Source organism: Puccinia triticina, chromosome 1A (assembly GCF_026914185.1).
Source record: "Puccinia triticina chromosome 1A, complete sequence".
In the NCBI taxonomy this organism is placed as follows: Eukaryota; Fungi; Basidiomycota; class Pucciniomycetes; order Pucciniales; family Pucciniaceae; genus Puccinia; species Puccinia triticina.
Window position 1 is genome coordinate 6836858 of NC_070558.1, and position 124968 is coordinate 6961825.

The 124968-nt window shown below is 45.0% G+C and overlaps 10 protein-coding genes across 10 annotated transcripts; 3 read left to right on the forward strand and 7 right to left on the reverse strand.

Moving 5' to 3' along the window:
• Positions 1-17623: 17623 nt before the first annotated feature.
• PtA15_1A747 (uncharacterized protein) lies at positions 17624-19108 on the reverse strand (the record flags this gene model as incomplete). Its single annotated transcript, XM_053165806.1, has 4 exons — positions 17624-17809; positions 17914-18015; positions 18090-18375; positions 18450-19108. 4 exons carry the CDS (start codon positions 19106-19108, stop codon positions 17624-17626), a joined length of 1233 nt encoding a protein of 410 aa, XP_053016961.1.
• A 4631-nt stretch (positions 19109-23739) lies between these two features.
• Positions 23740-43555, reverse strand: PtA15_1A748 (uncharacterized protein; the record flags this gene model as incomplete). The annotated part of the gene is made up of 5 exons (XM_053165807.1): positions 23740-23747; positions 23829-24047; positions 24127-24258; positions 24344-24639; positions 42714-43555. The coding sequence occupies 5 exons, from the start codon at positions 43553-43555 to the stop codon at positions 23740-23742; spliced, it is 1497 nt and encodes a 498-aa protein (XP_053016962.1).
• A 2682-nt stretch (positions 43556-46237) lies between these two features.
• On the reverse strand, positions 46238-73889 carry PtA15_1A749 (uncharacterized protein; the record flags this gene model as incomplete). Its single annotated transcript, XM_053165808.1, has 3 exons — positions 46238-47886; positions 47948-47995; positions 73373-73889. The coding sequence occupies 3 exons, from the start codon at positions 73887-73889 to the stop codon at positions 46238-46240; spliced, it is 2214 nt and encodes a 737-aa protein (XP_053016963.1).
• A 1559-nt stretch (positions 73890-75448) lies between these two features.
• Positions 75449-77245, reverse strand: PtA15_1A750 (uncharacterized protein; the record flags this gene model as incomplete). Its single annotated transcript, XM_053165810.1, has 3 exons — positions 75449-75483; positions 75588-77072; positions 77140-77245. The coding sequence occupies 3 exons, from the start codon at positions 77243-77245 to the stop codon at positions 75449-75451; spliced, it is 1626 nt and encodes a 541-aa protein (XP_053016964.1).
• Positions 77246-80202: 2957 nt separating this feature from the next.
• On the forward strand, positions 80203-81798 carry PtA15_1A751 (uncharacterized protein; the record flags this gene model as incomplete). The annotated part of the gene is made up of 3 exons (XM_053165811.1): positions 80203-80508; positions 80974-81126; positions 81211-81798. 3 exons carry the CDS (start codon positions 80203-80205, stop codon positions 81796-81798), a joined length of 1047 nt encoding a protein of 348 aa, XP_053016965.1.
• A 2127-nt stretch (positions 81799-83925) lies between these two features.
• Positions 83926-85408, forward strand: PtA15_1A752 (uncharacterized protein; the record flags this gene model as incomplete). Its single annotated transcript, XM_053165812.1, has 2 exons — positions 83926-84124; positions 84201-85408. 2 exons carry the CDS (start codon positions 83926-83928, stop codon positions 85406-85408), a joined length of 1407 nt encoding a protein of 468 aa, XP_053016966.1.
• A 7942-nt stretch (positions 85409-93350) lies between these two features.
• PtA15_1A753 (uncharacterized protein) lies at positions 93351-93617 on the forward strand (the record flags this gene model as incomplete). Its single annotated transcript, XM_053165813.1, has 1 exon — positions 93351-93617. One exon carries the CDS (start codon positions 93351-93353, stop codon positions 93615-93617), a length of 267 nt encoding a protein of 88 aa, XP_053016967.1.
• Positions 93618-93658: 41 nt separating this feature from the next.
• On the reverse strand, positions 93659-93874 carry PtA15_1A754 (uncharacterized protein; the record flags this gene model as incomplete). Its single annotated transcript, XM_053165814.1, has 1 exon — positions 93659-93874. The coding sequence occupies one exon, from the start codon at positions 93872-93874 to the stop codon at positions 93659-93661; it is 216 nt and encodes a 71-aa protein (XP_053016968.1).
• Positions 93875-102809: 8935 nt separating this feature from the next.
• PtA15_1A755 (uncharacterized protein) lies at positions 102810-103656 on the reverse strand (the record flags this gene model as incomplete). The annotated part of the gene is made up of 4 exons (XM_053165815.1): positions 102810-102851; positions 102914-103066; positions 103120-103494; positions 103573-103656. The coding sequence occupies 4 exons, from the start codon at positions 103654-103656 to the stop codon at positions 102810-102812; spliced, it is 654 nt and encodes a 217-aa protein (XP_053016969.1).
• A 1011-nt stretch (positions 103657-104667) lies between these two features.
• Positions 104668-104969, reverse strand: PtA15_1A756 (uncharacterized protein; the record flags this gene model as incomplete). Its single annotated transcript, XM_053165816.1, has 2 exons — positions 104668-104757; positions 104820-104969. The coding sequence occupies 2 exons, from the start codon at positions 104967-104969 to the stop codon at positions 104668-104670; spliced, it is 240 nt and encodes a 79-aa protein (XP_053016970.1).
• Between the last annotated feature and the right edge of the window lie 19999 nt (positions 104970-124968).

The following is a 124968-nucleotide window of genomic DNA, read 5'->3' on the forward strand; positions in this document are numbered from 1 at the left end:
CAAAGTCATTATATTTGGGAACTGATCAGACTGTAGCTGCTACATTTGGGGGTCTTGTGGTGACTTAAGGTCCACAATGAATCCTTGTGGGCCTGTCAACATTTTGGTAACCATATGTCACAAGGATTCCCACGCTGGGATGAGATATAGTGGCAGAGACACCAAGAAACTACCAAAGCAGTGATATTTGGGAACTCATCAGACTGTAGCTGCTTCATTTGGGGGTTTTGTGGTGGATAAAGGTACATAATGAATCTTTGGGGGTCTGCCAAGATTTTGGTAACCATATGGCAGAAGGATTCCCACGCTGGGATGAGATGTAGTGGCAGAAACACCAAGAAACTACCAAAGTGGTGATATTTGGGAACTGATCAGACTACAGCTGCTACATTTGGGGGTTTTGTGTTGACTAAATATATATCATGAATCTTTGGGGGCCTGCAAACATTTTGGTAACCATATGTCAGAAGGATTATCACGCTGGGATGAGATATAGTGGCAGAAACACCAAGAAACTACCAAAGTAGTGATATTTGGGAACTGATCAGACTGTAGCTGCTACATTTGAGGGTTTTGTGGTGAGTAAAGGTACATAATGAATCTTTGGGGGCCTGCAAAAATTTTGGTAACCATATGGCAGAAGGATTCCCACGCTGGGATGAAATATAGTGGCAGAAACACCAAGAAACTACCAAAGTAGTGATATTTGGGAACTGATCAGACTGTAGCTGCTACATTTGGGGGTCTTGTGGTGACTTAAGGTACATAATGAATCCTTGGGGGCCCGTTGTGGTGACCCATTTGGTTGTCAGCTAGTCAGAAGCAGTCTGCTGCCACCACCATCAAGATCAGCAAGATACTCAGCAAGCATCAAGATCTAAAAGCAACCATCAAGATTCTCACTCATCCTCAAGACTTCAAGATCCTCAAGAACTTCCCCTTTCCCCATCCCTTTCTTATCCTTCAAATTCTTTCCTCCCCCCCACTTCTCCATTCCCATCCCCAAACTACTTCCTTTTATTTCTACTTTCTCCCCTCTCATCCACTTCCCTTCCATCCTTCTTGGTCCTAACACAGCATCTGCTGTGGATTTATTCTGTGGTTTGTTTGTGATTTCCATTTCATCTTATTCTTCCTCTCTGGTCCTGCTTTTTCTTTTTCTTTCTCATCTTTCTGTTTCCTCCTTTCTTTTGTGTTGTGTTTTCTTTGTTTTTTTGTTCTCTTCTTTCTTTCTCTCTTCTGTTTTGTTGTCTGTGCGCGCGTAGCGCGCAGAGGATGTGATGAAATTCATGTGACAGGTCGCCTCCGTGAGTCCAAGTTCGCAGAACTTGGAGGAAGGGAGCGGTATGCCATTCTGATCCAAGAATAAGGGCATCACCTTTTCGATCATCATCAAGAATCCCGAGTCCAAGTCCTTCATCCAATCCCCCAGTCCCTTCCAGAATCCTCACGCATCCAAACCAACACCCGCCGTCGAGACTCCACAGCTCGACGTTACCTCAAAACCACTTCCCCCAGCTATCACTTCGAATCCTCACGACTCATTTCTGGACCATCCAAGAGGGCAGTCTCACGACACCTTTTCCCCTTCCAGCGCTGCCACCTGCCTAGCACTGGACGGAGCTCCATATTTGGTCCCCCAAGCCGGGATCAAACCAGTGACCTCAAGATTTACAGTCTCGCACTGTGGTTTTGAGGCGCTTGGCGGTTATTTCTATTTTGATTTTTGGGTTCTTTTCTTTTGCCTCAATCTTGATCCTCTTTGGAAGGAGAGCTGAAAGTGCTTCTCCTTGATTATCACTCAAATTGACTGATCTCGAGCGTGCTTGGCGAACAATTGGACCCGTTAGCTTGTTTCAAGATCCAGACCCTTGCCTGAGGACTCACCCTAGTCACGAACATCAACAATCAAGCCTGTACGGCCTCTTCCCACTCAAAGGATCGGCGTCTTCCAGCTTGCACACCTCCCCGGTGGGGGTATCTTGCTGTTGGACGGGCCAGAGTTCTCTGCAAAAGCACCAAGTCTCCATTCTCTCAATCAGAGGCCTAAAGGAAGCTCGGATACAAACTAGCCCTCATTTCAGGCCTTGTCTTCTCTTTCTGATTTTTTAGGTGCTCAGCGGCGGGGCATTGAAGGTGCAAAAGTAAGTCCCTTTCAAATCAGTAGCACCTCCGAAGCACTACTTCATCATCAAAGCATCATCGCCACCGCTGTGAGCAGCCTCCTTGATTTCCGCTTGTTTCTTTCTTCAGATCCTCCCTCGCCATGGCCAATGTCGCCGCGGATCCTCCTCAAGGGAAGATGGTCAAGATTAATCCTCAAGATAAGGCTTTGAAGTTCAGCGGATCTAACATCAAGCAGTTTCTGGACAATTGTGAGCTAGCCGCGGAGCTGGAAGGAGCGTTGGATTATGCCAAGGCTTGTCAGTGCAAGAATTAGGAGAACTAAGAGTGTTTTATTTCCATAAGCTCCTTTTTGTTTGCAGGAATGACAAAGTGAAGTTTAACAAAGTGAAAGAACAAAGTGGTGCTCTTACCTAAGAGCAAGATTGATAGTCTGAAGACTTCTGTGAGGTGAATAGGATGAGGTGTGGAATCAACAAGAGTGCGTCGATGAGTTTATAGGAAAAAAGAGCTGAAGCGGAGAATTATGAGTGATTGGAGATAGATGGGCAAAGGTTTGAAGAACACAAGCGCGCGCGGAGAAATAAGGACGTTTTTGGTTATTTTAAGTTCTGAAGCGTAACGAAGATTGGGCAAGAAGAAGTGAAAAGGTGAATTATGTTGTTATGTTTTTAAGATTTTTAGTTTAAGGTCTGTGGTGATAACGGGAATCAGGGTTTGAGAGTGTGCAAGTTTTGCTTGGATTTATTTGCAGGAAGGAAAGATTGAAAATGAGGCTGGTGTCAACATTTGGGCTGGGCGAACAGGCTCTTTTATAGGCAAAGTTTGCTGTACTAACAGGTTAGAGACCCGACGAGTCGGGCGTCCTTTCTCGCTGATGTATTCAGGGTTCAGGATGGGATTGCGCCGCACCTGACCAAGGGTCAGGGTTAGAGGCTGAAACGACGCTGGCCAAGTGTAACAATCCTGTACTGATATTATGGACTAATCTATCAGTCTATCTTATAATCCGGAGTTTAGTTGTGACGATCATCAATCGGGGTTTTGATGTCATGCGCCTTTGTCATCCTTTTGTTAATCCGGGACGATGACGTGTTGTTCTTATCGTGACGTCATAAGGTTTTCTCGCATTGATTCTGATTGTTATACTTGTTCTCTTCGGATGTTTGTTCTCTCTTTCCTCTCTTTCCCTATCGGGATATTCTTTGTTACCATTTCCTCATTCTATTGTTCCGAGTAATTCATTCTCGAAGATAATAGTCTATTAAATATTCATTACATCATCAATCAAACATCGATAACCATATTATATTATCCAAATCTACTATCAAGCATCCCGGCGAACTATCCTCTCGGGTAGTTTCATAGCCTCATAGCGAACTGATAGTAGGCTGGCCATCACACCAAGGCTGCGGTAAGTAAGATTTTTGGTGTATTATTAGTTTTTTGGGACAGGGCTGGTTTCATGGTTTAGCAACAGCGCGAGTTTCCTCTTGGTTTGGAAGCTTACAGTTTAGGAAGCTTTCCGCACTTGGTTTCACAACCTGACAGTCAGGTCGGCTCTTTTGTTGAATTGGGAGAGACGCGCACGATTCTCAGCACACTCAATGGCTACAAGCCGCCTGACTGGACCAAACTCAAGGCCGCCATGATCTCTCACTGGGGCAAGCTTGATACGGCGCTGTACACTCAGCGCGACTTGGAGCAAGGGTGAAAGCGCTGCGCTTCAAAAAGCGCAGCGCAGCGTGAAGCGCAGCGGTTTTGGTGGCCGCTGCGCTGCGCTGAAAGTAGCGGCCCCGCCCGCTGCGCTACCGCTTTTTGGGTCTGGCAAGAAGCAGGGACCCGCTACTTTCAGCGGTAGCGCAGCGGAACCATCGCTGCGCTACCGCTTTTTGAGCTGGCCGCGTAGCGCTCCCCCGCTGCCAGCCAAAAAAGCGCAGCGCAGCGCAAAGCGCAGCTGTTTTGGTGGCCGCTGCGCGCCACTGAAAGGAGTGGCCCCGCCCGCTGCGCTACCGCTTTTTGGGTCGGGAAAAAAGCGGGGCCTCGCTATTTTCAGCGGTAGCGCAGCGGGACTGGCGCTGCGCTACCGCTTTTTGGGCTGACCGCGCAGCGGTCCCCCGCTGCGCTGCGCTAAAAGACCGCTTTTTTGTAGCGCAGCGCAGCGTTTCAGCCTTGCTTGGAGGCGCTGGTGTTGACCTGGCAGGCTAAGGGTGGTGTATCGTCGGTCGCCGACTATCAGGAGTTTTGCAAAACCTGGGGCCCGCTTCAGTCATATCTTGTCGCGAAGAAACATATTGATTCGGTGGAGGAGATCAGAAAAGAGTTCTATCAATGTTTCTCGTTCAGTATTCAGGAGCGGATTCGGGCGCAGTTGATCAAGGATAAATCTATGGTAGTCACCCTGGACAATTGAGGAAGGCTCCCTGAGTTCAAGGTCCTCAAAGCTGCGGTTGAGGAGGTCATGGAGGGTCAGATCACCTTAACATTCGAGGACTCTCAATCAGCGGTCCCCGTAGCTCCACCGTTCCAAGCCTTGAACGAGATCATGAAGAAGTTGAGCAAGGATCAGAAACCGACACCAGCTACTTCTGCCCCGGTACCGGTCCACTCAATTGACGAGCTTATTAGGATGTTCCAGTCGTTGGAACAATACTTGAAGAGAGACTCGGCTCAGAACCCGGCTGATCGACCTGCCATGACCTGTTTTTATTGTCACCGGAAGCATCATGGTACTGCCGGATGTCTGGAGCTTCAGAAAGACAGGGATGACGGTCTGGTCGAGCAGCAAGGGAGCAACTTTTTCCTCCCCAACGGCGCGCTCATTCCCTTTGATTGCAGCCGCCCAATCCGCCGAGTGGTGGCCTCTTTTAATGATTCTCAACCATCAAGTAGCTCTGTTTCAGCACCTTTCAGGACTGGTTGTGGCGCCCTCCAGCCATGGTACTCGCCTGCTGTTCCATTACCACCATCTCCAAGACACATATCTGCTAGGAAGAAGCACGAAGCGTCACAGCCCTGCAAAGATCCCCCGGTTTCCCAGCCTCATCCTCGTCGTTCAATCTGCAAGTCACTCGCCTCTGAGCCTAGTCATCCCGGAGTCGCATTATGTGATCATGCTCCTCCACCGTCTCGAACCCCATCTAGGCAGGCAATAGACTCCATCCTGAAGAAGATCTCTGAGATCATGGAACCTGGTCTTTCTGTGTCCAAACTTTCTAAGAAGAATTCATCAATATCTGCCCCCGTTGCCGTGGCCCCTCCTGCAGCGGTGCCAGTCAAGCTGGTCAAATGTTCCGACTTTCAAGATCAAATCCCTGATTCAAGGGGGTTCTCACTTGTTAGTTCGTACCAAGACAATTCTCAAGTCTCGAGATCTTCCGATCCAGATCCCAATCTCTGTTCTAGTAGCCAGCTCCGACCATCAGCAGAGCGTTCAACCCTGCCCGGCCCCCTCCAAGATGAGGTTAAACTATCTGCAGTAGCCAAGCCAACCCGCCTCCGAGATGAGGTTAAACTAGCGACTCCTTCGATCTTCAATCCTCCCACCAACAACTATCAGCTGCCTCCCCTAGTGTTTGAAGATTTAGCACTGGGATTTAATTCATCTTGTTCCCTCCGTTTATCATCCAATTCCACCGATCATCCTCCTTTGCCAATTTCCGATCTGGATTCCATGACCCTCTGCGATGATTCCCCTCAATCCATACACAAGTCTGACAAGTGTCTATCCTCACTTTCGTCTCCAATCAGCCTCCGCAATGAGGATAAACTAGTCTTGTTTCATTTGGAAGCTGTAGATGTTGCAGCAGATCCGTTCAAGAGAGTCTTTTCACGTGGGGGCATTGGTGACTAAAAGTAAGTCCCCCTCCTTAGTCCTTGGGTTCTACTACCATTAGTCGTAAGCATTACTTTAGCCACTGCCGTGAGCCGCTCGTGGGACCTCTGTTTCTATTTTCTGTTCAGATCTATCTACCTCTCTCTCGCCGCATGGAGGATCAAAGGAGTCTGGGGACAGAATCCAAGTGGTGGGTGGATGTGGTGACCCATTTGGTTGTCAGCTAGTCAGAAGCAGTCTGCTGCCACCACCATCAAGATCAGCAAGATACTCAGCAAGCATCAAGATCTAAAAGCAACCATCAAGATTCTCACTCATCCTCAAGACTTCAAGATCCTCAAGAACTTCCCCTTTCCCCATCCCTTTCTTATCCTTCAAATTCTTTCCCCCCCCCAACGGTGGGCCAGCTACGCTAACCGCAGCGTTAGCGTGGCGTAGCGTAGCGGAATTCCGCTAAATTTTAGTGTAGCGTTAGCGGAATTGCGCCTTTCTGCGCTAACGCTACGCGCAAAGGGGGCGCAGCTAATTTAGCTGTTAGCGTAGCGTTAGCGCAGATGCGCGCAATTGCGCTAACGCTACACACGCAGGGCGCAAAAGAGCGCGCGCTACGGTGCGCCACAGTGCTTTTAGCTGAAAAAAAGGCCTTTTTTCCGCTAAAAGCGCTGTAGCGCAGCGTAGCGTAGCGCAGTGACTGTAGCGGCGCGCTAACACTAACAAACAATTGGCGCGCTGTTAGCGCCGCTGAAACGTAGCTCAGCGTAGCGGCGCTAACAGCGCGCTAACGCTACTCAAAATGGGCGGGCGCTTTTTGCTGCTACGCTAACGCTAAGTGGCCCTGTAGCGTAGTGTAGCGTAGCGGCCCACTGTTGCCCCCCCCCCACTTTTCCATTCCCATCCCCAAACTACTTCCTTTTATTTCTACTGTCTCCCCTCTCATCCACTTCCGTTCCATCCTTCTTGGTCCTAACACAGCATCTGCTGTGGATTTATTCTGTGGTTTGTTTGTGATTTCCATTTCATCTTATTCTTCCTCTCTGGTCCTGCTTTTTCTTTTTCTTTCTCATCTTTCTGTTTCCTCCTTTCTTTTGTGTTGTGTTTTCTTTGTTTTTTTGTTCTCTTCTTTCTTTCTCTCTTCTGTTTTGTTGTCTGTGCGCGCGTAGCGCGCAGAGGATGTGATGAAATTCATGTGACAGGTCGCCTCCGTGAGTCCAAGTTCGCAGAACTTGGAGGAAGGGAGCGGTATGCCATTCTGATCCAAGAATAAGGGCATCACCTTTTCGATCATCATCAAGAATCCCGAGTCCAAGTCCTTATTCCGATCCCCCAGTCCCATCCAGAATCCTCACGCATCCAAACCAACACCCGCCGTCGAGCCTCCACAGCTTGAAGTTACCTCAAAACCACTTCCCCCCAGCTATCACTTCGAATCCTCACGACTCATTTCTGGACCATCCAAGAGGGCAGTCTCACAACACCTTTTCCCCTCCCAGCGCTGCCGCCGGCCTAGCACCGGAAGGAGCTCCATACCGTAAACATTTTGGTAACCATATGGCAGAAGGATTCCCACGCTGGGATGAGATATAGTGGCAGAAACACCCATAAACTACCAAAGTAGTGATATTTGGGAACAGATCAGACTGTAGCTGATACATTTGGGGGTTTTGTGGTGACTTAATGTCCATAATGAATCCCTGGGGGCCTGTAAGCATTTTGGGAACCAGATGGCAGAAGGATTCCCACGCTGGGATGAGATATAGTGGCAGAAACACCAAGAAACTACCAAAGTAGTGATGTTTGGGGACTGATCAGACTGTAGCTGCTACAGTTGGTGGTTTTGTGGTGACTAAAGGTACATAATGAATCCTTGGGGGCCTGTAAACATTTAGGTAAACATATGGCAGAAGGATTCCCACACTGGGATGAGATATTGTGGCAGAAACACCAAGAAACTACCAAAGTAGTGATATTTGGGAACTGATCAGACTGTAGCTGCAACATTTGGGGGTCTTGTGGTGACTTAAGGTCCATAATGAGTCCTTGGGGGCCCATAAACATTTTGGTCACCATATGTCAGAAGGATTCCCACGCTGGGATGAGATATAGTGGCAGAAACACCAAGAAACTACCAAAGTAGTGATTTGTGGGAACTCATCAGACTGTAGCTGCTACATTTGGTGGTTTTCTGGTGACTAAAGGTACATAATAAATCTTTGGGGGCCTGTAAACATTCTGGTAACCATATTTCAGAAGGATTCCCACACTGGGATGAAAAATAGTGGCAGAAACACCAAGAAACTACCAAAGTAGTGATATTTGGGAACTGATCAGACTGTAGCTGCTACATTTGGGGGTCTTGTGGTGACTTAAGGTCCATAATGAATCCTTGGGGGCCCGTAAACATTTTTATAACCAGATGGCAGAAGGATTCCCACGCTGGGATGAGATATAGTGGCAGAAACACCAAGAAACTACCAAAGTAGTGATATTTGGGAACAGATCAGACTGTAGCTGCTACATTTGGGGTTTTTGTGGTGACTAAAGGTCCATAATGAATCCCTGGGGGCCTGTAAGCATTTTGGTAACCATATGTCAGAAGGATTCCCACGCTGGGATGAAATATAGTGGCAGAAACACCAAGAGACTACCAAAGTAGTGATGTTTGGGAACTGATCAGACTGTAGCTGCTACATTTGGGGGTCTTGTGGTTACTTAAGGTCCATAATGAGTCCTTGGGGGCCCGTAAACATTTTGGTAACCATATGGCAGAAGGATTCCCACGCTGGGATGAGACATAGTGGCAGAAACACCCAGAAACTACCAAAGTAGTGATATTTGGGAACAGATCAGACTGTAGCTGCTACATTTGGGGGTTTTGTGGTCAGTAAAGGTACATAATGAATCTTTGGGGGCCTTTAAACATTTTGGTAACCATATGGCAGAAGGATTCCCACGCTGGGATGAGATATAGTGGCAGAAACACCAAGAAACTACCAAAGTAGGGATATTTCCGAACTGATCAGACTGTAGCTGCTACATTTGGGGTTTTTTTGGTCAGTGAAGGTACATAATGAAACTTTGGGGGCCTCTTAACATTTTTCTAACCATTTGGCAGAAGGATTCCCACACTGGGATGAGATATAGTCGCAGAAACACCAAGAAACTACCAAAGGAGTGATATTTGGGAACTGATCAGACTGTAGCTGCTACATTTGGGGTTTTTGTGGTGACTTAAGGTCCATAATGAATCCCTGGGGGCCTGTAAGCATTTTGGTAACTAGATGGCAAAAGGATTCCCACACTGGGATGAGATATAGTGGCAGAAACACCAAGAAACTACCAAAGTAGTGATATTGGGGAACTGATCAGACTGTAGCTGCAACATTTGGCGTTCTTGTGGTGACTTAAGGTCCATAATGAATCCTTGGGGGCCCGTAAACATTTTGGTAACCATATGGCAGAAGGATTCCCACACTGGGATGAGATATAGTGGCAGAAACACCAAGAAACTACCAAAGTAGTGATATTTGTGAACTGATCAGACTGTAGCTGCTACATTTGGCGGTTTTGTGGTGAGTAAAGGTACACGAAAAATGTTCGGGGGCATTTAAACATTTTGATAACCATATGGCAGAAGAATTCCGCCACTGTGATGAGATATAGTGGCAGAAACACAAAGAAACTACAAAAGTAGTGATATTTGGCAACTGATCAGATTGTAGCTGCTGCATAATGCATGTGTCCCGAAACACAATATTTCTGGGTTTTATATGCAGAACAATTTTGGATGAAATTTTATGTTGAAATATTCCTCATTAATCTGTGGGTGATAAAAAAAGTAGATAAAACAAAGAACCCAACAAAAATATGCTAAACCATGGTAAACTAATTTCAAAAAGGCCTTCTATGCATGTAGCACCTCAAGTATGATCTGCAATATCTTCAGGAAGTTCAACCAACCAAATTAACAATGTTTGCAGGATGGTATCATGAGAGAGGTCAGTGGTCAATGTTTTTCCTTTTTTGAAAAAAAGTAGATTTGGAGACTTCTGATAACATCAATTGTTGAAGTAAAAAAGAAAAAGAAAAAAACTTTGAGACCCCTCAGCCACCCTGGATTAATCCTAAAACTTGCAATGTCTCTTTTTCATGAAGAATCAAATGGTATATGTAGAAATTTATGAATGTTATCAGGCAAAAAAAAAAAATCCTGTGGCTTGAAGCTAACACAGGGGGAAGGAGAGAGATTATAGAAGACTATTAAGGAGACATGCAACACAGAAAAAGGTATCAAGAGGAATAAAAAAAAAAGATCAATATAAATTGATCAATATACGCTATATTGATCAATATAAGACATCGCAAATTCATCCATCTTGGTAGTGTGGATGCGTTGAAGCGGTGATGGTTGACGCGGTCTATTGCTACTGTCTGGGAACGTCCAGTTGCTATGGATCCCTTGATTAGTCTCGCAAAGGCGTCCTCCAACCGTGCCGCTCGGATAGCGGCCGTTTCTTCGGCCCGTGCCAGTCAAGCCGCGTATTCCACTCAATCTGCGTGGGCTTGCGCGATTCTAGCTTGCTGAGACGACATAAGCATTTTCATACAGTCCCTCGTGGACAGGTTGCTGGATGCGTTTGGAGGCGGTGGCGCCGGTGGGTCCGGTTCGTTCAGAGGGGCGGCGTTTGGTGGATCTCCTGAGTAAGAACCCTTGCCTGGCTTGGTTTCGGGACCGGCAGCCGGCTTGGGTTTGGGACCGGCGGGGTTGATGGGAGCGTCCGGCATTTCCTTAGTGAAGGGGCTTGTTGGTCGACTGGCTTCGGGAGCACCCAGCGAAGAGGGGACTAATGGGGGGAGGTTGGATGGCTCTTGGGAAAGGTGTGTGGGGGATAGTTGTGACGGGAGCAACGCTGGAGCTGATCCAACTACCAGTGTGACGTTGGAGCCGTGCGGAGCGGGGTTGATGTTGGTAGCGTTAAAAGCCAAGTGTTCAGTCTTCTTAGGTCCGTCAGTTACCATAGATTCCCGGAGTTGAATGGAGGCTAATGCTTCTTGTTGGAGTCTCCGCTGCTCCGCTCGTGCTCATCGCAAGATTTCCTCAGGGTCGGCTAGGGGAAGGAGTTGGTCAGAGGATGTGGTTCGCCTAGTGGACATGGGTCCTCTTATCGTAGAGGAAACAGAATGGTTGGTGTAGGTTTATCAAGAAATTGGGTGAGTGAGTGTTGACAGTCTGTCAAGTCCGGAAGAGCGGGGTTGGGGGGCAGTTTGAAAGTCTGCGCAAGGGAATAGTCTGATCCGGTTTTTAGTCAAACCGGTCCAATGCGCTCAAGTCCGTAGAAGTCCGTAAAGAGTCTGAAAAAAAATCCTTTGGTCGGGATCAGAAAACAAAAGTGTAAGAGCTGTGAGCTCTTCACTGGGGTAGGGCACTGGCACTCAGGGAGACAACGGTCTCGAGGGTTCTGATGCCAGTGTAGGGGAGTCTTTATTTCAACTAGCTAGCTCAGGAGAGATGTCGGTTGGTCGGGGATCTCTCAGTCTACATACAATATCAGGAGAGTGAGGAAAGGGAAAGGGAAAAAGGAATAATGGCTTACCTAGCTCAGGAGAGATGTTGGTTGGTTGGGGATCTCTGCTGAGCTAGGAGGGCGGTGGTGACAGTGGTATTTGGGGTCAAACTGGTCCTTTTGAAAGGGTTTGTGAAACCCGTGGCGCCCGCGGCGCGGGGGTTTTACACATGATCGCCAACACACTCACCAAATCTAGCAACATGGAATCCCTCAACCGACTACGAGCAAAATGCTTTTTGATCCATTACTCCCCAAGTTGAGGGGGGTGTTGAAACTCGCGCGCGCTCACACGCTCCTCTCGCCTGCTCTGACTGCGCTTTGACGGCGCAGCAAAAAACCTAACTCGTCTATTTGTCTCGGACCGCTCTTGGGCTTTGAACAATGGTTCACCTCCTCTTTGATCCTTGTCTACTCACTCTGATCTCATACCGCTTTCCTCAAGACTTGATTCTAGCCGATACACTTCAAGATCAAGTCACATTGGCCTAAATCATCAAACAACACAACTTGGTGAGAAATGCAACTGGCATTTCCATCCGCTTCAAATCTAATCACTCTCTCGACCTCAATCACTGACCTCTTCCTTTTTTCTATTAGTCTGTGTTCTAAGATCTCCATCCTTGACTTATTCATCTCCACAATTGTCCTTCTTCTCTCGGTTTGTTATCTATTTATTTTACTCTCCTTTTGTCCTCTGTCAACTGATCTCATCTCCCATCCTCTAATCAGCTTCATCAGACCACTTCTCCACTTTTATCTCACAGTTGCTGCTTGTTCATTCTATCTTTAGCTTCAGGGTTTGTTTATTTTCTTATTGTTCATTCTTTTCTGTTGCTTTTTCTTACATTTGTTTTTCAGCTTCTGTTTCTTGCTTTACAGTAATTCAGCCTTGGTTCTTTAAAATGGACCCTAGGAATGTTTATGGAGTGCATGCCAAACAGACAAATTACAAATCCGTTGGTGGCATAATTAATTTTATGACAATCAAAATTCATTTTGGGTGTTATGTAATTTATTACACCATTTATCATAACACACACAGCGTCCAAACAGGGCCTTAATTATAAACTCATAATACATGCATATAACACTACAAACATTTATTATTTTGCCCAAAAAAAAATAAAATTCAACATGAAAAAAATAAAACCAAAATTTCACTCAGGGGAACAAACTGAGCATGCTGAGCCAAAAAAATAAAATGTCCCAAACTGAGCAAAAAACATTGGACAATGTTTTGGGATGGTTTTTTTTCACGGGCCTGGTGGGCCTGGAGCGGACTTGAGCGGGCCTTGAGCGGGCCTGAGACGGGCCTGCCCCAAAAGCACATTGGGTCAGTATTAAAGAAGTTTTGCCTTGCCCTGGGAGCTTCTTGGGCTTTTGATGGGCCCAAATCTCAACATGGGCTTTTGGTGGTCTAGAAGTAACAACCCGGGCTACTGAATAGCCCATGGGCCTTTGAATTCCCAGAAAGCCCACCATGAGCCCCCACATAGCTAATGGGCTCTTGGTGGCCCATGAAGATCCCTATGGGCCAACAGATACTTCCAATGGAAAAGTTCCATCATGGGATCCCATGGGCTTTTTGCTTCCTTTCTGGGCCACAAAAAGCCCATGGGGAGCTTTTTGGACCACCAAAAGCCCATGATGATATCTGTTGGCTCATGTAGATCTTCATGGGCCACCAAAAGCCCATGAGGGTATCTGTTGGCCCATGGAGATCTTCATGGGCTACCAACAACCCATTAGCTATGTGGGGGATCATGGTGGGCTTTCTGGGAATTCAAAGGCCCATGGGCTATCCATTGGCCCGGGTTGATACTTCTAGACCACCAAAAGCCCATGTTGAGATTTTGGGCCCATCAAAAGCTCAAGAAGCTCCCAGGGCAAGGCAAAACTTCTTCAATACTGAGCAAATGTGTTTTTGGGGCAGGCCCGTCTCAGGCCCGCTCAAGGCCCGCTCAAGCCCGCTCCAGGCCCGCCAGGCCCGTGAAAAAAAAACCATCCCAAAACATTGTCCAATGTTTTTTGCTCAGTTTGGGACATTTCATTTTTTTGGCTCAGCATGCTCAGTTTGTTCCCCTGAGTGAAATTTTGGTTTTATTTTTTTCATGTTGACTTTTATTTTATTTTTGGGCAAAATAATAAATGTTTGTAGTGTAAAGCAACTGTCCCAAATTTGAGGACCCAAAAAATGATAACTTTTGATTGAGACATCCCAGAGGGATGTGCTATGTAAAATCATCTTCTACAAGCTCCATAAAGCGCCAAAATCTATTTTAATTGGTGATTGGGTGAATTGTAAAGATTTTATGGGAGGTCAAGGTTTTTAGCAGGCGTGGGGTAGTCAAGAAGAGGTGCGGGGCACTGTAGAAGTTGTTCTGATTGCCAAAGAACACCCAAATGTGAAAAGCTTAACAAATTTCTAAAAAATTGTTCATAAACGCCTTAAAATGAGCTTAAAAAGTTCATTAAAATGACATTGTGAACCCCCCTAATGTGTAACCCAGTAGCTGGGTTACAACACTTTTAAACTACTCAGAGCATGTTCACCGGTTGAGCCAAGTTCACGCAAGGTTTGACTTGCAGCTATTGCTAACTAAAGCAGTGAGGTGCAATTTGACCATATTGGTCTGTCAGCTTTGTGATACTTGTGGGTAGATGGCTAGCTTGTGAGAGGACCTCAGAAAGCACCAACCAAGCTGCCTCATGTGAATTCCGCTAATTTTAAAAGAATTGCAAGAACTAAGAGTGTATTTCTTTCACTAACAAACATGTAGTCGTGAGAGAATAAAGAAAACATTGGATAACAAGTAGTAAAGCTGAGAGGGTATTTTACCTAAGAGCAATAGCTGAGCCGCTCTTCTAGAATATTTGAGATAAGGAAAAGAAGAAATTCTTCTGGGATAGGAAACGGTGTATTGTCCTGATTCCTGTGAACAAGATCAATGAGCTGTTAGCTGATGATCTGTCTGCTCTGTTGGAGCCTGAGCAGGACCTTACGGAACGTGGACTTTGATCCTTGTCTGGTCTATTTTGCTTTGGCCAACCTACTAAGTAGTTGTTTGACTTTGTCTGCACAAACATCATTCTCCTTTAGTTGGTCTAGCAAGTGCCTAGCTGGGGACATAACTGAGATAAGGAAAAGAAGAAATTCTTCTGGGATAGGAAACAATGTATCGTCCTGATCCCTGTGAACAAGATCAATGAGCTGTTAGCTGATGATCTGTCTGCTCTGTTGGAGCCTGAGCGGGACCTCCCGGAACGTGGACTTTGATCCTTGTCTGGTCTATTTCGCTTCGGCAAACCTACTAAGTAGTTGTTTGACTTTGTCTGCACAAACATCATTCTCCTTCGGTTGGTCTAGCAAGTGCGTAGCTGGGGACATGCGGGCTTACCATTTTTACCTCCTCTTTGAGTATGGTCGGCTCCCTTGGTCTTGGTTCTTGAGACAGTTTTGTCTTCTGGAACTGGAGCGGAGCGTTAGCTTTCCGCCTAATTATCAGAGCTTTAACATTAGCAATCTCACCTTTGGTTTTGATTGTAATGCGCTCCAATAATGATAACGTCAATCTGGATTTCTCCTCGGTGATCATCTTGCTACCGGAGATTGGATCTAAAGACACATTTGTGAGCTTAGGATTTTCATCTCTTTTGCGGGACTGCGGAAGTGGTTTGCTGTGCTTACCACTTGCCGCAGCTGGGTTTGGACGCGGCGCCTTGCGGCGCCGGTCTTTTTGGTCTGTAATCTCACAAATTTTGGGTTTTGGATGCGTGGGGAAATTGGGTTTTTCCCAATTGGGCCTGGTTTAGATACATAGTACATGAGGAGGATTTTTTGGGACAAAGGCCCAGTGGAGGAAACTTGGATGAAAAAAAGCTTTTTTTGGTTGGGAATTAAACCCAAGACCCAAAAATTTGGGTTTTCTTTCCAGGCAAACCCCAGAAAATACCAATTACATTAGGACCATCTTGGAAAAATAAATCAACTTGGATACATACCCGGTGATTTACATGAGGAGCATTTTGCAAAAAAAAGTCCCCCAGATACGTGCTACATGAGGCTGCTTGGTAGGGGCTCTGCGGGGTCCCCTTGTGAGCTAACCATTGCTACATGTAGCACGGGTTAGCTCAAATTGTAGCTTCTTGCTAATTTAGCTGAAGCTTAGCACAGCAGGACCCTGGAAACCCCCTATAAATGGGTGGCATGTAAATTCCTGAATTTTGCCAAAATTCAGACATTGGGGGGCACCGGGGAATGGGTTTTTTTGACTGATTCATACATTTTCATGCGTACACTTGAGCTTAAATCCGACCGGGGGTCCCAAAAACCCCAATTTTAAGCGGGGATTTGCGGGTTTCAGCCAACTTACCTGAATTTCATTGGAAATTCATACATTTATTTGGTATTTCATGCGTACCCTTTTGGGTTTCAGAGCCAATTTATACCATTTTGCAAAAAAATGCAAAAATTCATACATTTTCATGCCGCTCATTTATCGGGGGTTTCCAGGGTCCTAGCACAGCCCGGTGTGGTTGAGTTTGATGGCCAAACTAGCCAGCTGCAAGCTAAACTAGCCATTGTCAACATGCTCTCCAAGGCTGAGCTTTGGCTCTCCAGTCTCTGGGCTGGCCTTCCAATACTTCTTATTGGAGGGCACAGCCTTACTACCAAGGCTGATACTTGTACGACCCGTAACTCTTGGATGCGGGTCACAAGGAAGCGAACTTCTTGTCAGAGGCTTCCAAGCCTTTCTACAGGAGCTGGTACGCTTGCAATCCTTTGCTCTGGTGTGGAGGGTCGCGAGGTAACCGTTGGATTGGGTTTGACAAACTTCATGTGTGGCAAACTGGGGCATGCTCCTGCATGCTCTCAGCCTTTTCCCAGAATCCTAGTTCCCTTGGCTGGAGATGATTGGGAAAAAAACACAGTATAGATCATTCCTCAAATCACCCCCTACCAATGGCTGAGCGTCTAATTCCTCCTCCACCACGAGGCCGCAACAAGCTCATCAACTGATCAGCTTGATCACTTTGCTGCCAAACGCTGTAGCCGAACCTCATGAGTGATGGCATGAGTCATCATGGGTCACAACACGTGCAATGGATAGGTAATCTGAGAGAGCTCTTCAACGCAGCAGCTTATGTATTTCCGAGTCGCCTTGGGGTCTGATCTGGAAACCAGGTGGCACTAAAGGGGTGAGAATATAAAATCCGGAGACCAGGACGGAAGCTTCCCCTTCCCAAACAGATCAGGTCCTTTCAACTTCAAGCCATCGAGAGCACTTTCACGGCCCATCGCACAAACAACCAGCCACTTTTTATAAGCTCTGCGAGATGTACAGAACAGTCACATTAGTTTTTGTTTCGCTTCTCGTGCAAGTTCTGATTGGCCCTGCAGCTGTTGTCAAAAGTCTCAAAATAATCAAGCCAAGGTCGCCTTGCACCGCCGAACAATGTAACAACCCACTAACGGCGACTCCTCAATGCTGTTTGTGATAAGAGCAAGATATAATGGTATGAGCAGTTCAATCAGTAGTTATATTCCAAATGACAGTTGAATTGAAGAACTCACAGGTCGTCTATCCGTTTTTTGTCTGAAGCATGTCGTGAACACCTGAGAGCCGACTTCCTTTGATGGGGCCAACAATCGAACTGCTCGCACATCTTCCGAACCCTTGGTCCGGTCCCATTTATCTCTCATCCACATCGGTAGTACTAGTTTTGTTATCAACAGACCTCCTAGGTCAACTTAGCTCCCCTGTGTGGCCTAGCACATCTTGCAAGAGCACTAGCAAGCAATTTAATCGATATGAGCACAGGATTTCCCTTTGAATGAGACTAGTGAGCTGCCAATGAGTTAGGTTGATTATAAGTACTGCCTAATCACTTGAGAAGCAAAACAGCTGAAATGACACATAGGATGAGCCCTGTGAATGTAATCCACCACTTGATCCAACATAATTGGAACCAAATTCCCATTTACGCTGTTCGTTTGATTGGGAAATATTTTTCCTGCTTGCAATTTATGAGTTTGGCTCCTGTATTAGCAAGACAGTAGAAAGAGTTGCCGATTTTGTGCGATTGTCGCGTCTTATCTTCACGCTTTCTTGAGCTTGGCGCTAAGGCTACTTGAGGTGATCGAAGAAGACCTTGAGAAGCCGATGATCAACATGCCAACGATCCAACTGTGTCCAATCAAGAAACCGATACTGCTCAGCCAGACGGCTCTGAATTGGGGCTCGCCCAAGAACTCCAATCGGTAGGCTTGAGATAGCCAGATTGCCTTCAAGAGTAAAAACCAATCGCAAAATATTACTCTTCAGTCTTCTTGACTAGAAGTGGCAGATAGATACTGATTGTGGTAGAAAAATAAATACATGAACGTACTTGAGTTGAAACCCAGATTACTGCCACCGCAATCGATTCGGATGCTGTTAGTTTAATTTTCGTCACTAAGAGTGGGATGAACCACAGGTACCACATGAAATACTACGATTTCCAATCATCAGATAATGTCAGTTTAAGCTGATTGGAGACCTTTGCTGTCTGTAAACAGTACGGACCTGGGAAGTGACGACTTTGTTGAAAATGACAAAGACGTAGGTTTGGATGAAGCAAGCAAATGGTAAATTTTGGTCGCCATAGTGGAAGCCGAGGGCCAGACTGAGGCTCATCTGGGGGATGAAGCTGACCAGCGGATGTTGAAGGACCTTGACCAGAGTGGAGCGCTCCGACAGGGCAGAGGTGAACCGCAAATAGATCGGATAGAAGTAGGGCGAGAAGTTATGGCGATGGTCCAGTCGGCGTAGATGATAGAGGTAGCTGGAGTCAAGGAACTCGTGCCCCCAGCTATATGAAGCCAACCAACATGAATTTAGAAACCTCGAGATCGATCAAAGACGGAAGAACTGGATTGGACTGACATGATATACATCAGCAAGTTTAGTAGCGAAAACGCAGTCAAGCTGATCGCCCCGAAGCGGAATTGCGAGCGGTTGATTGAAAGCCAGCCGAATCTCGAATGGGCGTGTTCACCGAGTCGAGCCCACACAGCGGTAGCGTAGATGAACGGGTAAATCTTCAGATGTACGGCCACTCCGAGCAGGATAGCGGCCGCGTCCCATTTCTTCCTTTCGGCCGAGTACAGGAACCCGATGATGACGACTCCGAGCAACGACTCACTAGACCCCCGGGTCGAAATGTTCATGACAAAAGGGTTCAACAGCCAGATTAAACAGACGAGTCTTCCGTGAGACGATGCGGTATTGCGGCTGGGACAGAGTCGGTAGAGCATGGTCCCGATGAGCAGGTCGGCGATCCCGAATAGAGCTTTCCCCCAGCATGGATGGATGAACTCGTTGGGAGTCAGGATGAGTGCCAGAAGAGGCGTGTAGCGGTAGGTTGCTCGATCGTATGGCGATCCTCCTGAAAGCAGCGCTCGGGCGGCATCCGAGAAGACCTGATAATCAATATCAGTATATTTTAAAGACGAGCGACTATCATGATAAACCGAGTAGCATATCAGGCCCAATCGAAGGACGAATCCCGGTATCAGTCCGAAGCGTATAAATGCATTGACCATGGCTGAGAATCCGGAAAACTACATCCAGATCTTCAAGTTTACCACTGGATCAATGCTGAAGAGGTCTTCCTGGACGTGCAAGACAAATATGTATGTACATACATGTTTGTCAGTCTAATCAGTCATCTCCAGTCCTGGTCATGAACGAGAAGGTGAGCAAAGAGAAATGAGAATGAGACTCACATTGAAGATAACTGGCGTAGCACCGCTTTCCCTTGACCTCCGCCGGACACCATGGATCTCAGCCAAAGCCTAACTTGACACAAGTCCCCCTAACTTAGCTAATTCCCTCCTCGGGGGAGCCGAAGGAGGGTCCCTGCGGGACGGCGTCCCCCCTCCACAAAGAGAGGGACTTGGTTAAGTGGATGACTTCCCGTGGGCTAAAAAGCCAGATCTGTCAGGCCAGGTTAAACCTTACTGGCTGGTGAGAACTTGATCTCAATCACTTTTCACCAGCCAGTAAGGTTTAGATCTGTGAAATTTTAGTCTGTACGGGGGGCGTAGATCCTACGGGAAGTCTTCCAGTTAGCAAGTCCCCCCTGGTGAAAGGCTCGCTGAGGCTGGCCGCGACGGCCCCTCCCGCAGGGAGGGACTTGTGCACAAAGTCAAAAATTTGGCTGAGAAAGAAATCATGAATGGCTGGAGGAAAAATACTTGGCATCACCCAGCCTCCCCCTCAGCTCCTGCGCACCTGTCCCAGAGCCAAAATATACTTCAGAACCTCAGTTTTCTTTTCTTTTCTTTTCTTTTCTTTTCTTTTCTTTTCTTTTCTTTTCTTTTCTTTTCTTTTCTTTTCTTTTCTTTTCTTTTCTTTTCTTTTCTTTTCTTTTCTTTTCTTTTCTTTTCTTTTCTTTTCTTTTCTTTTCTTTTCTTTTCTTTTCTTTGCCTGTATAGCCCCTGTATGACAGGCTGCATGCAGTAATGTGATTGTGAGAGAATCACTACTTTCTTTGTTTTTAACTTTGGGGCCTCAAGGGTTGCCCCATTGGGATCCTGGGGCAATTTTGCACTGCTGGGACCCTTTGCGGCATGCCCCTCCCCTGCCCTGTGGACAGCGCGGCACCCTTCTCAAGCCAAACAGCCGCCCAAAGGGGTTTTGACTGCCTGTACAGGCCTGTGGCTGGATTTTTTTTTTTGCCTCAAACCCGCAAGCTTTTTGAGAATGGCTGTCTTTGGTTTTAGCTGTCTTCTGGTGCCAGTTTGATGTTGCTTAGATTCACAGTGCGCAGGGTTCTCAAAGTTCAAAACATAAGAATTTCAAGCCTTATGGGTTCAAGTTCAATGTTGAAAAACTGATATGGACCAATTTGCTGGGGGTAGAGGCATAGATCACATTACACAAGATTCCATATCAACTTTTTGGCGTTTAGTCCAAGAGTAATTATGCTATGATTTTATGTCACCCAACTTTGAGAACCCATGCCATAGGCCAAATTACACTTAAAAAAAGATGAAGCAGGATGAGGCTTGAAGGTACATATCTTACACTGTACTTCTACTTCATTGGACAAATACAGGCATATTATTGTTATTGAGATTCACATAATGTCTAGTAGGGCTGAAAGAAATAGATCACAATATTTGAAGCCAATAGTCATTAAAGAAATTTCTCTGTTCCACCTTAAACAACAAACTGCCGCCCACAAACAAAAAAAAACCACAGGGGTTCAACCGCAAGAACACCACGTGGGAGAAAGTTAGTCCTCACTGGATCTGCGGTGGGCTGTTGCCATGCCAGCTCAAAGGCCCCTCTATATATACCCTTGGGTCTGCATTTGAATTGCACCTTTTTTCCCTTCTACTTTTGTTTGGAAAAGTGTGTGGACCGGAGCAATCTTGTTGGATAAGGCTAGCAAGTCCGCTTTTAGGTCAGGAAAAACGTGTGGTCCAGTGCAATTTTGTTGCATAAGGCTAGCAGATAATCTCATCCTGGTGCAATTTTGTTGGATAAGGTGTGAAGCCTCTTGCTTCCACCTGCCTTAAAAGGTAATGTTGCTTGTCATCTCTTTCCTTTATACACCGGTGTTGGCTCACTACTTCACTTTCTCTCTTCTGCTGACCTACGGACAGCTTGTACATTCCTTCTTCCTTTTTTTGCCACTCTCAGCCAACCTCTGATATACTGCCGTTTGCAGCCTGCTTACATCTATGGTATTCAAAATTGCATAAGATTTTTTTACATAAAATCATAAATTGCAGTTTTGTCTGGGAGATGTCACTTAAAGTTTTATGCACGCTGACATCTCCCAGCCAAAATTGGCTTTATGATTTTATGTAAATAGTGACATATGCAATTTTGAATACCATAATCAGAGCCTCTTTCATACTTATACATATCCTAAACCATGTACATCAACATATCTATCTCAGCCGGAATTCTAAGTCCAGCCACCCTTTGTATCCTCTTGGAACCCAACAAGCTCATCTAATGAAACTCCTTAAATCCTATCCTGCAGCTCCTTCTTCTTTGCCAAGCCGTTCCATCCCTTGGTCTATAAATATACCTCCTTCTCTCTGCAATGGAACATTAAATCAGTTTGCTTGCATCTTTCCTGATCTTGAAACCGGCCAGCATCACAAAGGCTAGCAGTCAAAATTGTAATTATTACAAGACCAATTGGACTGCACTCAATTTTGCCAATTGTTTTCTCTTTTGTTGTTTTGGATGGAATTTGGCTTGTTCCGGATGGAATTGATTTGATGAGGAGCCCCAAAAGACAGCATAGAAAAAAGCACAATGTTAAAACCCCGCAAAGCAGGGGGACTGCTGAATAAAAAACTTGTGCCCGGCCAGCCAGCTTTTGGCTATTGGTGGGACTTGGGAGAAAAATATCCCTGCGGTTTTGGTGGGACTTAGAAAAAAAAACCCTGCCAAGAGGTTTCAGGTTTTTTTGGGACTTGGCAAAAAAAAGCAGGTTACCTGAACCACTTATGAATCAAAAATTCTGCTGTTCTAGTTCATTCATTGTGCACACAGAAAATCTCAGGAAAAATGGTGCTGTTCTTGTTCATTTGTTACGCACATCACAGTCATTCTCAACCACAATCCAGATTTATTTCCCAACAAGAGCACAAAATATCATCTTGACCATAATACATAATAATGTGTATTTTCCTTTTTTAAGAGCTATTTTCATGGGATAGAAAATAATTCTCTTTGATAAGATATTCTCTTTGATAAGATATTTTCTTTGATAAGATATTCTCTTTGATAAGATATTTTCTTTGATAAGATATTTTAGAAAACTTGATGAATACTTGATTGAAATAAGCTCATTTTGCTCAGCCTGACAACATTCTATTGTGCTTGTTTTCTTAGATCAACATTTGATTTGTGTCTTCTCAAAAGCATAATTGTACCAAATGCAGGCCACAACATATGTGTTTCACAAAATGATCAAAAATTATGGCTTTCTACCTACTGGAAACAGTTTGGAATATTTCAGCACCTTGCAAATGCAGCTTCTGCAGTTGATCTGCTGCAGATTGGCAAAGTCTTGACTCAAGATGATGATGTGGCTCAAATTTCTTCACCAGGTGTGCATCTATAATTGTATTCTCTTCCAGCCAATTGCGTGTGGAGGGGCATGAACTGGTGCTTAAAAAACATTAACTCAAATATAAGTCTAGATTCTATTTTTCACAGCACTTATCTTGCAGAGAGGTGCATTTTGACACCATCAAATTATGACTCCAGGTTGATTAATGTTCAAATGCTGGTTTCAGTTCTTGGTGAAAAGATGGAGTCAATTTCTGTTGATAAGCCCAACAAAGAGGCTATGGATACCCTGCATCCTGAATGTCTAGCTAAAATTAACTTGCAAGGATTCCCAGAGCACCAGCTGAATCTTCAAGCTGGAGCTCTGGTCAGTAGTTGTGTTGTTGAGGAATCTCAGCATTAATGAGGGACTGTTGTTGGTACTAGATTCCTACTTCTTAGGATCCACCAAAACACAATATAGGGTCTGATTCTCACAGGGCCCCTTAAGGGTAAAGAAGTAACTTTCCAAAGACAAAATTCTTTCAAGGGTGATTCATACATTATATCATTCTACAAGCATCAATTTCCAGTTGCATTGACATTTGCCATGACCGTCAATATGTACCAATGACAAAGCATGTAGCATGTAGTCTTGGTTCTGTAAAGTCAAGTTTTTGATCATGGTCAATTGTATGTGGGCTCTCATGTGTGCAGGATGTAGTCAATTTGGAAGAAGACCCCCAATCAAAAGTTGTGAATGTTGTAAGAAAATGTGCATTTTTGTAATCATAGTTTTTGAGTAATCCAATATATTATTCTTGATACAAGAATGATGTTTTTTTGGCGCTGGTATGTAGTACTGGAGAACATGAGAAAATTGTGGCCTGGAGAGCTTGGCGGCGGCGAAGCCGCCTATGAACTCTAGTTAAAGAAATACATGACATACGTTACATGTATCTTCAAATTCCACAGCGTGAAGCTCCCCAAAAGAAGTGCAAAACTGGACATTCTGACAGAAGAGAATAAAAGGATAGGTCAGGATTGAAAAACAGATCGATCCCCGGAACGGACGATGGAAGACGAGTATATGAGATTATTTACGGGTGATAGTAAATGACGATAGTAAATCACGGGTGATAGTAATGATACCTCAGGGTGCTTAAGGAGAATTTGTAAATGTGAGAAAAGAAGCAATCAGCGATCAGTCTAATAATGATCTTTGTGAGCAATTCAACTGACTTTGGACCCGAGGCTCTTCGAGCGGAGCAATAAATCTCTCCCAAATTCCTCTGAGTCGTGCGTCCCATCCATTCGGACCGGTCAACCTGGGTGCAGGAATCCACACCGGCGAGTTGTCTTCTGGATTGGGTCCAGGGATTGCATTAGGCAAGGGTTCGGGCTCAGGTTTATACTCTTGCCCTGTGAATTTCGCCCATCTTTCAAGGGTCCACTCCTTTTCTATATGATCCTCACAGACCAACAGAAGTCAGCATTTTGAAAGCATGTCAGATGAAGAGAAGTTAAAATATTTGCGCACCCGAATGGAAATATATGGGGACAAGAGATGTGCTGCCGGCAACCTGGCAGCTAGATGGATCCAACTCGTATTTTTGGGTCGCTTTGAGAGCCACTTGCGGCTGCTCGACATAAATCTCACGGCCTGGAGGAACTTTTCCGTCAAATTTTGCCAAATCGAGTTAGTCTGTGATCACACTTTCAACATGCTCGAAATAGGTTCTTTCAGAATAACCTACAGATAGAATTGAATGTACGGGCAAGACTTTGCGGCGGAGGTGGACTGTCACAAGGGGGGTTACAGGGGGCAGGCATAGGGTTGTCTTCGGTGGAAGACGCCTCGGAGTACCAACTGTCGGACAACTCTGACGGAGTTGGCCCGGAAGAAGATTCATCAGGCCTACAATGCTTTGGAGAATCCCTGGATTTGTCTGGGAGGGTACGAGGTTTATCGGACTTTTTAGGTCGAGAAAAACGAGAAGGCTTTGATAGTGCGCTTTTTGCTCTTGCGTGCCGCATTTCTAAATCACTAGGTCTGACTGGTTATCAAGAAATTATTAGTATGGATAAGATCGAGCAGATAAAGTTGAGCGATGGGGACAGAGTGCCCAGTAATTCGTCGGTGAGTGAGGCTTTAAAAAGACCACGACGGATAAATACTCGGGTCAATAAATGACGACGGCCAAATCCAAGGGCCAGCGGGTAAAAATAAGTACATGATCCTGTGATGTTCTACCGAGAATTTTCTGAGCTGGCCAAGTCAAGAATCGATGTATACCTCCCTTAAGCTGCTGAATTCTACAAGATGACAAAAAAGCGACTGTTACAGCTATCTTCTCCACTTCGATTTTCCCTCCTGATGCGCAGTGCAGCGCCAAACCAGAGTTACATGCCGAAAAACCAAAGGGCCTGTCCTGCTCGAATGAGGTATTTCCCGAACTACAATCATGGATAAGAAGCAGACGAGGAGTGATTTCTGAGACTTCGTTTGGTCTGCAAGAATATGTACGCACTCTCTTGCCTTTATGTCCCGGACTCTAGCTGGTTTTACATGGGAAAATGTCATACATACATGTACACCGATATGGAGCAAATATTCTGCCATCACTCATATCTACTGTATTCGCCTAACAACCGCTAATCGAAGCGTGATTTGTTTGGAAACACGAACATCTCTTCTTCGAAGGATGAAGTCATGACGGGTAAGCCGCAGGCGCACGCACGCCTCCAGTCGTCCTGTTTGAACATTCTAGAGGTTGCGCTCTAGACTAAGAGATTTGATCAAGTTCTTTGGGTAGAGAATACCTTTCTTTAGCATGAGTGCTGCAATAGGGTCACATAGTCAACCCAAGATAACTCTATCAGGCGATTATTTATAGGGGGTTAGCAGCAGCCTGACACATCACAATGGACAGTTTGATATCAGCCGATCCGTTAGAACTTGGAAGAGCTCGCCCGTCCCAAGAGGTCGTCCGTTAAGGAGAATGTGGCTCACACCTTTTATAATCCTTAGAACATTTTTCAATTTCGTTGGACCCGCGTTAAGCTGGCGGAATCCTGGCAAACCGTCAGAATTTGAGAAAAGTAGGTCGTGTAGGCTTTGTCGAGTTTTGCAAGTGTCGATTGAACATTTGTCAAGGTAGTTGCGGTTAAGTCGGCTTGACTGAACCCTCAGACTCCATGATTGAATTCTGAGCTCACCAAACTTTCCGCGATTTATAAGGTTTGGAGTAGAAAAAAACCACGGCAGCAATAATTCCCTCAGCCAGCAGCCTCTGGCTTCCTGGGCGCTCCAGGAGTATTCGATGTGTATCAGGCGTCGAGCGCTGCATGATGGGGATAACCGTCGCGAAATAATCTGTTCATGAACTGATCGAAGAATATCACAACCCTGACTGAGCCCCTCCCCCCCTTACCGATAAGTTTCGCATTTTGATAAGTTACGACCTATGTGAATGAGACCAACGTGTACTGTCCTCTTCACTTCATACGACAGAGATGACCAGCAGAATAGAGTTCCCCGGATTAGAAAAACAGCGTGACTGAGTGAAAAACACCAATGCCAAATGTCCCAGCCAATGATCTGTTTTGCTTCCCTTGTGAGACTATCTTTCACATTCAACTCCACCTCACACCGCCTCTTGATACTACTTTGCCCAGATTTCAAAAAAGAGGAATTAGTAAGGACATGTCCCGAAATTTGATCTATTCGCTCTGCTTTTTTAGATTATCCTGTCCTTTGGGATTCCACCAAAAATGAAGCACTATCCAAAACACCGGACAGAAAGAAGGGCTTGATTTTACACTATTTCCCAAGGTGAGATCTGTCAGTAAGTCTATAAATAAAGATTCACTGCGGATTATTAGGATGGTTTTTATTTTCTTAGGGTCGATGTACGTAGAACAACGGCCTCATGTATTGTATTGTTGTGATCATAACGAACACTTGTTTCATGTCACGACTGCGATTCCTACCAGTACATACCGTTTTTATCACGTCGCTCAATCAAATAGGTCCGTATCTTGTTCTCGATATTCGTCACTGTTTATTTTGCATTTCAGCTGAAAGGGTCTACCTTAGAAAGGCAGTCTTCTCGATTGAGCCTGTAAATGTGTTCTTGCTGTATGGTCAGAACGAAGGCTGTCCACAAGACGCGCGAATGACGAGAACAAATATAAGTTGTTGTCTGGTGAAATGCTTGAGTTAGTTAGAAATAGGTCGTGAAGTCAAAAAAAAAGTTTGCGGCAAGCCACACTCTCGATGCGATATCAAGGCATCGGCGCAACTGATCCCAAAAGGTGATAGCTGAGTTCGTTGGGATAAGAGGAGAAGAATTGAAGTAGATTGTCTGAAGCTTTCTGGGAGATACGCCAGAGCGAGGCTTTTTTTGCCACTTGTAAGCCGAGCGAGGCATCCAGCATTTTCGATATGTGCGAAGGGATGAGTATATGCCTTTTCTCTGGGTGATCAAGTCGAACGGCCTGCAGGCGTAAGAAAAACAGGTTATGGGGGGTGAGCAGATTGACGGCCGGAACCTTTCTTCGTTTGGAGCCTGGGATGCCGATCGGGCGGGCTCGGGCCGTGATATTATCGGGCGGGCCGGGCCGGTTTTACCAAATGGCCGCCCGCCCCGAACCCATCTAGCTGGCGGCCCGCCCAGCCAAAACTTTGAGAATGTGATTTTTTCTTCTTTTTTTTCATCAGGATAGGGTTATTTGAGCCTATCAAATACTCCCTTAAGTCTGCAGGTCAAGGTATCATGGGTACACCGCCCCGGGTACCGCTGGTACGGCCATCCCTAACTCCCTAGAGATAGTAGCTAGTCATAAACAAAAGAAAAAATATAGCTAATGGCCTAATAGGCATAAATCAATATTGCTTTTCCCGGTGTTAGAAGCCAGGCGCATGCTGAGACGATGGCGGCCAACTTGATTGAGCCGGTGGGAATCTACATAGCTGATGGTGACCAGTTCCGGTCGGTAGTTGAAGGCACTGGACACCAGCGGGGCACCCCGGGGGAATGGGGGGGCAACAGGCTGCCTGCGCTGGCCCGACATCTGTCACGGGTCTCTCGGGCCGGATTTCCCTAAAAAGGCGGCCCACGCCTGGCCCGAACTTAACTAAAGTCCCTCTCTCGCCTGAGGCTTTGCCGGAGGGACTTATGACTTATCAGGAATTCTCGCGTGAGAGAACCAGATATTTCAGCCCTCATTTCGTTACATCCACCGTATCTCATGTAATTCTCAACCATCATTCACAAGACCAACTTTTTATACATTGCATGCTTTTTCTTATATTTTACACATTTTTCAGATTGTCTATTTCTTAACTCAAAGTTTTTAAACATTTGATTGAGAAAAGAATAATTCAATAAAAGTACAGCGCTTTGGCTGAGCGCGCTTGGACCTTTTCTGTGTGATCCGGTCAATTTCTTCAAAAATGAGACTTTTCTAAAAATAAAAGAGGGATGAAGATTGAGGCAAGGGAGTCTAAAATTATATGAGAAGGAGGGGCAGATGCAGGTGTACCATCCACCAAAATCTTAAAAGGTTTACAATGGGGACAGTCAAGACGTCGTAAAGTTATAAACCTTACCTGTAACTGCAATGGTTCTCACACACAATGTAGTAACAGCCTCATCATGGGCTTACACCATACTTGTATCACCTTAGTGTGCAATGTCAAATCAATAAGCAATTTAAAAAAAAAAGACCAAACTTTTTTTCATCAAAAATTTCACCAAGAGGTGTCCTTGATGACTGGAATGGACATGTCATCAAGAGGTCCCCCCCTTGATGACCGGAACAGGTTGGTCATTGAGGGGAGGAGTAGGACCTCTCAATGACCAGAACAGCAATGACTGACCTGTTCCGGTCATCAAAAAGGTTGGTCATGGTCATTGAGGGTGCTCCCCCAATGACCAGCACGCACTTGTCATTGAGGAGAGTAACAACTTCCCTTGATGATTGCACCAGGGACCGTCCTTGATGACCGGTCTATGGTCAGTCATTGAGGGCAGCTGAAAGCGGGCCCAGGGCCAGGGGTCCGGGGTTTACCCAATTAACCCATTGGGGGAAAGCCGTACTTGGGGGTGGTACCCGGCTACCACACCGCTTTTTTTAAAAAAAAAAAAACCCCGGCACCGCCTGGCGGGTGCAGGCAGTACCTGCCCGCGGGTGCCGGGTACCAGTTGACATTCTTTATGCTCATCACCCTCCAGTCACTCTTTGTCACGCTGTTCTCCTTGAGTTGCTTGCCCTTTGCAAGCCTACTGAACAGCTTGGAAAGAGCACAGTTGAGCCAGTGGAGGACCATTTTGGTGAATGCACCAGTGCTCAATATTGGAGAGGCACCCTGGAAGTGGGGTTTCCCTAGCAAAAAGATTGATACCGTACTGCAACATTTTTGTTGCTGAGGCGTTGAGGGTTGGTTTTATTGGATGGTGGTGGAGGGCCGGATGCTAGTTGACTGCTCTGGGGCTGGCCGGGTGCACTTGAATACTGGCTGCTGTGGCCAAGATGATTGTCAATGGCAACATCATGGCCTTGGAGCGGTAAAAACAGAATGACAGCAATGGTGGAAAGCCTTGAACATTGGGAAAAAATCCAGGAAAATCCTGCAGATCCGCCCAAGGATTCTTCAAAACACAAGAAGTGTATATGTATAATATCACTTATGGGATTGAGACACTGAAATAATATTATTTCACACTGACTGCAGATTTGGCTGGTTCTGAAACAGAATAACCAATTGGCAAAAGAGTGATGTGCTCTGGAGGGAATGAAATCAGTGTCATTGTAGATCAAGGATCAGACTTGGGGTGAGTTCTTGACCAAATCTATGTGAAGCAAGACAAACAACTAAAGAAAACATTTTTTATTTTACCTCAAAGTAGATTAACAAAATTACTCATCAATAACTATTCCCAAAAGCTCCTTAATTGTATAAGCTCACTAGACAGTGAGTTTTTCAATTTAATGAGAATACTGAAGCCAACAACAATGGGAAGTTACGTTATCCGTAACGAAAAGTAATGGATAACGTAACTAAATTGGTGCCGTTATCCTTGCGCTAACGGCAGCATTGTTTTAGTTACGTTATTTTTTGATTTTTTTTCTGTTTTATTAGACCCGTTACGTTATCCCCCGCAATCTGAGGAGGATAACGTGCGGATAACGCGGGTTTTTTGCCTATTTTACGGTGCTTTTACGCCAGATAACGCGGTTAGCGCGTTATCGGCGTTATTTTTTGCGGCATCAAGGCGGAAATTCGCCTCTGTTACTTTATCCAAAAGAGCGCAGGAATATTTCACCAGATAACAATAACGCGTTATCTGGTAACGGTGGGAAGTTACGTTACAAAAATCCCGCTGGATAACGTAACTTAAGTAACTTCCCATTGTTGAAGCCAAGCAAGAAGACAAAGTAATGACAAGTAATTACTTATACTCTCAGGTAACGTTGAGAAGTCTAGATAAGACCATTGCATTGCGGTTTTCAATATCAAACTTATCATTAAAGTAATGTCAAATTCTAAAAGATCAAAGTATAAATGAATCATTAACACTAATATATATAATTTTTACTCTTTTAGATTATATCTTACAAATCAGAAGAAACAAAGAGACAGAAGATTATCCCGGTAGTAGAATATTAGTGTTATTCATTATTTATCCTCAGATAGCAGTAAGATTATTATCTGCCTTAAGGTACTATTTTATCTATTTTATTTCTTCAAATAATTTCACTTAAAAGATATTGATCAAAAGAAATAAACCTTTAGTTGTCTGAATTCTTTCACTGCAGAGCCTCTTTGGCTGGAAGGAATCCCTTTTGGTCATCAGGGTTGTACAGCCTCTTTGACTGCAAGGAATCCCTTCCAGTTTAGAGCTGGCCCCTAGTACCCAGTTGCAGGTACTAGGCACCCATGGGCCAGGTGCGGGTGTCTGTTTTTTCCCCAAAACAATTGGTGGGTACCCGTCCAGGTACCCGCCAGATACCCGTCCAGCCTACCAGGGAATACAGCTAGCTGCGCGGCTTGCCTGCTACAAAGCTTTCCTGGTCACAGTACGGGGGACAGCGGGGTACCTGCACTGCAGGAAGCCCGCCACCAACTCCAATCCATCAGGACCTCTGCTCACAGCCTCACTCCTGACTGCCCAATCAAAACACCTCACATTGTTATGGTGCAAAGCAAGAAGCAATCTAACCCCTCACCCAGATCCCCGGAATCAAGTGACAGTTGTGTACTTATCCCACATTTAAACAAGAAAATTAAAACAGTATTCAATTGTGAGCCTGAGTCTCTATAGTGACAGCAGGGCACAAGAAAGAAGGGGGGAATATTTGGATTTCTTTGGATAAAGAGAATAAAAATATAAGAGAGAGAGAGAAAGAGAGAGAGAAACTGAGCAGGATCAAGGTAAACAGATATTCAAGGTTATTCTTGTGGGAATGCACGTCCACTGGCAATGCTACCTCTTCAGAAGAGTGCTGCCAAGCTGTGCTAGAGAGTGCTACAGCCTCCTCTCACCAAAGAAACGTGGAGGGTCTCTGGATTAGACAAGTTTAATCCAGCCACAATTTTTTAGCTTCCTTCTGGATAGTCAAGGTTCTTTAAAGGGAAACCTATGTGGTTTGTTTCTTGCAAAAACCACAGAAAAACAATGCAGATATGAAGGGACAGCCCTGTGATCAAGAATGAGGCAAAGGCCAGCAAAGAAGAGCAGATCAAGCAAGACACAGAGTTGTACCTCTGAGATAAGCAAGGTTCAGTGAAAGAGGTTACTTACTGTCAATATCTTAGGCGCCTGTGACAGTAGGTATACTGGGAGTGTTGTGAACTCTTTGGTGGTGATCCTGGGTTATCTGGGGTGTGTTTCTGGTGTGCTGAAGTCTGTAGATCCGCCTCAGGCAAGGGGGATCCTGACTACAAAAATTTTCACAGTTTGCTTATGTAATTTACATATGTACATGTGGTTTGGCGCGCCTGGTAGCGCTGACACGTCACAACTGCGCATGCGCGCCACAACTCAATAACTCAGGGAAGGAGTGTAGTTACAAGGAATTGATAAGTTGTAACTAGGGTTAAAATTGCATGAGGAAACAGAAGATGAAGTCAAAAAAATGTTATCTCTAAAGATGAAAAAGATATGAAGTAATTCTTATGTAAAAAGTAGAAAAAGGCAGACTTTAGGTCAGCTGAGTTGACTCTGAGGCTGACATTCCCTACCACCAAAAGGGTTGGATTTCTGTAAGAAATTAAACCACAGGGCTAGACCTCTTCTCACTTCTGAATTTCCTGAGAAGGATAGCAGAGTCTGGAATGTCCTTCTCAAGGAGCCATTCATCATGATCAGCACTCATGCCTTTGTATCTAGCCAAGTGCATCATAACATCTCTGTTCTCTACTCTCAATCTCTTGTCTCTGAGAATCTTCTGTATGACTTTACTCTGAGGGGTCTTATCCATGGGGGGAATAACAACTTTAACTTTCTGTCTCAAGGGGAACTTATCTCGATTGGGGTCTCTGTATGGTTTCACCAAGCTGACAGGGAATGTAGGATGTTTCCTGCTAAGCTCTTCAGTCAGAATCACTTCTACAGCATTCTTTCCATGTAAAGCTTTCACAAGGAATGGTCCAGTAAAGGAGTCTCTCATCTTCTTAGGGCCAGACAAGTTGTTGAAGTTTGCTGTGGATATCAGGACTTTATTACCAACTTTGAAGGATAGTTCTTTGTGAGTCTTGTCCCATCTTTCTTTATTGTAAGATGTAGCTTCTGTTATGCATTGCTCAGCATGTTTTCTAGCTTTCTCAAAGATTTTCCCATAGGCAAGAGCAGTAGGATGAATGTCTACAGAGTCTCGTTTCAAGAAATTCCTGGGAAGGTTTGGGATCCAGCCTTTCTCCAGGATGGCCGGAGGTTTTCCAGTGGTTGAATGAATGCTGGTGCAATATGCTAGCTCAAGGATTGGTAGAAGTGAAACCCAGTCATGAGTGTAACCATCATTGTCTTTGAATTCTAGACCATATGCACAAAACCTCCTGATCATATCTTCCAGTGTTTGAATCATTCTTTCAGCTAATCCATCAGTCTGGGGGTGGTAATCAGTGGAGAAGGAGAGTTTGGTTCCTAGCATACTATGTAAACCAGTCCAGAATTCAGATGTGAACTTAGGATCTCTGTCAGAGATGATGATTCTGGGGATGCCAGTTCTAGGCATTACTCTGTTCCAAAACAGTATGGCAGTGTCCATGGCAGAATCATCCTTGAAGTAGGGTACAAATATTGGGGTCTTAGAGTATCTTTCTACTATTACCAGACAAGCATTGAAACTAGCAGCTCCTCCAGGGGAAAAGGAAGTTACCCAATCCATGTTGATCACATCCCATGGCTTTGAAGGTTCTTCAATTTTCATGAGCAGTCCAAATCTCTTGCCTGTGGCTTTATTGGCTTTCTGGCATCTATCACAGCAAGAGCAGTATTCACCAGTGTCTTGTCTCCAGTTAGCCCACCAGGCTGTATCAGCCAATTTCTCCAATGTCCTGTCTTCAGAAAGATGACCAGAGTAGACACTGTCATGGCATTCATGCAAGATGGTGTTGATACTTTCTTTGTCAGCTAGGACTAATACAGAATTATGTTTTTCTCTGAAGTAGATGAGGCCATCAAATATAGAGAATCTTCCTTCATCATATAGCTTTCTCCAAGGATCTTGTAGAGAATTTTTCAGCTGGGCATCTTTAGCATCTTTCAACAAAAGTTCAGACAATATAGCAGTGTTTTTATCTTGCTTGTAACCTTCTCTTACTGAGTCAAAGAACTCATTCTTGAAAGTAGAGACATGGATGCCCATGATGGGGAATCTATCATCATCTTTGTCTTCTGGGTCATAAGCAGGGTTACTAGGATCATTTGGCAAGGCCCATCTGCTAAGTCCATCCGCATTCTTTTGAATATTCCCATCTCTGTGGATTATAGTCATGTTACCTCTGTATTCCTGAATAGCAATCTGCCATCTGAGCATGTGTCTTTTGGGAGTCTTCATGTTTAGCAGTGATCTCAAAGCTGTGCAATCTGTTAAAACATGAAATACACTGCCATCCAAGTAGCAATGAAGTTTCTCTAGGGCCCAAACCAGGCATAAGCATTCAAGTTGGCTGGCACCATATCTTGTTTCACTGTCCTTTAGTTGTCTGGATATGAAAACAATAGGTCCCTCTTTTCTTACTCCATCAATGACTTGGACTTGATGTAAAGCAGCACCTAAACCAGTCATACTAGCATCTACATATAGTGTGAAAGGATGGGCCCAGTCAGGAAACAGTAGCAATGGAGCTGTTTTCAGTTTCTCTTTTAACAAGTTGTAGGCTACTATCCTATCATGAGTCATCTCATATATGACATCAATCCTTGTGAGCTCAGTTAGAGGTTTTGCTATCTCTGCAAACTTCTCATTGTGTTGTCTGTAGTACTCAGCAAAACCAAGAAATGATTGCATCTCTTTCCTACTACTAGGCACAGGCTTTTGGAGGACAGCAGCTACTTTATTCTGGTCTATTCCTATTGCAATTCCAGAGACAAGATGGCCTAGAGCTTTGATCTGATCAAATCCAAAGTTACACTTCTTCAGGGAGATTTTCATGTTCATGTTGATGACAACTTTCAGTATCCTGTCTATCCTGTTGAGGTGTTCTTCCCAAGTGTTGGACATAATGATGATATCATCAATGTAGATAATGACCCACTTCTCATCAATCTCTTTTCTGAACTCAATGTCCATCATTCTCTGGAAATGAGAGGGGGAATTCTTGATCCCAAAAGGCATTCTCAGGTATTCATAGATTCCTTTGTGCATAATAATCCTGAGCAGGTGCCTGGAATCTTCTGCAATGACATTCTGGTGGAAACCTTTGAGTACATCCATACTAGTCAGATACTTAGCTTTGGCTAGGTTGTTCAGAGTATCACTGATCTTGGGAATGGGATACCTATCTGAAGCAGTATAGGAGTTTAAAGCTCTGAAGTCTTCTACCATTCTGGACTTTCCATTATGCCAGGCAATGATTACAGGAGTGGTTATCTCAACTACTTCATTATGGCCAACTTTCCTCAGAACATTCAAGTTTACTAGGTCTTCAATATGCTGCTCAAGAGCTTCTCTGCTTTTGGGGCTGGCAGGATAAGGAGGTCTCCTGAGCAGAGGAGGATGTCTCTCAGTTGTCAACTTGAGGTGAACTTCATGGCCTTTAATGGCACCAAGGGGCTGATTGATGTTAGAGAAGGCAAGGTTGTTATTTTAGAGGACTTCAAAAAGTTTCTCTTTTTGCTCAATGGTTAGCTTATCACTGAACTTGGCTTCACAAAGTTTGTCTGCAATAAATTGTTGCAGTTGGAGATTAGAATTCTTTAAAGCAGAGATTTCATTTGAAGGACTCATTTTTTCTAGATGATGGGATTTAAAACTGAATTTCTTCCTCTTATTCTCATTCCCAATGGTGAAGAATCTCTCTTTACTATTTGTGATGTCAAAACCATACAGAGACATGTAATCATTTCCAAGTATAAGATAGTTGATTCTGGCATTTTTCATCACCACAAATTCTGCTAGAATTCTTACTGAACCTTTAGTATGAGGAAAAATCAAAGCCATTTCTATTATGCCCATTGGTTGTAACAACGGTGGGCCTCTAAACTAAACTAAATAAATCTACACAAATCTACCAGCGTAGCGTTCCTTACCATGCTCCACTACAGCCAAAGCAATACTCCAGAGGGATGTTTGTGGCGCTACACTAACACCCATCTAGCTTTTTAGCAGTTTTTACTTGCGTAGATTTGTGTATTTTGGTGTAGTTTAGTTTAGCAGCCCACTGTTGGTTGTAATTGGTCACTACAGCTGTGGAATTTAGCATGGTTGATTGGCATGAGCTTGTTTTCCCATTCTGGTATTATAGAATCTAGCAATCTGTTGCTGATGATTGGGCAAGAAGCTCCACTATCAAGAAGACATGAGTATTCTCTGGATTCAATGAGGACAGTAGTGAGATTAGCTTTTCCAGTAAGATGAGCTTTTCCTCCATCAGGTTTACATTTCATCAGTTTAGCATCCTCTATTTGGGAAGACTGGCAGGATTTGTCCCAGGTCCGAGGCTGATGAGTTTCAGCTTAAATTTCAGCAATGGAGAAGTCTTGGTTTATCTCACACTCTACAGCATGTGCTCCAAAATCAAAGTCAACTAAGGGATCATAGTTGGCACCATTTCCATTGTCCATGGCAAGGATCATGTGGTTGGTTCTATGATTCTCTTCTTCTTCATCTAGTTCTGATTCAGATTTTTGTGGTACACTTTGATCTTCCTCATTGTCACTCTTGGGATCATCATCATCATCCATTCCTACATTTTTGATTCTGTTCTTCTTCTTAGGGCATTCCCTGGAGAAGTGGCCAGTTTGTTTGCAGAAATGGCATATAAGTTTTTCCTTCTCAGGGGCAGAGACAGGATTCCTTTTTGTAGAGGAGTCAGTTGGCTTATCAGTTTTCTCAGGTGCAGGATTATTTCTCCATTGGGATCTGTTTGGAGCATTATAGTTGTTTGTAACAGGTTTATTCCTTTTCATGACTCTGTCTATGACTTCTTCAGCAATTATAACCATATCCTCAAAGATCATCTCAGTAGCATCTCTTTTATATCTGCTTTTAATAGCATGCTCAAGGTTTGGAGGGCATTGCTTTAAGATCTTCTCACAAATAAGATACTGACTGAGTTCAGGTTGATAAGCTTTCAGTCTTTCTCTCTGATTACCAAACCATTTATGGATTTTCCTCCCATCATAGGCAAAGTGATCACTCTCAAACTCCTGTTGCATTTTCCATTTCCAGTTCTCAGTGCCAAACTTATTTCTGATGGCATTCTTCCACCAAGCCCAAGATTTGTTTCCATACTGATCTCTGATGCCTAGGTACCAATTCCTTGCAGTGTCAGTCAACAATATTGTTAATCTACTGATTATCATATTATCTAGCATCAAGTAGTCTCTGAAAAGGATATCAGTGTTTTTAATCCAAAGTTCATGATTGTAAGGCAATTCTCCAGAGAATTTCTCCCAGTCTCCATTCTTAGGAATACCTTTCCACAATTCCTTCCTCATTTCAAAGTCTACTTCTCCATGATCAATGTAAGGGAATTCTTCTTGAGAATTTGCATTAGGAGTATTGCTTGAAGGTTTGGGGAAGTTATCTCTTGATGGTCTCTGGGGTTCAGGAGTAGGAACAGGAGGAGGGACTCTGTTTTCCTGTTGTTGCTCATGATGGACATTCTGAAAAGGATTATTGTATAAGAGATGTGGTGGTTGTTCTCTATCATCTGGTATTACCAAAGAATCCAGCTTTGTATGACACTTTGACTAAAAATCTATCTAAGCATATTGCAAGTTGTGTCAAGAGACAAAACAAAGCAAAAGATTCTCAAAAGCTTGTCAATCTTGGGTTTACATGCACAGGTGATATTGATCCACAAGAGGTGATGATCTTCCTCCCTTCCTCATTAAACTTGGACTGAAATTTATTGGGATCCTGACTTCATTTGGCAGGTACCCCAGTTGTGTGCAATTTGGTGTGCTCAATGAGCGCGTCCTTTTTCAGCTCTCAATGAGGAGGGGCACCAACCGCTCCTGCACCCAATTGTTCTGAAAAATCTACCCAGTCAGAAGGCAGTCTCAAACGACATATCTGGTTTGTATACAGCTGTGCAGGAGACTCATAGAATCACTTGAGGTTAGTATTCTATTGCCTGTCTTTGATGTTCCTTTCTATGAATTTCACTTTTTTTTTGTAGAATCATCAAGGTGCCCTGTACTTGGGGCTTGATGCTTGGCAATCCCCAAATGGGTATGGCATACTAGGAACTGTTGTATACCACTTGCTTCAAGACAGAACCGGTGGATACAAATTGGAGGCAATGCCTCTCAACTTTGTTTTCTTACAACAAAGCCATACCGGTGTGTATCTCGCCAAAACCGTTCAGATTATAGTGGAAAAATTTGGCTTGAAGGACAAGGTGATTGGATCAATCCATCTTTATTTTATTTGTATTACTGATTTTCTCTTTCTTTTATTCTAGATCTGCGGTATTGTCACCAATAACGCTACAAATAACCAGGCCATGATCGAGGAGATCAAAAGCTATAAGTGGCCCCGTTTCAAAGGTAAAGCACAATGGGTCCGTTTTTTGCTCACATCTTGAATTTAATTGCACAAACAATCTTGCGACCTTTTGGAAGCCACAAGAGCAAGAATACCACCACCACCAATGATGGTCAATCTTCTGATGACAAGGAATCAGGGCAAGAGGATCCCGAGGATCCAGATGAACAGATCACAATGTGTGTTTTTAATTTAGATTGTTTTTCTCTTCTTTGCTGACCAATCAATTGTTCCATTTAGGCTTAGCGGAGGGGATTTTGATTCTAGGGATGAGGACAAAGGCGTTGAAGATGAAGAACTGTGAGGAAGCACTTTGTCAACCAAGCTTGTGAATGCGGACAAGATTGAAATGGAGGTCAATGACATCAATGACCTGAGTGATAAGGAGGAAGGTGATTGCTATACTTCCAAATCATGCAACAAGACACTGGCCAAGGTAAGACATCATAACATTTCAATCTTTCAATAATTATTGCAGAACTTAATGACACTTATAATGATAAAAAACAGTTCCAAGCAATCTCAAGGAAGTTGAATAAGTCACCTAACTCAAAAGCCCATTTTGTGGAGCTCTGTAGGGAGTTCAAATGTGAGAAGCCACATAGAATCAGAACTGATGTGCGGACAAGGTGAAATTCCACTTTGGTGCAGTTGTCTAGTATTCTGCAATGCTTGGAAGCCATGTGAGTTGTTTCTTCTCTTACTCATGATATCAATGGACATACTACTGATTTCCTATATGATGCAAAAGCCTCGAGTGGCAGAAAGACAGACAACTTGGCACTGATTGCCACTATCACATCAACAAGGACAGTCTTGGATTAGCATCCAACCTGGTGGAAGTTCTCCAACCATTCTTTGACATCACGCTTCAAGTATCCACTAGTGGTGCAGCTTGTATATTGGACATTGTTATTTTTATTGACCAGATTAGCAGCCACCTTTCAACCGCAATCTCCAACAAGAAAGAAGAGTACCCTCCTGCCTTGATGAACACGTGCCGCGCTGCACTTAAGCTCACCAATAAGTATTACACTCTAACTGACTGCTCCCCGTTGTACCGGGTTGCTATGGGTAAGTTTTTCCATTTCTTCATTAGAACCAATCTTTCATACTGATTGCCATGTAAATCTGCAGTTCTTCATCCGTCATTCAAGGACAAGTATTTCAAACTTGCACATTGGGAACCCGATTGGATTGAAGAGGCAATTTGGCTCACCCGTGAGATGTCGGAAGCCCACTATAAACCTTCACCTCAGCCGACTTCATCCTGACCACACAATCCTGTTCAAAAGGTGAGTTTATAAGGTATGTATGACAAGCAAGCATCTTTTCAACTAATGCGGCCATATATGCTCACAGAAACCTCAGACCGGTGTCCTTGCCGGGTTGATTGGTGCATCAGAAGCGCAAGGAGGCAACTTGGCTACTGATCCGCTCACCATTTGGCTTACTGGCGGTTTGAGTTTGAAGGGGGATGGAAAGCCAGTCGACCCCCTTAAGTGGTGGATACAACAAGGGAGATCAAGAAATATGCACGAGGGTCTGCTCCAGATGGCCCTTGATGTTCTCAGCTGTCCTGGTTAGTTTGTTCATCTTGTATCTTTACATCATTTCTGTACTCAAGGATTTCATCTATGACAGCAACGACTGTGGATGTCAAGCAACCATTTAGTTTTGGAAGGGATTACGTCTTGGTTAGAAGGCATTGGCTCACTGCAACATCTGTCTGTAAAGGGATGGCGGTTGCATTCTATTCAAGGAATGGCAAAATTAAAAATGGTATGCTACGTAGGTGGAAGATCAACAAGAAAAACGAGTCAAAGAGACAGGGAAAGGAAAAATTGTTGAAAATATGAACAAAAATTGGTTTCCAAGGCGGTAATCTATTAGTTGAAGTTGAGATAGTATTTGTGTGATTCATGAAATGAATGTTTTGGCACACCTTTGCAGCCATACGAGCTTGACACCCGCGGATACTCGCAAAAAGTACCCGGGTACTCGCCGCAGGCAGCAGGGCGGGTACGGGTACGGGTGCGGGTGTGAGGAATGTGAGTTTTTTAAGGGGGGTACCCGCACCCGCCACGAGTACCCGGGTATGAGCGGCCATCACTAGTCCGAGAAGACCATTTGTGCTCGGAGTCGGCGGGCCAATGTGCACACTGTGATCATTCACACAAAGGCTTCACCAGGCAGCCATCGGCCTCGGCGTGTTATGTCTTCTCTCCCTGGGCTTCAGGGTCGGCATGGGTGCTAATGTCATCGGCCCTCTACCGCTGCGTTGCCGCCGAAGGACAGCTGCGGCGCACAGCCGTGCGCGAGGGGAGCGGGTGTGGCGGAAAATACCCGGATACCCGCCAGGATTCACCCAGAATATAAGACATCCGCACCCAAACACGCACACGCCTGCGGGTACCCGCCTACTCTTGGCGGGTACCCGCCAGCAGATAGCAGGTACCCGCAACGGGTTCGTTGGGGCCATCTCTACCAGAAAGGGAAGAATTTCATTTACTAGACCAAAATGATGAATGAAAGCATGATACAAAAGCAATAATCTAAGCACCACTTGTGCACAAGGAATGCAGAAAATCCAGGAATTGGTTTTCAACTTCATCAGAGAGCCACATGTCATCAGCTTACTCTCCAGTGAGATACATCTAGGAAATAGACAAGGAGAACTCTCTACAATTTTCCCCCTCTTTAGACGCATTAAAAATAATAGGGTCTTGAAAAATCGACTCCCGGAAATTAATTTTCCGACTCCCAAATGTTGCAGGTGTCGCGGAGACCGCTTCTGGACGTCTCCCGCGGGTCCTCAGGACCCAATTTTGGTCCGGGGCCCATTTGGGAGTTGGAAAATTAATTCCGCCATCCCTAATGGGAGCCGGAAAATTAATTTTGCAAAAATTGACGAAAAAAAAGAAAAAAATTATATCTTCTCACTGGGAGGCCCAAAGCCCCCCAAATTTTCACAGCGCGCGGAATACACCCTGAAGCTCCCATGCTGAAATTTTGGGCATCACCCCCGCCATAAACGGGGTGTGCTACTGTGCCTCTAATTTGGCGGATTTCCTACTAAGGAAATCTACCAAATCTTAGCTACAGCGCCCCAAAGTGCGCCAAAATTTCACAGCACAGAGTTAAATAACCTCTCTATAAATGGTTAGCTTATGGGCAGTACTCTACTAACAGAAATTGATTTAGAGGGGGTGGCGGCCTCCGCCACAGTTGATAGTGGCTCTGCCACAGTTAAAAGTGCCTCCGGTACAGTTAACAGCGCCTCCGCCACTATTAACCGTAGCCACTTTTAACTGTGGCGGAGGCTCTGTTAACTGTGCCAGAGGCACTGTTAACTGCGGCGGAGCCACTATTAACTGTGGCAGAGCCACTGTTAACTGTGGCGGAGCCACTGTTAACTGTGGCGGAGCCACTATCAACTGTAACGGAGCCACTATCAACTGTGGCGGAGCCACTATCAACTGTGGCGGAGCCACTATCAACTGTGGCGGAGCCACTATCAACTGTGGCGGAGCCACTATTAACTGTGGCGGAGGCCGCCACCCCCTCCAAATCAATTTCTGTTAGTAGAGTACTGCCCATAAGCTAACCATTTATAGAGAGGTTATTTAACTCTGTGCTGTGAAATTTTGGCGCACTTTGGGGCGCTGTAGCTAAGGGTTTGGTAGATTTCCTTAGTAGGAAATCCGCCAAATTAGAGGCACAGTAGCACACCGCATTTATGGCCTGGGGTGATGCCCAAAATTTCAGCATGGGAGCTTCTGGGTGTATTCTGCGCGCTGTGAAAACTTGGGGGGCTTTGGGCCTCCCAGTGAGAAGATATAAATTTTTTCTTTTTTTTCATCAATTTTTGTGAAATTAATTTTCCGACTCCCATTTGGAATGGCGGAATTAATTTTCCAACTCCCATTTGGGATGGCGAAATTAATTTTCCGACTCCCAAATGGGCCCCGGACCAAAATTGGGTCCTGATGACCTGCGGGAGACGTCCAGAAGCGGTCTCCGCGACGTCCGCAACTTTTGGGAGTCGGAAAACTAATTTCTGGGAGTCGATTTTTCAAGTCCCAAATAATATGAATAGGTACAGGGGGGAGAAGGAAACAGATAGAAAGAAATCAATTCCTCCTATTTTTCTCATACTCTATAAGTGGGCTATACACATATTCTGGGCCACCCTAGTCAAGTTAAGCCTTGAACATTTGGCTGAAGAGAGTTTTGAAACAGTAAAACACATATGTAGGCATGTTTGTGATTGAGTCTGTTGCAAAAAATATCAGTACTGATTGAATAAGATTATAGGAAGATTATTCCTGATGAAACATGAGTGATCCTTCTAATATTTTTTTGTTGAAATTTTCAATTGAGAGACAAAATAATCAATTGAAGAAAACCTGAAAATTTTTGGAGTTCTGATCTTCTTTCACCCTCAATAATGTTTTTGAAGCATAAAGTCTGCCTGACTTAGGAATCCAATCAGTTAAGATCCTCCAAAGCAATGTATTATAATGAACCTTGGCAAATTTTGAAGCATCATCTCCTTGCTCTTTCCTCCGATATGCTTGGTAAAATTCAATGGCTGATTCAAGAAAATTTGGATCATGTCCCTCCAAGGGGAGTACTGCTTCAATCATCTCCACATAAAATAAAAAGACCAGCAATAATTTTTCCATCTTTTTTTTAGACTTCAGAGGGATTTCTGTTTCAAGATTGATTTTGGTTTTCTTCTTCCAAAATTCAAGCCATGCGCCTCGGTGTTCCCATAGTTTTTTTGTATGATTGTGGACATATGTTAGTTTCCTTTGTTTTTCTCCAACTATGCCCCAAAAATGAGGCGCTTTTGCTTTGATAATACTGGCACAGTCTTGGAATATTTTCAAAGCATACTTGTAGTTGTTTTCATAGAGGATGATTTTCTTCTTCTCATTGGGATTCAGTGCCCGAATCTTGCCAATTATCTCTTTATCTTCAGGTAACAGGTTTTCTGATTTCAGAACCTCATAGGTAAATTCGAGTCTTGCAAATTGACCATTACAACTACTTGAAGGTTGACCTTTGAGATCATTGATGCGTTGAGGATTACTAACAGTTTCTATTACAATATCTTTTTGACGCGAAGCTAATTCCTCAGAATTTTTATCCGTTTGACTCTTTTTGAAGGATTGAAGTTGCATCTGTTCCTCAGTGAGAGTACTAACTGAATTGACTGGGTGTTTTTCTCTTCGAGTTGCTATGTGAACAAAATTCGATTCAGATTGTTCCGTCCTGTGCGAGGACACAGCCGGAATCAAGAGAAGCCGGGCTCTGTTGTCTGGCTGCGGATTAGGAACAAGAGGGGTACCACGAGCGGACACCGGTTGTCGAAAGCTGGCTGGGTTGCCTCCTGGCATCGGATGCAGAATATTTCTTACAGTCTCTGCATCAACAAGAGTCGTACGAGGTTGTCTCGCTTCAACCGACGCAATGGTTTGCTTCAGGATTCGGTCAAGGTTGGCTAGCCTGGGCGGCGTTCGATCATGAACGAGTTCTTTACCAAACACAGCCTGACTCAGGATATTTTCAAGGTTGATCGGGGAATCTGGGGACCCATGCGCTCCCGAGTTCTTCAAAAGATTTGTTTGCGGTGGATTCGGTGGCACGGGACCGGAGTCCACGTAAGACTTTATGTGAACCTTGTCTTTTCTTCTCCTTTCGGTCGATGACGTTAGAATGTGGGTTTCAACAGGCATAGCATACTTCGTTCCACTGTGAAGCTCTACAGGTTCTTGACGAAGAAGAGCTTCCCCCCCGTTGCCGGAGGATGGCGAAGGAGTAAGATTGGGGTGAGTTCCAACTGCTGAGAAGAAATCAATTTATTTCTTTTGCTCTTGAACCACCGAACCGCTTGCACCCAAGTTGGACTCGGAGCTACGCATGGCTTGTGGAGTGGTGATGTAATCCGTGTTGTCTATCAATCAGAACGTTAGTCCTTCAAGATTTGGGACCAGCAGCGCATAGAAAGGTACACAGGTCACGCACCGCTCCAATTAGAAAGAAAATCCCTGGTAACCTGTGGCAAGTCATCAAGGGCGTTGCAGTTAGTTATGAAGACCACTAGCATGATGAAACGAGAATTGAAAATCCTCATATGTGCTGTTTTTTGTTATGTTGCCTGGGCAAGGTTGATTGAGTCAAATTTATCTTTTCCCAAGGAGCTTTAAGCGAATAGCTCGTTTACACTCCGATCTATGCACGAATAGTTCAAGTTGAGGTGTTCTGCAAGGTTCTGCAAAAATTACATATTCAATAGTCGAAACGCGTTGTAGAAGACGTAGCTAGGAAATCCGTTCATGCATATTCACTCTTCTTGGGTCGCATATCGGCCAAGCCAATTCAGAGATCTTGGCACCCCTATCACCTCTGACTTATCACAAGTCCCTCGCTTCGGAGGACCCTGGTACAGCCTGGGCTGGCGCAAAGCGCCCTCGCGCGAAGCGCGACCTCCGAAGGAGGGACTTCCAGGTAAAGCCAAAAATTTGGTCTGAGAGCTTTCAGTGTTTTGGTGAGAGTTTTTTCTCGCTCCCCTTTCAGGTGTCTTCTCATGCTATTGCCTGTGGTGCCAGATTAAAGGCCTCATTTTTCTCTTTCTTTTGGTGTCAATCACCACTTTTTCCCCTTTCACAAACTCCTTCCATCCCCCTTTGAAGTTTATACTTTTTATGTGTTCGACCAGAAGTGTGTATGTAAATTCCCAGAAGATCCATGTAGACTCAATTGAAATACAGAACTCCATCCTCCATCCACCTTGACTGCTGAGCAAGGGCAACACTCTCCTTCAAGTGTAGATATCACAAAAGTGACACTACATTGAAGCTGAGATGCGCAACTATCCACTGCACTTCAGCTTGCTGACTCACAATGAGTGTGCTAAGGTCAATTTGATTCAAAAAGCTGGCCAAAAGACATGATTTTTTTGAAGCTCTCATGCGCAAAAAAGCCAATAACTCATAAGCCTCCCATTGGGAATGGGAGATGCTCAGCACCCCCAGTCCCGGGAGGCTTAGTTAAGTCAGTATTACCTGCACCAGGAATGTTCATTGAAGTTTCCTCAGTTTACCTTTTGCTCTGGCCGTTAGCTCTGTTAGGATTCATTTTAAATCAATCCATACCCACTCACACTGGAGAGGAAAGCCCCTTTATTTTGAGTCAAACGGACAAGATCTGGGTTCCAAGTACATAAATATCTGCAAGCATTTCAACCTCTTTCTCTGCAAGTTCAGATTAGCCATACTATATATAGGACTGAATAGTTACCTATCATTTCTAATTAGATTGCATTCAAAGAAAATAAAATGAAATAAAAGGGGAAGTGCCTATAGTTAAATGCTGATATATAGGAAATACTACTAGGGGCCAGGGCACAATTGGGAACTGAGAATTCTAAGTGACAATGAGTGGAACAACAGGGGACTGAAAGCAAATGAACCATCCAAACTATCTACCGCTATCCTCTTTTATACTCATCACCCTGTGTCCCTAGAAGAACAAGGTTCTTGGCATCACCAAGGCTGAAAAATAACCACTCATCCTGGTAATTTTCTTGAAGAAGAGAAGAGTGTTTGCTTTTTTTAGGACATAACAACTTTACTTCTGCAGCAGCCTGAGAGAATTAGAAAAATGGCACTCATCAATCCTTTCTGGCTACACTATTTCCTACTGGGTATGTTTTGGAGAAAAAAAATATACAATGGATAATCTTTCCATATCTTATTTCAACTTTTCAGGGCCTTGAGTGGCTCTTGAATTCCTTTTTTGTGACTGATGTGTGTTCCACTTCATCCTGCATTACACATCTTGCAATGTAAAGAATCTGAAATCAATGATATTACAACTCTGATTGCAGTATAACAAGAGAATTTGAGAATGTGAAACATTGGAAATATGACAGCTTGAGTTGTCCCAGAAATGAAAACTAAAGCACAAATGTTACAGGCACTCACAGGTGAGATTGAATTTAAAAAAGTTACTTCCAAAAGGGATAATGTTCTACTCCCATGGGGTTGACATAGCCTATAAATACCTCCTTTTGAGGGGACATCTCCTACCCTCTGTTGAGGGACTTCGTTGATGTAGTAGAATAACTGATATTAATGTAGACAAGGAGCAAGTGATAAAATTTCACAGAGGATTCAAAGAGATCTGAGATGTAGAAATGATTTCACATAATGTGCCCAGGGTTGGCAAAACTAGGGGTGCCATTTGGGTCTTCTGACATGATCTCAATGGTGTTCATTCACCTGGAGTCAACGCAGTAGCTATTTAATTTTTCACGGAAAACAATCATGTACAAAAGGGGGGAATGTAAAACTACACAAGGTTGAGTGCTCAGAATAAAGTAAGAAGTCAGCAGGGTGAGTAACCATTACTAAGGCTTATTCTTTGGATATCTTACTGTTGAAATTTTCAATTGAAAGACAAAATAGTTTATTGAAGAAAACCTGAAAAATGGTGCGACGGTATCGATCTTGCAAGAAATTTTCTTGAACATCATGTCTGCCTGATTTGCGAATCCAAGTACATAAGATCTTCCAAATCAATGTACTGTCATGATCGTTAGACATTTTTGGTCCTTTGTGCTTCATCCAGTATCTTTGAAATGAGTTAAATGCAATTTCAAGACAGTTTGGATGTTCATCAAATGAAATTCCTTGGCTCTTGGGTAGTACTACGTCAATCATCTCGACATAAAACAAGAAGATTAGGCATAATCTTTCCATTCGTTTTATAGACTGCGGAGCGGGGTCGACCCGGTTGACTAGGTTGAGTTTAGCTCTTTGATTCCAAAAGTCAATCCATTTGGTACGATTATCCCGCAGCTTGTTAAAGTGGTCTTGAAGATAAGCTGCTTTCTTTGTCTTTTTTCCATATTTGGCCTTGAAATTTTGCGCTTTGTCCCTGATCAATTCGTAACACTTTCCGAACAACACGAAAGCATCATCGTACTCGTTTTCATAAATCACGAGTTTCTTCTTGGTTGGATTGAAAGCTTTGATTTCGTCAATGATCGGCTTATCCTCGGATAACGGGCTGCGTGTTTCAAGAACCTCATGAGTAAATTCGAGTCTCCTAAAATGGGCATTACGAGTGCTTGAAGGCAGACTTTCGAGAGCAGTGGCGGGTTGCGGATTCCTAACAGGTTCTGTTACGATCTCTTTCTGACGGGAAGCCAATCCGTTTGTGGAGCTCGGGTTTACAACAGAATCAACCACGTTGTTGGGCTTGGGGCGCAATGAAGATCCCTCATAAGTGCTATCTGTTCGACTCATTTCGAGCGTTGTAAGTTGCCTCTTGTTGGCGTGAGTATCAGCAAAATTGATGGGACGTTTAGTTTTTCGAATCGCCACTTGAACAGAAGCAGAGTCAGATTGTCTCGCCCTATGCGAGGAGATAGTCGGCATCGATAATCGCTTGTAAAGATTAGGATTAGGAACCAGAAGGGTACCACGAGCGAACACCGGCTGTCGAAAGTTGACAGGGCTGCCTGGCATCGGAGGCAGAAAGTTTATTCCATTTCCATCGTGAACAGGAGTCGTAAGAGGTTCTCTCGCTCCAAGATACATAGCGGTCTGCCCCGAGATCTCGGTAAGCCTATGGCCGTCCAACTCGTTCAGCGCTCGATTACGAACATGTTTCGTACCAAGCACAACCTGTTGCTGGGTCTCATCAAAGTTGGTCGAAGGATCTGGCAACCGATGCGCTCGCCAGTTCTTCAAAAGATCAATTGTTTGCGGTGGATTTTGAATTTTGTCTTCTTTCCTCTTTTTGGTCGATGTTGCCGGAATTTGATTGTCAAGAGCAACAGCATTAGCACGCTGTGTTCCACTGTGAGCCGCCGTGTGGTCATCCCGAAGAAGAGTCCTCCCCCAGCTCCCGGAGGATGGCGAAAGATTAAGTTTGGGGTGCATGCCAAGTGTGGAGAAGAAATCAATTTCTCTATTTGGCTCTTGAACCGCGGAACTGCCTGCGCCCAAGTCCGGGTCATGTGTGACATGTGGAGTAGTTATGCAATCGCGAGTGTTGTCTATGAAAGCATGTCCTCCAAAATTAGGGTCTAGCAGCGCATGGGAAGGAAGTTCACTCACCATTCAAATTAGAGAGGAAATCCCTAGTAACCTGACGTGGTAATTCATCTGGGGCAGAGCAAATAGTTACTCCCAGTAAGACTAAATGAGAATTGAGGATCTTCATGCTGCTGGTTTTGCTCTGCTGCCTGCCAGTGAGATTAGGGGTTTCCCGACTTTCTGTGGCACAAAATTTGCTTACTTGCGGGTGACGTACTCGCTGGCCTGCAAGTCACGCGAGAAATCGCCCCAAGCAACCTCATAGAAATTCTCGCGAGCGCTTGAACTCCTTCCCGGGTGTGCTTATCATGAAACCCCCTATTGATGCAGACTGTATCTTTTACCAAGGAGCATAAGGGAGCTGGTTCATCAAGTATCAGGAAATCATGCTCCCTCAATACAATGCAGCAGAAATATTGAACTAGTGTGAGACAATCAATCATTCCTTCAAAAGTTGAAACATGTGCAGGCATGATGTGTTTTGAAGAATAAGGGGGTTCACACCCCAAAACCATATGATTTTTCTACCTTTGTATTTTGCATGCTCCACACTTGCAGTTCAAGTTTATCCAGGGGAGCTGTCAACCAAACCTCAACACTTTCTCAGAATAAGCAAGAAATAGTTTGGGGACAAACTTATTTTTGCCCTTCAAGCTTCCTTCCCTAACTCATCAAAGTCCTCCCTGTGCAGAAGGTCAGTATTGGGTAGTGCTTAAGTTTGTCTGGGGGGAAAAGCCACCCCTCTTGCAGGGAGGGACTTAGAGCATCTCCACTTTGGTCTCTAAATTGTGTGACTAAACCAAATTTAGTCCACTGGGCCTGATTTAGTTCCTCCACTGGAGACGCTGAATGTTGTCTTATATCAGGATAACTCCTCTGGGGAGCTGTATCATGCCTAGATCTAGTAAAGTATAGCTCCTTTCATAGTCTCTCTGGTTCCCATATCACACATCCAGAGGCCTGTGATACTCCACTCCTTAAAGCACACAACCCCCAATTTTCCTGTTAGGTGGCCGGCAGAGCGCAGCTCAGAGGCCCCTGGTGTCCACGGGAGCCAGAGGTGAGCCAGTGACCTAGCTCAAGGGTCTTGCATGTCAAGCAAGACTCTATTGAGCCAGAGTGGTCAGACCATCTGCACCGGGCGCCAAGTTAGCCCGGATTAAGGCACTTAGCCCAACCTGGCAACCGCATTGGGTCAGATTAAGACGTGATCAACTTGACCCCGAGCTCCCTTTGGAGCTAGCCAGGTCTAAATCTAGCCCCAGGTAATCCTGGGACTTGAATGAAATTGAATATTCATCACCAGCAGGATCAAGTCGGATTATCACCTATATCCTCTTATACCATATATATCATATTGGAGTCAAACCACTCAGCCACCCTCCTCAAGCTCATCCAACCACATATCAGATTTGGAAGACTCAAACTCATCCAAGCACAATGTCTGGCAACAACAAGCAAGACCAATCCAAAAAAAAACGTGTGCTAAATTTCACTTCAGAAGAAGACACCCAACTTGCAAAGAGCTGGGTAGTTGTCTTTGAAGATCCAATCCAATCAAGTCAACAAACCAAGGACAAATTCTTTGTGCGGATTGCCAATGATTACAACACCTACATTTTGGGGCCCCAGAGAGATGCTCAACAGTTGCAAACCAGGCATGTTTTTTTTCTGGCCTTCCAGTTTCCATGCTTTCATTTGTGCTGATGTTTTTTTGTGGATGTATCTAGATGGAAGCTAATTCAAGCTGCCATCCTCCGATTTGGGGCAATATACAATCATATATCAAAAAATCCGGCGTCTGGATCCGCACCAAGTGATTGGCTAACTGATGTGAAGGAGATGTTCCTCCGTACTAAAAACAAGAACTTTGTATATGAAACTGCCTGGAACCTGCTCAAGGTTTCGCCAAAGTGGAAGACCATGCTTAATGGGAAAGCAAGAAACGGTGCGCAATCCTCAGCAACCTCATCCTTACATCCAGCCTTGTCAATCTCCAATGACCTTGGGTCTCAATTGCCTTCAACTGTTGATTCTAGAGTAGTAATGCAAGAGGCAAGTGAAAGTAACAATGGTGTATCCGCTGTGCTACGCTAAAAAAAGTGGCCTTTTAGCGTAGCGCAGCGGTTTTCTGCTACGTGGCCAGACCAAAAAGCAATAGCGCAGCAGGGAGACCGCTGCGCTACGCGCTACGCGCGGCGATCAACCGCTACCCTCCCAGCTCCATTAGCAATAGCGCAGCGGAAAAATATCCGCTATCGCTGAAAAACAGCGAAGCAATAGCGAAAACATGCTACCAAGTCGCTACGTGGTTGCTACAGAGGATAGCGGCCACGTAGCGGCTGTGCTTTGGCAGACAGGTTGGCCGGCAGTGGCAGTGCACACACCTCCGATATCCAACCCTTGGACCTCATTCCGCCCCCAGCCGTTAACCTTCCCCCATCCCTTGATCATCCAGTGTGGAACTCCTAAAAGATCAGGAAAGAGCTGTGAGGGGAAATAGTTAACTACACTACTAATAATGTAGAAGAGGCTAAAGGTGCTGGTGAGGCTGCCCTCTTGACTAATGCTGATGTAGAGAGGGTTACACTAAGAAAAAGAAAAGGGTGTGGCTGATGATTCTCTTTGACTTAGATGACTTTAACACTTTATGAGTTTGAGGTGTATCAATCCTACTGAGTGAGAGAGGAGAAGTGAGATGGGGAGAAAAGCAGAAGCTCTTGGGGAGTCACTCTGAGATGGGTAATGAGATATATGCTGGGGGATATATTTCTATGGTGATGAAAGTGTATCTAAGTGTGATGAAAAAGGTGCTACAGAGGGGATGTATTAGAAAGTGCATGATGGGGATACAACATCTAGAGGGGTGTTTATATATGTGAGAAGTACTACAGGGGGGTGATACATGATGAGCACATAGTAACAATATCTGAAGATGAGCAATAATGATGAAGGTGCAATGACCAAGGAGTGTACATGAAAGGTAACTATGTGGAAGATGAAATAATGATGAGCATTTGATAATAACTACAAGAGCTATGAAGGAATGTACTGCTGATATCATATGAAGAGAAAAATGAGTAATGAAGTTATGTATAATCTGCAGTCCTATGTAGCTATGATACTAATGAATGATGTATGTAATAATGCTAATGATATGTATGAAGAAAATACCTGCCAAAACTATACATGCCAATAACTGCTGATCCATTTGGAAATCCTAGGTGAAATGAGTGGGTGACTAGGGGTAAAATGGGGTGTAGAATCTGAATATGAAGTAATAATGAGGTATTTATGAAGGGTTTAGGTGATATGAGGGTGATAGTATGAACAGGAACAGGGTTACCACACCGGTAATGGCGGTCATAGACGGTATTCCAGAAGAAGAAACTCCTTCAACCCCTCCCAACAACCCAGGTCACCCATCTGATACCACCCAATCTGTCCGTCGGGAATCCAGTTGTCTTTGCACCCCCAGCAAATGGCCTGGCTTTGTACCCACCCAAAGTGATTCTCGCCGGGCCCTGGTGTCCAATACTGATGCACCATCCAAGTCAAAACCAAAATCAGCCGTTGTCCCCTCTGCTCAGTATGACAATCAGCACAATGAATCCACTGGCAATGTTGTATCAGCTTGACAGACCGTAAGTTCTCCTCCTAGCCCAATTCTTTGACTTCACTCCTAGTCTAATAAGTGTTCTATTCCTCTACCACAGGGGCATTCAGGTTTGAAACAAGTTAATTGCGCGGGCAAGGAAGTTGTTGTCAACACTGCACAAGAATCCGATGACAATAACCAGAAGGCAGTCAATCATGCTTCCAAGACCAAGAAGAACCCTGATAAAGACAAGGACGGCCACAATCACGTGAGACTCTATTTCTACACACCTGGCGAAGGACCAAAGCAGGTAATTTTGTATATCATCAATAGATTGATTTTGAATAAGAAACCATCATGTCGCTGAAATCAGGACTATGAACATAGGATCCTGCCGACACAGCCTATGCATGTCAATGGTGCCCCAAAAAATTCAAATCCAACAATGGCTCCTACTACAACCTCAAATCCCATTGGGATGGTGCTAATATTAAAGGTTCGATCCGGGGATCTTGTCGTGGTCGGACCCAAGCCATCATATCCGGAGCTAACCTCCCTTTGACTGTGTTGGAGGCCATTTCGGCAAAGGCAAAAGAGAATTCATTGGGATTGGGGGCTGCAGGCACTCTTGTTGGATACATGACAAAAGGTCGGTTCAATAATCAAACCCTCAACAAGCTCCTGGTCATATGGATCGTGCGGCAATCACTACCATGGTTGCGTATTGAGGACTTCCTCCTCCGAGTGTGTTTTGATTATGCTATCAACACATATCAGATTCAATCTTGTGGTTGGGCTGCCTGGCAAGCTCACCTACTCTATATTGAACAGAGGGACCAGGTTATCAAAGCCATTATGGTAAAGTCTCTTTCTCCCTCAAGTCTTTCAACTTGATTTTTGATTCAAATGGTATCTTGCTTTATTTCCTGTTTGCTAGGACTCCGACTCTAAAATATCTGTTGTATCCAACGTGTGGACCACTAAGGGAAGTCACAAGGCATACATTGGCCTAACTGTCTGCTACATCACCCCTGAATGGAAATCAGTAACTCAACATCTTTTGCTCAAGTATGTCTCTTGGCATCATAATGGGAAATACCTCGCCCCTCCCTTCGCCAATGTCTTAATCAAACATGGGCTACACAATAAGATAAGTATTTCCCAGCTATTATTTTTTTTCAACTGAATTCTAATCAATACCTTTGAACTGTACATAATTGCGCAGACCACCGACTCAGGCAGCAACAATTTTACAATGGCAAAATGTGTGGCTGAAATCTTTGAGGATCACAATTCAACCTACTGGAACGTTGCCAATAACCATCACCGCTGCATCTGTCACGTTATTGCACTAATCCTGGGTGCAGGATTGAGAGCTCTCAAAATTTCCAAGAAGATGGTCCGACCTGAAAAATCTGATATGTGATTTCCAGTTTTGGAGACCATCATCGAGGTATCAGAGCCAACAGAGGAGGAGATGGTTGTAGAAGGGATGGAATCAATGTCTTTAAAGCCAAGCCACTATATTGATCCTGACGACGCTGAAGCAGACACTCTTGAACCAGGCTGGAAAAATCACACAGAAGATGACAATGAGCAATGCAAAGATCAGAGCGGATTTGGCTTTACTCTGAAGAAGGTTTGTCAACGGCTTGCATGGCATTTGAAATAAAAAGCTGAATAATTGATTCTCAAAATTATCATCCTTGATTTAGATAGACTATATCTGCCGCAGGATAGCTTCGTCGCCGCAAAAGCAAGCCAAGTGGAAACTTTGGGCGGAAAAGCTAGATTATACAGGGCGCGGAGTCATTGGCAGTTACGGAATCAGATGGAACATTGCTTATGAAAGCAGGCAGCATTCTTATGAGGGGCGCAGGGTAAGTTTTATCTTATTTATTCCAAACAAACATGAGCTAAAGAAATCACTTCTCAACAAATAGGTCATCAAACAGTTGCTCAAGAACAAGTCGGACTTGTATGCTGGGAAATCCGCTAAATCCGCTGAGAAACATTTTTTTAAGTCATACAAGTTGCATGCGAAGGAGTGGGAGGATATTAACTCTTTGAATAACTTATTGAAGGTCTGATATTATAAATTCTAATTCCCTTGCCCGCTTATTGAAACTTATATGCTGTATAATTCTCAACTCACAGGATTTTCTTGACATGACAAAGAGAATGGAAGGGGATGGTCCAAAACTGTCAATGGTTGTTTACGAGTATGTCCAGGTCATTGACAATCTGGAAAAACACCAGGATAACGCAATCTCAACATCAAGCCCACTTGAGCCAATGTTTGAACCGATGCTCAAAGTGGCAAGGAAGTATCTGACCCTTGCACTCAACTGCGACACCGTTGTAATGGCCACCTTCCTCCATCCGGCGTGGCGCATGCAGCTCTTCATCAAAATGTTCCAGCCACACGTCATACGTATCAGCAAACTTGTTCGTGATTTTTTCAATGATCGCAAGGTGCTCCTCAAGTCACTTGAGCCAGAAGATCCACCACCAAAGGAATCTCAATGCACCAATGACACTCCATCTGGATCAGAGTCCAGTGCCGATGATTTCAATTTCTATCCGCAAGTCCCTGAAAGCGCCAAGGTGAATACAGAGATAGATTGCTATAACAACAGTGAATTCCCATTGGACAAAAAGGGTGATTTGCTTGTTTGGTGGAAGGTCAGTAGCATTCAGTCTTATTATTAACTCGCTTGAATCCTCACTCATCCTAAATTATTTCCCCTGTAGAATCATAGCAAAGATTTTCCTACCCTGGCATCGCTTGCCAGGGATTATTTATCCTGCCCAGCCATCTCAGCTAGTGTGGAGCGTACACTTTCAGCAGCGGCAAGAATATGCGCATCGGGGAGGTCGGGCCTCGCAATAAGGACGATTGAACGTTGCATCAATAGCCACATGTGGCTACGCGACGGAGTCAAGCTCGGTGGACCTTTTGAAGACTGCCAAGAAGTCATTGATGCGGCAAACAAACACCCCAAGTTTGATAAATACATAGTTAAACCCAAAGTTAAAACAACCAAAAAACAACCCTGCAAATAAATCACAGCTGTGAATGGAACTGATAACCTTTTTTTCCCCTCTGTCTTGCCTTTTCTCCACTTTTACCTTTCTCTTGTCTGTCCGCTATTTTTTCCCAGGTTTTTTTTTTCCCTTTGTATCTCGAATAGCGCCGCTATTCCGCTGCGCTATCCGCTATTATAGCGAAATTCCGCTGCGCTGTCGCTAAAAATCAGCGGTCCATCGCTACGTGACCGCTGATTCAGCGCGCTAAAATTTACAATTTTTTCCTGGGAAGTCAAAAAGCGAGTAGCGCAGCGATGTGCCCGCTACGCATAGCAAGTAGTGCAGCGAGGCCAAAAATCGCTGCGCTACCCGCTTCGCTGCGCTATACGCAGCGCAGGGGATATACCGTTGAAAGTACTGTGTCACCTCTTTCTCATTATAAACGGCCCGATGGGATCAAGAGAGAAAAATGCCAGTTTGAGGATAGTGAATTCCGTCGCCAAAAGCACAAGTTGCTTGAGAAAGCAACCAAGGACGCCGACCAAAGGATCACCGCGGCAAACCGACTGAACGAAATTCAAGAGCGGCTTGCTGCGGTTGAAGAGCAGAACTCTGAGCTCAGGGTGATGTTACAGGACATCACGTCTGCTGATGAAGGACTTCGGGAATATCTATGTGCACGCAGGAAAGAAATATTGGGCAAAATCAGAAACCCTCTGCCCTTGGCCTCGACCTCTGCAAGTCAGTCGACGGAACCTCAAATGCAATCGGGCCGTACTGAAGACAATGATACCTCGGTCACTCCATCACAAGGAAAACAAGCGTCTACTTCAATCAGTTCTTAGTAAGAAACCTCTCCAAACTCCCTTTGCAAGGGTAGTATTGATCCACTTTCTCCTTTGGCCAGACGTAACCTGCACATCAACCCCAATCTCATTTGATTTTTTTTGCTGGTATCATTGTGTTGTTTTGTCTCACTCTGACTTCTCATCTTGCAATGCTAAGGCTCTTGATTGTTTATTTTATTTCAGTCACTAGTATTTTATTATGAGAAAAACAAAGGAAAAACAATTTAAATATGAATCTGAGTTGCTTTAAGTGTCTTCTTCAGAATCAGAGTCGCAGAACTCATCGCAGTTGAACTTGTATTTGCTCGGTTCTTCAGATCTACCACTTAGACTCCAAGCATGAGCAATAAGGTCCCTGATGAGGTTGTCATGGATTGTCAGGGACTTCATTTCAATCGTGCGGATCAGTTGTTGACGGAGGGGTATTGGTGTAGCTTGAGGGGGAATAAGTCGGAAAGAGGCATCAGGCTCATATGGCCTATTCAAACATCATGTCAGCAGTGGGCAGATACATTATCCAAAATTCAGCATTTTTGGTTTGTAAATTTCAATTTTGCACACAAAGGTTCAAGTTATCAGCAATATTTAAAGATCAGGGCTTTGTAACACCATTATCTTCAATTTGTGCCAAAAATATCACATTTTTATCGAGTAATTTTCTCCTAATCATTGATTACGCAAAAGATTTTTAGTTTTAGTTACAGATAACTGAAAATCTGTTGTGTAATCAATGATTAGAAGAAAATGACTCAACAAACATGGGATTTTTTTTGTTGAGATTCAAGATAATAGTGTTACAAAGCCCTGATCTTTGAATCCTGCTGATAACTTGAACCTTTGTGTGCAAAATTCAAATTTACAAACCAAAAATGTGGAATTCCACCGCTGATCATGTTGTGCAGAATTATGCACGTGTTCATGATGTCGGCAATGTTGCCCAGATACCATTGGAGAGCTGGCCTTGTGAGGATTTTCCATCTAGCCTTTAAGATTCCGAATGCTTGTTCAACATCCTTCCAAGCAGATTCCTGACATTTGGTATAGTATTTTGTTGCTTGATCTTGTGCCGCCAACCCTTTTGACTCAATCAGAGTCGCCCAGCTGGGATAAATCGCATCGACTAGATAGTAGGCATTCTTGTATACATGTCCTTGAACCTCAAACTCAACATTCCAGGATGTGCCCGCCAGCAAAGCTTGGAAAAGCGGAGAGCAATCGAGTACATTAATATCATTCAGTGCGCCCGGGGTTCCAAAGAAAGAATGCCAGATCCACGTGTCTTTGGTTGCAACTACCTCCAAAACAAGCGTGGGGGTCTTCTCTTTTCCTTTAAACTGCCCAGCATGTGCGGTTGGACAGTTCTTCCAACCCCAATGCATGCAATCAAGGATCCCGAGGCATCCTGGAAAGCCTCATGCAGCATTTTGACTCAAAATTCTTTTGAGATCCTCTCGAGTTGGGCTTTGCAGATAGGTTGAACCGTAAAGTTTGATGATCACACCACAGAAGAAGGAGATGTTTTTCCAAGCCGTTGTTTTGCCAAGGCAGCAATATTCATTGTTTGCATCAAAGGGAATCCCATAGCCTAACTGTCGGAGGGCAGCAGTCAATTTCTGTTTGTTAGTATTCATGTATTCTAGCTCTCAGTTTTTTTTCACCAGTCTAAATTAGAATAGCTTTATATTGTTTTTACCTGTTTTTTAGCATATTGTTTTTACTATTTATAGCCTGAGTTTGTAGATCCAGAAATACAAACTCATTGAGTCTTTCCCTCTTTCATTCATCCATTAACAGATTTACAGTCTTGCTTCTCTGACAGAAGCTATCTTTTAAATAATGGTCCTTTGTTGGCCGGATATCGTTCTTCTTCATTTTAGCTGAAGGCCCTTTGTTGGCTGCATATCATCCTTCTTAGATATTTCATGGTCCTTTGTGAACCTCATACATTCATCTTCATATCGTAATGGTCCTTTGTTGACCCTCTTACATAGTTCATGGTCCTTTGTTGGTTAACATACTATTTGGTTTACTCTTTGACTCATTCATGGTGTCATTAGCATTTAGATTACTGTACCAATTTCATTATCAGAACATCCACCATTTCTCATTACAGTCTCTTACATAGTCGACCAAATTTCTTACTGGCATTATCGGAACATCCAACCGTTATATTGTCTCCGGAACACGCACCAATATCTTCTTTCCACCTTGGTCGTTTGAATTACGAAGGCAATCACATCAGACTAGCAACAAGCAGCCCACCACATCCAGCAATGACGGTATATCATATCACCCGTCTTGATCATCTGCCTTGGATTCCTACGGGGTGTACGATCTGCCTTGAATTCCTACGGGGTGTACAATCAAATCATCTTCATCGCGATCTCTTGAGCTCTCAAACCCCTTGTTAGCCGTCCAAATGTGGACTCATTGTTGTCTTGGATTAGGCTTGTTGCTGGATTATTGGACTTGTTGTTGTTGGATTGGAGTCTATTATTGAACTCTTCATCATCAAAGTGGATCCTCTTTGTTGTAATGGACTGTGTCATCTCCTCTTGACCTTGACCCGTTTGGTCCGAGAACTTGTTGTCTTTGGTCCCTGACCATGCCCTCATCAACTCTACTGCATTCAATGTCAATCTCTTGGATCACTCTTGAACATCACCCCCGGTTTCCGTCTTATTGTCTGGGCCGAGCCTCTTACAACCAATTACATTCACTCACTCTCTCACCAATCTGTACAGGCTTGATTGTTGGAATCTCTCTCTGGTCGTCGTTATAATCCTTTTGTTGTTGGATTCAACCACTATATTGCCAGTACTTCCCATGCTCGCCTGGATCATCCTCCAGTCGTGGTACAGCACACCAACCAGCACACCAACCGCCCACTTCTTTTCACATTTGCTTCATTGCCGTTACTGAATCACCCGCGCGTCTTCTTGCCGCCTCTGAAAGGTTGTCAATCACATTTGAACTCGTCAAGCACTCCTGGTTCCCCTTGATTGGATAGGATTAGACGCAGTTTTTAATTGACTGGCTTCATAGTTACCTCTCTTTCGTGGTCGGACCATTTCTCTGATCTTGGAACCTGCTTGTTGGTCATTGGAACGGATTCTCCTTGCTGCCACATCAGCTGTGATCAATGATTGATGAAATCAACAGTATAGCAACCTTGTTGCCGCTGAACTTCGGAAGCATGCTCGCCGTCGCCAAAGCATCTTTGTCTCTATAGAAGCCTCCCGGTCTCAACTGATTTTCCCCAGCTCAGCTCAATTTTGCTCAAAAATTGATATCATTTATGTGAACGCAATTTCTGACATGCTAAATTGGATCCCTTTGTTCCCGAAGCAACTTGGCTCGGTCTCCTGAATCCATCCACTCAAACTTTCTTCATCAACCCTGTATCACATCATGACCCTCATCTCATCTTGAACTCAACACTATCAGCATTGCTGACTTTCATGTTATTATTGAAGACAATTATCTACCTCTTCATATCTTAAATTTATATCTATATGTATCTCTTCTAAAAAACAGTTCGCTAGGGGGGGTGTTAGTATTCATGTATTCTAGCTCTCAGTTTTTTTTCACCAGTCTAAATTAGAATAGCTTTATATTGTTTTTACCTGTTTTGTAGCATATTGTTTTTACTATTTATAGCCTGAGTTTGTAGATCCAGAAATACAAACTCATCAAGTCTTTCCCTCTTTCATTCATCCATTAACACTGTTCCGGGCTGAGTCCAAGCTTCCCGGTACAGTCTGGTTTCTGGACAAAGTATGGGTAGTTCGAGGTCAGGTTGAGAAGAATGTGCCTGAAAACTTCCTTGTCCAGCCAAAAACGTCAAGAAAACTCCTTTTTGCTATACCTAGCATTTTGATGATGATCATTTTATTGGGTTACATCCAGCGAACACAGGACCATTGATCATACCTGGCATTGTCATTAATGTAATCAGCCATTAGCTGGTTGTGGAGATTGTATTGGTCACAGTCAATGTTTGGTCTTTGTCTTTTAGTATCTTCTAGTTCTGAATCTTCTTCATTGGAGTCGGAATCAAGTTCATTGATGAGAGTTTTCACTCTTTCTTTGTCTTCAAGAAGATCTTGAATCATTTGGCAACCAAGGCGGAGATGGTGTTGTATTATTGATCTTTCTTTGATATTGTCCATGGAGGTAGGGAGCCAATGTGTTTTATTGATGAGGATGCAAGTGTTAGACTAGACTAAGCCCTTTTAATCCCAGAGATCATCTGAACCAATGCAGTTGAGCATGTGGATTATGTAAGCTCTTGATGAGGAGAGCTCCACTGTGCAAGGGTGAAGGCAAGGGGGCGAGGCTGAGGCCTTGGGAGGACTTCTGGAACCAAGTTTTCCTTTGATTGCGCAATCCTAGCTCAGGAGAGATGGAGGGAGCATCTCTGTGTTAGACTATGTACAAGCTGGGAAGAAGGATAGAGAAGAGGAAACTGGGTAGACTCACCTAGCTCAGGAGAGATGGAGGGAGCATCTCTACTGAGCTAGGAGGGGTGGGGAAATGTTTGGACTAAATATGGGATTGTTTTGGATCCTGTGATCCATCTTGTGACACCCCAAAGGTGGGGGGTTACATTCTCCCCTCCTATAAAAAAAAGGGAAGAATAGGATGTTGTGCAAAAATATGGGAGGAGGATGGAGAGGGGGTGGGAAACCTAAGGACAAGTAAAGGCATGGAGAGATAACAGGATATGAGGGAGAATGAGTGGGGATAGACTGGGGAGAGAATGTGGTTATGGATCTGGGTATGGGTCTTGATACGTTCAGGGTTGGGTATGAAGGGGAAGATGTTGGGACAAAGGTTGCAGTGTGGGTGTGTCAGAGTGTTACTGGGAGTTGATGTTGACTTGGTAGTCTTGACTACCATACTTGAGGTCCAGTACTACCATACTTGAGGTCCAGTTCAGCCTCAAACGCATCCCATGCTTCATCCATGGCCTTCAGGTATTCCTTGTCCTCAGAGTCAGGGTATGCTTGAGGAGGAGACTGGGGGAATGGACTTGAAGGAGGTGGGGGTAATGTTTGGATGGGAGAAGCCAGGGACTTGGCAATCTTGTTGGTGGAGATGATGGTGTTGATCTTGGGCGAGCTTGATGGGGCAGGCGAGGAGGTAGGCGGCAAGGGCTTTGAGGGTGTTGAATATATTAGGAGAGCCTTGGATGAGGAAGAGGGGGCGGGGAATGAGTCTGAGGATGAGTGGGCCGCTGGTGCGTGCAAGCTGGCAGGTGGCGGAGGAGACGAGGGCGGTGAGAAGACAGCTGAGTGGGGCGGCAAAGCAGATTGGGTAGATGGCCCCAAAGAGGATGTTGAGCAGGGCGGTTCCCGGGGCGGAGAGGTCCTGCTTGCTCTGGATGAGCTCGAGTGAGGTGGGCAGGGCGTTTTCTGTTGAGTTATACTCAGGTTTTGTTTTCCTATTTTATCTGCTTTTTACATTTCACTCATATCTCTACATTTCACACTCATGTTACATGTTGTATGTAGTCTACCTGAGGCAGCAGGCGTGGAAGGACTCCTTTCATTATCCTTCCACAAACCTTGAACACCGCCCGCATTGTGCCTGCTGTTCTCAGGTAGGTTCCAGTCTTCTCACTTTTCTTTCTGCTTGTTCTCTTTCTTCTCCTGTCTTTCTCATGCTCCAGTCTAACATGTAATTCATATTATCTTTCCACAAACCTCGAACACCGCCCGCATTGTGCCTGCTGTTCTCAGCTCTCTGCCCGCTCTCGCTCATCATGTTCAGGGATAGAGTTGATGGCGGGTAGCTTGCTTTAGAGGTGGCCGAGATTGGCTCTTGGAAGGCGGAGGGGGAGTTCTGGGGGGTAGGAGGGTGTGTGCTTTCTTTGACTGGGGACGTGGTTGACGGCGCGGGTCGCGGAGAGGGCTTGTTTGGAGAGGTTGGAGGCAAGTTGGGTGAGGGAGCGGAACACAGCGGAGGGGATGAAGAGCAACACAAATCTGGTGATGCCGGGGAGATCGATGGCGTAGGCGGCGCAGGCAAGCGCGGCGAGCAGACAGTCGAGGGTACCGTCCCAAGGCTGGTTGGCCCTGGACAGGTACGGTTGGGCGGCGAAGGCAAACGGGAGGCGGTGATGGGGACAGACGGGCTCGAGGATGGCCTTCTTGCTGTCGCGGGTGCCCGTGCTGGGCGTAGAGCTGGTGGCGGCGAGGGCGCTGGGCAAGTTGGGGAAGGGTCGGCCGTGGCGAAGCTGCGGAGCCATGGGGGATGGGATGTGGAGCCGCTGGGGGGAAGGGGTGGTTTTAAGGCAGTGTTTGGTTGGTGAGAGGGGGAGCGTGTCGAAGCTGGGCGGGAAGGCGAACCAGATCGCGGAGATGGCGTCAATGACTATGTTGAGGGGGGCGGTACCTGGGACGGAGAAGGCCCTCCTGGAGAGGAAGAGCAGGGGGGTGGTGGGTGCGAGGCACTGCAGGAAAGGCCTGGGGGCCTTGCGGCCGGGGTCTTGGATTTGAGGGGTTCTGAGCAGTGGGTGGTGGAGGGCATTGAGGAGCAAGGCGAGGGTGGTGACGCGGCCGGTGGCTTCAGCCGGATAGGCGACCGCTTGGGAGTATCCAAGGTGGGGACCAAGTATTGAGCCGAGAGTTTGAGCGAGTGCGCTGCTTCTTTGGAGATTAGGGGCTCAAGACCCGGATCAATTGAATATCGGAATGCTCCGCCCAGGGGAGTGGAGGGGACAAGGAAGGCCCACCCGGACGTCGTTTTAGCTAATAGGAGGTGCACGCTCTCCTCTAGATGTCTGATCCGCGCCTCGTGTCTTCCAGGGGCAAGGAATTGGCCAGCGGGTCGACCGGAATGTAGAGCGGGGAAGATGGACATGGCTGGCCAGTGGGGATGAGGTGGGTCGGCCGGGATGAACCAAAGCGGGTGGATAACACGCGAGCGGCGGGTGGATGGAGGGGCGGAGCAAAAGGAGAAAGGTCGGAGGGGCCTTTCGGCGGTTGCGAGGTTTGAGGACAAGGGGCCTTATGGGCCAGTTGCAAGGTTCGAGGACGAGGGGCTTTATGGGCCAGTTGCGAGGTTTGAGGGCGAGGACAGGCGGAGCTTCCTTTGGAAGGTGGCCACGAGGTTGGTTCAAGAAAAAAAAAGTGTAAGCTCTCAATGAGGAGAGCTCCACTGTGCAAGGGTGAAGGCGAGGGGACGAGGCTGAGGCCTTGGGAGGACTTCTGGAACCAAGGTTTCCTTTGATTGCGCAATCCTAGCTCAGGAGAGATGGAGGGAGCATCTCTGTGTTAGACTATGTACAAGCTGGGAGGAAAGGAAAGAGAAGAGGAAACTGGGCAGACTCACCTAGCTCAGGAGAGATGGAGGGAGCATCTCTACTGAGCTAGGAGGGGTACCCAAAAATGACAAAAATTCAGTTAGAGATGGCGTTCGGGTACCCGGTACCGCCTGGCGGGTGCGGCGGGTGCCTGTGGGGTACCCGCCACACCACTATTTGTTATAACCTGGCTACTAGATAGGTGCGCAAAGCCTGTTATACAGACTATCTAGTAGCCAATTCCGGATTCCCGCCAGCTCCCCGTGCTTCTGTTACATTGCGACCAAATTTACATGTTGTCCAACTCCAACCAACTCAAGGTGCGACTCGAACCCCCAACCTGCCGTGATACGCGCCACAGTTGTACTGTTGGATTACGTGCAATCCAACAGTATGGCCGCCGCGCACTGGACTTGTACAACAGCGGTGCTATGAACGCTCCCTCGGAGGTATGCGCCTGGTGAAAATTGACCAACATCCCGAGCGGCGAGATAACCGCCATCACCTGCCGTCACCCGCTGTTGCCTGACTTCAACTCATTAAACCACCCCTGTATGTGTACCTGCAACTCTTTGATCCAATGCCTATTCCTTCTGAACCACCGCTAGCAGGCGTAGGGAAAACAGCTTCCAGGAAGTCAGCCAAAAAATGCAAGTATGAATCCGAGGATCCCAATAACCCTCGATATCCAATCCCAATTGAAACTCTTCAGAAGATGTCAGAAACACAGCTTTGCAAGGTTGCCCAAGAGAACTCGAAGTCGTCCATGTCCTCGGCTGACCAAGTTGCATTCATGGAGCTCTCTCATGAGCAGGAGATGGCAATGATTCTCAAAGCAATCGAGTTGCATGTCTCTATGCCCATGGTCTGGGCAGTACTGTAAGTCAAATTCTACTCTCTTATCCACCGGAGACACAGCAAGCTTAGAAGTTTTCTTGCTGCAGGGGTCGACGTGTTGCCATTCGTGAAGCCAACTGCTGGAACCGATTCCTGCAGACGGACAAAGCCCGCAAGATCTTCCAAACTAGTAAGCAGGACTGCCTCCCTCCTTCTCCCGAGTCCAAACTAACCTCAATACTCCTGCCAGGCAGGCAGGGCGTCAAAAACAAACAAGTAATGAAGAAACTCTCGGCGGCCTATAAGCAGTTGACAGCGGAGGAGAAGGCGGCACTTACCAAAGACCTTGATGATGAGAGCAACTACAAGAGTGATGACAATGATGATGATGCTGATGACAATGATGACGACGCAGGGAATGAGGATCTGGAAGATTCGAGTCTCCGACCCAAGCGCCCACTCCCTTCTTGTCGTCGCAGAGGTGATGAGCTGACGGCGGCCAATTTGGCTATGGATGAAGTCACTGACGAAGACAAAGATACTCCCAAGAACGCACCCCCTGTCAAAGGAGCAAAAAGTTCTACCGGAGTCATCCGCGGTACGGTCTCCAACTTGGCTCGGAAAAATCAAGTCGATCTCACCATGAACAGATGGGCACGCGAGGTGGGGCTGGCTACACCTTACCTCGTCCTCTGACCTCCTCTCCCACAACTTACATGTATTTTTTCTTTTTTGATTGTGTCAGGCAGCAAATCTCTCCGCAACATGCTGTTGCGAGGTTGTCATCTTTGCGGTATCAAAGCACTTATCCAACCACTGCTTCCACACCAACCAATGTACCCCTGGTGCTTTCAAACCAAACAGCGAGATATCACAAATGGATGGTAATAACCAGTACTCGGCCCGACTCCAGGCACTTGTCACCGGTAACTCAGTAGGTCAGATTGCTGTTGGGGAGAAGATTCCGGGCGCATCCAGTAAGCACAGGAAATTCCAAGCCATCCTGCAATCAATCCACCCCTGATGATACTGATGATTACCACCTGTCTGCCACTGACATTGCCTGACCCTGCTAGAAAAAAAATTGAAACAGATCCGCTCAGAATTATGTACAGAGCTTGCTCAGTTCATTGGTGGGTCACTTCGCTGGTTTGAAACTTGAACTGAACCTTTCAACTGGTAGCTAAAGTTTTCAACTTTCAGCTCGCGAGACAAACAATATCATAACCTCCTGGCCTTGGGCGTCCAATGAGACGCGGCTGCGGGAAGCGAAGTTCCAACTTGAGCTTGCTCCAGAAGCCCGCTCCGAAATAGACTGGCTACGGACCGACAACAAGCGAGTCAAGAAGGACCATCTCTCCATGCTCCTGCTTGATCTCAAGAACGGTCACATCATTCTTTGACAAATTATGACTCCGAGCGTGGTGCCAACATCATCAGCATCACAGGCAAACTGTCCGGCCCAACCATCCTCTTCCATGATCAACACCCAATCCAGCAGTGGTGCCAATGGAGGCAATCATGATGGGGATGATGACTGACTCAAGTGTCATCAATTTGTGATGTTTTTTTAACTTACCCCACCATTTTTTTTTTTGTACTTGGTCACTCCCTCTTGTCCCCCTCCTCCAAGACCAAGCCTAGCAATATCCATCTGTTTCTGAATCCCTTGGGCTTGATACAAAAGTATGCTTGTTCTAACACTTTGTGTTAACCAACTTGTGCATGTACCTGGCTTCAGCAAAGGAGGGCCTATCAATTTTAGAGGAAGATTTTTAGCTGTTCTTTAACAATATAAATTGATTTGGTTTCTTACTTCCTTAGAATGGAGAGCTGCTATGCTATGCTATATGAGCACTACAGGTTAGTGCAGCGGCAATTATTTTTAGCCAGTCATCTGGAGTGTTAGTTGGAATTTACGGCGCTAAAAATAAGCTGTAGGGTAGTATTTTTTGGTGCCAACATTGACTTTAGCGTTAGCGCAGAAAGAATCCGCTCTGCTAACGGTTAGCATAGTGGATTGGCCACTAACAGATTTCTTCCTTCCCGGTAGCTTAGCGGAATAAAATACATGCTACGCTAGGGGCGGACAAGCCAGGCAGAAACAAGTGGCTAGTTTTGTTTCCCTATATTTAGGAACAAAACCGGGCTGCCATTTCTGCCCAGTTTCATCCCATTCCCTGTAGTTGCGCAGGGACAAAAATTGCCTGTTTCTGCCCAGTTTTCTCCTCAGGCAGCATTAGCATAGACAAAAGCTATGTTAAAAGTTAGTGTAGCTTTTTTCTACGCTACACGACGACACTAACACTATCCGCAGGATCCAAAACCAGGGCAATGTTCACCCATTGCCTTGTTAGGTACAAAGGGGCCCCATTGTACCCAACAAGGCAATGTGTACACATTGCTTTTTTTTTGGGTCCGGTGATCCATAGTTGATTGTAGAGTTAGTGGCTTTCAAAAAGCAACTGCTAATGCTGCACTAGCACTTAATTTGCCCTTTCTTCCTTTTTTCCTTTTTGAGTAGTGTGAGTGGGAAAATCTGGCCGCTAACAATAGTAACCACCAACTTTCAGAAGATATTTGTGTGCCCTTGCATGTCCCCATGGCTGGCACCGAGCTAGTTCTTGGAATTTCTAGTCAAAATCAAATGGAACAGCCCTTACACACCATGGGTACCAGCAGTTGTGCATGGTATAAACTCACAGGAAGTTGAAGTGGTCTACAAAGATGATGATTTAATTTTTAGAACAGGTTCAGCTTTGGTTTGAGGAATGTAGATTCCCTTTGCCATATTTGTTCAACAGTTCAGGTTGATCAGACAGCCCAAGACAGCATTTGAAATAATTTCTTCAGTGAGTCAAGCTAAAAGTAAAGACACTATGATTCATACAGACTTTCAAACCAAACTTGATACACCCAATCAACCATTTTGGTCAGGGGGAATGAAGAGAAGAAGTGTGAGCCTGTGCCTCTAAAGTGACAACAGGACACAAGAGAAATGGGGGACACTGGTTGTATTTCTTGGGATAAAGAACTACAAACAGAGAGTAAGAGAGAAAGAGAATGAAAGAGAAAGAGAAAGAGAAATATATGATCTGGAGGGGGTCTATCTACTCCTTATAGGAGGATCCTCAAAAGTCAACTTGAATCACCTGGAAAAGTGATAAGGACAGCTGCGCCAGACCAACAGGGGCTACAGCCTCCGCGCGCACCAAGGAGACGGTGGGGGGACACAGAATAGTAAACTAATCTGCTCTGATTTTTAGACTAAGTCTAGGTTTAACAGAGGAACCTTTGATCTTGATGGAGTTGGGTAAAAAGAGAAGGAAAAGAAACAGTCAAGAGACACAGAGTTTCACTCTGAGATAATCAAGGTTCAAAGAAAGGTATACTTACTGTCAATATCCTAGGCGCCTGTGACGGTAGGTGTACTGGGAGTGAGGTATCCTTGTGGGGTTGATCCTGGGTTATCTGGGGGTGTGGTTCTGGTTGTCTGAAGTCTGTTGATCCTCCAGCTGCCTGGGGGATCGTGACTTCGAAAATTTTCAAAGTTGGATGACATAATCACACATGTACATGTGGTTTGGAGCGCTCAGGCGCGACTACACGGCGCTGCTGCGCATGTGTGTCACAAACCACAAACTCTATGAAGGAGTAGAGATATTGTAAAGTGATCAGTAAACACTAGGGTCAAAATTGCATGAGAAATCAGAATCTGAAGTCAAAACAACCTTATGTCTTAAGGTTAAAAAGACATGAGCACATTTAGGTATAAAATGGAGATGAAAGGCAGTTTTAGGTCAACTGTGTTGACTCTAAGGCTGACAAGAAGAAATATAAGGCATCACCAGACATAGCAATAATGGTAAGAAGCCATGTCTCTGAGCTTGAGCCAACTGAGAATTTTGGAATGACTGAGTCAGCAGATATGGAGTCTTGGAAAGAATTACTTTTTATGGCGGCAATTTATATTGTGTCACTAAGTGAGGAATAATAAAATTCTCCCCTGATAGCTTGTCAGTTTTTTTGAGTTAGGCTCCGTTTGGAGCCAATATAATTGCATGATATAATCTGGAATTTTGTGACATCTGATCAAGTTTTGGCGGACCTGATCAGATGTCACATAGGATGTCAGGCAAAAAAACTCATATATTGCCCGGATTATATTGGCTCTAAACGGGGCCTTAGTGTACTTCATATATTTTTGTGTGGAATGGTAATTTGGGATTTTTTGCACAGGGAACAGATTTGCTCAATTGGTGTGATTGCATTTCAGTAATTCAAACATTGGCATTGATCTGAATTGATATGATTTCTGGATGGTTTGTAATTGTGTGTATCTGTGTTGTGGCATATGTAAATTAAGTATATAGCAGCACAGATGCCCAAGAGTCATTAATTTAAAGATGATTTATTTTCTATTGAGTATTTGTTATGTCTGAATTGTGAAACAAAACTCCCTGCTTTACTCCACTGTAACACATCATAAAACACATCTTAACTACAATTACCTGGCACATGACTGGCAGACATATTTTTTAACAACAATTTTAAATTACTTCAAGGGAATTTAATTTGATAAAACTTGAACAGATTACACCTGATTTTGTATCATTGAAAAACTTGGTCATCCCAAATACCTGGCACATTATCTGTGATCAGTGTTGCAGCATAGAGATTCAATGCTTCATGCCAAGAATTAAAAAATTATACCTGCTATGTGATCATAAGATTGTTGAAAAATAAGACCTTATGGGCAAAGAGGAAAACATTGCAGAGTGGGAATTGAAATCTAAAAGTGAATTGAATTGTTCAAAGTTGAAATCATAAAACGTTTCATGGCATAAAGTAAAAAATTTAAGGCCCCGTTTGGCCGCGCGAGGTGATGTGATAAATTGGGCAATGTATAACGGGGGTTGCCCGGGGTATAACAGCCACTTATTTGGTGTTTGTGGCAGCCAGTAATATCATAAAAGACATGACCTCGCATGACTGAAAATTTATCATCCCCGCCATTTCGGAAATAGAGGTCTGGACCTGTATTTTTGGGTGATAAATCCACTCGTCGGGTCTCCAAGCTACACCTCTCAATGACCAATCATTTGGTCATCAAGAAGGACACAACACCTCAATGACTGGTCTACCGGTCATCAAAGAGGACACGACCTTTGGATGACCGGTTTGACCGGCCATCCAGAGGACTTCACCTCTTGATGACCGCTTCAACCGGTCATCGAAGAGGACAAACCCTCTTGGTCATCCTCTCGATGACCGGTCAACCGGTCATTTAAGAGGACAGACCCACTTGATGACCGGCCAACCGGTCATCGAAGAGGACATAACCTCTGGAGTCTGGATGACCGGTCATTGAGAGGTTGTATCCTCTTCGATGGCCAGTCAACCACTTCACCTCTCGATGGCCAGTCAACAGGTCATCAAGAGGTTGTGTCCTCCGATGACCGGTTGACCGGTCACCGAGAGGAGTTGATCAGCTCTTGATGACCAATCAACCGGTCATCAAGAGCTGAAGCCCTCTGGATAACCGGTTTGACCGGCCATCCAGAGGATCCCCTTGGATGACCAGTTCGACGAGGATCCTCTTTGATGACCGGTTGACTGGCCATCCAGAGGAGTTCAGCTCTTGATGACCGGTTGATCGGTCATCAAGAGGTGAAGAAGTCCTCTTCGATGACCGATCAACCGGTCATCGAGAGCTGAACGGATGACCAGTTCAACCTGCCATCCGGAGGAGTTCAGCTCTTGATGACCGGTTGCGAGGTCAAGAAGTCCTCTTTGATGACCGGTTGATTGGACATCAAGAGGTGAAGAAGTCCTCTTCAATGACCGATCAACCGGTCATCAAGAGCAGAACGCTCTTCATGGACCTTTCATCAAAGAGGAGTTCAGCTCTCGATGACCGGGAGTTCAGCTCTCAATAACCAATCAATTGGTCATCACGAGCTGAACTCCATAATCATTTTCTTGCATCTGATTTTTCGTTGCTTGTGGGTTTTTTGTAGAGATTATTGATTGTTTGATGGAGCCATGTATGGTAGCTAGTTGGGAATGATGAGTGCAGTAATAACTGGACTTGCAAGAAAAATTTATGTGGCTGCACCAAACACACATGTTATAAGTGTTGTCTTGGTTTTATTGTTTCTATGACAACTTCAACCTGGCTACATGTGTCATGTAAAGTGATACACAATTTATCATATAACATCGCGCGGCCAAACGGGGCCTAAGCAATTAAGGTGTTCAAAGTTGACTTGCATAAAATCATAACACCATAAAATCATAAAGTTTTAAGCAGAAAAAATATGTACCACCCAAACACTCAAAACATAGCAATAGTTTGAAAATGGTACATAAAAAATTATCACTCAAAAGTTTTATGATTTTATGATTTTATGATTCAAAAATTTTATGATTTCAACTTTGAACACCTTAAATGATTGTGTGCCATTTTAGAAATTGTGCTTTGAGTGTTTGGGTGGTACATATTTTATTCAGCTGGGAAGTTTATGATTTTACCAACTTTGAACATGAATGGTAAACACTCAACTATTCATTGAAGCTTGGGGACTCAATATGTGAGAATAATTTGAACATTATATTACCATCAGCAATTTGGGTCATTGGAACTGATATGGTATTAAGATGATTGATCCTCAATGGGGGTGTTGATAAATATGAAATAGAGGGTAATTCTATTGAAAATGGAACATTTTAAGAAATTTAAAGAAATTCAAAGAGCAAATGACTGGTAATCCACAATTCATAAAAAATATTCTACTTCAGTTGCATTCCCACCCTCATCCACCTCTTCAGTGTCATTTGCAAGTTGCTCCATCATTGTCTTGTTGACTATGACAGATATGTCTTGCAGATAACCTTCATCATCAATTTCATCATCATCTCTATCAGTATTGGGTTGAAACAGCCCGGGATCTGGCGCCAGCTCACTAGATTCTTCTCCTGCGCCACCTCAAACAGTCTTGCTAGCACCATTAACAGTTTCGCCAGCATCAGTATCAGAACCTGGTATCATGGAGTAATAGCCAAGCTCGATGTGCTCCAGCTGCCGCAACCAAAGTTCACGGAGGTTTTTGTCTCCAAGTTGCTGCTGGGTATTGTTCAGGATCGTGATGCAAGTGCGCTGCCATGCGATTTGGAGTTGATATATTTTCACAAGCTCATATTGCAACAACAATCTCGCCACTGTCGTCTTTTTTGGAGCAGCGAGTGATTGTAGAATTGGGTGGGCCACAAGGGTTTGAAGGATGGGATGCGCCGCTAGCTCGGTCCACTCGCAATTGCTGCCACCGGTGACAGTAGTCATCTGTAGGATCAGGTGTGACAGTGTGTCGTGTCGTTCAACTGCCCATCACATGGCTCGACGAACCTCCCATCCCAGACAACGTTGTTCTTCTAGCCCGCGGTTGTAAGCGGCAAGATGTTGGATTCCTTTTTGAGTGATAGGGTCAATTGCCCATGGCTTGTTCCGATTGGTAAATAGACCATCATTCCAAAAAGCATCTTCAGATTCAAGCTTCAAGAGTTCGTTGTACTCCAACTGCCTTGGGTGGGCACGCTCAGGGAAGAGTTGAATAAACTCGCGAACCTGACTGTTGTACTTATTTAACACCTTTCGGAGTGCTTGGGCTTGTTTACGAACCGATTTGATCAACTTTTGCTGCCCATCCGTTCCTGAACGTGGATTTGCTACCATCAATTAATTTTGGCATTGTGAAATCGGTATTTGTGCAGGATGAGCTTACCAAGTGTTGTTTGTTCTCCTGGGCAACAGACACAAACCAGCGGTTTTTTTTCCTCTATCAATGCCAAGAATTTGTGGCGGAGGTCGGTCTTCAAGTACCAGATCTTTAGCATTTTATCATGCTCAGGAACTGCAATTGCTGACCGACATGAGATAATCAACAACGGTATTGTAAATTTGGAAAAAAAAAGTACTTACCGCTCAAGTTCTCTAGCATGGTAGGGTCACCTACTTTGGTTCTCTGTTCAAGGATTTGATCAGAGAGGCAAGATACTATTCTTCCTCTTGCTATTCCTTGAGCTGGCAACAAACCTTCACAAGACCTGCAGACATACTCTTAGTTCTTCAGTGTCGAGTTCCCTTTACATTGCGCATGGCTTACCATTCGGTCTCTAGTTGCTCTTCTAGACATAGAAGTTGACCGAGTTCTTTTTTTTGTTTCTCCTGGTATGATCGTGTGGTTTCAAGGTGGTAGGCGCGCTTGTCTTCCCATTGCTGATGGAAGAAATTGTCTGTGTATGTTCCTGCAGTCATTGAGTGAGGGTTGGAAAGCTGGTTCAACGCATCAAGAGCTATGCGGGCTGTCTTGATGATATCATCAGCCGAGGCAAATTTTGATAGCAGCCACTCTCCTGCAGATTCGGAGCGTGGCGTTAGACTGGAGGTTGAACTGAACTCGGGGCAAAATATTTGAAGAGGAAGTATCTCTTACCAGCGGTTTCATTTAATCCCGCCAAGTAATACAGAGTGCGGTTGTGAACCGCCATGAGACGGCGGAAGCGAGACAAAACACGCAATATAGATACTAATGGGGACAAGAAAGCCCATAATCGTTCTAGCCCCTCTCCATCGGATAGTCCCCATGCCTTATTCAGTCGGGGATTATACTTCACCTGGCACGACCATTCGTGCACATAAGAGTGGAATACTGAAGTTCCAAACATCATATCAGATTGCCGATCCAAGAAAAGAGAGCGCTGTTCAATGGATTCATTTCCGATATTCATGAGTACGTGATGTGAAGTAACATCAAAATCGGAAGAGAATTGCTTGCCTTTTGAATATGAGTCTCCAGCTGACATCCGATGTCATAGAGAACCCCTATCCTTGATTGGGGAAAAGATTTCACTATCTTTCCCAGGATAGATATTGGATAATACAATCTATTCACAAAAAAAAAAACCCTATCAATCACATTGTGAATCGGTGGTCAGGATGAGACACTTACTTTTCACCTGATTTGTAAACATTTGTGTAAAGCAGAGGGATGTCGTGTCGGCAGGCCCCAGCAAACAGACCGCTGTCATCACATTTCTGCCAAGTAGTAGCATTGCGCGCATCATCTGCTGCCTTATGCGCTAATGCACATGGGTCCTTGATTCCAGTCACATTTGCATTGGTGGATTCGCAGAAAGCTTCACTAGTGTTGACCTCGGAGGGTGGCAAGAATGTTGGCTGGTATTGTGCATTGGAAGGCAAGTCCTTACTAGCGTGGGCATAGTGTCTTTGCTGGTAATTCCCGTCCATGGCAATGATAAAGTCGGGTTCATCTGGATCAATTTTAACCTCATTTTCTCTCGGGCCAAAGCATCTAGGGCACTTGGAAGCCCATTTCTGCTTGTTGGTTGTTTGTAAGCCTTCTTGCAAGAGCTGTTCCTTCAGCATGAGTATTTGGCCATAGAGATCAGAGCTATAGGTGAACAGAAGTCGGAAGTTTCTGCTCTTTGTTGAGCCGCGAGCAAGGAGAGGTCGTTTGTGTTGGCTATCAAGGAAAGAAGAGAGAGCTTTGGTGAATCCGGAGGTTGAAATTGTTGTGGATTGCCATAACTTGTAATGGAACTGAAGGAGCGGGATGGAGAAGGCAGTGCGGGGTCGTTTGGCGGAGCTTGCAACAAATCCATAATGCAAGAGTTGGATCACGTCTGGTGTGCAATTGCAAAAAGGAATTGATTTGCCTTGCGTGGTGCGTTCTGGGATATAGACCATAAAATTTTTGGTGATTTGGATGGTTGGGTTGGGGAAGCAAGAAAAGACCAGGACGTACGCTGAAGATCAATCAGGTCCACCAGGCAGGGGGAAATCTCTTCCGGCGAGCAGCTACAATCAAAGGGTACAGGTTCTTGTGGGAACGTTCCAGTAGTCCAGTTGTTGCTATATGCTTCACACCACATATAAGTAGCAGCAGCTTGATTTTCTATTTGAGCCCATTCTTCAGTCCGACGCTCCCGTGCTTTGGCATATAAACGCAGCCGATGGAATCTGGAATGGACACGAGCTGGTTGGAGGACATTGTGATGGTCTTCCGTGTGCAGTGGTCCTGGATTGTCCCCGTCGCGGAAAGCATTGCTGCCAGGATTCGGAGGGAGCTGAATATTTCTGGCGCGGATTCGCCTCCGGGATCGTGGCAGCATTCCGTACTGTCGCCCCGTCTCAATGGCTGTTGCCAACCCGGCTCGTTCGTTGATATATGTTCGCCTAGGTAGTTGGGTTCGAGTTCGCGTGTTTGTATGGCTGACATGGAAAGTGGAATCCGTGGCCCACACACTTCGTTTTGGAGGCATTGTGTCGGTGGTATGATTGAGGCTGTCTTTATGATATCATGTATTTCGATTTATGTACATATATAGCGTGTGCGGCTTCTGAGAGCGTCCATATTGCGCTCTTGCCGCTCGGGATGTCGGTCAATTTTCACCGGGCGCATACCTCCGAGGGAGCGTTCATAGCACCGCTGTTGTACAAGTCCAGTGCGCGGCGGCCGTACTGTCGGATTGCACGTAATCCGACAGTACAACTGCGGCGCGTATCACGGCAGGTTGGGGGTTCGAGTCGCACCTTGAGTCGGTTGGAGTTGGACAACATGTAAATTTGGTCGCAATGTAACAGAAGCGCGGGGAGCTGGCGGGAATCCGGAATTGGCTACTAGATAGTCTGTATAACAGGCTTTGCACACCTATCTAGTAGCCAGGTTATAACAAATAGTGGTGACCCGCCAAGCGGTACCGGGTGCGGTACCAGGTATGTGGTTCTGGCTGGAGAAGCGGTGCGGTACCCAGGTACCGCCTGCCCGCACCCGCCCTAAGCCACCTATTACCAGATTGCCGCACTGCATCAACTATCCGCGCGGACAAAGTTGTCTGACAAGTAGTCCGACAAACTTTGTCCAACGAGCCTGGCAGCCCAGGCTCAAACATTGTGCAACTCATCAGACAAAGTCTGTCCAAAAACTGCTTGGACAATCTCGTCCAAGCGGTCAATTGCTGCAGTGCCAAGACACGCTGGACTTGGACCAGCTCTCCAAGAGGAATACATCCCTTGGTGAGCTGGGCCATGACCAGCTCCCTGGGAAGCTTACCCTTGGCGAGCTGGTGTAAAAAATCAGCTCACTGAGAGGCAAGTATTCCTTTTGGCAAACTGGTCAAAATCCAGCTTGCTGCAAGGAATACTTACCTCTCGGCAAGCTGGTCAAAGTCCAGCTTGCCGAGAGATATGTATTCCTCTCGGCACACTGGGCTTTGGGATGTTTTGGAGAGCTAGTATCACGGGTATACCGCCTCCGGTACCGCCGGTACCCGCCCAGGCGGTGCCGGGTGCAATGCCGGGTTCCATCTTTTGGTCAAAAATTCACCCAGTACCCGGACCCGCAACGGGTACCCGGGTCCCAAACGCCATCCTTAAATTCAGTCTTCAAATTTTCCAACCTACAGTTTTGATGCTGTCTGTACCAGCTACCAAAAATTAGAAGCCCATCTATGGCACTGATTTATAGAGCTGACAGAGTACAGAACCATCAATCAACCAACCGGACCATTTTTGGTGGATTTTTGAAAAAAAGTCTAGGCAAGCCAGAACCACCCTCATCTCCCGTGGTTCTTGAGACACCCAATTTTTGTTTTTCCTTTTGCTGCATACAGAAAGATGTTTATGAGTTTTTATTTTTTTTCCAAAAAAAACTTAAAGATATTGAAAACACGCCAGGCATTCCGTGAAGCATTTTTACCAGTGATCAAATTGTTAATTACATACGTAAATTTTACCATAAAGATTATGAGCTAGTTATAAGATAGGTAGATTATTACTGATGGAAGGCGGGCTATGCGTTGGGAGTTTTGAGTTAAAATGTTCAATTGAAAGACAGAATAGTATATTGAAGAAAACCTGAAAAGCAAAACGATCATTGTGGGTAGTCAAGAAATTTCTTTTTACTTCAGCCCTGCCTGACTGGGTAATCCAAAAATATAAGATTTTCCAAAGCAATGTACTATCAAGGGTCGTCGAATTTTCTACTTTTCCGTTTTCCCTCAAGAATGTTTCAAAATTTTCAAAGGCAGATTCAAGAATATTTGAATTGTGTTCATCCGACGTGATTCCTTGGCTTTTGGGAAGTATTGAGTCAATCATCTCCACATAAAATAAGAATACAAGTCCTAATCTGTCCTTCTTCCTTTGTCCACCAGTCTGGATAGGTGCATCTGTCTTGAGGTTGAGTTTGGTTTTTTGATTCCAAAATGTAATCCATTCTAGACGTTTTTCCATTAACTTGCGGAAATGTTGTTGATAAAACGCCGTTCTTCTTGCCTTGTTTCCCATCATTTCCCGAAACTCAGACGCGCCATTTCTGGTCCGATAATAGCAACTCAAGAACATCTCCACAGCACCGTTTTTACCGCCGTAGTCTTTCTCATAAATGACGAGCTTATTTTCATTCGGATTGAAAGCTTTTATTTTGGCAATTATATCCTGGTCTTCGGATAACCAGCGGCGTGCTTCAAGAACATCATGAGTAAATTCAAGTCTCGTAAACTGGTCATTGCGACTACTTGATGGTTGACTCGCAAGAGAAATGTCGAGTTGAGGATTCTCAACAGGTTCTTTTGCGATCTCTTTTTGACGGGAAGCCAATCTGTTGAAGATCAGGTTTGCAAGAGAGTCGTCTAAGTTCTTGGGGTTAGAGCGTAATGAAGATCCCTCATGAGTTCTATCCGTTCGGCTGGTTTTGAGCGCCGGAAGTTGCCTCTGTTGCTCGGTGCGAGTATCAGCAAAAATTATTCGACGTTTATTTCTTTGATTTGCTACCTGAACAGAAGCCGAGTCAGAATGTCGTTGTGCCCTATGCGAGGAGACAGCTAGTATATTTGATAAACGCCCGGCCATGTCGTCTGACGTCGGATCAGGAACGTGAGGGGTACCATGAACGAAAACAGGCTGTCGAAAGCTGGCTGGGTTGCCTGGCATCGGGGGCACAAAATGTCCCCCATTTTGTACGTGAACAGGAGTAGTCCGGGGTTTTAGCGTTTCAACATACTTCACGGCCCGCTCCAGGAGCTCGGTAATCCTTCGGCTATTTAACACGCGTTGCGCTTGATTAAGAACACTTTTCGTATCGTATACAGCCTTGTGCAGGATGTCATCAAAAGTTTGGGGGTCTGGTGGACCGTGTTCTAAGTTCCGCAAAAGATCGATTGTTTGCGGTTGATTTTGAATCTCGTCTTGTTTCCTCCTTTTGGTCGATGGCGTCGGAAGGTGAGTTTCAAAAGGACGCTTCGTTCCACTGTGAGCCTCTGTAGGAACTTCTCGGGGATGAGTTTCCCCCCAGTTCCCGGAGGATGGCGACGGAGTAGGATTGGGATGAGTGCCAAGTGTTGAGAGGAAATCAATTTCTCGCTTTTGCTCTTGGACCGCCGATCCGCCTGAGCCCAAGTTTGCTGCATGCATATCTTCTCGGGTGGTGCACTCGCCAGCGTTTTCTATTGATCGGAAAATGTGTCCTCCGAAATTAGGGACCAGCAGGGCATAGGAAGGAAGTTCACTCACTGTTAAAATTAGAGATAAAATCCCTAGTAAGCTGTGGTAAGTCATCTACAGCACTGCAGGTAGTCACCCAGCCCAGTAGGACCAGAGAATAGTTGGCGATCTTCATGCTGTTGTTTTTTGTTCCTCTGCCTGACAGAGATGTTGTTGAGGGGAATTTCGTCCCGACTAGCCCAAGGGAGTCACTTATTTATGTCCCAGGAAATCATCTATGTACATCGAGGCGGGAATGCTTGAAGAATTGTGAAACAGTTTCTTCTTCGAAAGTTGAAACGTGTGCATAGAAGACATGGGTCAAGCCTTCATGGATTATCCATGGCACACCCAAGCTAACCCTCAACAGTGACCGAACTGCTTTCGGAATCCTAGACTTCGTACAAAACATAGAGTACATACATACAGACGGATCTTGGCACCCCTCCATGAGTCTCTCTCAAGCTGTGTCATTCTTTCCATGAAATGTTGGAAGTGTTTTTTTTTAATGTCAAGAGTCCATATTCCTCTTGTTCCAGCTTTTTTTTGGCTATTTTGGTGTTTCAGAGTCAGGGCAGACAAAGCACTGCCAACCAGACCCGAGTCTACATGGATCACGTCTCGTATCCAACCTTGAAGGGTGGACTACAAAATATCGACATGCAAAGCATGCACAGTTTGGCAGCCATTTGGGGCCGGTGTGCTCAGATCTGGATCTGAAGGGCTTCTGAATCAATCAAATGGGGATTTTTTTGTTGGCTTGTACGATAAGGAAACCAAAATTGTTTATCAATCTCACATAACATAATTAAAAACAGATCAAGTGTGCGCATAAAACTGCTTGTAGTAGGGCACACGGCTCACATTGTCAATTCCTCAGCAATTCTCGCAGCTCATGCATCTGAAACCAGCAGAGCACATGATTAATGAGGCCATAGCTATGTACCAGCTAACTGATGTGGCAGTGATCTTTTTCAAATTTGCATAAATGTGTGCAAACATTCCTCTTTGGTTCATGATCATCTTTTTTCTTGCGCACATTAGGGGGTTTCACAATAAGCATTTTTGCTTCCCGCGGCCCTAAATTTTGTTACTCGCGGGTGCCATACTTGCATAAAAATTAGCCTAAATTTTAAGTGAGAAAACACCTCGAGCAGCCTCAAAGTGATACTCGCGAGTGGACTCGACGAGAATTCTTGTTATCTTAAACCGTAGACCCCCTTTCTACAAACAACCAACCATAACACAAACTCTAAACCCCCAAAGCACCAACCACCCCACCACAACCCTTTGGCCAAGCAACATCATCCTTCAAAATGGCCAATCCAATGGTGAGTTTCTTTTTTATTCTCCATCTCCACATACTTTTTTTTTTTTGCTGATTGTTGAGCTTAGTCCCAGTGTCAGCTGGCTACTATGGCAGAGCCACCGTGACATAAAAATATACAAATAAAATATAAAAAGTAGTTTTACATATGAAAGAGACATTATTACTCTTACATATGTAAAACTACGCAAAAAACATTAAAAACACTTATAAATAATTAATTACTTAGCTTTGTGTAATTAATAAGTAAAATATTATGAAAGATTCTGATTCTACGGGTAAAATAACCTAGGGTACCTCACTTACATGTACCCTTAATTATTATCCCTTCCTTGTGTAAACTAACTTCAAAGTTTACGCAAGTGCATCACGCCCCGCGTGGATGCACTTGTATGCACATATATATATAAGTACATATATTTACAACCATTTTCAGTGACGTAACTGAGGTGTTGTGTACAGTTCAAAAGATAGCTTTATTTGTTGCGTGGCGCACCCAAGCCCGCGTGCTTTGTTGCCTAGAGCTCAAGCCCGCGCTCCTAGTGTAAATATATGCATAATGCATAAACTAGCCCGCAACCAAAGCGCTCAGGTTACCAATAAGTAAGAATGGGCCAGAATACGCCCCAATAACAATATTACATGTGTTATAGGGCTTGTACACATGTAATTAATCACCAAACAAGATGTAATTACCACGTCATTCAATATAAAAACATTCTAGACTGAAAAGAGCTCTTGCAGCGTGCACAGGAGACACTAGAAAGCGCCCCAGCTTCTCCCAAGCCTCACTACACGTAAATTACAACTGTAGTAAATATGTAGAAGGGGTCAAATGAACTGGAGCAATCAATAAGCGCCTCCAGAACATGTATAAAGCACTGCTTACACGTGTACTAGTACACAGAAGCCAGTTCTAGTACCTTCTGTGGCACATTTTCACGGAAATGAGCGTCACAGAACCCCCAAACCAGCCCCCATGACGTGTAAGGCACGTGTAAAATCACGCAGAACCTCTGTAAAAGGTCCTTGGCAACCCTTGTATCCAAGCCCCAAGGTTCCACGACCCACAGCGCCTTCTAGCGCAACCAAATTGCCTCAGAATGCGCCCACAAGTGTCCCCATGTCCCCTGGGCGCCCCTGGAGGCCTGCCTAGGCTATATAAAGGGCCCTTTCTCCGCCCAAAAGGAGATTCCCCAGCTTTACATTACATACTAGAATTTTTACCCGCCTTCAAACAGCCTTCTTAGCCTGTGATTTGCCAGGTAAAATACCTACTTTCGTGATTTTTAGCCCCAATTTCCGCCCTGAAGCTGTCCAGTAACCACCCTGCCCTCAAGATTACCTCCCCTGAGCGCCTCCAACTGCCCAACTTCACGCCTGAAGAACCTCAAGTGCCCCTAGGGTCTTATACTAGTAAGTTTAAGCCCCTTCTCTTGAGATTCTCCGCTATTTCTTTCTGGGATTTGAAACACCCCTGTTTACAGGCCCCAGTTCTTCATTCTAGAGGGATTAAACACCCCTGATTTATCAGGCCCCTCTTAGAATTAATTATATTCATTTTATTACGTCAAATTGGCCCAAATTGGCCCAAATTGCCTTATTTCTACGCCTTAATTCCCAACATTTACGTTGGAATTAACCCTTATAACTTTGTCTTAGAGTTTTATAACTCTAATCTCTTGCCTTGCACCACGTGTAGCTAGAAGGATATTATCCTTGGCATCACGTAGGCTGACACCCAGTTACCACTTGATCCCGCATTAATGAGTGATGTGAATCCATCCGGAGCGCCCAGAAATACGGTTGACTCACAAGAATTGCACGATTCTCAGCCAAAGTCACCAGCCACGACCACCTTGGCTGGGTCTCAGAAAAAGCGAGCTGCAAACTCAGGCGAGCCCAAGAAGAAGCGAGCACGCCAAACTAAAGAGGAAATGGCGGCTGCCCGTGCAGAGGAAGAAAGGATGAGACAAATCAAAGATGCCGAGAAAGAAAAGAAGAAAGCCAAGAAAGAAAAGAAGAAAGCCGAAAAGAAGGCAACCAAGAAGAAATCCGCCGGTTCTAGAGCTGTCCGTTCACAATCAAATGCGTCTCAGACTCAATTGTCTGCCTCTCAGGACAAAGAGGTGACGGACCTTAATCCACTTTTCAACCAGTCAGACTACGAGAACATTTGCTCTTACCTCGAAGAAAAAAGTAACTATACACAGCTCTACGGAGATGGATCAAAACCCGCCGTAGGGGGTAGTCATCTGACAAAATTGGCAGCTTACAATGTATTTGCAATATACATGAATGATCACTCAAATCGGCGGCTGCATCTTACGGGCAAGCAACTCCGCCAACGGATGGATTGATACAAGGAAAGGTTCCAAAAGGCGAAGCACTGGGCTGAGAATACGGGTGCTGGAGTTGAGGAAAGCAATGGTCCAGCAACCTTTCATCAGAAACTTGAGGAGAAGTGCCCGTGCTATGATCAAATGAACGAAATCTTTGGAAAAAAACCCAATGTCACACCCCTACTCGAATATCAGCCAGGCAGAGGTGCTGGGTTATACGACAATAGTAGTGAAGAGGATGACAGTGGGACGGAGCAACCTGAAGACCCCAAGCGATCTAATTCTCCTGAGGTTTTTTATTCTGATTGGGTGCCGACCCAGGACGAAGCGGAGCACCAACCATCTCAGGTAAAGGCTCATGATCTTGAACAATCACCCAGCAAGATTGAAGTTCAAGCCACTGATAACAGGGCTGATTTCCAATCACTACAGGTCGAGTCTGATGGCCAAGAAAAACGCAATCAAACTGCTGCAGAAACCCTCATCCCAGATGTTGTGAACAATCTCGACGAACTCCCACCGCCGCTTGACTTCCCACCACTTGTTTCCAGAACCGACGGGGGTAACACTCAGGCCCAACCAAATGTGATGGATGACCGTGTGGATACTTCGAGACGAGACAGCTCTGAGCATCTATCACCACAGACCCCACGCAATCCAGTTTGCAGACAAAAATCTCAGTCCATTCCACCCTCGACAAGTGCTTCTGAATCCACCCAGACTCGTCGCCAGCGTTTCCCTAACCAACGCGCCGGTAATGCGACTAGGGAAGGCCCACCAAAGGAGGCATCTTCCAAATCCAAGATGTCGAGTGTTGCTGGTGCGTTTGGGGAATCGTCCGAGCAAAGGTTTGGCTTCTTAGATAATCATATGAGTTGGGAGAAAGAGAAGTATGGTCGCATTGAAACAAAGGAGAAAGAAATCTTTAGCTGGGAAAAGGAAAAGGACGAGCGCGATCATACCGAGGCAAAGGGAAAGGCGGCTAGGGAATTGAAGTGGGAGAAACAGAAGTACAATTGAGACGAAGCAATCAGATCATCCCAAGCAACGAAAGCGTACAGACTGGAGAGCGCGAAGCTTCAACAGCAGCGTCGCAAGGCGGACAACAATCACAAATTGCAAAGCGAACGATTTGCTCTCGAACATTCACAATTTCAAGAAGAAGCAAAAGAAAGAAACGAGCGAAAAAAGGCTGTACAGGAATGGCTTGCTGACGGCAAGACAATATCCGAGATTGAGTCATTGATGCGTATGATTTATGGAGCGTGATCTTGTACTCCTTTTCTGTTGCTCATCTTGTGCGTTCACTACGGTATTTGGTTCTCACACTTCAAGTAGCTTAAATAAACGAACAACTCTCTTTTTTATCTTGGTTAACAATTACTGTTGTCTCATGAAAATGGTCTACAAGCGTAAAGAGAAATTCAATGAATTACTTAAAAAAAAGCAATCAAGATAACAAGATATAAAGCTAAAGCCTATTTGGGATGGTCCCAATGGCACGGTGGTGATTGAGGCACTTGCGCTGGACCAATTTTTGGTGATCGGCAGCACTGGCCGAGTCAGGAGGGCCCGCGGTTGCCGAGTCTGGAATGTTATCTTTGTTTGCGCAGAGCTCGTCCCAGGCATCCCCAAGCCGCGCAAGCATGTTGTGTAGAACAATGCAGACATTGATCCATCGTACTATCTCTTTCATGTCTTTTTTTTTCCAAAGTCCAAGGCGAAGTTGCTGGAGAGACGCCCATCGGCCCTTTAGTATTCCGATTGTATGTTTGTTTCGCACTCAAGACTTAGCCAGGCAATAATTGAAATCTGAGTTTACTGGATCGTGTGCCGCCGGTGCTTTGTACCCTGGGATGCATGTCATCGTTAAACTGTACGCCGTGTCCGCCAGAAGGTACTGTCCTACATGATTTGCACCAATCTTAGCAACCACTTGCATAACCAATCTTAACAAAGAAGCTCACCTGCATCAAAATGCTGTTCTGGATCGGTGTGAACAGACATTTGCTGAAACACAAAGCTGTCCCCGCATGATCCAGGCCAACCGGTCAGAAAAGAGGTAATAAACTTGTCGCAGTCGCATATAATCTGGCCGTTTATTGAATATTGTTTTTTACGATCCCAGTAGACCTCGCCATCGAGTCCCGGCCGTTGGTACAAAGGTATTGTTGTGCCATCTACAAATCCAATGCAACCTTCAAACCCTTCTTCTTTCATAACTTCCGATATTTCCAGTCGCCAATTACAATCTGGCCACACAATAAACTCGGAGTCAAGGCTGTTGATTGCCCTGATGACTCTCCGACTCACTTTGACAACAGTTCCGTGTGCAACGGACAGATTTCGAGCAAATCTTCCAACCGAAGCTCCGTTTCCGTTTGATCCGAGGTGCTCTAGTGTCAAGGCCAACTGGTGCAGTATGGGAAGCTGGGGTCGACGGCTGTTATTGTGGAATACTGCGTTGTCGATGATTTGGTTGAGGAGCCAGACGAAGCCACTTTTCGTTGTTCGGACGGATTGTTTGAAATCAGCAGGTCGCATGTCAAAGAGCCGGCCCAAGTCAAACTCATCGTGAGTTCTTGCGGGGAGTCGTTCGTTCAAGTAGCGTCGCGAGAGGACCGATTCCAAAATATTTCCAACTTCGGCCTCGTCCTCAAACAGCATATCAATCACTAATCTCCCCGAGGCATCGTTTGGGTAAAGCATCGTACCAAGGGTTGGGATCGAGGGGATGTTAAGCGCATTGTTGATGAGGTTGTTGGTCTCTTCAAAATGGAGGAGAACGTGAATCATGAAGAGATCACGGATGATTGCTTGACGTTCGCTGATCTTGCGCATGGCTGGGACTTGAGAGGAATTCGGGAGGTGGGTGAGTAGGGCGAGTCACAAGCACCCGGGAATGTTTCCATCACCCAAGGAATACTCGAGCAGATTTCTTGGGTCATAAATTTTAAGGTGCGCAGCTTCTGCGCAGCACAAGTAAGGAGTACTCGAGTTCACTCAAACTCTTTCCCGGGTATTCTTTTGTGAAACCCCCTATTGGCTCCGGCGGGCTGCTGCTGCGGAGGGGCGTCCCATGGACCAACCGCTGCCTCAAAGCGGGTGGTGCCCAGCACTTCTGCCGCCAGCACCACACCAGCAGAGATGGACTCACCAGCAGCAAGCACCACCATCCTCCTCTCAGAACCACTCCCACTCTCATTCCCTTCGATCCTCATCAACCCAAAACTCAAGCATCTCTCCAGCCAACTCCCAAAGAACCACCATCGCCCCCAGAAAACAGACCCATCCAGCGCCGACACTCGGCCGATCGGCAAACGGAGACTGCAGCGGGTTGCCAATGGTCAGTCACTTCCCCTGCCCAAAGAAACCAATCATGCCCAGCCTAATTTGTTGGTTTTCCGCCGTTTAAACAACAGCTCAATTCAGCTCGAATCCCCATGTCAGTCGGCCGACAAGTCGGGACTATCAACTCTGGACGGCAGACCCGCAGGTGAAGTTCCCCACCCCGCCGCCGCGAGGATATCCGAGTTCGCTATACATTCCGCCGGCGGAGCCGATCCCGCTCGACCCGTTTTCGGCGACGATGGGCGCGTTCAACCGGTCCTTGAAGGGCGTGCGGAAGAACATCCAGCGGCTTGTTGGGGCCCATCCATCCGTAGAGGGTGGACCGGGGCCGGTGGAGGAGATCCTGCTGAAGATTGATGAGCAACTGGCGCGCTGGATCGACTCGCATACGGTTTGGAAGACGACGGAGACGGACTACTCACGGACGATCGTCGAGCCTACTCCCTGGCCTTCGCCTGCGCCCCTGAGAGACAAGCCTCTATCGGAGCCCTGTTCGGAGCCGTCGATTGTCGAGATCAGTCGCTCCCCGCACATGTTGAACTGGGAAGTCCGGAACCCCTTCGGCCGATATCTGGTGCACTGTGTGGCCCGTTATTACGGCATCGTCTCCTTCTCCCGTCCGGCCGCCTCCCCCGCCTCCGAGCCTGCACTACCCGGCTCACAGCGAACAGTGGTCTGCATGGTCAAGGCCCATTTCCCCACCCAAAGAGGCTCCCGGATCGACGGTAACCAGTCCCTCGATACGCCTCCCACCACCGACCTCGACAGCGAACTGTCGGCACCCGAAGTCCTGTCTGAAGACTCTGGCGCACTCACCGACGGCGCACTCACCGACGATGAGCGCCCACCTCCACACACCATCCCCCGGCCCTCCCTACCACCTGTCCTTCCGACATCCATCCGAGTCGACCAGCCTGCCAAGCTCCTCTCCAACCATCCTGGCCTCTCCGATCCCGAGGCTGCTGATCACTCGTCCTTGGACTCCTTTGGGGAAGACAACGACGAGGATGAGCGAGAGTCTACAGCCAGTAGTGCTAGAGACGAAAACAGAGCCGAATGGACAAGCCTTGGCGACCAACAAGACCCCAACCAAACCATCACCGCTCACTCTCTCTCTTGTATTGTCCAACCTACCCCGGCTCTTCTCCACACTTCCGCCACCAATAGCCCAATCAAAAATCCAATTCCTACTACTACTGCTTCTCCTCTCAAATCATCGTCTGTTAAACTCTGCATCGACCGTCCCCGGCTCGGCTTTTTGGAGTGGGTTAGGAGTTGAACATTTTCCCTCGTTTATAAGTACTTTCAAGTTGCCGATTTTTTTGCAATTATGATCAGCATTTTTTCACCCCAATGAAATATAGGAAGACACATCATGCTTGAAGAAAAAGTCGATCGTCAGATTAGTGTATAAGTAGCATAACGCCTTCGCACTTTACGAAGGTCTCCTGACATAGCGGATGTGTATATTTGGCAGTCCTTCACTCTTATATTTTTTTTTGTAATCTATCATTCAAGCCGGAATCTCCGGAATCTATTGCCGGAGAAACTTCCCTGCCTGAAAATGTCTATTGTCTGTTGAATGCAAACTGAATGCTACCGTTGAAATTATGCGGTTCAGGAGCAAATATTGTGTATTTTCACCTGTAACTGTATTTGACAAGCAAATTTTAGGCTCTGTTTGGATGCACCATTATATATCATAAATGGGCAAATTTATGATATGCAACCCTGTGCAACCCCCAGAGTTTTTAGAAATTTGGTGGCAATGGGGGATGAATTTTGGGTCTAGGATAAAAATAAAACTTTAGAGCCAATTTTAAGGACTTTATGGACAATTTTTTACAAAATGAAGAAGTTGCTCTGATTGTCAGGGGACACCCAATCCTGTACATCTTGCCATATTTTTAAAAAGTTGTTGATAAAGGCCTTAAAATTGACTCTAAAGTTTTATTTTTGTCCTATTGTGAATTCCCCTATTACCTTCTTCTCTTGATGCTAATTTCGTTTTTTGAATACTTTGCAAAACATGATTTCCCAGGTTCAGAGTGGATCACCAAACAACCAACTTGGTTTGTTTGAACCAAGCCCGTGACACGTGTGCAATTGCCAGATGAGATACAACGTGATATGAGTAACCCTTCTTTTTTCAGTTTCTCTCTGCATCAATCCAACGGTGCAACAAATACTATACATGTATTGTATTGTTTTGTACAGCATATATATTGTATTTGTATTGTATTTTTTACCCAATACAATACAATGTATTTTTTGAATAATGTATTGCCCTCCCCAAATGTAATATTTTGTGGATTGGCATGGTCAATACATTTTTTTGAAATGTGTGGATTGGCATGGTCAATACATTTTTTTAGAAACTTTAATTATTGGGTGACCAATGCAATACCAATACGCCAAGACAATTTGTATTCAAAAATAAATACAATACAATGTATATGCTTATACAATACATGTATTGCATTTGTTGCGCCGTTGCTCAATCAGTGTTCAGAACGGGCAAGGCTATGGCTCTATGTATACATGTGTCTTTGCCTATTGATCCCGGTGGCATGCTGGGATATGACAGCTATTTTACTTTAATCCCAAATTTTCCAAATATTTTTATAACAAATTTTGATCAGAGATGCAAATCCAAGTTTATTAAAGACACAGATTTTCCAGAACCACCCAAAAAAAGATCAAGGGTTTCCCCATTGTACAAAAAACACATTCAAAAACCACAAATTTTCCTCAAACAACACAAAAAAGCACTCTAAATTCTCAACCTAGCCCTCAGGCTCCAGTATCAGCAGAAGTGCTGTGTCCACAGGCTCATGAACCCCCAGCCTGCGTCAAGTGCACGGGTCAAAAAGGTTGGAATTGAAGGCCCCTGGCCTGCAGTAAAGGCTGCTGAGCAGTGGGGGGCCCACTCTTTGCCCCTCAAACTGCGCACATGCAACAGCGGAGGGATTGAGGACAATGGATAGCTGGAAGTGCAGCATTTCCAATTGCCTGGGGAAAAAACACTCCAAGGGGATTCAACCTTTTATCTTCTTTATCAAATCAACTCTTGTTGTCAGAGTGTTAGTACTGTCACTTCTGCCACTACCACCACGCTGCCACTTGAATCCATGGCAGCTTTTGCAACAACCTTAATTTTGATTGTGGCAACAGCGTTCACCCAACCAGGTTTCAGGCCCATTGCGCCTCAGCCTTAAGATTGACCTAATTAGTATGATTGGATCACACATTTCCACCCAATTTGACCTGGTGGTACCAGGCATCAACGGAATGTGTGCCCATAATGGCTGGTACAACCCAGACATGGAGAGTAACAATTGCCAAGTAAACCCGGGTACCTGCGGCGGGTGCGGGTACCGCCTGGTTTTTTCGCCCAAAACAGACACCCGCACCCGCACCGGCACCCGGCACCCGCGGAGGGTACCGCGGGTACTTGCAGGGAAGAAATGTGCCTTTTTGATGACCAGTGTGTGCCGGTCACTGAGAGGGTTGTGTACCCTCTTGATGACCGGTGTGTGCCAGTCATTGAGAGGGAGGTGTGAGGAGGTTTGCCTTCTTGATGAACAGTGTGTGTGCTGGTCATCAAGAGGGAGGTGTACCCTCTCAATGGCCGGTGTTTTCCGGTCATTGAGAGCTGAGAGTCAAGACCCCCTTGATGAATGGTCTCTGCTGGTGACAGCTCTGTTTATGAAGCTTAGGGCAAAAAAACTGTCAAAATAAGGGTTTTGGGCCCTAGCACTATAACTGTGCTGATGTAAACACTGGTAAGTTAAATTACCAAGTTGGTTACGTGGCAAATATGGCCACTAAAATGGTTTAAACACTCTTTAACAGAGGAAGGATTAATTATGTAATTATTAATTACAGGGAATTAATTTGGCGTAAAAGTAGGTGGTAAGCGCTTAAACTGATTGGCTGCTTGATAGAGGCGGAGGTCTTACAGCAACTGCTTATAAGGATAAATCTTTAAATATGCTAATAAGGGATTTTTGATGATTTAAAGGGTTTGATGCAGTGGATTTTGCGTGCTGGGGATGGTTTAAAAGGAAAAGGGGCTACAATAGTAGCAGGGGAGAATATTCACGACAAACTTACAGTTTATGGGCGGTGAATGGTCTGGGGCATCTTTTCCTGAGGGCCAAATAGGCCTCTATTTATACAGGGGACTTCAGTGGGCGCAACCACTAAGTCCTTTTCTCCCTATGGAAGTATCCTGAGGTGTACCCGGGAACAAGGCTTGGCTGTGGGCAATTTATTTGTATTATAATAGACTAATTTCCCTGACTCTGTCACATGACATGTTTATAACCAATTGTCATGTGAAAGAGCTTCAGTAGAAGTCTACATAATGCTTTCACGGGGTATTTTTACACAGCTAATATTACTCTTTAATTTACAATAGTTTAATTTTATGTACTTTGTTTATTTTACTATTTTTTTGTATGTAATACCTTTTTTGGTCGCTTTCTGGGGCCAATTCTTAATTATAAAATTAGGGGCAGGCTAAATCCACACCAAAAAATTACTTCATCCACTCCAAAAATGGAGTGAACAGTAGTCCACTCCAACTTTCATTGGAGTGAACCATAGTCTACTCCAAATTTTGTTGGAGTGAACAAAATTACACTCCAAAAAACCCTGTTTTTTGGAGTGTAACCATGATGGACTCCAAAAATTTTGGAGTGAACCCAATTCCACTCAAAAGATATATTTTCCAAAGTAAAATTACGGACTTACTTCGCGCACTGCGGAAAACTCTTTGCGCACTGTGGGGGTCGTCTTCTCAACGTCCCGCGCCCAGTGCGCGCTTTCGCCACAGCTCTTTGCGCACTGTGCATTCCCCCAAAAAAACGGCTTGCATTTCTTGAGATATTTTTTGATGAATCAATAGAATGGCTTTTTATGATCCCCCTAAAAAATAATCAAGTCATTTAGGGGTCTCCTTGAGCCTAGAGAAAATTGACATGAAAAAATCATATTTTAACGCGGCAGGAACCTGTAATATTGCTTCCTGTGCCACAGTAGCCCCAAGAATTTCACAGTATCATGGCACATGTGCAAATTCATGACCTGATAATTTTCAGAATTTTTCCCAGAGATATAAGGGGTGCGCGGCAGGCTTAGTAGGAAAATTAATGCTAAATGTATAGCTTTTTTGTTACACACCCAAACAGTTCCAAAATTTCAGAAATGTTTGCATTGTGAATATTCTCCGCGCCATAAATTTCTTGGCAATAGTCTGTCATGATAACATGAGATGTAGTGCGGCGGGCTTAGTTGGAAAATTACTGCTAACTTATCTCATGTTTTAATGACACACTATTGCTAAGAGCTTTATGCCGCGGAGAATATGCAAAATTGAAACATTCCTGAAAATTTCAGACTGTTTCAGTGTGTAACAAAAAATCTATACATGTAGCAGCCATTTTCCTACTAAGCCCGTCGCGCACCCCTTATATCTCATGTTACCATGACACAATATTGCCAAGAAATTTATGGCGCGGAGAATATCCACAATGAAATCATTTCTGAAATTTTGGGACTGTTTGGGTGTGAAACAAAAAAGCTATAAAGTTAGCAGTAATTTTCCTACTAAGCCTGCTGCGCACCCCTTATATCTCATTTTATAATGACACACTATTGCTAGGAATTTCAGGGAATTAATTTGAAGCATATCTCTCTGTGCTCTCAAAATTTCGTGCCTTTGGTGTGCGTAACAAAAAAGTTATACATATACGCAAAATAATAAACGCAATACCTATTTGGGCTACAGGAAAGCTGGTGAAAATTCTGAAAATTATCAGGTCATGAATTTGCACATTTACCATGATACTTTGAAACTTTTGGGGCTACTGGGGCACAGGAAGCGATATTACAGGTTCCTGCCGCGTTAAAATATGATTTTTTCATGTCAATTTTCTCTAGGCTCAAGGAGACCCCTAAATGACTTGATTATTTTTTAGGGGGATCATAAAAAGTCATTCTATTGATTCATGAGAAAATATCTCAAGAAATGCAAGCCGTTTTTTTGGGGGAATGCACAGTGCGCGAAGAGCCGTGGCGAAAGCGCGCACTGGGGGCGGGACGTCGAGAAGACGACCCCCACAGTGCGCGAAGAGTTTTCCGCAGTGCGCGAAGTAAGCCCGTAAAATTATTCATTTTTTTGGAGTGCACGGATGTTCACTCCAAATTTATTGGAGTGCAATATTCTAGTGAAACAATTCAGGGTTCTCAAAGAGGAACAAAACCTTATGTCAGCATCATATGTGTATTTAAAATACATCAAAAATGATGTATGCACAATTCTTTCAGTATCTACAATGACTAAAACCTTCACCAGAAATAAATTTGGGGGGATTCAATTAGGTTGATTCATGTAACCTGCATACTACTGCTAAAATGTTTTCCTGGTACTCCATCCCAAGAACTTGGAATATACATTGTTCAAAGTTATTATACAGATTCAAAATTGCATTTTTTTAAATTTGAGAAGCCTTAATCCACTCCAATAAATTTGGAGTGAACATCTGTGCACTCCAAAAAAAAAAATGAAAAAATCTCCCTTGGAAAAAATATTTTTGGAGTGGAATTGGGTTTACTCCAAAATTTTTGGAGTGCATCATGGGCACACTCCAAAAAACAGGCTTTTTTGGAGTGTAATTTTTTTCACTCCAACAAAATTTGGAGTAGACTATGGTTCACTCCAATGAAAGTTGGAGTGGACTACTGTTCACTCCATTTTTGGAGTGGATGAAGTAATTTTTTGGTGTGGATTTATCCTGCCCCTAAAATTAGTACATGAATGAATAGGAATAAGGAGTTACTTTGAGTGGGTGACCCCCCTTAATTTATGATGAGGAATCTGATTCTGCAATAATAATTCACTAATTATTATTATTTACTAAGTTATTGCAGTTTTTTGGATACTTGATGTATCTCTAAGGCTGACAGCTGGGGTCATCAAGAGGGCTGTGTGCCTTCTCAATGACCGGCACACACCAGTCATCAAAGGTGTACCCTATGATCAATGGCTGGTGTGTGCCGGTCATTGAGAGGGAGGTGTGCCTTCTTGATGACCAGTGTGTGTGCTGGTCATCAAGAGGGAGGTGAACCCACTCAATTGCCAGTGTGTTCCGGTCATCAAGAGGGATGTGTGCCTTCTCAATGACTGGTGTGTTCCGGCATCAAGAGGGTACACAAGCACCAACTGTTCATTGAGAGGGGTGCTGCGGGGCGGGTGTTGACCACGGGTACCCGGGTACCTGGTGTTTTTTTTGCCAAATTCCACCACCGCACCCGCACCCGGCACACGCGGGCGGGTACCCGCTGTACAGTCGTGGGTGCTGGGTACCGCCAAACAGGTATCAATATGTTAGTGTGTCAGGAAAATCTGAATACATTTGCCTGACACATTCTCCAGTTGCTGAATTTTTTTTCAAAATATTTAAAGTTAAGGGACAATTCCAGGGGAACAAACCTTGAATTAACCAGGATTTGGGTGTGACTTCATAAAATCTCCCTAAAATTAGTTTTGTACATATCACCAGGGGGGGGGGGGAATGGTTGCACTCTCCAGAGAGTGCCAGATGTTAAATTGTTTCAGGAAGGCTGCCAGATGTGAGCTGTGCCTCAGTTTTAACTCAGTCATGTGCTAGCTTGATGTTATGACCAACTGATATCAATCTTTGCTGTAGTCATGCTTTTATAATCTGACTCAAGGCCAAGGCGGCTCCGCCGCTGCAAAGCCAAAACCCATATCCCCCCTTCCTTTGCAGGCTAATTAGATATATAGATCAAAATTTAGTCAAAGCTGGCTTGATCATTGATTTTCAATTTCACACTCTCAGTTAGATTGCTTTAACACATTGCAAAAGAAAAAAAAGCTTTATAGCAACATGCACCTGGATTATGAATTATTTACTTCTCTATTTCATTTATCCAAGATTGAGGCCTCTTTATGCAATCTTGAATTTGAAAATATCCACCTCAAGGATTGTTGACATCAAATTTTATCTTGTGGTTAACTCACTGTAAAAAACTACCTCCACTTCAAACCAGCCCACAAATTTATAATTTATCACATGAGAGGGGCAACTCCAATATGTGTCCAAAATCATGCAGAATATAGCTGGTTTATTTTCATGACATATTTCCCAATAGCTTTAAATCACAAGTTCTTGATATGAATTCAGTTGTTTGCAAAGAAGCATAAGTAATAAATTTGAGTCTGAGAAATGACATGAAATGTGCTCCAAATTCCAATCAATCCACTTGATATGATTTTGAATAGCCACCATGTAATCTATTATGGATTCTGACTTTCTTCAGGCTACAACTACTTACTTCCATCCCATTACTCAGCTCAGGGAGCTGTTGAGTAATACATATGTATTAGTAGGTAGACAAAATTGATTCTTGCCCATTCAAGATCAAGCTAAAGCAGTGTCATAAATAATAGACAATCTTTCTCTAACAACTCAGACAATAGTCAACAGCAATCCCACAGACTTGGCAATCAGAGAGAGACTGGATATGTTTCCAATTGATGGTAGATCCTGTCAAAATAGCAGAGGCCACAAGAAGAAAATGAAAAACACACAGCAATGTGTATCATGTGTGGAGGGACAGACCTCGTGGAGATTGTTGACAACCAAAGGGCTAAGTTCACAGGCCCCAAAGCTGCCAAGAATGCAGAGGAAGCAGGCAAGGCCTTGGGGTGGATGAAGCCCAAGAGGGTTGTGGCAAGCCTGAGGGCGTCGAGGGCGACGCAAGTGGCTCGGCGTCCAGGATGCTTGTCTGCAGCGTTGGGGAGCAGTGGAACAGGTCTCTTTTTAAGCTGGACGGAGCCAGGGACATAGATTGTTGCCCGTGTGATGTGTTCGCATAGCAGGCTATAGGAGGGGGAAGGAGACGTACGTGTGGATGTGGAGGCCAATTTCTTGGTAAAAGCCATCCAAGATCTGTCTGAGGCTGTCGTAGCAGTCAACGGGGCACCGGGAGATCGTAATCGGGGGCCATCCTGCTGCTCCTCCTCAAACGAGCTCGGCAGAAAGTCGCGGGGACGTTATAGGAACTTCCCCGCCATCTTTGGAGGCTTGCTAGTCTTCTCACCCACTGATAACATCAACACCGACGGGATCTACCCAGCCAAATATACCCATCAGGACGGCATTTGGCTGGAGGGACAGGCAGCGGTGGTGATGGAGAACTACGACTGCTTGTTTGCTGAGACTGCACGGGAATTTTACCGTTCTCCTTCCACGAGAACCCTTCCGCCTCCCGCGCAGCAGAGCCGGAAGACCGGAACCGGCGCCGAGCTTGTTATCGGACCAAACTTCAGCACTGGCTTGTCCCCCGAGAAGGCTGCCACGGCCCTTAGAAACGCCGGGACCCAGCTGGTGATTGCAGTTAGTTTTGGCGAGATCCTTCAACAGAACGTGATCAATAACAGTAGAGAGGCATTATAAGTGAGCTTAGTATTCTTGATGATTGTAGACAAGGGAAAAGTTCAGGGACATTCCTCGATGTCAATCACCCGTCGATGGCCTTTTTCAGCCAATCCGATGGCCAGTCCACCAGGACCGGAATGATAATCTTGAGCAGACTCTTCTTCTTGTACTGGGGCAGCCTTCTGGTTCTTCAATTGACGTGGTAGTTCGAAGTGAGGCGTCAACTTGGTACGGTATTCGTATTCTTTGGGCGATTGCAGAGTCAGTTCTACCATGGGGATTGAGGATGGATCGAGACCTAGACACAAAGTCAACGCTGATTAAGCAGTGCTGTCCCTATGGAATTTGGCTTTTTGAAACAAACTAAGCCAAAAAGTGTTTGAAAGCTTTCTGGACCGCGATTTGTTTAAGATCCAGCTGTTTCTGATAATGGATCATTTGATACTAAACAAAATACACACGGGGATCAGTTTTGAAATCTAGGAAGTTATTTTGTTTGGATCAAGTAGAATTGGAGGGAACAACTTGCCTGGCAACACTGCCAGAATAATTGGCTGGGCTGAGGTTATCCCAGTTAAACTGGGATGCAATCAACCAATTCAAACTTGGGTGATCTCAACTGATGAAATATAAATCCAAGACCCCCCTTGGTTTTATATTTGATTGGTTGAGATAAACCAAGTTTAAATTGGTTGAGTGCATCCCAGTTAAACTGGGATGACTTAAACCCAGCCAAATATGCTGGCAGTGCAACCAGAACACTTTCCAAAGTATTTACATCTGATCAAGGCATCATTTCTTGATTCTCCAGCTGTCACAACACTGATCAAATCACCAACCGAGTGAGTAAAATTATGTCTAAAGATTCTGGATCTTACTAAATCACCTGGGACACAGAATGGTATGACAAGAGCCCAGTTCTTTTGGGGTGAAATCGCGATTCCATCTCCTACAGAAGCATACCACATTGTCAATCTACAAGTTGTTTGTGTGCTCCTGTTAGAAAACAGAGAATAAAAAAACCAACCAAAGCTACTCAAGGCTGAGATCTCCACCTCGATCTTCAAAACCTTGATGAGCATTTGTTCAGGGAGCAATAACCGTCTCAAATAAAACTGTTTTAGCGTCCATCAAGCTACACGAAGTCCGCGAATTAAATCCACAGAAGGTAGAGCTTGGGTTATTGGTATTTGGGAGGGGTGGATGCTTGGGCCAAGGAGTGAGGAGAACCCTTACTTTTCTAATACTTCCATTGAGTTTAGGGGAAGGGTGAGGTGGCTAGCGGTTGACGGACGGCGAGTGTGAATGGGGTGGACAACACCTATTGGGGGAGTTGCTGGTGCTTCTAGCAGACGGATGTTGGCCAAGTTCAAGGGGGCGGTCACAGATGCGGTGGATTTTGACATTGCCAAGAGCCAAAAACGGTAGGTGTTGCTGGTCGGGGGGATGGCCAAGCTGGAGCTCAAGGGCCAGTGGCGTCAATTTGAATTCAAATCTTGGCCCAAGGCTGTTGATGGTTGGGTTGCTTGCAGCTTGGGTGGTTTCTGGATACATGGTTGTTGTTGTCATGTGCAGCCCAAAACCAGACAATGCCTATCCTGTCAAACCACCGCCTTGCAGGTTGGAGATACCAGAGGGGTGTGGCGGTGGTGTAGTTTCAGGGCTTGATTAATGCTAGATCGTCTATAAAATAGACTTTGGCTTGCTTGCTTATGTGCGCCAGGGCGTCCTCTGCCGCTGTAATTCCAGCGTGCAGTTCGTCCTCACCCCTCCGCTGTTGCACTTGCGCAGTCTGAGGGGCTAAACTTGTTGGCCCCCCTTTGCATAATGCCTTCAATGCGGCGCGCTGGGGGCCATCCACCCACTATTTTAAACCCTGCTAGACAGGGATGGATAGTGGGTCTAGTTTGTGGTGTTTAGATTTTGTGTTAAGAACACTTTTTTTGTGATTTGTTTTTTTTGGAAGGGGGAACCCTTCCATTTTTTTTTTTTTGTAATTTTGTTAATTTGTAGGGGGAACCCTTGATCTTTGTTTCTGTGTTTCTCTGTCTTTAATAAACTTGGATGAGTTAACATCACAGCATGAGGCTGTGGCACTCGAGATAATTCCAGGCATATTTTCCTCTGTAACTAGGGATTGTTGATTTAGACCCGGGTACCAACCGGTACCTGGGTACCCCCTTGTTTTTTGTTCCACATCAGGTACCTAGTACCGCACCCGGAACCGCCTGGCGGGTACCACAGGTACTGCCAGCGCTAGCTTTTGTCTCCATTGCCATAACCAGCCCTCCAATACTTAATTAACTACCATTTATATTGCAAGCATCACCAAAGACCTTAATTTATACTATGTAAACTAGCCAAACCAACTCATACTGGGATTAATCATCATCTAAGACAATTACCTTTCTTTTAGAATTCTTTGTGGTCTTGCTGGAATCCTCGTATTTTTGTTTCCATCCGGCCAGGGTACCTTCTTTGATTCTTCTGGTTTTTGAATAGAAGGCAACAGTCATTCCGCCACTTATTGAGTTTGGTCCAAGTCGGTGCCTTCTTGATGGGAGGAAGACCAGGATTTTGAGGTATTTGACTTCGAAGAGTTAAATCAATTCAAGGAAGCCATGCAATCAAGTTTACCTTACACCAATGTACAAGAATCAATTCAAAATATCCTTATACAGCATGAAAAATACTACAAACAAAGGGAATTTTATGATTACTATCCTTTGGAAGATCTTGATTCAAAGTTTTTGTGTCTTCTCAAACACTTTGAAAAATTTTCTAGAAGAATTGTTGATTACTATGAGGCAAAGTTTGAAAAATTGGTCACAAGAGAGAAGTTAGATGGAAAAGTTGAAAAAAACAAATTCCATACTGGGCATTTTATGTTTGCAAAGGGTTTCTTGCAATTTTGACTGTTTAGCATCACTTTCTTTCCAAGTCTAAAATGTCAAATCTTTTAATTTCAATGGAAAGGAGTTAAAACTGAAAAAATATTAATCTCATCAGACTCCAAAATAGTAGTGTTACTATTGTATTATATTTACCAGATGATCAATCAAATTCACATTTTGTGTTCCATTCCTTTTTCATATTTCCCTTTTAATAAAACACAACCCATTCTTAGTTTTTTCTCTATCACTAAACAGGCCAGACTTAACGTTTTCTAGCTAATTACCACCTAGTGTTTAAAAGAATTTTTTCATTGCAGAAATGTCAAGAGACAAGAGAGAGAAAAAAAATACAGGGAAGAAAAGAGTGGCAAAAAATGTACTTGTGTGGAATGAGAACAGAAAAAGTCTCACAGAGGGTGATGTACATGGAACATAAAGATCAGAGCAGACATAGCTGAGAGCTTTTCAGGATTCATCTGCTATGAATAAGGCCCCGTTTGGCTGCCGCGGTATACGTCATAAATGGTTGAATTTATGACGCCGCGACCCAAAGTTTGCCCCCTGTTGCCACCAAAACTTTGAAGCCCCCGGGGGTTGCGCGTCATAAATTCGACCATTTATGACGTATAACACGGCAGCCAAACGGGGCCTAATACATTGCTCCACAAACTGCCAAGAAAAAAATATGACCAACAAGACCATGTTCAGAGTAAAGGAGATGAGAATTGTGTGAGGGCTGGGTCTGGCTAGAAAATAGGAAATTTGTCAGCCTTAGAGTCAACTCAAGTCTGCCTTTTTCTGCCTTTTACATATGAATTACTTCATATCTTTTTCATCTTAAGAGATAACCTTGTTTTGACTTCATATTCTGTTTCCTCATGCAATTTTAACACTAGTTGCAACTTATTAATTCCTTGTAACTATACTCCTTCCCTGAGTTATTGAGTTGTGGCGCGCATGCGCAGTTGTGACGTGTCAGCGCTACCAGACGCGCCAAACCACATGTACATATGTAAATTAAATAAGCAAACTGAAACATTTTTGTAGTCAGGATCCCCCTTGCCTGAGGCGGATCTACAGACTTCAGCACACCAGAACCACACCCCAGATAACCCCAGGATCACCACCAAAGAGTTTACAACACTCCCAGTATACCTACTGTCACAGGCGCCTAGGATATTGACAGTAAGTAACCTTTTTCACTGAACCTTGTTTATCTCAGAGGTACAACTCTGTGTCTTGCTTCATCTACTATTCTTTGCTGGCCTTTGCCTCATTCTTGATCACAGGGCTGTCCCTTCATATCTGCATTCTTTTTCTGTGGTTTTTGCAAGAAACAAACCACATAGGTTTCCCTTTAAAGAACCTTGACTATCCAGAAGGAAGCTAAAAAATTGTGGCTGGATTAAACTTATCCAATCCAGGATCCCTCCACGTTTCTTTAATGGTGAGAGGAGGCTGTAGCACTCTCTAGCACAGCTTGGCAGCACTCTTCTGAAGAGGTAGCATTGCCAGTGGACGTGAATTCCCACCAGAATAACCTTGAATATCTGCTTATCTTGATCCTGCTCAGTTTCTCTCTCTTTTTCTCTCTCTCTTTTATATTTGTACTAGAGTTCAAAGCGGCTACGCCGCTGCACCTTTGGGGAAAGAGGGTAACATACCCTAAACCACAACCCCCCCCCCACCTCTTTTGTGTAAAGAAATGGATACTGAAGGAGGAATTATTGTCAAAAACATGTACATATCTGAATAGCAGCAAGATCAAAATTTCACTTCAAAAAACATGATGGATGATAGCCAACAAATGGAGAACCAAATTATCCCACCACCCCAAAAGTTTTTGAAAAATATTCACAGCATAATCAATTTTCAAGTAGTGTTATTTTCTCATACAAAAAATCTCTTATCCTAATCAGGTAATATGCCAGTGGAAACATCAAGCTGGATTACTGCACTCTTGAGACCAAGAATGACCATAATGACAACATATGGTAAAAAAAGTCTGGGGTCTCTTCAAAGAGGGGGTGTAGTCATGACAATGGTGAAAGGTTTTGCTATGTGCAGTGAAGCACACCTGGAATTCTGAGTGTGCAACCCACTTGGTACTACAAGAACTTCTCTTTGGATCCCTGGGTTTCCAATGGTATATCCTGATCCAATTGAATTGTCATGATGCTGTAGGGAAATATATAAGACACTATGAGGTTGCCTCACATCACCTGCCAACAATTTGCATACACTGGCTGACTCTCACCTTCTTTGCTTCAGGGTTGAGAATTTACATGTTTTTATTGTGGAAGGAAAAATAAAAAAACTATTAATCCACACAGAGTTGTAAAAATGCCATCAATCTGTGGTTATATGTTGAAATTTGGAACCATGTCAGTATAGAGATTATGGAGAATTGATATGTAGAAGAATGCCTTGCTGAGAGATGCAACAGACAATAAATATCCAACCCCATCCTGGTATGTTACAGACACCATTGCTAGGAATGGACAGAAAGCCTGATGAGCCTCAGTCATACCCGCACTTTTCCTGGACACAATTTCTGAGAAAGAGAAGGTTTCACTACAGCTGTATGAACCAGTAATCAAATAACACGGACAAGGCCCCTGACAGTTCTGAGGCTGAAGAAAACAGAGGAATCTGGCATTGAACTTCATTCCTTTGTGAATGTGATTCAGAGAGTAGTTCAGTTACATGTGTTCCTACAGGACAAATGACGCGCACTCTAAAAGAAATATGGATGTACTTTGTGCACAAAAAACTCTTTGCGCACTGCAGGGGGCGTCCACTCAACATCCCGGCCATAGTGCGCGGAAGCTCAAAACGCTTAATTGTGCACTGCAGATGAAAAACCATAAAATTCTCATTTTTTTTCTGCCATGCGGCAGAAGAGATTTCCCCCCCCCGCCCCTCCAACAATTCTTTTGGAAATTTTGGGACACTCACTTTCACACAAGACAAGGGTGAAAAATAAATACCCATTAATGAGCTGGATCCCCCGGTGACTCTCCCCCGGGGATATCTAACCTGCCACAAATGACCTGGGGACACAGCCCCTCAAAAACATAGTTCGAGGGGCAGAAGTCAGCCGCTGTGCCGTGCCGACGGCCGGCGCAGGCCCACAGTGCGGAGGATACACACTCCCCCGACGACCGGCCAGCACACATGTGGAGTGCAAATCACCGGTCATCTAAGGGATTAAGCACTCCTCTTGATGACCGGGTCCGTTGCGGTCATTGAGAGGGGTAAACGCACCTCTTGATGACTGGAACGGAATCCGTCAATGAGAGGAGAAGCACACCTCTCGATGACCAGAACAAAACCGGTCATCGAGAGGAGAAACACACCTCTCGGTGACCGGGAGCAGACCGGTCATCGAGGCAATTAAGTACTCCGCTCGATGACCGGGTCCGTTGCGGTCATCAAGAGGAGTACTTAATCCACTCGATGACCAAGCAGATCCGGTCATCAAGAGGATTACTTAATCTCCTTGATGACCGGAACAGACCCGGTCATTGAGAGGAGAAACACTCCCCCAATGACCGGAGCGAACCATTCAACGAGATGAGTGATGAACAGTTCGCTCCGGTCATTGAGGGGAGTCTTGACTCCTCTCGATGACTGGAAAACGGACCCATCGAGAGGAGCACTTGATCCCCTCAATGTATGAACGGTCTGGTCCCGGTCACCGAGAGGTGTGTTTCTCCTCTCGATGACCGGGTTCTGGTCATCGCTCCTCTCGATGACCGGCCTACTTCTCCTCCCCCTCCTGGGGGTCAGGCTTAGTTCAAGGAGGAAGGGGGGGGGGGGGGGGCTATTCTCAATGATGGTGGGCGAGTGGTTTTAGACCTCGGCGAAGTGTGTGAGATACATGATTGCAGCCACAGGGCCCTCTACCTTGTCAGGTAGTATTCAACAGCTGGGTTCTAGAGCCTTCACTCCATTGTGAAAAGCCGTGGCCGGAGGCGAAGCAAACAGCATTGGGCAAGTATGAGCAGGCCGAGGAGGTTTTGGTGGCCTGTGTAGCGGGCGGGCGGGATCGGCAGGACTCCTGGGGATGCACAAGAAGCAGCTCGGCCTTCGTGATTGAGGGATCACTACCAGCAACAATACCCTCATGACCTGGGAAGCGGTATTTCCCTGTACAAAGCTGCGTGACAGTCAAAGCCTCTCGTGGTTTAGGAAGGTACAGCAAAGGCGCAGCATCTTCGAGAGGGAGAACCGTCAAAAAAGACCCGCCTTGGCCAAAAGCGGTTCTGGCCCGGGTGTGAACATATACATCCATAACAACAAAAAAGTGTGCAGGTCATCTAAAGGCGAAGTTCTGATTTGTTTTGTTTTGTTTGAAGGGTCCCAGTCGCTTGTCTCGGACAGCGCCACGCGACTGTAAAGATTTGCAGTGTTGGAGTACCCCAAAATGGGGAGGACTCCTAGACTTATTGAAACATGTGTGCGCTGTTGATCTAGAGAAAAAAAGAGGAGCGAGGGGAGGTAGACAATAAATAAAGGCGCCTCGACGGGGGCTGGACCTTCACGGGTCAAGTTCCCCTCTCGCAGTTGTGGAGGTTGAGCACGATCCGTCGGTTAACACTCTCCGCCTTCGCATTTGCAAAGGTTTGAGGGCTTTAATCTTTTATCTCAATCCCCTGTTGCGCTTGCGCAGGCTGATTATGTCTTATCTTTTCCCCCTGCTGCGCTTGCAAAGGTGGGTCAAAACATTCATCACACAAAGAAGGAAAAAACCTCCCCTGTTGCACTTGCACAGGTTGAGGTAAATTTTACTCCCCTGTTGCACTTGCTCAGGCTGGGCAATTTATTTAACCAACCATTTGCCCACCTCTCTCCCCTTGCATTTGCAACAGGCAGAGGTGGGAGAATCCGGTCCCTTTTCATTCATGGTTCATGAATTGGGGGATCAGTCCGAGGCATTAATGTTTGGGGACTTAAAATTTAATTCACACGGCAGCAAAGTCAAACATACTTCTGCCTGGGAAGAAGGGAACTGTGGGAAATATTGCCAAGGTGGCCACTGTGCCACTGGCAGGCCCCTTTTGGGGCCTTTTGGGAAAGGGGGAGGGTGAACCCATGAACCCAATTTCCATGAAACTGTGGATTTAACATACTTAGATAAAGCAATATTTGATAAGCAAGATGAGCCTGAAACAGATACCTGAAGTGTTAGCTCATCAAATATGCCCAGGAAGTTGACCAAATTGCACACCAAGTCAAGGTCCGACTGATCCAAGTGATGCCTGCGCTCATGGCCATGCCTTTTATGATGCTGCCACTTGAGGCTAATAAGATAAAGTTTAAAAAAATTGATGAATCTGCTTTGACTTGGAAAGAGAAGCAGCGAGTGACTTACACAGCAGCTTGACACCTAAGAATGCTCTTGAGTTGAGTAAATGTTGAGTTCCATTGAGTACGCACATCTCTCTCAACAGTATGCGGCTTTGAACACCCTTTCTCTTGTCAGATCTCTACAAACTCTGCTCTTGAATTGGGCAAGTACCTCAACTTCTTGGCAAATGCACGGAACTGCAGCTAGGTCTGAAGTCAGTGCCTTTCTCATGTTGATCGCACCAAGAACTGTTTTATGTACCTTTTCCAACAACTAGACTTTCAAGGCGGCTGCGCCGCCGCTCGTTGCAGACTATGGTGAATTTTAAATTAAATTGAAACTATTGTTCCCAAAAATCGCTGCAATAAATTAGTGTGACGGTTTCGCACCGGTTAAATTTCTTCTTCAAATAGAGGTATGTTTTAAGCAATTTTTGCTTAAAGATCACCCTTGAGTCTAAATCTCAGCGTGCAAATTTGTTGGAAAATGATAGAAAATATTTCACTCCTAAAGTTGAAAGAAGAGTCGATAAAAATAACGACTTGAAAAAGAAGTTGTAACTTTGAGCGTTAGCTTTGAGGTGGGAATTAGACCAGTGAACTGATTGTATATGAGCGCGCCTTCACACGTCACGTGGCAGATTATGACCCAAAAAAACAAATATCAAATTACCTCAACAGATCTTTCTAGGAATTCTCAAAAAGACCCGTGGTGGTCACATTAAGTTGAATGCGATGATTAGTTGAAAAAATTAAAAATGAACAAAGTTGGCTAAGAGTAAGGTCAATTTTGAAGTTCAACGGTACACATATCGGTGGTAGACCAAAATAGAGCAGATGAGCCGACTGGAGACGCTGGAATGGAGGAGTGAATTTGTGTCTTTACACAATTTTATGGGTGATTGGCGACCCAAAAGGTAATTGCCAAAAAGGTGATGGGGTTGAAAGGTCAAATTTCTGTCATTCATTCCCGGACTTGGTCGTCATGAAGGTTGCCGCTTGTCACCTGATAAAGAAATCAGTAAAGAATCCACTTTCATATTTCACGAATGATTTCTGCGTGCTCACCTTGACTCTCATCATGTCAAGCCTTTGATTCCACCCTCCTAACGTTCCGCAGAAGCAGACTTGCCTGCCAATGGTGAAAGCCTCAGAAACATTTAACGCGGAGTTTACCCAAGGAACCAAGTATTCAACGGTCATGCTTTCATCTTCTTCATCCTGTGAATTGGCAATGTCAGCTTGTGATCAAGACGTTGAAGAATAATACTGACAGTTTCATTGAGGCCATCATGGCGAACAATAACAGAGATCGTGCCTTGTTGTTGATGATCATCATCATCACCGCAACACTCCGCAACACGGCCAAGCGCCTTGATTTGAATTTCTTGTTTTCCATAGTTGACCGGCACTTCAGATTTTTCGTCGACGTCGCACATAAAAAATGGCATCTTGTGTCTTTTTGCCCCAACAAGAAATCCTTTGAGAGCGTAAAGTTTGCCGTACGTTAACTTGTTGGAGAGTTTCGTGCGATAAATCAAACAAGCACAAGCATGGTTGTTGAGGCCAGTTAACCCGCCAGTAACGTGGTACTTTGCTCGTGTCATCAACTTTTGGGTTTCACCAGATTGGCCATGATGGTCGACGGACTTGGTAGCAAAAAAAATAAAATAAGGTCATTAAAGTGCTCAAAAGATCATGTTTCTTTGATGAAAAGAAGGCTGTACCGTATGGGAAATAGCAAACACTCCGCTAAAATCAAACCACAAATAATTCGCCAACTGTTTGAATTTAATGATAGGACTGTCCATGTTTACCTAATTCTTGGGGAAGTTGTTTGTAATGATAATCATTACCTTTTATATATATATTGGATTAAACTGGCCACAGTTTCCTTCCTGATACAAAGAAGTTGAAGTTTCTGGAAAGATTATTTTGAACCCTTTCCCCTGCCCACATCTGGCGATGAAAAATTCTGCTTCATCATAATACCCTGACAACAGACCCTGACTTTACCAAATACTAAAGGAATCACGTTCATAATGATTTTCTTTTCTGTACCCTGAGGGCTCAACTGAGCCTCTGACCCTGTCATTCTGCTTTTGAAGTTAAGTAACAAGTTTACGTAGTGAATAAAAATAGTTGATGCACTCGATTAGAGCTACATAATTTCCGCATCTATCAAATAGAAAATACAACAACTACTAAATAGAAATCTTTGGCTAAAAACAGTTAACACATCCCTTATTTCCTCCCCCCGGATCAGTTGAGATTTACCTAGCAAACTGACCATCTCAGGCGCGAATCATGTATGAAGTTCAGTTGGGTTGCCTCCAGGATAAGCTGGCAGCTTCAACAGCGCTGCTGATGCATTTGTCTTGGTGTTCAACGGAAACATGCAAGACTTAACTCATTACCACATAGCTTTTTCATTCCCATTACTTATTGAAAAATCCTCAAGGGGTTGAGAAAAACAAATCTGTCCCTGCTGGTCATATCACAATGGTGAAATTGATGTTAGACTCTTCTTCTAAGCTTCACTATCACAAAGAATCTCAGTGTAAATTTGTTTTTTGAGAAAGGAAACAAACAGGCATCAATTGGGCATGTAATTGGATTTGTAGAGCAAAACATCTTTCATTAGAGGACACTTGTGTCAAAGTCATAGGTTGGTTCCAAAAAAAAAACAAAAAAGATTAAAGGAAAAAATGATTGCGGATTGTGATTGTGAATGTGGAATTAATTTCACCTGGAATGGTGAAATTAGTCAAAGAGAAGATTCAACAGGAAACTGATGACAGTTTGATTAGAAAAGTATCTTTTCATTCCTCAGAGTCTTTCCGGACTGATAAGAATTGACGCCTCGGACCATTGGAATATGTGGGACGTCCTCCAACAACCCCAGAGGTTACCTAAATTTTATTGTCATAAGTCCTTTGTTGATAAAACTAATATTGGGGAGTGAGGGACTAACGTTGATGATGATCATTCCGCGCCTCGCATTGAATCCACAAAAGTTTCCGGAAAGTTGAACCCTTATCCCGGGATCCAGGCGAACATCCTTGTTGATGTGAATCTGGGAAATTTCAACAAAGTATTTCACATAAAACTCTCCGGAGCGCATTTTCTAAAAAGGAAAAATTAGTAAGGTAGATGGCTCAGTTATGGTCAAGAAAGAGCCCACATCTGATTTATGGCCAACAACAAGCTCAATGAAGTCGCAATCAGTCCTCCCAGCTCTCTTATTATTTGAATTTGTCACAAGTCAGACACGTCGAATCGTTCCCACTCCAGTAATTGAAATGATTGATGGTGCACTGGCAGCTCTTGTGTAGCGGAGGTGCTCAACTGAGTCTGGTGAATAAGTAAACTCATAGTTTCCTTGCAGATCGGTGACAGTCACTTCCCCGCGGAGGTTATACAGTTCTCCCTTGCCGAGTGATTGGAGTTGAACATCCTACATTTGAAACAAACTGTAAGTTTTTGGTGGAGGCGGAATACCCATCCAAAGGATAACTCACGTGGCTTAGGTTTTTTTTCCAAAGGGTGCGTTGAGAAGAAGACCCTGTGGCGATGTGGTACGAAAAAGGACTACCGATTGAGAAAGCCAAGCAGCCGCGAAGGTTTGAGCCACTCTTCCAAAAGGTCGAAGTGAGGAGAAGACCCTCTGGCGAAAAGGCCGGTAGGATACAGGATGTGATATCCCAAACCCTTTTCCATAGTTCCTGAATGACGATTTGAGTCGAGTTGATGCAACAACGGGAGTGGTTTCCGGGCAAGGACCCGTGATACTGTCTGGTAAATCGGGCGAGGGGTCTGAATGGGTGAGTTGAAGTGGATGCATGAGGCGCAAGGGATAGTGGGAGGTTCCGGGAAGAAACCTTTAGGGAATTTATGGTTGACCTTATACGGGGATTGTTGTTATCGACGGATCTGTAAGACACGGAACCGGGAAAACAAGAATCACGAAGGTGAATACTAAAGTCCCAATGAAAAGACGATGAAACATCAAACCGACTCGTACAGATCTATTGTTCATATTAAGTGGGGGGTGTGTCCGGGTTGAGGGCAAAACATCTTGAATGATTTTGATTACACACAAGGGAAGGAGTGGCGTTGCAAGGGGTGCCCGGGTTGAGGATGAGACAATTTGAATAACCTTCATCTGTCCCCAAAGAGAAGGGTGTGTGACTTGGGAAAGTTTCCGGTTCAGTAGTGCGTTGAGTGCGAGTCTGAGAAAAAAAAATAGCAAGACAATATATAAAGGTGCTTGCCGTGCGGGTTAGTTGTTTCCCTTGCGGCTCCGGATCTTGGCTTTTTTGCTGCCGGAGCCGCCTGTTACAATGGGGGCTTAAGGGAAATGAGGGCTTGAGACTGGTTAGCGGGACTCGCGCCAGTCTCCAAATGTTACATGTGGCTTAAAGAACCTGTGTAATCCCAAATTTCTTTAGAGGAATAAGGGACAGGGCGAACCCATGAAAAAAATTTCCGTAAATCACTGTTTTATTGAAACTTAGATTGTTTGCACAAAGCAGACGTATAGCAATTGCTTTCATCTTCTTCACTAGCTTCATTTATATTGTCTTTATTGAGGGATTCCATATTGTCTTTGTTGGGCCTGACGAGTGATTCACCCTTGCTCAAATCTTCATCTGGTAATTGGGTTGCACTGTTTTGGCCCGGAGAAGGCCTAGAGTATGTTGTCACAAATGAATAAGCCGCGGAAATTAGAATTGGAGGAATGATAGTTGGACTTACAATCTTATTTGCTCCTCAGCATCATCATCTTCAGAATCCCATTCATCCACACCAACAATATCACTTTGATACTTGGAAGTATTCTCTGCTTTCTGAGTTCCAAACGGTCAAAGGATCCCCTGTACTATCAAGTTCAGGATGTGCGCAAGGCACCGGATCCATTGCAGCTCACCTCGGAACCCTGGCCACTTGAGCTTATTCAGCTCCTGAACCATCACTTTATTGTTTGATGCATTATCACTAACAATACCACATATATAAGACATCATGGGTCAGTGTAGAAATTGAGCTGTCAACAAACAAATAGGCTCACCTTGTCCTCAATGTCAAACTTGTTCACAAGTTCAACCAAGCTGATTGTCTTTGCCAAGTATTCACCTGTGTGGCTTTGAGAAAGTCAAACAAAGTCTAGAGGCATGGCCTCTAGATCTAGCTCCCCCTTGCTGTCATCCGCTAATTGGCAGATTACTATACCCAAGATATCAAATCCGTCAGGGGACTGCCATGAATCAACCCCTAGATATAATGCAACTTTGTGTGCCTTATAAACAGCAAAGTCAGTCAGGTGAAAAAGTTAGTAATAAATACAAGGGTAAACCAGAACCCTGTAAGAGCTGAAAGCTCTTCACTGGGCTAGGCGCTGGCACTCAGGAGAGACAACGGTCTTGAGGGATTCTGATTCCAACGTTGGGGGTCTTTATTGCATCTAGCTCAGAACAGAGAGAAGTCGGGGTCAAGTCTCTGCTACGTACAACTGGAGGAAAAGACACAATGGAGAAAGAGAAAGAAGGGAGATACCTAGCTCAGAAGAGAGAGAAGTTGGGGTCAAGTCTCTGCTTCTCAGCTGGCTACTATGTCAGAGCCACCGTGACATGATATCAAAAGCAAACATGAAATATCATTACATAAGAAAGAGACATTATTACTACCATTACTTATACTTACACATATAAAACCCGGAATATTATTCCATATTCTTAATCTAAGCCTAATTTAACCTAGGGTACCTCACTTCAAGGTACCCTTAATTGTTATTCCTTCCTTGTGTAAATTGACTTCAAAGTTTAACACGTGCACCACGTCCCGTGTGAATGCACCTGTATGCTTATATACATATGTACATATGCTTATAACACTTCAATAACCATGAAGCTGAAGTGTTATGTTTAGTTTAGAAGATAGCCCAACTTAGGTTGAGTTAAAACTAAACCTGCGTGCTGCGCACTTGGCCCAAAGACGGCACAGAGCTCCAAAAATGAATGAAACCCCAAAAGGGCTACTTGTACATTACAGCACGCCCACCAGGGAAGTAATGACATCAAGTCTGCCCTTCCACCGCCACGTGAAACACTACACACATTACATAATCTGTACATATGTAATGCTGTCACATGGATGTAAACAGAATATTCCTGACACAGCAGAAGGACTAGTACATGCACAGTACACTAGATTGGGAAATACTGTGGCCCATTCTGGAACAAATGGCCACAAGTCTCAGCCCCTTCTGTATCACACATGTAGCAAGGTTGAACTGGGTATCAAAATACTGATTTAGTCTCCCTTGGCACACTCCCAAAGGGTTTCAAGCCTCTATGGCGCCATCAATACGGCAAAAAACCTGTTTGCAGGCGCCCACAAGTTGGCCAGTGCCCCTGAGGCTCCCCTGGGCGCCCCAGAGGGCTGCAAAAGGTATTTAAAGAGCCCTCTGTCCGCCCAAAAAGCCCTTTCCTCATGCTATTACACCTACTCTGATCATTACCCGCTTCCAACACGTGCTCAACACTTGTTCTCTGCCTGGTAAGATCCTTAGTTGCTGACTTTAGCTTCATTCCTTCGTCTGAATCTACTCAGATTCTCCCCTGAAGAACATCAAGACTCTAAGGGCTTAATCCTAGTAAGTTTAACCCCTTTCTCTTGAGATTCTCCGCTTTATTCTTGCTGGGATCTAAACGCTTGCAGGCCCCAGTACTAACAGGTACCTAAATCTTCTGCCTTTGCACAATACCTTAGAGGGATCTAAACCACCCCTGCTTGCAGGCCCCTCTTATTTTAATTATATTAATTTTATTAATATAATTAAACTACTTTTTTCTCTATTTTTTACGCCACACAACCTATTCAAAGCCTTGGATATCATCCCTAGAGGCATTATAACTCTATTATTTCACTTTGCAGCTCATGTAGCTAGAAGGATTATTGTCCTTGGCATCACACAGGCTGACACTGCTGAGCTAGGAAAGAGGAATGGTGGGACTATATAGACTGGAGTTGAGTCTTGTGAAATGTTTGTGAAGTGCGCGTGTGGGCGGGCTTTACAAACCCAGTCTTTTTATACTTGTGCTGTATAGCAGAATAGAGGATGTGAATATCCTTCGAGACGTGGTGCGGTTTTGGAGAATGCTTGAGGACTGTTGGATGGAGGATTTCTTTCAGGCTGGCATCCAAAAGTGCTGAAAATGGCCTCGCTGCCTCAGCGCACCATGTAGCGCAAAGTTGAGGAACCTGAAAAAAAGAGATAGATTGGTTATGAACTCCTCTCCAGTACAAAAATGGCTGCAACTCAGCACTTACTTTCACTGGATTGATGTCCCCAGTCCCTTTTATTCCAAATTGAGCCAACAATGGAGAGTTTTTCAATTCCTAAATTTTTTGCAAGCATATCATGGCATATTTGTTGAGGTTGCTGCAAGAGGAGTCAGAGGTTGGGCGGTTGATCTTGGTGCTGCATCTGAAGCTTCTGGTCATTAAAAAAGTTCACGAGTTGATTAAATCAAATAGAAAGGCTTACATCTTGCACGGATAAGCAATCATGCGCCTTCCATACTTGTGCAACTGATTTGAAAGCTCGGGTGTCTTATACAAAGCGTAGATTTGACTGATAGAGGTTTCAACAACTCTCCTTGCTTGTTCTATATATGATCACTAGTCAGAACAGGTTTGGATGCAATGAAGGGATGTGATGACAAGAATAATGAGTGGTACGCACGCAACTCCTCCTCATCAGTTGGGGGCTGGGTTCCAGGTGGAGCATTGATATTGTATGTATTTCCGGGTCTGTGTTACTGGGGGCTTCATTTTTTTCTTTTCAGGTGGGTTTTGTGGGTCTGGTGTATTGTCTTGGGTCAAAGGTCCACGGGATAGGCAAGACTTGGGTTGTTTACGGCTGGAAGACATCTTTGTTGCTGAGTGATCAAGCATCACTCAACTAAAGACTGGATATAAAATCAGTGTCTTGGTTGACAGTATGTATATGTGATGTCTATGACATGTCACGGTCTGCCGCCGCGGGCCGCAGCCTCATAGTAGAGTGGGCAGTAATTACCCCCGCGGACCGCAGCTTCATAGTAGAGGGTGGGCGGTCATTGTGGGTGATACCCGGGTACCTCCTCTTGGCGAAACTCAAGTACCTGGTACCGCACCCGGCACCGCTGCACGGGTGCGAGGCGGGTGCAAGGGGTACTAGGTACCCGCCACGGGTACCAATCAACAATTGCTATCAGTAACCATCAAAAATGACATCTGTTGCAGCACTGAAATTCATGCTTAGTTGTAGAGATTGCAAAAATTACTTCTTGGCAAGTACTCAGCACCCTTAGGGGAAAAATTCCAGGCTTACAAAAATTACTCATCTACGGGTGCCGGGTGTGGGTGCAGGTGCCAGGATCTTGGGTTGAACAACAGGCAAGTATTTGGTACAAGTATTCACCATACAACTTTGACCTGCCGGTTGTCTTAATTGTTTGCCCTGCATTTGTAATGTTGGATTACACCTAATGCAACTGTACAACTGCCATGCTGCAAGTCAAATTGACCTCTGAGGCTCTGGTTGGAGGAATTCCAACAATTGCACAGCTCTGACTGGAGGAATGCCTCCAATCACAGATTGCCTCCTCAATTGTAGGGATTCCTCCAGTCAAAAAGGTGTACCACCTCTTTGACTGGAGATATCCCTCTGGCTGTGGAGGCATACCCCCTTGGCCGGAGGGATTCTCGTCAAACAGCTATGTACATCTCTTTGACCAGAGGAATCCCTCTGGTCAAGCAGGCGTACAGTCACTGGATAGAAACATTGGTATCACCAAAAGCTCATTCTAGAAGGCCAACCCACAAACTTGAAGTCATGAGGATCTGAGAACAAGTGTGTGAAATGACTTCAGAAGAATGAATATAACAAAATAAAAAGTATTTGGGACATCACAAAACTTACAAAATTGCTTGCATTAAACGATGATTTTGGAAAATCTTCAATACCATTCCAAAACATAATGGATAATCAGAATCAGTAGATTGACATGTGAAATGAATGATAACAAATGAAAAAAATGAAGTCCAAAATCCATTCTGAAATTTTATGGGCAGTGAAAACACATCAAAAAGTACAACACTGCACTGCAGGCAACAAAAAATTAGTGTTTGAAGTGTTTTCACTGCCCGCAAAATTTCAGAATGGATTTTGGACTTCATTTTTTTCATTGATTATCATTCATTTCACATGTCAATCTATTGATTCTGATTATCCATTATTTTTTTGGAATGGTATTGAAGATTTTCCAAAATCATCATTTAATGCAAGCAATTTTGTAAGTTTTGTGATGTCCCAAATACTTTTTATTTTGTTATATTCATTCTTCTGAAGTCATTTTACACACTTGTTCTCAGATCCTCAAGACTTCAAGTTTGTGGGTTGGCCTTCTAGAATGAGCTTTTGGTGGTACCAATGTATCTGTCCAGTGACTGTACATACCTCTTTGACCGGAGGAATCCCTGAGGTCAAGGAGCTGTACAAACCTCTGACTGCAGGAATCAAACCTTTCTGTTGGATTTATGTACACCTCTTTTAACCAAGGAATCCCTTCAGTTGAGGAGGCTTGCACACCTCTGACTGGAGGGATCAATCCCTGCTTTTGGATTTATGTACACCTTGTTGAGCGGAGGAATGCCTCCGGTCAAAGAGGGGAGTCCACTCAACAAGCTGGATATGATGTGACAAGTTCGCCGGGAGGACCTCCCTTGCCAAGCTGAATAAGCTCTCCGAGACAAGGGACTGCTCCTAACAGGACCTCTCAGCCCAGCAGGCTGGGAGGATGCCTCTTGGTGAGCTGGAATACCAGCTCGCCGGGATGACTCCTCCCAGTGAGCTGGATACATTATATCACTGCAAAAATAACTTGGTCAACTGCTTGCAGTTGACATGCAGGATACTCAAGCCAAGCTGCCATTGTAACTCCACATGAATGCAGAAGTGCCTTTGTTGGCACAGTCACTGTGCAAGGTGCACAGTGACTGTGCATTGAAGCTTGGGTTGAGTCAAACCTTGAGTAAGGCTGGTGTAACACCACAAGCTTCCTCAGAGTTGCCACATGTCAACTGCTCACAGTTGACACAGTTTTTTTGCAGAGGTACTCCTGGCGAGCTGGAGACCTTGTTTGCTGAGCTGGATATATATACATACCCAGCTCGCCAAGAGGACTCCCCCCGGTGAGCTGGATACTTTTGTATCCAGCTTGCCGACGGGGCTCCTCCCAGCAAGCTGGACATGTATTCAGCTCGCTGGGAGGATTCCTCTCGGCGAGCTGGATATATATATTATATTCAGCTCAGTGAGGAACGACATTGCCCATCATGTCCACCAAGGATGAAACGCTGCGCTGTGCTACAAAAAAGCGGTCTTTTAGCGCAGCGCAGCGGGGAACCGCTGCGCGGTCAGCCCAAAAAGCGGTAGCGCAGCGCCAGTCGCGCTGCGCTACCGCTGAAAATAGCGGGGCCCTGCTTTTTCCCCGACCCAAAAAGCGGTAGCGCAGCGGGCGGGGCCGCTCCTTTCAGCGCCGCGCAGCGGCTACCAAAACAGCTGCGCTGCGCTTTTTTGGCTGGCAGCGGGGGAGCGCTACGCGGCCAGCTCAAAAAGCGGTAGCACAGCAATGGTTCCGCTGCGCTACCGCTGAAAGTAGCGGGTCCCCCCTTCTTGCCAGCCCCAAAAAGCGGTAGCGCAGCAGGCGGGGCTGCTACTTTCAGCGCAGCGCAGCGGCCACCAAAAATGCTGCGCTGCGCTTTTTGAAGCGCAGCGCTTTCACCCTTTTGTCCACCCTCACTTTTGGGCAAACGTGAGGGTGGACATGTCAAGCACGGTTCCTTGTGAAATTGCCTACCTATGTCACAGGTGCAAATGCCGTCGCAGGGAGCCCTTGGATGGTCAGGTTGGCCATTCAAGGGAGTGTCTCCCCTCAATTGCCAGTGCAACTCTGCTATCAAGAGGAGTTCACACTCCCTTCAATGGCCAAGTTGTACCAGCCATCAAAGGGAGTGTGCACTTCAGTCACTAGCATTGAGTGTTGTAAGAATTTTTGCAGACCGGGGGAGAGCAATTCAGTGAGCAAGACTAGCATTCAAGGTAGATGTATTGCGTATTTGTTCAATCCTTTGATTCCTTGCGCCATAACCGACCACATGCGCCAACTATTCAGAAGACACCCAATATCACTAGATTTCATCGCCCGGTCAGCTTCAATTACTGTTGCAAAGTCGTGTAGTCGCAGTAATAAGTTGCCGAGTTTGGGGTTGGAGGATTCTTTCCTGTTTGCTTCTTCTTCAGTGTCTTGACGAGCCTTTGGCCAAAAGAGCTGCTCATAGCACTCATCTAAAACCTTTTGGGCTCTCGTCGAATCCCAGGTTGGGAGATCTTCATTGACGCCGGGGGGTTTGGTCTGGCCAATCAACTTGCTAAACCAACATACATAGAACTGTCAGTTTATTGTTAGTTCACCTGACACAGTGATTTTCAGAGATAGAGTGGAACGTACATTATACAATGAAGATTTTTTTTTTAAGTGAAATTTGGCCTATGGCATTGCTCACTATGAATCTTAGAAACATCCTGATGAAATAAAACAACTCTAAAATCCAATACACAACGTACAAAGCTTAGGGTGAAATCAAGTCAAGGATTGAGGTCATCTCCTACAGAGTTTCCCACTTCCTGAAAATAAAATTTCAGCATTTTCCCTCCTCCGACGGCTACCATAATGAGTCTGGAACTCGGGCGCCTCAGCTTTCAAACTCCGCCTCAGCACCTCTATGCATACCTTTACTCCCCGCTCATTCAAAGCCAAGCATGGCCCTGAGGCACTTCTTATTCTTCCTTTTGATGCGTTCTGACCTCATTTTACATCTTGGATTAGTCTGTACCATCCAAAATGACCCTGATCCACGACGTGTGTACAACCAAAGGCAACCGGCAAGCGTTCCTTGGGATTGCATTGACTTATATTGATGAGGATTGGGTCTTCCGGGTATCCCACTTGTCTCTCAAGTATATATCTTGGACACACAAGGGCAAATACCTTGCTTTACCATTTTCCAATATTGTGATCAAGTCATTGCTTCACCAAAAGATAAGTTTCATTTTCTTCTTCTTGATTTCTAAAGGATGCTCATTTTGTTTTGTTCTATTTATAATTACATTATAGCCCAAACCACCGACTCCGGCTCAAATAAACAAACCATGACTGCCAAGGTAGATCACATTGTTCTGAAGGAAACCAATACCAACATGGACCTCACCAACAATCACATCCGATGTTTTTGCCACAAGATTGCCTTGATCCTCACTGAAGGCCTCAAAGCCATCGATGTGGGAACCAATGGCTTGACTGAGAACAAACGAGGCGCTCTTGGATTCATCCCCAAACTGGGGACTATAGCCGAGGCCTGCAAGGTGGCGGATACGACTGACACTCCTGGATTGGTGCCTGACAATGACCAGGATCTAGCCGAACTCCCCAATGAACTGCCCAACAATTTCTCCTATGGATCGGCTGGTGGAAGTGACACTGACAATGATGGATCTGCAAATTCGGAGGCAGAGGAGACACCATTGACAGTATCATTGGTCTTGAGCAACGTTGATTTTGTAATTCACCAAATCACTTCCTCAGCCGCAAAGCAATCAGAGTTCAGTGTTTGGTCGAAGAAGCTTGATTACATTGGCCCCTCTCTCATTGCTGGCCATGGCATTTGTTGGAATGTCAAGTGGCAGAGCAGGGACCGCGCTTACCAGGGCTGAACAATCATCAATCAATTGATCAACAATGAGAAAGACCAAATCAAGCGCGATGGCGGCAAGGATTTCTTCAACAAGGTGCAGATCAGTCGTGACGACTGGGATATAGTCAAAAGATTGAATGATATACTTAGTGTGAGTTTTCATTTTCCTCAAGTCCATCCCAATGGCTGTTTTTAATTATTTTTTCAATTATCACATCAGTCTTTTTTAGGAATTCTACTTTGTAAGAAAAAAGATGGAGGGGGATCACTCCTCGGCCGGCCTCATGATATATGAATACAAAGGTATCAAGGATTTCCTCCGAGAACAGCTCAACTCGGTCACCGAACCCAAACTCCAACGCATGATCCGCATTGTCAGGCCAGGTGATACTAAGAGCAGAACTCTTCCAGCGACACCAGCTGATGGGATAGAAGTGGGGATGAAATATGAATAAAGGTAGGTGTTTTATTTCAGAGAAATAACAGAAATAACAAAAGGAGGGGCCCGGCGGAGCGGGGGTGGTTTATATCCCTCCAGAGATGATGCTGGGGCCTGCTATGCAGGTGTGGTTGAGATCCCAGGTATTGGATAGTTGGAGAGCGGCTCGAATCAAGGAAGGGTTTAAACTCACTTGAGGGTATCCTTCCTAGTCCGACGAAGAGCTCAACAACAGAGCGAAAACTGTGAAAGCAGGCTTAAAACGGCGAGATCCTGAAAGCGAAGTCTTGTCGGGATCTTGATAGAAACTGATCAAGAAGATGAGTAGACGATGGCGGTCAGGGTTTTGAATCGGTGTAGTAAGCTGAAGAAACCAATCTGGGAGGGAGAGCTTACCTCCTTAAATAACCCAATGGTTCCCTGGGGAGGACTCTTCATGCGGTGGAAGTATCGGTCGGAAGAGTATTTGTTGGAAATAAGTCATACTCCATCCGATCCTGGGAGTATGACGGTTTAGAGTTTTTGAGTGACAGTTTGTAAAAAGGACAGTCACCTGATTTGTTATTTTTTACTTGTCTGTCACTTGTCTATGTTATTACATTACTGTGACAGTTTCTTTCTTATGATATAATTATTTTTATTCTATTTGCCGCGGTGCGCAGGAGGCTAGGATTTTTGTATGTAACAAGGGTTTCAGGTAGTTTCGCCGGGCGCGCGCTGGGCGCTATTGACTTGGTTGACTTTAATCAAGTAATAATTTCTCTTATAATGTTTCCACTGGGCGCGCGCAGGGCGCTAGTGACAAGTAATAATGTCTCTTTATTATAATATTTATTGTCATGATGGCTTGCGCAGTGTAGCCGGCTGACACGCACCATGCTATTAAAAACATCCACCTATCTCAATGAAGCCTTGGACTGTGATGCAGTCATCCTAGCCACAATGTTTGTTAAGATAAAGGAGCCCGTATGTACCACTTGTATGCTTATAGCTAGTTATGCTTCTACTAAGTAGCCCAGTTGTACTCCCTTACCGGCTCCTCACTCTCAAGCCTTTCCTCACTGAAATCTATCCTTATATTTCACGGTCAAGCCCCCTCGTGATCCCGGTAGCCCTCTGAGCTTCAGTCCACCTGGTCCCCCTCAACAGGTTATGAGACCCTCCTAGTCTCGCTCGATAACATCGCTTCAACCGCTGTGGTGGTCTAAATGGTAGTCAGCTTCAGATCCAAACTTCAAGATCAGCCCTCAAGAAAACCACCCTCAAGGCTCAAGATTCTCTCAGATCCTCCTTCTCCCTTTTCCCCACTCTCCTCTTTCTCACTTTTGCTCTTTCTTGGTCCTAACACAGATCTGTCTGTGGGTTTATTCCTAGTTGTTGTCTTGTTCTGGTTTTTGTTTCTTCCTTGTCTTTTGTCATGTTTATCTCCATTTCTCCTGGTTCCTCTCTTATTTCTTATGTTTCTTGTTGGTTTCATGTTTTATCTCTTTGTTCTATTTCTCTGCTTCTTTTCCTCTTTGTGTTGTCTGTTTCTTTTCTTTTCTCCTTTGTCTGTGTTGTGTGCGCGCGCATGGCGCGCGAGGAGATGATGACATGTCTGTGACAGGCCTCCAGGAATCCAAGTTCCGGGCGAACTTGGAGGATAGGAGGCCATAGCATCTGCTCTGATCCAAGGCGGCTATCAAGAAATCTATCCAATCCTTGATTCTTTTCTGATCCATTTTTTTCTGATTCTGAGCGCGATACAACCGCCAACGAAGATCCAACCTTTGTTGTACCCCCAAAACCACTTCCCCCCCCCAGCTATCACTTCGAATCCTTACAACTCATCCGGACCATCCGTGAGGGCAGTCACTCGACACCTTTTCCCCTCCCAGCGCTGCCGCCGGCCTAGCACCGAGCGGAGCTCCACATTTGGTCCCCCGAGCCGGGATCGAACCAGCGACCTCAAGATTTACAGTCTCGCACTGTGGTTTTGAGGCCGTTTGGCGGTTATAAATTTCTTTTTTTTTTCCTTCTTCTTTTGGTTCCCATCCGTTCGAATCTTAGAATCCTAGCTGAACGGGGCTTTGATTCTCTTCCAAATCAATTCTCAAGCATTTGCGACAGGAGGCGCGGATCCCTTTGAGGCGCCAACGGTGCCTCAGAGCACATCCCATCCATCCATCGCCGTCGATCTTGTCTCAGGATTCAGTCTAGTCCGCGTTTTAGGATCAAGACGTTTCTGGTCCTCGATCCTTCTTTCTTTTCTTTTTTTAGGTGTTCAGCGGCGGGGCATTAAGGTTGTAAAAGTAAGTCCCCACCAAATCAGTTGCACCTCCGAAGTCTCTACATCGTCATCAAAACATCACCGCCACGCTGTGAGCCGCCTTTGTCCGTCAAATTCTTTTCCCAGATCCAAGCCGGACGTTGTCTGGCCGGAGGCCAGCTCGGATGGTCAAAATCGACAATGAGGATCGTGACCTTGAATTCGACGGTACGAATGTTGAGGTGTTTCTCGATGCATACCAAACGGCGGCTAAAGAAGACGGCGCATCAGAATTTGACATGGCCTATCAGCTCGCGTGCTTCATTTCGACGTACGATGTTCTAGATGTGGTCGAGACCCTCGGTGGATTCGAGGATCACGACTGGGCGAAGCTCAAAGCATCAATGCTTGCTCACTGGGGTCGAGCTGACGTATCTTGATTCTTGCGTCAAGATCTTGAAGCTCTAGTGCAGACGTGGTCCGCTAAAGGAGGAATTTCTTCAGTTCACGACTACCAGATCTTTTGGCAGTCCTGGGATCCGATTCAGTCATCCCTGCTTAGGAACAATCAGATCGGTACCGTCGAAGAGATCAAAACCGACTTCTATCTCGCCTTCTCTGTTGGCATTCAGGAGCAGATCCGCACTGAGCTCATCAGGCAGAAGATCAGGATCACAACGCGCGATCGTCGTTTTCAGCTCCCCGTTTTTGAGAAGCTCAGCGAAGCCGTTGACAAGGTCATGCAGAAGCTGGAAGACGACCATTATCTCAAGGAGTTCTCTGGTCTATCCAAACGTTCGGCAGTCGCGGACAACAGCTCGGGAACGCTGCAATCCTCAAAGCGGCGCTGTGAGATGGAGCCCTCGGATTTTCAAGTTCCTCAAGATCCTATGTCATATCCCAATTGCCCCGTTCGCCGCGTCAACATCGTACAGTTCACGCTTCAGGATCTACAGTTTCTAGCCCGTTCGTGGTTGGAAGAAGAAGGCCGCTCATTTGCTGAGGATTGTCCAGCCTTTCGTCGATCTTGGGATTCACTTGTTGCTGCGCTAGTCGGAAAGTTTCTTTATATTGACACCCTTGAAGAAGTGAAGAGCTTATGTTATGAAACATTCTCTCTGATCGCCCAACCTCCATTGCCAAGCTCACCCGAACCGGTACATACAGCAAGACTTTCCTCAACTCAGTGTGGAGATGCGGTCTTAGAGCGAACGACTGAAGATTCTAGAGAAGCTGGATTCGCGTTTGCCAAACGCCTTTCGTGGTCGGACTCACCCGCTCCCCCGTCAGAAGTTCTCGGCGCCCAAGAGATCAAGAAGCCTATTTCAGATCATAAGCCTCCCTCAGTCATCACAGCCGATCCCTTTTCTCAAGCCAATCAATCGGACCCGTCTCAAACGCGAGAAAAAAATCACAAGACTTCAGATGTTCTCCCTGTGCCTTGTCCCCCGGGTCTCGGACCTTTTGAGGATCCCACGCGAGATGAAAATCTAGAGTCCTCCGACCTTCCCTGTGTTTCCTTTCCTCCAGGCCTTAGGCCATATAAGGAGCTTGCGCGTACGGGCTCAGATTCAGAAGAAGAATACATGGACGTCGAGACCAATCTTGTTCAGGGATCAACTGGAGAGCTGCATTCGGCGAAAGGACTGTCTTTCAACTTGATCCTGTCGTGTAATCCTCCTGTCTTCCAGTCGGAAGCTGGCCTCACTCAAGAAATCTCCGTCAACACGCTAGATCTTTTTTCTCAATCCGATCAACACAATCCCTTGCAGAAGCAAGATGAGAATCCCCTGTCTTTGGAACCTTCTTCTGTTACTCCACCTACGGAGGGCATAGCCTTTTCCCCTGAGCTTTGCGATCAATTGGTTGAAGAACTAAGTCCAGCTACACGCTCTACGTTTGAGCTAATTTTGAGGCACTCTGTCAGTTTTCACTCGATATCATCAAGGACACGCCCGCTAGCCGACAAAGAACTGAAGACCGCTGGTGTTGGGAAGAGAATCCTTCCTCCGGATTGTGCCGAGCTTCATATCAAAATGAGTCTAATAATTGACAGCTTTGGTCAATCACCTCACTTTTCAGATCGTCGAATCAACTCAAGCGGTTTTTTACTTCCTCTTGTTTCGCATGGTGAGGCCGATCCTGGACTTGCATGGAGCCGAACCGGAGGAGGTTCCAATTCCCTTCTGAAATCCGAAGATCGCCTCCGAAATGAGGGTAAACTACCTTTACTTCAGCTGGAGCGCGGTCGAGGAGGTTTAATTTTAGCGGAGGGGGAGAGACTAGAAGTAAGTTCTCTCCTTAGTATGCGCCTCCGGGTAGATACCCATCACGTCGCCAAAACTCTACAATCTGCCACTTTTGTGAGCCGTACCCGGTTGCCCTTTTGCGTTTTCAGTTTCATTTCATTACGGTTGACTATTCTCGATCATCGGAAAAGGACGGCGCGGGCTTTTCCATGTCAAGTTGGCAACGGGCTGGAAGCGTTGAAGGATTCAATTGTTACGCTAGTGGGAGAATTCAACGCTCTAGCCTTTGTTTTTGATTCCCAACTGGATCCTCTTCTTTTCCTCGGTTCCCTTCCTCAAGCTAATTCAGGAGAGTGTTTAGTTTTCAAGATTCCTCATGCACCCAATTTTGATTCTAGTCGACCTCTGTGCCATGAAGTTGCTTCTCTCCAGCATTCACTACCTTCTGTCACGCTCAAGACTGGCTGTGGAGGTTTCAAGTCTGGAAATCTTTTCGCTCGATCTCTGCCCTCTGTCCATGAGTCAAATGAAGGACGCGCGGACGTCCGATCCGAGCCTTTTGATCGATCAATTGCAGAGCGGAAAGACCATCCAAACGATCTGGGTAGCAGCTCTCAAATGATCTCCAAGCTTGAAGCCTCTCTCCAAAGCGTTCGAGCTTATTCGGATCACACCTTATCATCTTCTCAAAGGACTGATCATCAAAAGATTGCGAACATCACTAGAAGCAAAAACAAGAATGTTTCCTTTTGCGCGACAATCCGACCCATTGCTCCTTGTCCGATCAGCCAGCCCCGCCAGCTTGCAGAGCTCTTGGTTTGGCTTCAAGAACTGCAATTTTCTAACAATTCAAAGCCGCTCCACACACCTGAAGATTACCTCCGAAATGAGGTTAAACTACTGTTGTATCATCTCAAGCAGGATTTGACTCCGGTTTCGTCTCAGGATCCTCGTATGAATGGAATCAAGACGTTTCAGGATTCCAGTGCTGGCTTTTTGTTTCACAATCATGTTTTGGCTCAATCTCGTCTCCGCAATGAGAATAAACTACCTTCCGACTCTCGTCTCCGCGACGAGAATAAACTAGTCTCGTCTTTGAAGACCCTCCGCGATGAGGTTAAACTAGGCTTGTCTGCAGAGACCCTCCGCAATGAGGCTAAACTTCCGAGCCTCTGCGACGAGGATAAACTAATGATCCTCCGCAATGAGGTGAAACTACCTCTCCCAAAAATAGGAACTCGAGCGCAGGAGGAGGAGTTTGGTATGCCGCGGAGGAAGGAGGAACTAGAAGTAAGTTCTCTCCATGTGTGCACCTCCGGGCTAGATGCCACTCTGTCAAAAACCCTACGACCTGCCACACTCGTGAGCACCTGGCAGGACCCTTGTTTTGTTTTCTTTATTGCTCCAGGTTTTCCCCTACATCTTCAAGACCCAAGACAGATGAAGAGCAGTCTAGGGACAGACTGTAAGTGGTGGGTGGATGTGGTGGTCTAAATGGTAGTCAGCTTCAGATCCAAACTTCAAGATCAGCCCTCAAGAAAACCACCCTCAAGGCTCAAGATTCTCTCAGATCCTCCTTCTCCCTTTTCCCCACTCTCCTCTTTCTCACTTTTGCTCTTTCTTGGTCCTAACACAGATCTGTCTGTGGGTTTATTCCTAGTTGTTGTCTTGTTCTGGTTTTTGTTTCTTCCTTGTCTTTTGTCATGTTTATCTCCATTTCTCCTGGTTCCTCTCTTATTTCTTATGTTTCTTGTTGGTTTCATGTTTTATCTCTTTGTTCTATTTCTCTGCTTCTTTTCCTCTTTGTGTTGTCTGTTTCTTTTCTTTTCTCCTTTGTCTGTGTTGTGTGCGCGCGCATGGCGCGCGAGGAGATGATGACATGTCTGTGACAGGCCTCCAGGAATCCAAGTTCTGGGCGAACTTGGAGGATAGGAGGCCATAGCATCTGCTCTGATCCAAGGCGGCTATCAAGAAATCTATCCAATCCTCGATTCTTTTCCAATCCATTTTTTTCCGATTCTGAGCGCAATACAACCGCCAACGAAGATCCAACCTTCGTTGTACCCCCAAAACCACTTCCCCCCCCCCAGCTATCACTTCGAATCCTTACGACTCATCCGGACCATCCGTGAGGGCAGTCACTCGACACCTTTTCCCCTCCCAGCGCTGCCGCCGGCCTAGCACCGAGCAGAGCTCCACACCGCTCGTTTTCATCCTCTCGGAATCAGAATATCAACTTGCCGCTGGCCTTCGACCAGATTTTTAATCATCTGATTACATCTTTGATCGTCTCAACCAGCATGTCCAACCTCCGCCAAGTTCATAATGTGTCCTCCATACTCGCATTGATTGCAACGTTGGACGGCACCAAGGCCGTCTTTCCTCGATGGCGCAATTGACTCGAAGGCGTCCTGGGAATGCAGAACACACTTGACATTGTCAAAGGAACCCTACCTTGGCCTAAAGAAGACACTAAGCAGGACACCTCAGCAATCCGTTTGGCCAACTTCTCCAAAGGCTACAACCCAAAAGAGATAGCCTCCGGCTGGGACTCACTCTCAGATCTAGCCTGTCATACAATCCGGCTAACCCTGTCCAACCCGCTTTCTCAACGATATCGCAAAGTTAAAACGGCCTCTTGTCTTTTCTCAACCATTGTCAACGCTTACAAGAAAAACACTAGGGCCCGGCAAATGCGTCTCCACGAAGCGTTTTGGAACGCTTGTCACGACCCAAATGAGCCTATTGCTCTGTGGATCAGTCATATTTGGGTAGCTGCCAACGATCTCTTGACGGTCGAAGAACTCCCAACCGATCGTCAAATTGCCAACCGTCTTGTTGGAGGACTTGACTCTTCTTGGTCAAACATTTGGGATGCCATCGTCTACACAGCAACGGAAATGTCCCTCAACGACGTCATTGGAGCAATGGAAGCCCACGAAGTCAGCTTAAACGGCAACAAAACCACTGACCTAGTTTCTGCCTCTTCTGCCTACAACAAATGTATTGCCTGCTCAAACTGCGGCAAACGTGGACATTGATCCAACGACTGCCCAAAACCAAAGAACTTTGGAAAAACTAAAGCTGGCGCCGCCACCGTTGTCAAGCTGGGCGATTATGATTCAGGTTCTTACAACGACAAAGACGAAGTCAATGTAATCTACGAGTAACTGATTCTCAATAACTATTGCCCTATCTTTTCTTAGTAAGCTCATCACCAGCCTACTGAACGGGAATTTTATCTTTACTAGTCTTTCAAAACTTGTAGAGCCACAATTCCCAAGTTTCTTTTTTTATTTTTATGATACTGAAAATATAACTTAGTTATCAGCAAGGGGGGATGTTAAGATAAAGCAGCCTGTATGTACCACTTGTATGCTTATAGCTAGTTATGCTTCTACTAAGTAGCCCAGTTGTACTCCCTTACCGGCTCCTCACTCTCACGCCTTTCCTCACTGAAATCTATCCTTATATTTCACGGTCAAGCCCCCTCGTGATCCCGGTAGCCCTCTGAGCTTCAGTCCACCTGGTCCCCCTCAACAATGTTGAACCCCGCCTATCAGTTATCAATCTTCCACGTTTGGTTTCCCTCTTCCAAAACCCGCGCACAAAGAATACTCCAACATCACTACAACAAACGGAAGGCGTCATTTGAAGCTGCATTGGGCTCAAAGACAGCCTCAAGCCCTCTGGTTGAAGCCAGTACCCAGCCTGACAAACATTGTTGACCAGGACGGAACATTGATTTTTTCCCGTAGGCTGTCGAGACACCCCCGGACAACGAGTTGGCTAATTACCTTTTGGGCAAGTTCAAACTCCCAGCTGATCAAGGAGAGCAATGTCTCAAGTGGTGGAAGGTACAGTTTTTCTCTTTAATCTTAACATCCTGCTCCAGAACCCTTACTGAACAAACTACATCCTTTGTACCTATCAGGAACATCAACTCAAGTTCCCAGTCTTGGCCTCAATGGCCAAAGACTACCTCGCTTGCTCAGCCACCTCAGCAACAGTGGAACAATGCTTCTTGGCAGCTGCTGATGTTTGTGGACGCGACCAAGGCAGTTTGGCTGCAAGGACAATTGAGCGAGGTGTAAGTTCACACCAGTGGTTGAAACAAGGATATGAAGCGGAAGGCGATTTTGCTTCAGCTCAGAGGTTAGTCAACCTTGCTGCAGAAGAAGAGCAGGCCAAAAAATGCAGACCAGCCAAAGCAACTACTGAGAACGCCGGAAAGGGCAAAAACAAGTAGTCCCTTCCCCTATATGATGTATTTACTTTTTTTTCTCCATTTCTTGACATGATCCCGTCTCCCTGTCCGTTTACCTGCAACTCAAAGTTAAAAAAAAATTCCCCCTGATGCCCCAGATACTGCATTGGTATCGCATCGGCTAACCAATGCAATGCATACTTTCTGAGATCAATGTATTGGCCCAACCAATTCAATCATTGCTATTGCATCGGCCAGCCGATGCAATGCATGATTATGCAGATGCCATGCATTGGCAAGCCGATGCGATGCACTGTATAGGCCAATACATGCATTGCATTGCATTGGTTGCAGCATTGGTCCAAGGTATCCAAGTCCAATCCAAAGTCCAATAGTCCTATGTATCCAGAGTATCCATAGTCAAGTATCCAATCCAAAGAGTCCAGCATCCAAAAGAAGGTCCAATTATCAATGAGGGGTGAATGTTTAAGAAGATCTAACTCTGCTGAAGGCAATATCCTTGGACAGACACATATTAGACTAAATTCCATTCTGAAGAATACAATAATTTTCCTGCCTAACTGAGGCCAAGGAAGAATGCAATGCAATGATGATGAATGATGGGTTTGATAATTGTAATTTCTGAAGGTTGTGAATGATTTGGGGCTGGATTCCTGAGTGTCTGAATATATAATGTAGAGTTCTGTGAAGAGAATTTGAAGTCCAGAGAGGTTGATAAGTTGTCAAAAGAATATTCTTGCTCTAATTGGGTGGTTTCTGAGCTGCAATGTGTTGGAAGAAATTGATTATAATGGTGAATGAATGAGTGATTGGTTTGATGGTTGAATAATTCCTGGAATACAGGGTGAAGATGATGAAGAAATTCCAATATTGAGGTGGTTGGATGTCCAGTAATTGCTATGGGATGGTAAGGAATGATGATGGGTGATTGGATTGATTGATGGAGGAGTGAATGATTGATGGATGAATGAATGATTGATGAGGAAATGAATGATTGATTCCATGATGGGGAACCAGGTATACTATCAAGGGTCCAAATCCAAAATAAGAAGACAAAGGAAGATGGAGTCCAGGTATAATATCAAGGGTCCAAATCCAAGAGAAGAAGCCAAAGGAAGATGGAGTCCAGAGTGGTGGGAAGTCTAAATCATAAGATAA